This window comes from Nuphar pumila, chromosome 4 (genome assembly GCF_984573655.1).
Source record: "Nuphar pumila chromosome 4, dmNupPumi1.hap1.1, whole genome shotgun sequence".
In the NCBI taxonomy this organism is placed as follows: Eukaryota; Viridiplantae; Streptophyta; class Magnoliopsida; order Nymphaeales; family Nymphaeaceae; genus Nuphar; species Nuphar pumila.
Genome location: NC_143252.1, coordinates 52771736 through 52915914, shown reverse-complemented (window position 1 = coordinate 52915914; position 144179 = coordinate 52771736). Strand labels below are relative to the sequence as shown.

General features: G+C 38.8%; 1 protein-coding gene and 1 pseudogene across 1 annotated transcript; both read left to right on the top strand.

Annotated features, from left to right (window-relative positions):
• Nucleotides 1-58161: 58161 nt before the first annotated feature.
• Nucleotides 58162-123649, top strand: LOC149840220 (brefeldin A-inhibited guanine nucleotide-exchange protein 2-like). The gene is made up of 11 exons (XM_090003076.1): nt 58162-59614; nt 60232-60549; nt 66103-66445; nt 66563-66985; nt 67069-67361; nt 67630-67903; nt 69252-69745; nt 69894-70215; nt 70375-70756; nt 70923-71611; nt 122844-123649. The coding sequence occupies exons 1-11, from the start codon at nt 58452-58454 to the stop codon at nt 123456-123458; spliced, it is 5316 nt and encodes a 1771-aa protein (XP_089859202.1). The 5' UTR covers nt 58162-58451; the 3' UTR covers nt 123459-123649.
• A 355-nt stretch (nt 123650-124004) lies between these two features.
• Nucleotides 124005-126219, top strand: LOC149840219 (protein DETOXIFICATION 56 pseudogene; annotated as a pseudogene).
• The last annotated feature ends 17960 nt before the right edge of the window (nt 126220-144179 follow it).

Here is a 144179-nt window from a genome sequence, read left to right as displayed (position 1 = left end):
ATAAAGAATTTTGGATGTTAGACCCCGATTGGCAGTTGTACCAGTTTAAAAAGCATTAAAACTGATAAAATTTGCAAAATGGGTGAAGAAATGGTTTTTGGACTCTACTAGGTTAGAGTGACACTGAAAATCAGGGTTTGAGTTGAATTAAACTGAAATGAGCTCGCTTGAGCTGGGTTTTAGAGTTTCAGAACTCAAATGAACTGATCAGACACTGACTCAACTGACCTTTCCGACTAAATTTTCAAGAAAAGCTGTCATTTTTAGAGAAATGGTACGGAATGGTCACTGGAGTGAAGTGAATTACGAATCTGAGCTAGGTTTGAGCTAGAACAAAGATCAGTAATACTGACATGAATTAAAATCAAAGCTCGAACACTAGCTCAATTGACTGAACTCAACTAAATTTCAGCTGAAAGAGCTGAAACGGGCTAAAATGGGCTCCTAGACACTTGGAAATGGTTTTGAACTGAAACTGGAGCACTCGAACTCCTGGTGAGCTCAAGTTAGACTCTGGAATTATGACTAACTGCGAATGACTGACTCAGAGACAATTGGCTTAGATTTGATTAAGAAATGAGCTCATTTCTGAAGAAATGATCTCATTTTGGCTGGAATTGTCAGAAATGAAAATGGTTTGTTCATTGTGAGCTCAGATGAGCTTGAAATGACTGATATTTTAACAGTTCTCAACTGGCCAATGAGCTTGATTGACTCCGACTGACTATGGTCTGGGTTGTCCAGGGGTAAATGGGTAATTTTCCTAATGAAAATGGGTAAAGTGGTGATTTTCTGAAACTGACTTAGGGTTTGACTCCTACACTGACCTAACAGGGTTGGCATTGCACGAGAAGGGTTGTCCATAAATGAATAAAGAAAATTTGGGGTGTTTACAGATGCCCCTCTTTGCTACTAAGCCGGCTTGAAGACGAGCTTGGTGGCAAAGAAAAACACACCAAATTTGGGCTATAAAAATGCTCCAGTTAGAAGGATCTAACGGGATATGAAGAAATTTAACCCTGATGAGAATGGTAGATATGAGATGTAGAATAAAGGAAAAAAAATCGCTTTGAAGAAGTGAGATTTAGGTTTTGCCCTTAACCTGGATGGGACAAGAAAATACCTTGTGTAGAAACAAGGCTCAGGTTTGACCCTTAACCTGACCGGGAAATGAAATACCTCATCAAAATGAGGCTCAGGTTTAACCCTTAACCTGACCGAGAATGAAATACCTCAACAAAATGAGGCTCAGGTTTAACCCTTAACCTGACTGGGAATGAAATGCCTCATCAAAATGAGGCTCAGGTTTAACCCTTAACCTGACTGGGAATGAAATACCTCATCAAAATGAGGCTCAGGTTTAACCCTTAACCTGACCGGAAAATGAAAATAGTAAGTTGGATGGTGAATAAGACAATTTTCTTGAAGAGGAATAAGGTGACTCTTTCGACAACGCGAAAGATGAATTCTCTCGACAACGCGAAAGATAACAAAGGTGATCCAAAGGAACAATGTGATTCTTTCAACAATGCGAAAGATGACGAGGCGATCCAAAGGAGCAAGGCGATTCTTTTGACAACGCAAAAGATGAATTCTTTCGACAATGCGAAAGATGACAAGGCGATCCAAAGGAACAAGGTGATTCTTTCAACAACGCGAAAGATGACAAGGCGATCCAAAGGAGCAAGGTGATTCTTTTGACAACGCAAAAGATGAATTCTTTCAACAACGCGAAAGATAACAAAGACGATCCAAATGAACAAGGTGATTCTTTCAACAACGCGAAATATGACAAGGCGATCCAAAGGAGCAAGGCGATTCTTTTGACAACGCAAAAGATGAATTCTTTCGATAACGCAAAAGATGACAAGGCAATCTAAAGGAACAAGGCGATTCTTTCAACAACGCGAAAGATGACAAGGCGATCCAAAGGAGCAAGACGATTCTTTTGACAACGCAAAAGATGAATTCTTTTGACAACGCAAAAGATGACAAGGCGATCCAAAGGAACAAGGCGATTCTTTCAACAACGCGGAAGATGACAAGGCGATCCAAAGGAGCAAGGCGATTCTTTTGACAATGCAAAAGATGAATTCTTTCGACAACGCAAAAGATGACAAAGGCTATCCTTTCAGAGAAAAGGTTAATCTTTCAACAACGCGAAAGACGATAAAGGTTACTCTCAGAAGGAGGTAAAAGGTGATACCAGAATGTGTCAAGATGGACATTGAGCTCTTCACTTCATGTCAAGATAGTAAGAAAATATTGCCAAAATGTTAAAAATTGTTTGTTGATTCAAAATGCTTGAAACTGATGTATATTGGTATGAAAATCTTTCATGTTTTCTACCCAAAGTATTACCTCCAATTGGGCTAACTTCATAGAATCAAGATTCAAATTCAAATTGCTTTCGATTGACTTTCTTTCAAGGAAGCTATCAATTTCCTTGATATGAATAGAAAAGAAAGTATTCTTGATATTGTGAAAGCAATTAGTGAAAAGATATTGATAATAGAATTTCATAAATTTTAAAGAGGGTTCTTGGCATATTTGGCAGTCTGATATCCTGGGATTCTTTTCTCATGATCTTTCTGCACTCTTTCTTTTTTTTCTTTTTTTCTTTTTGCAGAATTGGAGCTCTCTTGGGTTTTTGAGGATTACATCATCCTTCATTTTGGAGATGTCCTGACTTTTCTCTCTTTTTTTTAGAAGGGTACATCACAAATTCCTTCATCTCAAAGATGTTTTGATCCTTCTTTGCCTCAGAGATTATCTTGACGGTATTGGCTCATTGGTTGGAAATATCTTGATGATAGCAGAAATTAAATACCTTTAGAGTTTGTCAGGAGGCTCATCGCAGTCGCCTTAATCTTGACGGTGGTCTAAACTTTTTTTGGAAGGATTCGTCACAAACTCCTTCATCTTGGAGATGATCCAAATCTTCTTTGGCCCCTAGGGTCTAACTCGCATAATTCGTCTTCATCTTGACGATAATTGAGAGATCCCTTTTGCAGATATTTAATTACAGCTTAGGTGATGAAGGAGATATGAAAATTGAGTGGATTTTTCTGTATCACCCAAGATATTTCGACTGCTTTATTTCCCAAGAATGATCTTTAAAAATGTGCCATTGATTGCGATCAATATCGATCACTTATGGCTTTGCAACAACATTAAATTTTCTTTGTTGGCCATATCGAGGATTTATTCTTCATCCTTTTGCTTGGCCAATAGAAAGATTTTGAATTTTGAATCCTTCTTCGTGAAAGCTTTGTCCTTTCGAAAATAATATTGAAGGTATTCTGAGGTAAAGTTTTTGTGCTATAAAGATTTTGAAATCAACAAATAATTAATGACAAATTGGCAAAATACTCTTGGGATCTTTGGTGAAAGAAATTGCTTGATAACCGAGTTGATACATCAATGACCAAATTGAGTCCTGAAAAAACTCAATAAAAGATCAACTCGAAAGTTGGGTTTTGTTTTGACTTACCAGCTCGAAAGCAGGATTTGTTGACCGACCAGCTTGAAAGCAGGATTTTGATTGAAAGATCGAATTTGATGATTTGAAATTGATTGACATTGATGAAGTTGTAACCCGAAGGCTTAGAAAGTGATAGATATTGATAAAGTTGTAACCCGAAGGCAGGAAAATGACCGAGGTTGGTAAGATTGTAACCCAAAGGCTTGAATTTGGAAATTGATTGACCCGAAGGTTGAAATTAGAAATTAGTTTACTGGGAACGACATGGGTTCAATTGAGAACGGCATTGGTTCTCTGGGAATAACATGGATTCATTAGGGATTCATCCTAAGAATGACATTGGTTCAATTAAAAAAGACATGGGTTCAATTGAGAACGACATTGGTTCTCTGGGAACAACATGGATTCAATATGGATTCATCCTAAGAATGACATTGGTTCAATTAAGAATGACATGGGTTCAATAGGGATTCAGCCTAAGAACTATCAATTCCATAGGGATTTAACCTAAGGATCACAGTTTAAGAAGGAAGGATTCAACTTGTGAGCTTTGAATGGACCAGGTGCTAAATTGGGTTTTGAGGGAAGATTCGAATCAGAATTCAAATCTTCAAGGAAAAACTAAATGAATTGGGTTTTGAAAGAAAAATTGAGTAGAAACTTGGATCTTCTAGACCAATTACTAAATTGCAGAAAAGTTTGAGTAGGAGTTCAAACCTTCAAAGGAAAGCTAAACAAATCGGCTTTGGGAGAAAATTTAAGTCAAAACTCAAATTTTCTAGACCGATTCTAGACATTTGAATTGGATTTGGAAGAAAATTCAAGTCGGAACTCTAATTTTCTAGACCAATTCAGAAGGAAAAGAAAACTTGGGTCGGAACTTGAATCTTTGAAGGAAAACTAAATCCATTGTGGAAGGAAAAGAAATTTGAGTCGAAACTCGAATCCTGAAAGAAAAGTAGATCAATTTAGAAGAAAAAAAAATTTGAGTCGGAACTCGAATCCTGAAGGAAAAATAGATCAATTTGGAAGGAGAAGAAATTCGAGTCGGAACTCGAATCCTGAACGAAAAATAGATCAATTAGAAGAAAAGGAAATTCGAGTCGGAACTCGAATCATGAAGGAAAACTAGACCAATGTGGACACTGAATTTTAAAGTGTACTAGTGTGAACACTGGATTTTGAAAATGTACTCGTGCAAGCATTATGTTTCAAAAAATTACCAATACGAATACTGGGTTTTGGAAAATTACCAGCACGAACACTGGTTTTTTGAAAAATTACCAACATGAACACTGAATTTTTTTTTTTTTAAATTTTACCAGCACGAACACTGGATTTTTGAAATTTTACCAGCACGAACACTGAATTTTTGAAATTTTACGAGCACAAACACTGGATTTTTGAAATTTTACCAGCACGAACACTAGGTTTTGAAATTTTACCAGCACGAACACTGGATTTTTGAAATTTTACCAATTGATTATGATAGAAGATTTTCGGTCTTCACCCTCACGATGACTTGGACAACTGTCGGGGTCTCAGGCTTTATCCCTTATCCTGAATGGGCAACTCAGGTTTATCCCTTAACTTGAAGGGGAAATAAATTTGATGCAAATGAATGTAAATGAATGCATGTAAATGCAAATGAATGCAAATGTATGCAAAATGATGTAAATGAATGCACATGCATGCAAAATGAGAGATTTGTTTGATCCTGCCTGCATACAGGATGTTTTGAAGACAAATTTTTTTAAAGTAATTCCCCAGTGTAATAGGGGAAAGAAATTTTGGATAAAAGGAAGATAATTGATGTTCGAAGAATGCTCTCTGAAGGTAACAAAGCAATTGAATTTTGATTGATTCAGGAGAGACTCTGAAGAATATCACTCCTCGCGGAAGAACATGGTGCAGAGAAGGAGAACAAGCTTACGAGAAAAATTGATAATTTTATTGATGCATTGAAGGAAAATGACAAATCAAGAAAAGATAGACAGGATTACATCCTCCTTTGAAGGCAAAATAAGAAATGGGAAAACGGTAGCATTGTTGACTTTTTGAGTAATCGAAGAAAAATGGCTAGTCCTTCTTTTCATCTTCAACGAGAATATTCTTATCAATGCAATCTTAAACAATGTTCTTGAAGACAAAACAGTGGTCAGTATCGTGTCCTACTGCCTGGTGGAATTTGCAGAACTGGTCCATGACCCTTCCCATGATCGTGGGAGGATCTATGGCTCTTGGGAGCTTTACCATTTCTTTGGTCAACATATATTCGAGAATTTCATCGAGAGGTTGCTCAAGAAGAGTAAACTGACGATCGTCACCCCAACCATCCCGCTTTATCTTTTCTTTCTGCTGACTCAATTTTTCATTATTCTTTGAAGATTTTTCTTTCTGACCTGCATGATTGCTCTTGTTATTTTTGTAGTCGCTGCGGCTGACATTGGCAGAGAAGGTGAAATTTTCTTTCTTCTTGAATCTTGATTATTCTTAGACCCCATTCTCTATTCCCATCTCGAGCCACTTGGCCCGTTCAGTAAGCTCAATGAAAGATTTAGAAGGTGAGGTGGAGATAAGACCTCTCAAAGGTTGAGAGAAATTGTTCAAATTAATCTGGAGTGTGTGCTCCTCTGAGATGGGATTTCTCATTTTATTGCAAGTGCCCCTCCATCTGCGGATGAAGTTTCTGGCTTTCTCATTATTTCTTTGCTTTGTATTATAGAGATGGTTTAGCATCGGCAGTGCTTCAGTGTTGAAAAGGAATCGTTCAATGAACAGATTGACTACTTTATCGAATTCCTTCAACTCGATGGGGTTGATATGTTATGAGTACCACTTGGCGGCGGTGCCCTCCAAACTGTAAGGAAAACATCTGAACAAAGCACGATTGTCTCTCTTGAATTGATTGCACTTTGCAAAGAACATAGCCAGGTGAGCCTTGGGATCGCCAGTCCCATCAAATTTGACAAATTTATGGGGGAGATCTTCTAAGCTATCGTCCCCATCTAAACCATCATAGAAATCTTTGCTTGTGAAAATCATTTTGCCCTTGTCACGGACTTGCAGATCCTTAACCATTTTGACCACATCTCTGAGTCGTGACATGTCAGAGTTGTTAGCAGACTGATCTTTTAGCTTATTGGTTGACCCCCGCCCCTGAGTCCTCTTCTGAAAAGCTTGCTGAGCCTCACACTTTTCATCGGTGCCACCTCCGGATTCTGCTTCATCAGATGTATCCTCATGTTGGATACGCTTCTTGGATATCTTCAGTTGTTTCTTTAATGTTCGGTCCTTGATCTTTTTCTTGGTAGGAATTTTGTCAGAACTGGCCCCTGTTTGCTCTGCCATCATCTTATTCATCATCTTTTGAAACATGTCATACATCTGGGGATCGACATCATCATTGGCTTGTTGACTTTGGTTCCTAGCATATCGCGAAGAATCCATCTCTTGCTCGTTGCTACTGTTAGGGTGCTGAAGTGACACTGTTTTCTTCTTGGATTTGGTCTGAACCATTCCACGATGCCGAAACTCTCTGTAAGACAAATGGGATGATTAGAATGAGGGAAAATTCTTGAAGGCAATGACTTGGAGAATATAATGAAAATAATGAATGAAGATCTGAAATTGGGTTGACAGTTTAAAGGATAAACCTTTACCAGGGATGGGTTTATTGCTGGGATTACGACAATTGCATTGTTATTCCATGAGAGAAAATAAACAATCGAGATATGCCTTGTTACCTAGGCGAGGTCGTCAACCATGAAGAAAAAGATATTTTTGAAGAAATATAACAAAGTAATGCATAATTCGTAATGAGCTTCCCTGTGAACTCAGTAGATTATCTGAGAAGGAAGGCAGAAGGAAATTTTTTTTTTCAGGAAAAAACATTCATCACAAAGGGCATATTGCATGAGAGTTTAAAAAATAATATTACGAAGAAAATGACCTCCAAATATAAGGAAAACTGATGATTTTATTGATGTCTTGGATGAAGGATGACAAATTTAAAGAATGCAACTGGAGACTACATTTATTCAGAGAAGCAAAAAGCAGAAATGATGAAAATGAGAAAGCTTGGGCATTTGTCATCTTTATGAATGATCAGGGAAAGGCTCGGTCAGAACGATCGACTGGCCTTCCTCTTTAACATGGAGATTCTTGTCGACACAGTCTTGAACAATATTTTTGAAGATGAAGCATCACTCAATATCATGCCCTGTAGCTCGGTGAAATTTGCAGAAGCGATCTTTCCATTTCTCTAGGGCGATCGGAGGATTAACAATTCTTGGAAGTTTAACCATTTCTTTGCTCAGCATGTATTCAAGGACCTCTTCGAGGGGCTGATCTAGAGGAGTGAGCTTGCGGTCATAACCCCAACCTTCATGCTTTGGCTTATTTTGACTGATTGCTTTCTGCTAGGAGCGGGATTGAAGGGGTTTGGCTAGGACGGTCGGCTGGTCCGCCATTTTGGTTTCCCTCAGAATATTCTTATCAACATGATCATGAACGATATTCTTGAGGACAAAACAATTTTCTGTATCGTGTCCTATTGCACGGTGAAACTTGCAAAATTGTTCTTTGAATCTGCTCATGATTGATGGGGGATTGGCGACCTTTGGTATATGAACCATGCCTTTTGCAAGCAAATTTTCTAAAATAGTCTTGAGCTTCTGATCCAGAGGGGTGAACTTTCAATCAGTGCTCCAGTCTTTGTGTTTTGGTTTTTTTTGCTCTTTCCCTTTATGCTGGGGATTGGACTGGAGAGGTTGGGCATTCTGCTTGTCCATTTTATCTTTTTGACCTGTGTGGTCCTCTCTGCCTGGATTCGGGTTTCTTGATCCTCTAGTATGATTTTTTCTGCCACCCTTTTTGCTTTTGCCATTGTTGTTGCCCTCGATGTTCACAGAGAATGTGACTGGTGTCATCTCCTCAACTGGCTCCTTTCTGATGCTTGACTCGGGTAGCTCCAATAGCATCTTTGTCATCATTTTTTGAAACATTTTGTACATGACTGAATCAATCTCATCTTCACCTGTCTGGTTTTGCTTCTTGACTGGCCTTAGAGAACTCATCTCTTTGACACTGCTTGGCACTGTTCTCTTTCCCAACCTTGTTTGAACCACGATGAAAAATGAAAATGCTTTCTGTAGAGTAAAGGAATGGTTTAAACTAAAGAATTTTTTGAGAGAAATAGAGATGATGTAGGAGATGTCTAAGGACTCGAAAAGAGACAAAAATTTGGCAGACATGGAGAAAAGAAGTTTGACAAGATTTCAGCATTTGAAAAAATTGCAGGCAAGATCAAAATAAGGTTAGAAATTCGAGGTCCAGAGGAAAGGTAGGAAAAGAAAAATCGCCTGGACTTTTGAGGAAAAATATGAGGTTTTGAAAATCGTTTAGGGTTTTGATAAAATTGTTGAAAAAAATTGATGAAATTTGGAAAATGATGTAAAAGGAAAATAAAAGAGAATTGAGAAAAAAAAGAATGCATTCAATCACACCCTGCACAAACAATTATGCACATACAGCATTCCCTAAGAAGTTGACTCTAAATGCATTGATTTTGAAAGAACTTTAGGATCTTAATCCTGACTCTAGGCTCAGATCAGTTGTGTCCAATCCAGTTATGCCGATATACTTGAGCCGAGGCTCGATGTACGTGGCACAAAAATTCATCTCCGGTTCTAGGCTTGTGTTTTCCCAACATCCTTGAGCGTCTGCCGATATACGTTGGACTATGGCCCTTGGTACATGGTAGGGGGGAGTTAGCCCAAATAAGTGACCCAGTTGTGAGGCTTTGTCCCGAACTATGGTTCTGGAAGAGAGCCCAGCAACGTGAAGACTGGGTAGACATAGGTGGGGTGGTTTTTGAAAACATGAGCACATGCAGGCAAACAGAGGGCTCTAAAACCTAAAGAGATAGAGTTTTTGAAATTTTTTGAAGAAGCAAACATTGTTTTCATACAAATCCTAGATTGAGTGTTGTATTTTAGACCTAAGTCTATGTGAGCATGCATAATTCTCCTCAATATGGTCCTACCAAACCATGCCTAGTCTACATGCAATCCATGTCAGCTAGGTTCAATCCTAGGCTCCTAGGTCCACATGATATCAGAAAATAAAATCGACAATTCACAGAACATGATTCAGAAAATTGAACTAAGTCAAGCACATAATTGATCAGACGAAGACAGGTCCCATAACGGTCGCCAAACTTGTTATCATCGCAAAAATTTTCCCCTCTCTTGCGAGAGAGAAACGAATTTGCAAGTCAAACTCGACCAAAGTTTTGAAAATTACTCACCTCCGTTTTGAAAATTTGCAGGAAAATTCCGTGGAATGGGATCCACCTGTCGGTACGCGGTTCAACCGTTTCTGGCACCTTTACCAGGGGTAATTGAACCAGGGATCAATTATGCGCTTTAACCTGACTCAAATATCTAAATTCTGATCTATTTTCCTAGAATGCACAAAGAATCAGGCTTGTGCTATGAAATTTTAAAAATAATGCAAGTTTTGAAAGAATGGTGTTTACTTGGAAATTTTGAAATGTACTTGGAAAATGATTCGAAAAGTGCTTGAAATTGGAATTCCTGGGAAATTATTGAATTTTATTGGAAATCAAAAATTGAATTGGGAAAATGAATTCTTAAGAAAGCTTGAATCTTGGAAAAATCGATTTTTTTGAGATTTGGAATTGCTTTTCTGAGAAAATGGATTTGAGAATCTTGAGAAAATCAAGAAAGTTCATTGGAAAATGATTTTTGGAATGAAAAATGGATTCTCAAGAAAATCAGATCTTTGAGAAAATTGATTTCTGAAAACTTGGGACTTTTAAAATTTGAGAACTTTAAAACATTGGAAAATCTTGATTTGAACTTGAGAAATGTCTTGAAATGTCATTTGAAAACTCAGAATTCTGAGAAAATCAAATTCTGAGAAAGACTTAAGAAATCCTTGAGAAAATTGATTTTTCTGAAATTGAAATTGGAAAATAAGTTTGAAAATAATGCAATTTGAATGATGTGAATGAATGAATGAATGTGAATTTAAAAATAAAATTTCAATGAGAAATTGGGAAATTCTTTTAAAACTTTGAGAAATGCAGTGCATTTTTGAAGTTAGCCTAAGAGTGTAGGCTGAATGTGGCTAATACGAAGATCATAAATCTTGATTTTCTTCGTATTCTGACTATGGCCATAAATAGGAATCCCACCAAGTTTATAAACTCCATAAGAGCTTGTGCACGTGCCATTCGTGTTAACTATAGTGATTTTGAAATAAATGCACATGAATCATACATCGAATATTGGAATTTGCAGAAATTAAACTATATGCAATGCAGTCCCATTCTAAGCAGAAAAGTAACTCTTATTCCAAATGTTACATTGCTTTTTACATTGAATTTAATAAATAAAAGAAATAAAATAACTAAGTCTTCTTCTTGAATGTTCCTGCAAAACTAGAAAACAATGTTAGCACAAAAATGTAGGTTTTTCTGAAATTATCCAAGAATATGGGAAATTATCGGATATTATTCAGATATAAACCCAAATTCATACCCCCCTTGATATAAACATGAGAAATAATGAATAAAATTCGAAAATAAACTTGGAAATTTGAAATTGAGGTTCAAATGACCAAAATGCCCCTTATGACCTTGAAATCAGGGTTTTCTGAAAGAATTTTTGTAAATTTTGGAATTTTGAAAATCAAATAAAATAAATCAAACCTAATATAATAAAATATGATGATATGCATGAAAATTTATGGAATTAGAAATTGAAATTTCGAAATTATGGTCAAAATTACCAAAGTACCCCTGATAACAAGACTATGGCCTTGAAACCAAGGTTTTTCTGAAATAAATTTTATAAAAATAGAAAATATGAAATGAAAATGATATTAAAATTAACCCTCATATGATTCTACATGCTTATGTACATGAAAAAAATGCTAAAATGGCGAAGATATCATAAAATATTAAATTTAACTTGATTTTCGCTTCTAAATTTAAAGATAAACTAACATATAAAGCAAATAAACTTGGATTTGAGCCAAATTTGACATGGACACCTAGGCTAACCCTAGAAACAGAATGGAGCTCGAAAATATAATTTTTTGTATTTTCTTAATATGGAAAATAGCTAAAACCCTAAGAAAATCAAAATTTTGCCTAAAATGCTGATTCTAAAGGGGATTTCGGATATCAAACTTCCATAAAAATTTCCCAAATTTTATGGGGTAACAGAGAGCAGTTAGGCAAAGAATTTTGCTATTTACACTTTCTGGATTTGACCTATGGTCGGAGCTGTACAACTTTGGCAAGTCGGATCGGAATCTGGCGACTCTAGGATTTAGGGCAAACAGACAAGTTTCGGGCGAAAATGTGGGGAAAATACCAGACAGATGGGAAAAGGGCTGAAATTGTGGAAAAATGTCTCTGACAGGCAGAGGAAAATTTGATCTTTTTACATCATTGGGATTTGGATTACGGTTTGGAAAAGGGCACACTGTTATTAGAGACCCGAATCTCTGGAATTTCTGGATATTGGAATCTGTCAGACAAAAAAGAATATTTTGGGCAAAATACTGAGACAATTCCAAAAATTTCTTAATTTTGGGAAATGACAGTAAAATATGTCAGAAACAACTTTCATGTTGAAATTTTTTGCAGACGGGTGATGGGTTGAGCGAACACAGCGCATTAGGGTCTGTCTATACTCTAACAAGGAAAAATCGAGGTTTTCCCAAGGGTCTGAGAAAATCGATTTTTGACAGAAAACAAATCTACTTGTAAAGATCTCAAAATTTCCAGATAATTAGTACATTCTATCTTCAATCCACAACAATTTTTTAGGGAAAAATCCAGATCTCCCACAAGGGTGATTTAGGAGGTTCTTGTCTGCTAAAAGAGGATCTGGAATTTCCAGAGGGTTTAAAACCCAGTTCAATCTTGGATTTGTTTAATGGAGTCACCGAACCTGAATTAACTCAAATTTTTGGCAAAAGATTATAGACAAATAATAACATCTATCATAAAATTTCAAGATTTTTGAATGAAAATCTTTACATGAAATCATAACTGGACTACATGCACAAATCCAAGTCTGTAAATCTTAAATCAAATGTTAATGAAAGCTATACTACATGAATAAAAAAATGATTATCTAAATAGTGAAATGAACCTAAATATGTTAGTAATCTACATGGAAAATGATAAAAAATAAAACCAACAAGGAAGCATGATTCATCTTGATATTGGCCCCCATGATGAGAGATTTAATCCATCAAATGGATGGATCTCCTCATTTCCATAGCCCACGCATATGGGTGTAGGTTTTCTTACTTCCTACCATTCAAAACCATAAAAGAAATCCCTGCGTTACCATGGTTCCATTTTTTTGAAATGGCTGCCCAACATTATTCTCACAAACATAGCATTTGAGTGCCCCCCTTTTAATCACATGACATTAGTGAAATCGAATGAAGCACTTAATAAGATAAAAATTGATCTTACCTTGGAAATGGAGGTTGGAACAACGGCTAGAGGGGTATCTCTTTGAAGTTTTGCTGGGATTTGTTTGAAGGAAGGCTGTTGTGCTCAGACCTTAGTTGAAGGGGGGGGGCTACTTAGTAGAGGTGGTTGTAGCAAAGGGAGGATCAGCTGGAGCTGAAGCAAAGGGAAGAAGCAAATGATTGGATCAAGGTTGTTGCAGTTGGGCGATGATGGAGATGTGGCTGGTGTTGTGGCTTGCGGTGGTGCTGCCGGTTGCTGTCGTGGCTGAAGAAGGTAGGTCGGCTGCTGAAGTTTGTTGAAGGTGGAGCAATGGAGATTCACTGTTGGAGGTGGCTGTGTTGCTGCAATGAGAGGTGAGTTGTTGTGTAATGAGAGAAAGAGAGAGAGAGAGAGACGTGAATGAATAGGGGCCAGCCGTTCTTCTTCTTTTGTATTGAACTCAGGGAAAAAATGAGATTTTTCCTAAGTTTCTAGGTTTAATCATAGTAGAATGAGAGGCTGGAAGTATTAGGCGTGAGGTGGTTCACGTGAATAGTTGCAGACATATGGCTTTTAGGGGAAATAGAAAGGGAGTAAGGAAGAAAGGGGAAAGAAGGAAGGGGAGGAAAAGGAAAGAAGAGGGGAAGAAAGAAAAGGAAAGAAAGAAGAAAGACAGGGGTGGAAAGGTTGTACGTGAGTGGAGGGAGAAGAAAGAAAGAAGGAGGAAAAGGGAAGGAGAGGAGGAAAGAAAGGAAATGGAGAGAAAAGAAAGGCTAGGGTGGTCGACCTCTTGTGGGTCCCACCTTAGGAAAAATAAATAAAATAATAAAAAAATAAAGAAAATAAAGAAAAAGGTAAAAAAAATCTTTTTTTATATATAAATTAAAACGAAAAATGCAAATGGATGGGCCATCTCAGAGCGGGTCCAAATTCCACTTTTGAAATTCATTTTGACGATTCGAGGGGTAAAATAGTCTTTTCAGAAAATTTCCAGACGAAACGAGCTATTTTTGGCAGTTTTTAAAATGAGCTCAGATTTTATAGTTCAATACCTCGTTGCGAAGCAAATCCAGTGTAGAATTTGAAAATTTGAGTTTGAAATAAATCCAGATTGTTTTTCTTGAGAAAATATTTCCAAATTTAGAATGTCGGGGGTAAAAATGTCAATTTTGTAAACCCGGGGTTTGAAATTGATTTCTGAAAGCTTTTAAAACTCGATGTGGATTGAAATTTATAAAACTGGAGTTCTGGACTTCAAAAATGGAATGAAATGTGATGAAATGTTATGAAATGCTGAGAAATGATATGAAATGATGAGAAATGACATGCGAAATGCAGACTCTAAATGAAGAATTTTGGATGTTAGACCCCGATTTGCAGCTGTACCAGTTTAAAAAGCATTAAAACTGATAAAATTTGCAAAATGGGTGAAGAAATGGTTTTTGGACTCTATTAGGTTAAAGTGACACTGAAAATCAGGGTTTGAGTTGAATTGAACTGAAATGAGCTTGCTTGAGCTGGGTTTTAAAGTTTCAGAACTCAAATGAACTGATCAGACACTGACTCAACTGACCTTTCGACTAAATTTTCAAGAAAAGCTGTCATTTTTAGAGAAATAGTACGAAATGGTCAGTGGAGTGAAGTGAATTATGAATTTGAGCTAGATTTGAGCTAGAACAAAGATCAGTAATACTGACATGAATTAAAATCAAAGCTCGAACACTAGCTCAATTGACTGAACTCAGCTAAATTTCAGCTGAAAGAGCTGAAACGGGCTAAAATGGGCTCCTAGACACTTGGAAATGGTTTTGAACTGAAACTGGAACACTCGAACTCCTGGTGAGCTCAAGTTAGACTCTGGGGAATATGACTAACTGTGAATGACTGATTCGGAGACAATTGACTTAGATTTGAGTAAGAAATGAGCTCACTTCTGAAGAAATGATCCCATTTTTGTAGGAATTGTTAGAAATGAAAATGGTTTGTTCATTATGAGCTCAGATGAGCTTGAAATGACTGATATTTTAATAGTTCTGAACTAGCCAATGAGCTTGATTGACTCCAATTGCCTGGGGTCCGGGATGTCCTAGGGGTAAAAGGGTAATTTTCTTAATAAAATTGGGTAAAGTGGTGATTTTCAAAAACTGACTCGGGGTTTGACTCCTACACTGACCTAACAGGGTTGACACTGCACGAGGAGGGTTGTCCAGAAATGAATGAGGAAAATTTGGGGTGTTTACAGGACCTTGCCATTCTTTTTGGGAACTACTACGATGTTCGCCAACCAGTCTGGATAATCGATAGTACAGATGAATCATGCTTTTAACAACTCCTCAAGTCCTCCTTTAACTTGCGGTGCTACTCGGGGATCCATTTTCTTTAATTTCTGCTTTATTGGCTTGCAGTCTATCTTCAGCACAAGACGATGCTCGACCAATTTAGGGTCTAAGCCTGGCATATCCTCATAACTCCAAATGAAGACTTCTTGATGTTGTTTGAGAAAATAGATGAGTCTTTTCTTCTCATCTGAACCTAAGCTGGAGCCAATCTTGAGGATCTTTGGATCATCTTCTGAACCAATGTTGACATCCTCTATCGGATCTTGAACCAAAGGCGATGGCTCGTCTTGCTTCTGAATTCTGGCAACTCTTGAATCGCTGAGTCAAACTCTGCTCGCTCTTCAATCTGCTTTGCCATCTTGCAGACCCCTGCCACTGCCTTTGCCTTGCAGATTCTGGCCGGTTTGGAGTTATTTTAAGAAACATTAGGATTGATAATGAGCCTTTTGAGAAATTTAGGAGCCATGATTTGGCAATCCTGTAAAATGCAAAGAAGGTTTTTAAGAAAAGGTAAGAGATTCAAAATGGCCTTTTGTATAGAAATAAAGAATGATGATATAGATAAAAATATAAAGAGAGAACTATATACACCAAGATGTGAAGAGAAAAGATCAAAATTTTATTGATATAATAAAAGTTGAGAACATTAGCTCAATATTTACATAAGACTTTGACAGAGACAAAAGAACTAGGACTAAGTTGTCCCTACAAGATGACGAGAAAAGAAAGCGGAAAATAAAGGCATTATCTTCATTCTGCTTCTTTGATGAAGGTAGTTCTTCTGTCGGATGACTGACCAATAAAACTCAAACCTGCACCAGTGATATGTCGAGCGGGGATGATTGGCTCTAGGATGTCATCCTCATTCTTACCAAGGCCTCTGAAGGGCTGGTAGCCATGCTTCATCAGAAGATCGGACCCTTTCTTGGTCTTAGAAAACTGAGGGAAAAGAGGGTGATCTTTGAAAGAGGCATAATTGAGACATCCTTCGAGCTTATAGAAGTGAGGTCTCTGCCACTGAACCACTGCTGCGATGTTTTCTGATGGTTGGACTTCTTTCAGCTTGAGCATGTATAGACTTTCACTAAAATTGATTTTATCAACTTCCCGGATGCTTGGGATGTCGGTAGTGAAAGTAGGGCGATGAATCATGGGTTGTGGGAGTCTCTCTTATGGATCTTCCCCCAAGACTGTGGTAATCATGCCCCCTTTTGACCACTTGATGCGCTGGTGAAGGGTAGATGGAACAGCATTGGCATTATGAATTCAAGTGCGCCCCAAAAGAAGATTGTATGTGGGTGGCACGTTTACCACATGGAACAGCATGGTATGCACTGAATAATTGATGCAGATTTCAAGGAAGACCTTTCCCTTGGCGGTCTGCCCGTGGTTGTCGAAGTCGTAGATCATTATGGGATCTGGAACATACTCCTCTTCTTTCAGGCCCAAGGCCTTGGCCGTCATTTCTGGACAGATGTTGAGGTTGCCGCCCCCATCTACTAGCATATGTGGGACTGTCATGCCCCTGGTTCGCATCACTATATAAAGAGTATTGTTATGGAATGTATGAGGCTTTGGCAAATCCTCATCTGAAAAGGTTATTGGTGCATTCATCATGACTTGGTTGACAATCTGAGCCATGTCCTGCAGAGTTGTGCTCGGTTTGACCTTGATTTTTCTTAACAAATCATCTAACACTTGTTGGTGTTCAGGAGAAGCATGGGTCAAATCCAGAATGAAGATGTTCGATAGAGCTATGATCGGTTTCTGAACTGATTCTGATGTTTCTCCCTTCTTTGAAGCTGACTTGATGAAGCGCTTCGAAATCCTGGGAATCTGCTTGGTGGCTTTTGTTGTCACCTTTGCTGACTCATCGACTGGTTTTCTGTTGCTAAGAATTGAAGTGATATCCACCCTCTTGGTGGAAGACTGTGCTTGACGTAGAACTAGGACCTGATGCTGATCTTGAATGTCCTGGCTGGAACACTGCTGAATACTGTCCTGAAGAAAAACTGTTTGCTCTGAAATAACTGAAGCTAAATGTTTAGGGAAAGGTTTGGACAAGATCTCAGGCTGCTCCTCATCCTCATCCTTGTCCTTGATCAATAGATTTTTGTCGATACAGTCTTGGATGATATTTTTTAGGACAAAATAGTGCTTTGTGTCATGCCCTACAGTTTGATGGAATTTGCAGAATTTTTCTGTCCATTTGCCCATAACAACTAGAGGATCTGCCACCTTAGGGAGTTTGACCATCCCCTTCGACAACATATATTCCAGGACATCTTCCGGGGACTGCTCTAGAGTTGTGAACTTTCTGTCATAACTCCAGCCATCGTGCTTTGGTTTTATTTGATGTTTTTCTTCAGGTTGTGGTACTGGATGAACAGGTTGCGGCTTGACAAACTTCCCCTTCTGAGTTGCAGAGTTCGTTCTTTCAGTCTTAGAGCTTTCTGAGCTCTTGTTGTAGTTTTTCTTGCCGCTAGTACCACTGCTACTGCCTGAAATATCTATGGAATACGCAAAATGTGCCTTTTTTTCTGCTCGGGGTTACCTCGAATGAACGGGTAACCTTCATAGAGGCCATTGTTCAATCCTGTTTCGAGCCATTCGGCCCTCTTAATCAACTTGATGAATGATTTGGCAGGAGATGTGGAGATGAGATTCTTCTGTGGTTGGGAAAAGTTATTAAGGATGATTTGTAAGGCATGCTCCTCTAGGATAGGAACCTTCATTTTATTACAGGTGCTTCTCCACTTGTGGATGAACTTTCCTGCTCTTTCATTCTCATTATGTTTCAGATTATACAAATGGTTGAGAGTCGGCAAGGCCTCAACATTGAACATGAAGCGCTCGATGAACAAGTTCACAACTTTATCGAACTCTCGTAGTTCGATAGGATTGATGTGGTCTGCATACCACCTGGCTGCTACTTCTTCCAGACTGTGGGGGAAGCAAATAAACAAAGCCATGTTATCTTTTCTAAAACGGCCGCATTCCGCATAGAAGGTGGTCAAGTGAGCTTTTGGGTTGCCCGTTTCATCAAATTTGAGGAACTTGCGAGGAAGATTCTCCAGATCATCATCCCCGTCAAGGCCATCGTAGAAATCTTTACTAGTATAGGTTTGCTTGCCTTTGCTCTTTGCCTGAATATCCTTGATTGCTCGAGTCATTTCCTTCAATTGCTCAAGCATCGGATCCTCAGTTGGAGTCCCAAACTTAGGCTTGTTTATAAATTCTAGCTCTTCAGTGATCTTCATAAACTGCCGTGGAGGATTCTGACTGAAGACAAACTGCTCTTCTTCTTCTGACTCTTCTTCTGTTGATTCAGTGCTTTCAGAAGTACTGCCTGGTTGGACCTTCTTTCTGACGATCCAGACCTGCTTTTTCACGGCCTTCTTCTTCAGTTTGCTTTTAGAAATAGCCTTTTTCAGACTAGCCTCAGCTTGTTCGGACATCATCTTAGCCATCATCTTTTGGAATAGACTATACATAGTGGGATCAATATCATCTCTCTTGTACTGACTCTGTCCTCTGACTAATTTAGGAGAGTCCATTCCTTCGATCTCACTGTCACTGTGTTGAGGAATTGTTTCTTTCCCAGACCTTGTCTGAACCATTCTGATAATGCCAATGCTTTCCTGTAGAATAAGGAAATGGTTAGAGCAAAGAAGAAACTTTTTCAAAACAAAATTTCAAGGAAAGAATGGAGGATATGGTAGACAATTAAAAGGATTATCCCATTACCAAGGATTTGGTCATCACAGGATTTGTGACAATTGCGTCATCATTTTCATGACAATTGAAAGATGTGTCTTGTTACCTAGGTGAGGTCATCAACCATGATAAAAGATATTGAAGATAAATGAGGAAAAAGAATGTCCCCATTGTCGGAGATAAGGTCGCCACAAGCACCACGGCTATTTATGCTTAAAAATAATATTTGGCCAAAAAATGTTTTTTAGTAGAACAAAGAGTAACTTTTATTGATAATAGATTTAGAGACAAAGAGAGGGTGGACAGACAGTTTGTCACCACTCTTGATATTCAGTAGATACATTGGGTCCAGAAAATACATAAAGAGAAATGAAGGAATCTTAAGTGTATTTGGTCACATGGTATGCCCTAGACCACTGATCCGACTGCAGATCGAATTCTGGCATGTTGCCTGCCGAGAAACAAGTGTTGATGTGAACCTGCCGCTGCGAGAACTGTCTGAGACACCTCTTTGGCTGATAGTCGACACAGAAGAAAGGTCCCAACAACCTATAATGTTTGTCATGGGCATAAGTGTAGCAAGGAACTGATTCTCACCTGTCAAAGTAATCCCAAACGATCTCCTCCTTATGCAGACTCTCGATCAAAGCTCAACACTGAGTGGCTGACTTTGGCTTCTTGCTGTTGAACCTGAAAGAACTGGTTTTTGATGGCACATGTCGCAGGAACCACAATTGCAAGGCATAGGAACATCCTTCCACCAGAATGGTCACTCCAAGGGCGAAACGAGCTAAGCCTTGGTAGAGGAAGGCTAGAGCTACCATGAAAACTGAAAGTTGACGGGTCTGCTTGTTTTCTCATCTTCGAAAGAGTTGAACAGTTCTGATATCGACCAAGTTTTGTCCGTCTTGAAAGAATGTTATGAAATTCCACTAAAGGGGGGGTGAATAGTGAAATATGATAAAGATCGATAAAATAAAATAATCAGGCAATAAAGCACAACACATAAAACACAGAATTTATACTGGTTCGGTCAATACCCAGACCTACATCCTGTCCCCAAGAAAATCAATTGAGCTTTCCACTATAACATCCGAGTCACCGGATAAATAGTACAACACCCTCTTCCTCAGAGGTCTTCTTCTCTCAACAGAGAAGGGGCACACCCTCTTCCACAGAGGTCTTCTTCTCTCAACAGAGAAGGACAATACCCTCTTTCTCAGAGGTCTACTTCTTTCAACAAAGAAGGAATACAATGAATAACAGAGTTACAATACTTCCTATAGAACCTTCAGAATGATATGAATGCACGAATGAAGGATTCTCAGAATGTTCTGTTTGTCACTCAGAAGATACTCTTTGTCAAAGAGCTGGACTTGACTTTTTCTCTTTTCTTTCTTTTCTTTTTCTCTTTCTTTTTTAAGGCTCTCTTTTCAAATAATGAATAGAATTTTTCTCGTTGTAAGCTCACACACCTATTCCATTTCTCTTGTTTGAATAGTTTATTTGAGTGTGTTTATATAGCTTTAAAAAAAATAGTCGTTACATTTTGAAATCGTAGCCTTTTTGAAATGTGAAATGTTATGTCATTTCAAAAACATCTTTTAGAGAAATTCGAGAATGCCTTTTTCCATAAAAGTAAAATATAGGGTACACTTAGTCGTTGTAATATTTTAGGTAATACATATTTTATGTAAAAAGTCTATTTCTTACAATAGTACATTGAACATTGGATTTGTAGTTTTGTCTTTATTCTCATTAATGATTTGAGGTACATAAGTACTTCTTTACCTTAAATGAGTGTAAGTACAATGAGTGCTTTGAGATATTTATTTGTACATAGTTATGTCAAGTGTTTTCTTTATGTTGTGTTTTTCAAAGTCTTCAGAGAGAATGAGAACTACAAGAAAGTCGACATTCTTGAGAAGGATATTAACAAGGATTTCTTACAGGAGGTATTTAATGCTTGTACAAAGAGAATGATGACTTCAAGTAAGTCGACATTCTATGGGTTTGTAAAAAGGTAACTAGAGTCTTTATCAAAATAATTTATATTTGTTTTCTTTGTGTAGCTGATTTTCTTGTTTTGTCTTTTATCCATATTTTAAAATTATTTCTTTAAAGAAGGTAACTAGAGTCTTTTCAAAACATATTATATTTGTTTTCTTTATGTAGCCGATTTCATGTTTTTGTCTTTTTCCCATATTTAAAAACATTTCTTTAAAGAAGGTAACTAGAGTCTTTTCAAAACATATTATATTTGTTTTCTTTATGTAGCCGATTTTATGTTTTGTCTTTTTCCTACATTTCTTTTCATGTTGTTTTGTATATGATGTAAGGTACAATTATTACATTTTGAAATCATGTCAAAAATACCTTTTTCATAAATGGTTGTAAGGAGGTACAATTATTAGTTTTCAAAAAGGATCTTTTTGAAACTATCGTATACTTTTATGATATAGTTTTTATGAATGAGTATGTAATATGCAATATGCAAGTTCCTGAAGGTTCTGTTACATATGACTCTAAAGAAGAAAAAAATCTTCATCTTGAGGTAGCCGATCTCTTCAGTTGAACTTTAGGAATGCATGGCTCATCAAGTTTTTTCTTCAAGGAGTATGATTGCACTAGTTGTACTTGAACAGGAAGTCTCCATCCTTTTTGGGTGAGATATCCTTGCATCAAATACTCGTTAGATTTATGGCAAAACATATTCAGTCATAATATAACATTTTTCAAGAGGACATATTATCATATCATATAAAATCAAATACGACAGTGTATCATATTATGTGACATCAAAACAGAGTTTCTCAACATTCTCCCCCTTTTTTATGATGACAAAATATGCTCCCTCTGTCAAAAAGACATTATGCATAGAAATAATAATATGATAAAATATTGAAAAATGTTTAAAGAGAGTATTTCTCCAATAATGGAGACAGGTTTTCTCCCCCTTTGTCATAGACAAAAAGGAAGGGATCAAAGTAAGAGAGTTATTACAGACCAAAAGTAATTAAAAGTTATTACAGACCAAAAAAAATAAGTTTATCCCGAAGGTGGAGGATGTTGATGTGTTTGGTTGACTTGATCCGACTGGAGGGTTCGTAGAGTTTGCTGCAACGAGGCTTGACGGCGAAGAATACGATCCTGAGAGCGTTGGACATCCATCAGAGCAAAGAAGTAATTGAAGGTGGATGTTGGATCTTCTTCATCAGAGCCGGGCATGTGCAAGAACCTTAGATTGAAGGTGGTAGCATCGAGGACCTGAGAGGGATGGAGGATAACTTCGTTGTGAAGGGGTACTTTGAAGTATTTGAGAATGGGAGTTATGAAACATCCGAAAAGAAGAGGCTTGAATTTTTGATAACGAATAAAAAGGTCGAAAAAAATGGAGGACCAGTTTATTGGAGTAGAAGAAAAAATTGCGTAGATAAGAAGAGAGATTTTTCGTGGAACTAATTCCTTGCGGGGAAGCTTGGGATAGATGTTGTAGAGAAGAATCTGGGCAAGTAATTGAGCATGAGGTTGGAGATTCCTCATGTGCCAGGGAAGTTGGTAGCAGTTGGTGTAGAGAAGTATTTTTCAAAGAACCGATCTTTCGATTGGTACTATGTTGTTGAGGTCGGTGGCGGTGGAAGGTAGGTTTAGAATTCTACCTAGGTCGGAAGCATCGAAAAACATCAGCTTTCCTCGAACTTTACTGGTGATTGTAGTTTGTTCATGATCAGTAGAAAAGTTTGTATAGAATAGTCGAACTAGTTCAGGATAATAGGCAGCGTGGGATGAAGATCCTAATAGATGTTTGAGTTCGGGGAGATAGTTGTCTAAGTCAAATAGCATGAAGTCTTCATAGTGAACTAATTTTCCTTCATGAATGGGTCGAGATCAAAGTAGGTTGTAGTCATGAAAAAAGATCGGGATACCTTAGATCTGCGGCAGTGATTGCAGAGTTTGAAGAGGAAGCCATTGCAAAAGGGAGTTGAGAGCGGAGGAACGAGTTGAAAGTATGTATGCTATGAGTGGTAGTGGTGAGGAATGAACCAAACGTTTAAATAGAAGAGAGAAATAATTGTGACAATAATTGAATGGCAATGAAAGTGAATGATTTTTGGATTGTAGTTTGAATAAGGAAATTCGTGAGTTGTAAGTTAAGAGGCTTGTGAATGATAAATCAAATCAATGGTGGAAGATAGTGTATTATATTGGTGTGTATTTTAAGAAGGACATAGATTTGAACAAATTTGTATATATATATATATGAATTTTACTATGGGTGAGTTTATCGACTAGTGAGACAAGTCATTAATAGAGTATGGGGTGTCATGTTTTGAACTTGAGAGAGTGAATAATTCAAAAAGTTTAAAAGAATAGTTATACAGTGAAGAAAATAATGGCCTAATAAAACAAGCAACTTTTTCTACATGATTTTACTTTATGTGGAAGTATTCCTAATTCGTGAAAGGAGAGTTTGGAATAGGACAACCCATGGGGTAAAAGTGAGAAGCAATAATAATTTATATTTAAGAAGTATATATATTGATAAGCGTGAAAGGAGAGTGAATAGACATAAAAAGATGATACGGATATGTAGAAAAATGAGAAAGGTTATAAAGGACAACAATCACTTGATTTAGATATGACATAAAGTAGAGTTAGATTAGCCAATAGATAAAGTTTTGCTTGAAGACAAGACTTTTATGAATCTCGATTTAAGAGAGATATAAAATATATGAGAGAGTCATGGTCACGGATGGAAAGTCACTTCATATGAGATAAAGAGAGAAAGAGGAAATAAAAGGGTGGTACTAGTAGTACTAAAAAACACTAGAGGACAAGTTGTCGAAAAAGGAGAGTTTAAAATTTCATAAAGGATGTGTCAGGATGATAATAGATTATACTTAAGCTATGAAATAACCGATGATATAGTAAAAGTTTACGTGAAATATAACCACTTAAAAGGTGATACAAAAATAATAATCACTTTGAATTTTTATAAGAGGTTTTAAGATTTTAGAGAAGTATATTGATACAAGGTCATGATAGCTTTTTACTTAATATAAATGGTTCATAATTAAGAATAATAATCACATGAATATAATTAATTAAGAATAATAATCAAAATTATGAGGAATCATGTTTGGAGGTCGGCTAGCTTATCGTATGAGAGGTTGTCACAAAAAGACAAAAGATATAAAAGGTGTAATGAAATGAGTGATGTGATCCAAGTCATGATAGCTTCTTACTTAAAGTAAATGGTTCTTATGGATATACGTAAAAGGAGATAGGACAAGAAGTCATTATGAGAGTGTACTTGAAAGATGACAAGTTGAAAGACATAAAGAATGTGTCATGATGAATGTGTTTCTATGAGTATTGAGAGTATACGAAAATATGAAAACATAGTTTGACTTTGAATAGTAAAACAAACACAAAAAAAATTGATAAGAAAAAGCCTTTTAAAATAAGATTTTATCAAAAGCAATAATCTTAATAAGTGTGATTAATTTATAAGTCACTTAGTTTGCATATTCCTAGTTCTCTTCTAATACGTGTGAAGTCTTCATGTTTTAATGGTTTAGTGAATATGTCTGCTAACTGTTGATTAGTGGGTATAAATTCGAGTTTAATAATGTTGTTTAAGACTTGTTCTCTTAAGAAGTGATGTCTTATTTGAATGTGCTTAGTTCGTGAGTGTAAAATAGGATTCTTAGATAAGTTTATAGCACTAGTATTGTCACAGAAAATAGTTGTATTTTCAAAATTTAAACCAAAATCTTTTAAGGTTTGTTTCATCCAGATAACTTGTGTACAGGCTAGGCTAGCAGCAATATATTCGGCTTCAGTAGTTGATAAGGATACACAGTTTTGTTTCTTACTGAACCATGATACAAGTGAGTGCCCTAGCATATTACATGTTCCACTTGTGCTTTTTCTATCAGATTTACTTCCAGCAAAGTCAGCATCGCTGTATGAGATTAGATCAAATGTAGAGGATTTTGAATAGAATAATCCAAAATCAACTGTGTCTTTTAAATATCTCATTATTCTTTTTACAGCTTTAAGATGTGATTCTTTTGGATTTGACTGAAATCTAGCACATAAGCAAACACTGAACATAATATCTGGACGGCTAGCAGTTAAATATAGAAGTGATCCTATCATACCTCGGTATACCTTTGTATCAACAGACTTACCATCTTCATCTTTGTCCAAAACAGTAGTAGTGCTCATAGGAGTAGATTTTGAAGCAGTTGAGTTCATGTTGAACCTCTTCAGAAGTTCACGAGCATACTTAGATTGATTGATGAAAACTCCATCCTTGGTTTGCTTAATATGCAGTCCAAGAAAGTAGGTGCGTTCTTCCATCATACTCATTTCAAATTCTTTCTGCATGGACTTAGAAAATTCTTCACAAAGAGTGTTGTTAGAAGATCCAAAGATGATATCGTCTACATATATTTGAACAATTAGGGTATAATTATTCACTATTTTAACAAATAATGTAGAGTCTGCTTTGCCTACAGAAAAACCAGTTTTTAACAGAAAGGTTTTAAGTCTATCATACCAAGCACGAGGTGCTTGTTTTAAACCATACAAAGCACGTTTGAGTTTGAAAACATGATCTGGATATTGTTCATTTTCAAATCCTGGAGGTTGTTTTACATAAACTTCTTCATTTATAAATCCATTTAGAAAAGCACTTTTAACATCCATTTGATATAATTTGAAATCCATATAGCTTGCATATGCTAAAAACATTCTAATAGATTCAAGTCTAGCAACAGGAGCAAATGTTTCATCAAAATCAATACCTTCCTTCTGGTTGTATCCTTGAGCTACTAGTCTAGCCTTGTTTCTTATAACATTACCTGTTTCATCTAGCTTGTTTCTGAAGATCCATCTTGTCCCAATGATCGGATGATTCTTTGGTCTAGGTACAAGATCCCAAACTTCATTCCTTTGGAATTGATTCAGTTCTTCAGTCATGGCTAGCATCCAGAACTCATCGATGATGGCTTCATCAATCTTCTTTGGTTCAAGTTGAGAAATGATTGCCATATTTGCAATTCGTTTTAGCTGAGCTCTAGTTTGAACCCCCTTTGTCAGGTCTCCCAAAATCTGCTTTTGAGGATAATCTTTGATATCGACATATGTTCTTTGATGATCATCTTCATTAGACTTAGCTGTGTTATCTAACAATAAATTTGTACTTTCAACATCATCATCGTTAGTTTGCTTATGAACAGATTGATCTATAGATTCACAAAAGCTAACATGCAAAGATTCTTCAATAGTATTAGAACTCTTATTGAAAACCCTGTATGCTTTACTATGACTTGAATATCTTAAAAATATGCCTTCAATAGATTTAGCATCAAATTTATCTAGGCTATCTTTTGTGTTTAGGATAAAGCATTTACAACCAAAGACTTTGAAATAGTCTATTCTTGGAGTTCTGTCATAGAATAGTTCATAAAGAGTTTTATTTAATAAGGGTCTAATGAGAACTCTATTTGTTATGTAGCATGCAGTATTAACAGCTTCTGCCCAAAAAGATTTAGCAAGATTATTGTGTTGGAGCATAGTTCTAGCAGATTCCTGAAGGGTTCTATTCTTTCTTTCTACTACACTATTTTGAGGTGCAGCTCTAGGAAAGGCAAAGTTATGAGAAATACCATGCAAGTTACAAAAAATTTCAAAAAGTTCATTTTCAAATTCTCCTCCATGGTCACTACGGATTTTAACAATAGAACAAGATTTTTCATTTTGTAATTTTTTACATAAGATTTCAAATTGACAAAACGTGTCACTTTTGTTTTTCAAAAATATTACCCAAGTAAATCTTGAGTAGTCATCTACAATAACAAAAACGTATTTATTGTGATTATGACTAGCTACCCTAGAAGGACCAAAAAGATCCAGGTGGAGAAGCTCTAGAGGTCTTTTGCTAGAAATGATATTTTTTTATTTAAAAGATGATTTGGACAGTTTTCCTAATTGACATGCATCACAAAAATAATCCTTTTTAAAAGATATTTTGGGTAACCCACGTACTAGCTTATTTTTAGCTAATTTAGACATGTACTTAGAATTTACATGACCCATTCTCATATGCCATAAATGTTGAGAGTCATTATTAGCTATAAGGCAATGTTCTGTGATGTTTTCTCTGTATAGTTCATATATATTATTCTTTCTTATACTTTTTAAGATGATGTTTTCGTTGGTGTCTGCTATGAGGCATGCATCATGATTAAAGCTAACATTATAACCTGTGTCACACATTTGACTGATACTTAGTAGGTTATGTTTTAAGCCTTTAACAAGGAGAACGTCTTTGATAAGAGGTCTATCTATGTTACCAATATTACCAATGCCAATTATCAAACCTTTGTTGTTATCTCCAAAGGTGACGATTCCTCCTTCTTTATGATGAAGAACAGCAAAAAGGTCTGGATGTCCTGTCATGTGTTTTGAACATCCACTGTCTAGAATCCATCTGTTCTTCTTATTTGGGGCCTGCAAATCATCAAGTAAAATTTCTTTTTGGTACCCAATTGGGTCCCTTTTTGTTAGACTTTGGAACCCATATCCATTTGGATTTGGGTTTGTCTACATCTTTAGAGGAGTTAAAAAAATTAACATTATAATACTCCTTATTTGGTTCAGACGAACCTTTCACAAACGTGGTCTTTTGATTCATACAAGAAGGCTTGTTGAAATGAGAGTAGCCAATGCCATTCTTGTAGAAAGAGACTTTTTGAGAAGATAGGAGTTTATCCAAGTTCTCTTTTCCTTTAGTAAACTTGAAAATCGTTTTCATGAGGTTCTCAGTTTTACTTTTTAGTTCTGAAATTTCTACTTGCAGATATTTAGTTTTGGAGCTAGTAGAAGAGATTTCAGACATAAGCATTAAGTTTTTCTTTTTCAACTCAGAATTTTCACTGTTGAGTTTTTCATTTTTCTGGGAAAGCTCTAGATTTTCAGATTTTAAAGCTTTATTTTTGAAACTCAATTTTCTAGATTCTTCAAATAGTTCTTGAAAAGCATCTAGAAGTTCTTCAAAGGAAAAATCAGAAATTTCACTTACAGAGCTTTCGTTTGCCATGAAGCACATGTTTGCAGTTTTGGCTTCATCATCACTTGACTCTTCACTGGTGGATGGTTCTGAGTCATCCCATTGAGCATGCAGAGCCTTTTTCTTGAAGAACCTCTTCTTTGGTTTCTCAGTCTTGGATTTTCTTTTGAGAAGGGGACAGTCACACCTTAAGTGACCTGGTTTATTACACTGATAGCACATGGGATCTTCCTTGAGATCTTTTCTTTCCTTGTGCCTGTTTGGAAGCCGGTTCCTTCTCATGAAGCGCTGGAATTTTCTGGTAAGTAGCGCAATTTCGGATTCTTTATCTGAGTCTTCATTCTCAGATAGAGCTGGGAAAGCTAGAGTTTTCTTTATTGGTTGCTCTTCTTCCCTTCTTTCTTTCATGTGGACTTCATAGGCCATAAGATTGCCTATTAAGTCGTCCAAAGTAAGCTTAGATAAATCTTGAGCTTCTTCAATAGTTGTAGTCTTCTTCTCCCAATCAATTATGAGAGATCTCAAGATTTTCTTCACCTTTTCTGTCTGGGAATATGTTACACCCAGAGATTTCAGATCGTTGGTGATGTTGGTGAATATGGTAAACATCTCTGTGATGGGTTCATCTTTGTTCATTTTGAACAACTCATATTTTCTAACAAGAGATGAGATTTTGGCTTCTTTTACTTTGTTGGTTCCTTCATGAATAACCTCCAAAGAATGCCAAATGTCATATGCAGATTAACATATAGATATTCTATTGAATTCGTTCTGATCAATGGCACAATATAAGGCATTCATAGCCTTTGCATTTAGATTTGCCATTTTCTTTTCTTCATCAGACCATAAGTTATAGTCTGCGGATGGAGATGTGTATGGATGCTCAACAATTTTCCATACAGCAAAATCTATGGATTTGAGAAATATAGTCATTCTGCACTTCCAGTATCCATAGTTGGAGCCATTGAAGAAAGGAGGACGAGATGCATGTTGACCTTCAATATCACGGGCATAAGAGGTAGATGCCATTTGTGCTGGAAGACTTGTTATGTCGAAACCAGCAAACCTGCTCTGATACCAAATGAAATTCCACTAGAGGGGGGTGAATAGTGAAATATGATAAAGATCGATAAAATAAAATAATCAGGCAATAAAGCACAACACATAAAACACAGGATTTATACTGGTTCGGTCAATACCCAGACCTACATCTCGTCCCCAAGCAAACCACTTGAGCTTTCCACTATAACATCCGAGTCACCGGATAAATAGTACAACACCCTCTTCCTCAGAGGCTTTCTTCTCTCAACAGAGAAGGGGCACACCCTCTTCCACAGAGGTCTTCTTCTCTCAACAGAGAAGGACAACACCCTCTTTCTCAGAGGTCTACTTCTTTCAACAAAGAAGGAATACAGTGAATAACAGAGTTACAATACTTCCTATAGAACCTTCAGAATGATATGAATGCACGAATGAAGGATTCTCAGAATGTTTTTTTTGTCACTCAGAAGATACTCTTTGTCAAAGAGCTGGACTTGACTTTTTCTCTTTTCTTTCTTTTTTTTTTCTCTTTCTTTTTCAAGGCTCTCTTTTCAAATAATGAATAGAATTTTTCTCGTTGTAAGCTCACACACCTATTCCATTTCTCTTGTTTGAATAGTTTATTTGAGTGTGTTTATATAGCTTTAAAAAAAATAGTCGTTACATTTTGAAATCGTAGCCTTTTTGAAATGTGAAATGTTATGTCATTTCAAAAACATCTTTTAGAGAAATTCGAGAATCCCTTTTTCCATAAAAGTAAAATATAGGGTACACTTAGTCATTGTAATATTTTAGGTAATACATATTTTATGTAAAAAGTCTATTTCTTACAATAGTACATTGAACGTTGGATTTGTAGTTTTGTCTTTATTCTAATTAATGATTTGAGGTACATAAGTACTTCTTTACCTTAAATGAGTGTAAGTACAATGAGTGCTTTGAGATATTTATTTGTACATAGTCATGTCAAGTGTTTTCTTTATGTTGTGTTTTTCAAAGTCTTCAGAGAGAATGAGGACTACAAGAAAGTCGACATTCTTGAGAAGGATATTAACAAGGATTTCTTACAGGAGGTATTTAATGCTTGTACAAAGAGAATGATGACTTCAAGTAAGTCGACATTCTATGGGTTTGTAAAAAGGTAACTAGAGTCTTTATCAAAATAATTTATATTTGTTTTCTTTGGGTAGCCGATTTTCTTGTTTTGTCTTTTACCCATATTTTAAAATTATTTCTTTAAAGAAGGTAACTAGAGTCTTTTCAAAACATATTATATTTGTTTTCTTTATGTAGCCGATTTCATGTTTTTGTCTTTTTCCCATATTTAAAAACATTTCTTTAAAGAAGGTAACTAGAGTCTTTTCAAAACATATTATATTTGTTTTCTTTATGTAGCCGATTTTATGTTTTGTCTTTTTCCTACATTTCTTTTCATGTTGTCTTGTATATGATGTAAGGTACAATTATTACATTTTGAAATCATGTCAAAAATACATTTTTCATAAATGGTTGTAAGGAGGTACAATTATTAGTTTTCAAAAAGGAGCTTTTTGAAACTATCGTATACTTTTATGATATAGTTTTTATGAATGAGTATGTAATATGCAATATGCAAGTTCCTGAAGGTTTTGTTACATATGACTCTAAAGAAGAAAAAAATCTTCATCTTGAGGTAGCCGATCTCTTCAGTTGTACTTTAGGAATGCATGGCTCATCAAGCTTTTTCTTCAAGGAGTATGATTGCACTAGTTGTACTTGAACAGGAAGTCTCCATCCTTTTTGGGTGAGATATCCTTGCATCAAATACTCGTTAGATTTATGGCAAAACATATTCAGTCATAATATAACATTTTTCAAGAGGACATATTATCATATCATATAAAATCAAATACGACAGTGTATCATATTATGTGACATCAAAACAGAGTTTCTCAACATGTTAATCCCACTGTGCATAGGATCATGGCATGCTGAATTCTTTTTTTCGCTGCTCGAGACAAGGCGTCGACTTCCTCGTAAGCTCCGTACTTACAATAGAGTCCAAACAGGTCAATGAACTGACTTCCATTGATCTTGGTGAGAGGCCAAGATCTGCTCCCTATTGCTCTGGCTAAAGTTTCTCGAACATCTACCCCCTTGATGTTGATCAAGAACTGTTGCTCGACAGGATCATCTGGCTGACCAGCTGGCTCTGACAATCCCATGATGTCATTGAATTCGTCTATTAGTAGAGTCATCTCTCCCCATGAAAACCAAAATATGCAGGTATGTGGATTCCACCGCTCTGCCATAGCCTGAATCAGACTTTTGTTGATGGTTTGCTTGCCTACTGCTGATACCATCTCCAATCAACAATCATCCAAGTGGTCTGGGAACATACGCGAGAAGGTATCGAACCAAGAATAATACCACCAAGGGAAGAAGGAATGAGTCTGGATAAACCGATGATCTGGGGATCCATCCCTTATCTGATAGAAGACATGATCTCTGGGAAAGACAGCATCGAGGGAATTGGATGCCATCAGAATAATACTGGGGCAAAGAAAATGAAGAGAATCAGATAGAATGCAAGACTTAGAGATAGACCTTTTCGAAGAAAATGAAAATTGATACAAGTCCTGAAAATTTCAAAAGATCGAGGAAATTTTTAAAGAATTTTCCAGGGTTTTAAAAAAAAATGATATAAAAGAAAAAAACAATGTAGATAGCAAAAAAATATACACCTGGGTTTCTGAAAATAAGAAGTTTTGAATAATATACCTAGGGTTTGGAAAAGGTTTGATATATATAGAAGAATACAAGAAAACATCGCATAACCACAGCTGCACAAACAAGGATGCGCACACAACACTCCCTAAAGGCTGACTCTAAATGCAATATTTAAAATGGCTTGTAGGACCCTAATCCTAACTCTATGTTTCAGATCATCTGATTTCAATCAAGGTATGCCGATACACTCAAGTTGAAGCTCGAAGTACGTGGCATATAAATATTTCTCTGGTTCTAAGGTAATGGCTTCCCAACATCCTTGAGCACCTACCGATATACCTCGAACTATGGCCCTTAGGTACGTGGTAAGGGGCGCTAACCCAAATAAGTGGTCCAGTTATGAGGCTCTCTCCCAAATTATGGTTCAGTGAGATAGCCCAGCAACGTGAAGACCGGGACAATATAGGTAGGGATGTTTTCGAAAACATGTTCAACATGCAACAAAACCAAATGTTTCTAATGCAAGTCCTAAAGAGATAGAATTTAAATGAAGAGAAGCATACACTTGCATACATTGTTTGCATTCAATCCCTAGAATTTGAGGAGAGTTGTATTTCAGACCTAAGTCTAAGTGAACATGAATAATCTCCTCAATATGGTCCTACCAAACCATACTTAGATCCTATAGGCATTATGTCAGCCAGGACAGAGTCTAGGCTCCTAAGGTTTGCATGAAAATGAAGCTGACATTTGTGGAATAAAGACTTAGATAATATCAAAGCAAAGCAAAAGGCAAAATAATTCGACCGGACGGAGACGTGTCCCATCACAGTCGCCAACTTCTGTGATCATCGCAAAATTTTTCCTCTTGTATCCTTCTCTTTTCCTTTCTAACCTCTATTTCCCTTTTGAAGGGAAAATATAAAAAGAAAAGAAGAGAGAAGGGAAAAGAAAGAAGAGAAGAGGAACTCTTTTGCAAAGGTCTCACTTGACCTTAATTTTGAAGAGATTTTAAAAATTACTCACCTCCATTTTGAAAATTTGCAGGAAAAATAGAGAGACGGGATTTGCTCATTGGTACGAGGTTCGACCGTTCCTGACGCCTTTACTAGGGGTAATCGAATCAAGGATCGAATTTATGCCTTTTGCTTTGCTTAAATATCATATAAGAATTTATTCTAAGTCTAAGTATGCACAAAGAATCATGCTTGTAAAATGCAAATGCAGATATGTATGCTTTTGAGAAAATAATTTAGAAATTTTGGGATTTAACTAGTGTTTCTGAAATAAACTTAAGAATATGGTGAAGAAATGATTTTTGAAGGCTTTGAATACTTGGAATCTAACTTAGAACTTTAAAATAGATATGAAAGAAACTTGAAGTTCTAAGTCTTGGAAATAATCAGAACTTGGAAAATGGACTTTGATTTAAGGAAATAAAAAGAAAGGAGATTTTGAAACTGAGATAGACCTTTTGAAGTGAAAATGAAATTTCAAAGTTTAAAATGGACTTTGAATTTGGATCGTTTTTCAAGAATCATTTTTGAAAAGGGATCTTTGGTTTTTAGTTTAAATTCAGAACCTGAAGCGGGAACTGAATTTGGAAGTTTAATCTAGACTTGGAGAAAAGATGGTTTTGAAAGATATAAGTTGAAATTGGAATTTTAGAACCCAAATTTGAAAATGGAATTGAGTTTGGAATTGGAAATCAGATTGGAAAATGGAACTGGATTTGAAAATGTGGAATCCTAGATGAAATTGGATTCGAAGTCTGGAATCCAAAATGGAGTTGGATCCGAAGTCTGGAATCATAAATGGAATTGGATCTAAAGTCTGGAATCCAAAATGGAGTTGGATCCGAAGTCTGGAACCCTAAATAAAATTGGATCCGAAGTCTGGAATCCAAAATGGAGTTGGATCCGAAGTCTGGAATCCTAAATGGAATTGGATCCGAAGTCTGGAATCCAAAATGGAGTTGGATCTGAAGTCTGGAATCCTAAATGAAATTGGATCCGAAGTCTGGAATCCAAAATGGAGTTGGATTCGAAGTCTGGAATCTAAGGTGGAACTGGATTCTAAATCTAGAATCCAAGATGGAATTGAATTTTGAAAATCCAAATGGGACTTTTGAGGATGATTATAGATTTTGGAAATCCAGATTTTGAATTCGAAAGTGGGTTTTAAACTTAGAGAAAATCGAATTTTGAGATTCAGAATCAATCTCAAAACTTTGATTTTAAATTGAGAATCAAGACTCAATCTTTAGATAGAACTTTTGAAAAATAAACTTGATTTAAAGATTGAGATTTGAAATCAGAAGATGAATCAGGAATTTCAAAGTCAAATTGAACTTTGAAATTTGATCTGAAATGCTAAATTGAATTTGAAATTGAATCCTGGAAATGAATTTGAAATTTTAAAGTTGAATTGAACTTTTGAATTGGAAATTGAATTTTGAATATGGAAATGAATTTAAAATTTCAAAGTCAAATTGGACTTTGAAATTGAAGTTTGAATTCTTGAAATAAGATAGAATTTGAGAATAGGAAGAAGAATTTGGATTTATAAATAAGAATTGATTTGAGAAAGGAAGAAAATATTTGAAGAATTATCTCAAAATCACTTGGATTTTGAAATGATATGAAAAGAATATGATGTAATCCTATCCTAAATGATGAATGAATTAAAAAAAGGATTTTTTTGAAAATTAGATATTGAAAATCATATTTCATTCTTTAAATGAATTGAAATAAGATTGAAGATATAATACATTCCTGACTATGGTCATTGAGTGTATTATATAATAATTTGTATTTAAATTCACATGAAGAATAAAATACATTTTTGGTGCCTTTATAGAGTTTAAAATGAAATTAACTCTCAATATACCCTGACTATGGCCATTGATATATATTTTGAGTTAATTTTAAGTTAAACTCTGATAAAAGAAGAAAATGTTCAAGAATATGATGGTTTTTGAAAGGTGATTCAGTGCGGATCTAGTGTTATTCTATAAAAGATGAAAACCATAAGTTTTGTTCACACCTTGACTATGGCCTTTGGTGCAAATCATCAACTTGGGATTTAATCACCTTTTATTAAAATGGTGCAAGTGTCATTAGTGTTCTCATTCGTGAATTTTTGAAATAAAGAAAAAAATAATATGAAACAAGCAATTTCTAAGATATATGCATGCTCATACATTCTAATCTGGTACGGGAAATGTAAATATTCTCATTAATATCTAACTATTACATCCTTGAAGTTGCATTGAAATTCAAATTCCTAAAAAAATCCAACAATTTACATTTTCCTGCAAAACAAAGTTAACTCCAAACAAGATGGCAGAAAAGAAAAAATGTTAAGCAAAGTTTAGATATCATGTTTATGGAAGATGCATATGCGAATGTGCTTATTTAAATGGAGAGGCATGGTACTTAAATGGAAATGAGGATGAAATCATAATGCATATGAACCAGCTATTTATGAAGTTTAGAAAAGAATACATGGTTACATTGCAAGCCAAGACCCAAACATGTGATTATGATGTCCATGAATGTGTTATGACATGTCAAAACTTGGAAAAATGCGACAACAGGGAATGGGCTATAGTGGAAGCTAGTATAAATGGGACTGCATAAGCTGGAAGCATAGAAGCCGTGAGGTATTGCAGGGGATAATGGTGGAGTTGCGTTAGCAACACTGTGAGGTGAAGGAATATAGTGAAGTGGGTTAGTGAACAAATGATGGGAGGTCTGGGCAATGATGTTTTGAAGCAGAGAGAATAAGAAGGGTGTAAGTGCACAGCAGTAGCAATGGGCAATGAGTAGCATGCTAAGGAATAGTGTTGTGGAGAAGTGTTGTAATATACAGCAGGTAAAGATAATTACAAGGTATAAATCAAGTGATATGCAATGGGATGGCTACAGCATGTGCAAGAAACAGAAATGATGACATGAGCTGAGAAGAAAGTTACTAACAGAAGATTTTTGTGAAGATAAGGTGGGTGTCAAGTGCAGTGTAAAGACAATGGGTAATGTGTTGAAATGTGAAGTGTATTATAGGTAACATATATGTAGTTGTGATGAATGCTACAATAAAGTAGGAAGATGCAAATGGTAAAAAGGGTAATGGTGAATGAAGTGAATGCATAGGGGAAGATGAGAGTGCAGGGGTGCTGGAGATGGGTGTAGGGAATTGTTGCTGCTAGACCCTTTTAAAGTGATTGAGGCTGGAATGAGGGGCTCAACGAGATGCATGTTGTAGGTAGTGCAGGTGGTGAAGTGGTGTGTGTGTTGTAGGAGATGTTGCGAAAATTTACAGTCCAGTTTTGTGTAAACAGGTGAAGAGTTCAGAGTAAAATGATGAGTGGTAATACTACAACAAGGAAATCTGCCTCTGTAGGCAATCGGCCCACTTGAGGATTGACAGCTTTAAAATGAGGAGTTCCAAAGAATAAAACAAGTATGACTGCAAAAATGTCAATACAGATTGTTGATGAAAGCAAAAACCTATAGGTTATAAACCGAGAAACTATGGGCAAGATACCTGTGATCAACAAGGCTAAGGTTGAAGACATTGCCCACCCAAGATAAAAGGATGACATAGTGGGTAGTTGTAGCATACACACATTAGTGTCTTCTCAGCAAAACTATCAATACTGGACTTCACAACAACTGAAATACATATGATCTTAAAGGCCAAGACCCCTTTATGAAAATCATGATCTCCATAGACAGGATATCAGAATCCCTGTGCATAAGAATTGTGATTCCTCCTTGATTCCAGGTCTCACCCTATAGAAGACACCATAGCTATTTTTTCTGGACAAACCACACAAGTGGTTTGCAATTGTTGGGCTTTGGGCAGTATGAAAATCGATGTCATCAAATGAAGCTCCAGCAGGTTTAGCAGTTGCAAATTAAGTTGTCACTGTACAACAATTTGATGAGACACCTCCAGCATTAACTACTTGATTTTGCAGCACTAATAGATTGATGAGGATGGAACCAGGTTTGAACTGGTGGCATGTTGCGGCAAATGCTATGCACGGTGAGTGTTTAAGAGGATCAGACGACCCATGGGAATGTGAAATAGCCAATGGGACTCGGTTCTTGTAACTCAAGCAATCCCCAAATTGTTTATGGCAGCGATAAAATTATTCTTGTGCATTAGTTCCTGCAAGTGCAAACTGATCTCTGCAGAAAGTGATATTATTAACAACAAACAACCAATGACAGGGCCTGAATTGACCTCTATTCCATGATTCACTGTACAATTCATTAGTAATATGTTTTCACCATACAGGGAGACCATTTAAACAATGAAAATGTGATGTTGAATCAATCCAGTGTCTCTGAATCAAATCAACACCGCTGAGTTATGATATGAAGCAGATAAAAAATGTATGAGTGCTATGAAAAGGGGATGATAAAGAATACAAAAGTGCAGGGAGCGTCTGTAAAACAATTGGAAACAAAAATAGTACGCCCCTATCCTCCATCTGCAAAAGCATTGTAGATTGCACAGCTGAATCTGTATCCAGAATAAACTTTGTAATTAGCACTTTAAGTGGTGAAAACATATGAGAATAGGAGGAAAAATACAACATATTAATCTAAGTAGCTTCAATTTGGACACATCTCCAATTTAAGAGATAGAGCCCAACTTCTTATCTCTTAGGAAACATCGTATTTCCATCTTTTACAAAGATACTATGGACTCAGGGGAATTCCTCAAAACTGATTTCAGTTATGGAATTCGATAAGATTCTATACATTGCCAGTAAATTTAGCTGATGCTCTTGCAAATAAATAACACGAGATTAATTTTTCAAGGAGGGTCATTCTATCTAATGAATCTGGTAATTTCATCGACATTCTTGAGTCTAGGCAACAATGGTTGTGTCAACTTCTCAAGATATGATATGGGTTCAGGGAGTGCTTCAGTTTCTGCTGGTGGGTCGATAACCTCATAATCACTTGAGGGAATTATGCTTAGTGGGGCAAACAGAATACCTTCATTCAGATCCGATGGAATGGCTATTGTGGGTTTTTTTACATATGTGAATGCTACTAAATGTATAATGAGGGAATGCAACAGATGATGGTGAATCAAAATCTGATCAAGGGACCGACACATATTGCTTGATGTAAACCCAGATCGTGATGAGGACAGTACAGGAAATATGTGCTGATGATGGTGAACAAAAGATAATAAAACCAAAATAAACAGTAAAATAAAGGAAACAATAAAAAATAAAATGCAATGGACAGAATGAAGTATACGTAGAGTGTTATCATATGAGGGTTAAATTCACCTTAACGAAGACACCCCTTTACACTTGAAAAGGGGTATGCCATTCCCTGGTGAATACCTTAAAGGAAAATGGTGAAAATGAATCATGATGCAGAAAACACAGGAATGCGATGCCTAAAATACTGGAATATGAAGTAAGGCATAAAACAAGAAAATATGGATCTAAATTGCATTGAAATAGACATTATAAATGAACCCAAAAGGAAATACAGAAGCGAAAGATGATCTGTGAGCTTAAAAAAAAAAAGAAACTGGGAATTAGGTGTCGGAATCAATGGATTTTGTTAATGTTGCACAGGGATGTATTGGGATTGTTATAGACAATCCAATGCTATCCAAGGTGCGTTAATGGGGATCGAAAACAGGAAATTAGACGAAAATTTCAAAAAACTAGGAAGAAAAAAAGAAAAAAAAGGGATACTCGTCTGGTTTTCGTAGAGGATTATATTCCTTTCAAGCAACTGCAGGGGAGGTCTTGCGGAGGGATCGTTCTTCAGTTCCTTGCTGAGGAAACCCAGAGGAAGAAGGGAGCGAGAGTGGATGATGGATGCGAGAAAGGAATTTTCGAATGGAAGCCGAAGATGGATGCATTTCGGGGACCCCTGCGCCTCCTGTTATATAACAGAAGACTATTAAGCCTTTTACAAGTGAAGTACATTATTTTTAAGAAAATTCGGGGATGAGGTTTTCTGAAAAATAGTCTTTTTCAAAACAGTGGTTTTCTTTACAAAGTTTTTCAAAAAAAAGGGGCTAAGCTTTATATTTTCCTTTTCTCTTTTTGTTATTTTTTATTTGTAATTTCTATTTTTTTAATGTTTTTGAAATAAAAACTCTGAAAACTAAATGATGTTAAACTAATTTTGCGAAATTCAGAAATATTTACAAAAGAAAGGTTTCCTAAGAATTCAGGTTTAAATTTTGAATTTTTTTTCAGAAAACGGGTTTTGGATCCAGGATTTGAGAAAATATTCGAGTTTTGACATCGAATCGAGAAACATAAGACAATGGATCCAAACGGATACCGGATGAGCTGTATGAGCCATTCAGAAAATATTTTTTATATGTTTATAATTTCAATTTGAAAATTGAATAACAAGGCTCAGATTTGGATTTGGATTTTGATATTGGATTCAGATTCGTAATCGAGTCAGATATAGAAAATGGATCTGATTCCAGTAAAATTTGAGAAATAACTGGAATTTTGAGTGAAAATGACTCAATTTACTTAGGAAAATGGGGGGGCAAGGGTAAAAAGGGAATATTTATAAAATTTTGAAAAATTTGGGGTGTTCACACTTACCTATCCGGATCAGTCAGCCGCTTGAGAGCTTAGCAGACTTGTACATCTGAGAGATCGTACGGTTACCTGGTGTACCTACATCTATCATTTCGGATCGTGATCTCAGATTCACGTCGCGACTGTGGGAACAGTTGCAGTCAGCTTTCGGAACAAAGTTGAAGTTCAATACCGCTTTTCACCCTCAGACTGATGGTCAGTCAGAAAGAATGATTCAAACGTTAGAAGATATATTGTGAGCTTATATGCTCGACTGGAAGGGTTATTGGGATTCAGACTTGTGTTTAGTCAAGTTTTCCTACAACAACAGTTATCACGCTAGTATCGGGATGGCTCCGTATGAGGCTTTGTACAGGAGACCTTGTTGATCACCATCATATTGGGACGATATCAGTGATCAATCCAGTGAATCATCGATTCTTCTTCAGCACTATACTCAGCAGGTGTAGAAGATTCGAGAATGTCTGAAGGCAGCTCAGGACAGACAGAAGAGTTATGCCGACAAGAGGCGGTGAGAGCTTCATTTTGATATAAACAACATGGTTTTCGTGAAAGTATCACCGACGAAGAGCGTCTTTCATTTCGGAAAGAAAGGAAAGTTGAGTTCTAGATACATTGGGCCATTCAAGATTCTTGAGAGAATCGATGGAGCAGCCTATCGAATTGAGCTACCGCAGCAGTATGCTCAAATTCATAATGTTTTTCACGTGTCGATGTTAAGAAAGTACATTCCTGACCCATCACACGTCATCTGATACGAGGATGTAGAAGTGCAAGTGGACTTAACTGTAGCCGAGAGACCTGTCGAGATCGATGATCGTTGTGATCAAGTTTTGCATACCAAGACCATTCCATTGGTTAAAGTACGGTGACAACACCATGGCATCGAGGAATGCACATGGGAGCCAGAGGCCAGCATGAGAGAGAAATACCATGATCTTTTTGTGGCCTAGCGTTCATGATTTCACGGACGAAATTTCTTTTTAGGAGGGAAGGATGTAAGACCCACTATATTTCTGAGGAAATTTTATGTGTAATATATTTCAGTGTTGGAAATATCTTGTTTAATCACGAGTATAGCTCGTAAAATTGGTGTATATTGCTTTCTGAGGTTCTAAATTATGTAAATTGCTTTACGAGACGATTCAGGGCAAACCGTGATGAATTGAACCTCAATATTTTTAGATTTGATTTTTATTAAACCTAATTAGATTCACTCTGAATTGGGAGCTTAAACGAGAAAAATATCTCGTTATTTCATGTATTTTGACAAAAAAAGGTATATCAGTAAATACAAATCATAGCGAGGTCCGAATTCATTGGAATTGAAAATTCAAATATATATTATTAAAATTTAGGTCTTAATGCATGAAAAATAAATTAGAAACAAAACCTTTGAGCTACTTAAAACATATCCATTTAAATGACAAGTAATTAAGGTTTTTTATAAAGTAAATAGTAATTTTCATAAAACCTAAAAGAGGTTTTTCAAAAAGATTTTAAAAGGAGGTTGGTTTTGGAATTAAGGAAGGTGGTTGGCATGGGCTCCACTTCAGCCCATGCCATTTTAAGGAATGGTGAAAAAGAATTTGCAAAAAAATCCATTTTTGAATGGCATTTTGAAAAGCAAGCAAAATGCAAAGTTTTGAGTCTTAAAAAGGAATTTCAAAAAGTGGGTGGGCACAGCCCACGTTTTTGAGGAGGGGCTGGGTGCCTCTTAGGGGGGTATCCCCTACCTATTTAATGCATTTTAAAAAAAAAGAGTCAAATTTCAAAAAAAATGGATTTGAGAGTGTTGACTTTGGCTTTGAAAAGTCAAAGCCAACCACTCCCCTTGAATTAAGGGGAGTGGTTGGGAGTCAGCCCCTTGACCCCCTTGACCTATCCCTTGGAATAAGGAGGGGATTAGGGAGGGCCCTTCATCCCCCTCCTTTCTCTCCCTACCCTACATCTCCCCTTCCTCTTTTTAAGTGGAAAAAGAGAGGAGAGAGAGGGTCAACGCCCTCTCTCCTTCTCCTCTCTTCCCCTCCGCTGGTTCCCCTCTCTTCTCCTCCTTCCCCCTTGGTGTGTGAGAGGTCTTGGTGCAGCAGCTCCCTCCCTTCAGCTGAGAGGTCACAGCCCCACTCAAGGTGAGCTCCCTTCTCATACTCCTTTCATTTTTATAGAAATGTTTTCGGTTTGGGCATGAGCACCCAAACCGAATTTCGCACACACTTGTGCTACGGATTATGGGCTATAAGGAACCACCTTGGTTCCTTTCTTTTTTTTTCCTTCCAAGTATGCTTCTTACACTTGCACGAACCTCTCGTTTTCTTTATTCTTTAGCAAAAAAAATAAAAATGTTCATTTACTTTTTTGTTTTGTTAGTAACGCCCCTTGAGGGTGTTGGATTTTGTGGGTTGGGCTTTTCCACCATCCAGCCCAAGCCCTTGTGGGACCCCAGTGGGACCGTGGTCTTTTTGGTCTACTGCAACCTTCGCAGCAAAGGCCCCAATCTGACCAAGGGATGGTCAGTTCAGGCCAGCCTCTTGAGTGCCCCTCTCTTTTCTTTTTCTTTTTTTTTCTATGTGGTTTTGGGGCCTTGGCTACAACAGCCAACTGGCTGCTGCGGCAGCCCTGGTGGTCTGGGCCACGGATGGACCCAAACCCACCTAGGGAGGCCACCATTGGGGACCAACCCCCACTCGTTGCCCCGTGGCAATGAACCGGGTGCCCTTGGCACCCGTGTGCCCTCTTTTTTCTTTGGCACACCCATTCTGTGGGTTGTGTGGACTGGGGCTGCAGCCCTGGTCCGAGCCCCCACTAGGCTTGAACCAGGGGGCTGCATAGCCCCCTTTCTTCCCCCGTGGTCTGCCTAGGACCAGTTGGGATCCGGGTGCCCTTAGTACCCGGGTCTCCCCCCCCCCCCTCCCCCCCCCCCCCCCTTTCTCGGTGCACCCACCTAGTGGGGCACGGGTTGTGGGCTAGACCTGGTTTGAGCCCTTCTTGGGTCAGACCAGGGGTGTAGGCCCTCCAGTAGGTCCTCCACCCCCATTTGATCCAGCAGGGTTTGGACCCATGGGGTCCAGACCTTGCCTCTTAATGATGCCACCAAAATCGGGTGTGGGGCACCCCAATTCCTTGGGTGCCCCCTTGGAGCTGGTGCGAGCCCAGCTGGTGCCCTGGTCTGGGTCAGACCAGGGGCACTTATGGGGCACACCCTTGTGTGCCCCTGCCCCCTTTGGCCCAGCCCTCTTGGGCATCTAGCCCAATCGAGCCATTTCGGCGCTCTAGACCTAGCCGGGTGCTAGTGCACCAGGAGGAAACTAGGTGCTTGCCCTTGGGCCAGTGCTGCAACCTGCAGCACTCAATCTGCACGTGAGGTGCAGACCAATGATGACATAGGCCAGGTGGCTCAGTCAACAGCAGGCCCCACATAGGCCTTGCCTCTTTTCCTTTGGCGCCATGATCGGCACCGGGTGCTAAGGCACCCGGCAACCCTGCTGCCACTTGAGCTATCTTGAGTAGGACCCTGGCTCCTAGACCGAGCCAGTAGCGGGTTCCGAGAGGGTTGCCACAACCCCGTTAAGCTTCCTGTGGAAGCCCACCAGTGGCGGCAATCGCCTCTTCATGACCGCCAAACTACAAATGGGGAAATTAGTTTAAGCAAGGATTTTTGCTTGCAAGCAATGAGGTTGTTGCAGTCTCGGGCTTCTGTTGCTCGTACCCCATTGCCCCATTGAGGCAGCGAGGTGGTTGAGCACATGACATGAGTCACGCTACACGCTTGCATGTATTTCTTCGGTTTTCATTGGACCCTCCCGGCACTCAGTCTTGTTCGTGCCCCATTTGCGCGGGCAAAGTATGGCCACGTATTTGGAAATGCTAACATAATCCCCATACGAATGGGATTAACTTGGGTCTCTTTAACGACATTCGTGAGTGTTGATTTCACGAAAGTCCTCTGCAGAAGGCTTCACTACGTGAGATTTTTTGCAATGCGAGGGTTGGAATACGCGTATTTAGAAAAATACGTATTCATGGCTCTGAACACCCCTTGCATGCATAATAGCTATTGTATATGCATTTTGAGCCTCGTGTCGCTCAAAATTAGTGATTGTGTCACTTTACACACTAGTTGAAGTATCGTCGCTCACAGCACGATACTTGTGCAAAATTATAACTTTGTGGTTTTTCCTGTTATCGCACATGCACGTTGGCACATCCTGACACATATGTCACTGGGTTTGATTTGTCGAGTATTACTTGTTTGGCTCATATTCGTATATCGATGGATATACGATGCACCAGAGGCATACTTTACACTCGATGTGACATACACTCGAAAAGAACTGAAAACACCATAGGGTAATGACATTGTTGACCTATTGAGGTTTTGGGACTCGGTTGGAGTCTTCGGGCAATGGCCCGGGTTTGGGAGAGTGTGCTCACGTATTGTGTCACCCTAGGCATAAAATGAAAATGGTATGATATCGTCTTCACAGGCGATGTGCTCGTGGTGGCCGTGTGAGGCTGAGCACGTGGATGGGCAGGCCAAGTCCTCGTTTGCGTACCCCGCGGAGACCATCGAGAGGAGGTATGACTTGAAGTATGAGCCTAAATAAAATAAACTTGTCGCGCCCCATTCACAATTTGGTCACCCAGTAAGAGGGTGAATGGTATAGCTCCGAGTGACATGTCGTTACTACGACCCGTTCTTTTGAGGAGCCGATGCGCTCTCTGACCTCCAGTCACTCAGAGTTAGGGAGGTCGAGGATACCCTCTTCAGGGACCTCTCCTACTGCAGTAGTACGGATTGCAATCATTTGCCCCTGCGAAAGGTTTCTCCTAGTCGTGTGTTGCCTGCAGGTGGTTTTGACTCGGTCTGTAGCATCCCCGGTTATCACACTAGAAATTGAATAACAGATGCCGAGTGCATGTCTCACAGAATGCAAGGTTTCCTTCGCGTACCCGAAGGAGTAATCAAAAGAACATAAGTATTAACCAAACAGACTGACATGTTGTAGTTGTTGTTACCTTAGCACTGCTCGTACTTCTGTTTAGTTGTTATATTTTGTTGTTCAGTTCCTGTTTTGTTACCGTAGTTGTTGCACTTGTTACTTACTTTGTTGTTTACAGTCTTGTAGCACGTGCACCTATCTAACACACACTTGTACTTTTATTTAAATGTTTCTAACTGTTCCATCATGTTAGTTGTAGCTTGTTACTTAGCATGTTATTTACCTTATGCTTTCCATAAAAATGATAATGTATGGATGTTTTGTCGCACCAACTCGCAAGAGTACTAACCCCGTTTTATAGGGATACAGGTGACAAGTAGACGCAGTGTGATGCGATGGCGCATAGCAGGAGGCTTGAGACCCATACTTAGCAGCAGATCCTGGCTTCTTCTGGTTTTGGAGTTTGAGAGGTTTTTTCTCTCTTTTTGAGAGGTTGTTCCTTTTTGTACTGAATCTCATTCTGTAGTATTGTAAATATTATGGTAATGAAACATATCTTGTTTTGACTCGTGGTTTGTTTTACTTATTGTGGCTCGCTCAGACTTGCAGCCTTTGCTTTACCTCTGTTTTCCTTTTGTACTTCCAATAGTTGTTTTCAGACTATATATCTTTCAAAAAAATTTTTTGCTCAAAAACCAAAGGTTTTCACAAGGTCAGGGTTTGGGGCGTCACACCAGGTATGGGCAACGGCATAGGCACTGCCGAAGGACCCACTTGTAGTGTTCGATGCAACATAGAGTGTGCTGCCAAAGAGCGCACTGTTGCATAATTTAGCTACGGCTAGGAGGCTGCTATGAATCCCAATGTTGTGGGAGTTCTGCCGCAAGAGGGACGCCACACAGAGCTCACAAAGGTGGACAGAGGGCAACAGAGAAATGCTACTAAAACACAGTGAGCTATGAGATTTTTGCAGCAAGGGAATGCACTGCCTGAAAGCACGTGGTTCTGCAGACTAATGCAACAAACCTGGAACTATAGCAGGGCCCGAACTTGCCAAAATTCCTAGCAGTATACTGCTGCTAAGGAAGCCACAAAACAAAGCCTGTAGGACGCTAAAGCTGCAAGAATGCAGCAAGGGGAAAAGGACTATCACAACATATGTTTCGCAACCCGTGGTTGCAGAGTGACGCCTGCCATAATGAGGCAATAAAGGAGAAAGTGTGGCCAGCAACGCATTCTGGGAAACCAACGCAGGACCGTGCACAGGTCTGCCCCAAAAACTGTCCCAAATAGCAGACCAACAAAGGTGTTGGCTGAAACATACACATAAGAAGGAACATGGGGCAAGCGCGTTGCCGACATGCCACAAGGCATGCAGCTCGTCAACTCGTTCGGACATGGACGACCTGCTGCCAATGACTACACTCGGACCGAGTGCTATGGTCTAGCTGACTCAGATATGTTCATGGGGTGACAACGAGTCTGGTCTGAACTAAATGGTTCAAACCTCGGCTAAACATAAAACGCACAAGGAGGTCGAGAATGGGCTCGATCTAGGCATCACTAGGCTGGTGCACTTGGGGATTGCATGGCACCCGAACGTCGCAAGGAGGAAATTGTCCGGCTATTGGTGCCAATGCCGCATAGTGGAAGGGAAAGGCTGACGTGAGGTCTAGGGGTGACCGGTCTGGACATTGCTCAAGTCCAGACCTGTCACTCACATAGCCACTCACATGCGCACACACCCAACGCAAGCCTGCGACAGGGAACCAGCTAGGTCTGGCCTGGGGTTTGGACTGCAGCCTTTTGGGCAGTGCCTACACCCAAGGAGTTGGGTATGCATGCTGCAGCCAACCCGTTGTAGGGCTAGCTGAAAAATGAGCCTAATAGGGTAAAAGGAAAAGATGGAAAAGGTGGGGTGTGAATGTTCTGCCCGAGCTCAGCCTGGACTGGGTTATTCTGGCAGCAGGCTGGTCTAAACCAACTCTGAAGAGTGGCCCAAGCTGCTAGTTAGGACCCAGGTTGCGGCGTCATAGCCGCCAAGGGTCTACTGCTTCCTATGGCCTGGGTTGTTGCCATACTTGGGCAGAACCCAAACTTGGTATGCAACAAAGACCAGGTGCTTCTGAAGCACCCGAGCCACCATAATAAGGGTTCCCAAAAAGCGAAGCAAAAAAGGTAAAGATGGCGGCGAGAGAGGTCACCCTACTACAGACCGACCATTTTAGGCAGTTTCCTTGCAACTTGGACAGACCTATGGCCGACTAAAGAGGGGTGTGTCTGAACCTTGTAGGTTTAGTCCACCACCACCACACGGTTCCCGCGTGGATACAAAGAAGAAAAAAACATGAAAACCCACTGGATTTCACAAAAATGAAACAAGAGATACATGGTGCACAATGCGTGAACATGGGAGATGCACCACAAGAGAAAAACATGGTTCACATTACCATTAAACAACTCGAATCCGTCCCCTTTCACATGTGACATATAACACCATGAAAAAATTGGGACTTCATGCTAACCAAACTAATTTTCATATAATGGAAGACATGAAAGACATTGTTTTTCTCACCTTCTTGTTGGAAGACGCCGAAGGGAGCTCTTCCTAAGCTCACGGTGTAGAGGATAGTCCCACAAAATCTTGGTACCCTCCACTACACCACAGCCCACAGAAGAGAGAGGAACTCAGTTTCTAATGGAGGCCACCGGTCAGTTGAGAGAGAGAGGGAATGAGGGAGAGAGAGAGAGAGAGGGAGAGAGAGACTCCTCCAAAAATGTCTAATCCTCCTCTCTCTCTTCTTCTTAAGAAAGTTTATAAAGGGTTAGGGTTTTAAGATCAATAGCTAGGACTTAGTCAAAGAAAATGAAGGGCTAGGGTTATTTCACTTAAGTGTCACGCCCTTCTAGGCAGTGGCACTTTTGTAAATAACCCTCCATCCCAAAAATGCCCCAATAGGCTTCTTTCATTTGAATTCTTTTTAAAACTTTTTTCAAAAATGCCCCTCTACTACCCCACATTCCCTTTAAGGTTTGAAAACCTTTCAAAAATACCCTCACATGCCCCCATTGAGTGGAATTATTGTTTTTAATTCATTTTATTCAAAAATATTACTTAGATTTTTTAGATGATCTATCTAAATTTTGGTAAAACCTAAAATTTTCTTAAACCACAATTCTTGTCCGAATTTCTTAAAATATATTGGGTTTAGGCATTTAAAATTTTTGATGGTTCAATTCAAATGATTATACATATATATTTTAAATAAAACTTAGGGATTTGATATAATATCGTTATGATAGGTATTCGTTCTAGGGTTTCCTATATATATACATGAATATGCACACATGAATATACATAGATCCACATAAGTATGTATATATATATATATATATATATATATATATATATATATATATATATATATATATGTCATGTATTGAATTTTCTCAGAAAATTCGCGGGCCTTACACTGCGTGCGTTGGCTTTGCTTTGTGTATGTGTGTACAAGCTTTTATATTGTGTCTGTGTGCGCTAGTCTGAATGCTCCTGCATGCACTGTGACTAAAATTTGATAACACCATGTAAGCAAGGCATAAGCGAAGTCGGTGGTATCGATCCTTAGCTAGGGCCCTATCAATAGTGCATTACGTTGACTTCAGAAAGGGATAAGGTTCCTCTATTCTGGGTTCTAGAGAGAGGGATGCCTTGATGAAGGGTCCTAAACTCTTAAGCAAGTGTCTTAGTATTTTTCAAGGGTTAAAAGACATAAAAAAATAGTTGAATGAACACTTTGGGATACACCGAAAATGCCCACTGGTGGCCAATTAGATATAAAGCAGAATCGTAACAAAAAGTGTATGTTAAGCATCTCTTATAAAAGCAACAAAAATTAAATCAAAGAATTAATAAAATATTCATGCATGTAGGTCGAGATGGCATGAGTTTGTGAGCTTGGTGCATGAGGCATCGGAGGGTTGACCGCTATGACTCCGTTTTAATATAGTTATGATTTTTCTATTTTAAGCAGTGTTATTGAAAGCGCACCTCACCTTGAGGCGATGCCCTCTGCCCCTCAAGGCACTAGCCTGAGGCATGAACAAAGTATCATATTTTTTAGAAGAATTTTTTCAGTTATATAATTAGTTTTTAGATATTTTTTTAGTTATATAATTAGTTTAAGAAGAAGAAGTTATATTATATTTTTCAGAAGAAGTTTTTTAGTTATATAATTAGTTTTGAGATATTTTTCAGTTATATAATTAGTTTTCAGATATTTTTCAAATATTTTTTTGTTATATAATCAGTTTTTTAGTTACTTTTATATGTTAATCTCATAGTTTTTAGTATTTATTTTAGAATTTTGAAGTTATATTTTTCAGTTATATAATTAGTTTATATAATTATTTTTAGATATTTTTTATTATATATAAAGTTTGTTAGTTACTTTTATATGTTAATCTCATATTTTTTAGTATTTATTTGAGATTTTTGAAGAAGTCATATTTTCAGTTATATAATTAGTTTTTAGATATTTTTCAGTTATATAATTAATTTTCAGATATTTTTCAATTATATAATTAGTTTTTAGATATTTTTTGTTATATAATCAGTTTCTTAGTTACTTTTATATGTTAATCTCATGTTTTTTAGTATTTATTTGAGAATTTCTATTTCTTATTGATTGTTGCTTCATCAATAAAGTATTTATTAATTTTTTTGTATTTTTAAATATTTTTTGTATTATTTTTAAGTTTTTAAAGAACAAAATTTGAGTCGTACGCTTTACGCCTCACCTCAGTTTTTCGTGGAGCGCCTCACTATGCCTCAATATTTTTCACAACACTGGTTTTGAGAGTTGACCTCTGTGTTGGGAAGGTCGACCCCTCTTGTATAATTAATGTTTTGTATTTCCAAGGGTCGACCCCTATGTGTGAATGGTCGACTCCTTTTTGGTCTATTGATGTTAGGCTTGTTTCTGAGGGTTGACTCTTGGGGTTGCAGGGTCAACTCCTCTTGAGTTCCTTATACATATGTGTGTGCTCTTTGGTATGTGAATTGACTCTAGTTTAGAGCGAGTTGATCCCTTTGAATTCTTTGTTGAGTGTGACTCATACTCATCAAAGATCGTGTGAGTGGAGTATTATACGGAGATAAAGTTTTATCTCACACACATTTTTACTAAAATGTTTTCAGGGGTGAAACTGAAGGCATAATAGGGCATGACGGACACCGAAGGCTCATGGATCTTGGCGATGGACTTTTGAACTTTCTTTTGGGGAAAACTTTTGGGGTTTTGTTTATGTTGAAAATATGTATATATATATATATGATGTAAAAAAGACTCCTATTTTGTGAATGAATTATATGAGAAGACTTTTGTCAAATTGTTAAAACCCATCCCCAATTGTGATCTTGACATTCCTAAGTAAATGATATTTCATAAAGGTTTTTAAATAAAAAAATGCTTGATAAATACTCTCGTGGTTCGCGGGTCACAAAACCGACCAGTATGGCAATTTTAATGTCTCAAGTGGTGACTTAGATGCCAATCACCTTCTTAGAAGATAATGTTGTTAAGCTAGTGTTTCTATGCAAGAAAGCTCTTTTTATCAATGTCCAAATTGGTTTTTTCATACCAAATTGCGTCGTAGAAGGCAAATGTTGCCTTAACATTTGTCCTTATGTTGTCACAAAAAAGTTTAACATCACCAAGCTAGAGTTTTATGACCATCAAATCCATATCAGTGGGTACGATGGGCATGTTGCCATGACCCTAGGTATTGTCATCCTTGAAGTAGAAGTTGGGCAAGTCTCTCACCAAACTTTGTTCCATGTGGTGGACATTCCAGTGCCATACAATCTACTCTTGAGCAAACCCTAGATTCATAACTTGAAAGCAATGTCATCTACATATCACCAGTGCATAAAAATACCCTAGAAGGATCAGTTAATGGTTGTTTTACTGAAGACCCTACCATCGGGATAACCCAACCGATGATCCTAAGGATAAATGATAGAACAAGCATGCCCACTGTCTGGAAAAAGGGAGAACTCTTACCCTTCGTCTCGATGTCAACAAAAGGTAGTTCTTCAAAAGTGGCAGTCATGAATTGTTCTAAGAGGCCACACTTTCAAGTTCTCTAGTCAAATTGATTAATCATCCCTAAAGAACTCGGTTGGAGAAGGACTATACTATAAAGGCAAAGGCAAAGCACAGATCAAAGATAATGTCATCCCCAGACCATCTTCCCACTTCATTGAAAGGGAGACCATCAGAAGTTTTGAGTCAGAAAGCGAAGAGCTCTAGAATTTGCCAAGTTTACCAAACAACTGAGTTAGAAGGCCTAAACTTTCTGCTCCATGTAATCCATCTTGGACACAACACTATCATAGTTGTGCTAGATGAAGAAGGTTTCTATGATAGTGGAGGATTCTATAACCTTGGGTCAGATCTTGATTCCATAGGGTCCTATGATGACCCTAATCCTTTGCCACCACCTCCCTCAAAAGTGGTAACTTTTGAGAACATTGTTGGATATCAGGATTGGATCATAGACTCGAGTTGTGAAGTGAAGGTGAAAATCATATTTGATGACTAGTTAAAGCACATGTCTAAAACATTCCAAGTTAATCCTACCCAACAACATTGAGAACATTACTACCAAAGAAGGCTCCAACTGTTGACCCTAGAAGAGTTGAAAACATTAGTCGTTTCAAAAGTAATAGGGAACCCAAGAGTGGCAAATAGAATATACGTTGAATAGAGAGGGTACACTAAGTGGATTGATGATTTGGACAAAGGATGCTTAGTGACAGGAGGTATCATATATGAGAGGCAAGCCTCCGAAAGCAGTATACCCAAAATTTCATGATGCCAAATTGGGAGTACTATCTCTAAAATACTCTTGCCAATTTAAAAAGGTAAGAAGCAAGAGAAGCACTGAAAGAAAATTTTGGTCTAAAGAGGCACTTTCATAAAGATCCCATGTTCATAAGGATATTTGTAAGAATCTCTTTCCAGTAGGAATTGAAAATTGAAGTGTTAGATAATGATTTTGGTGGGCTCTATACTTATCATGGCTCTTTTGATAATATCTACCCGAATGATGAACTCATGGACATAGTACATCCTTTTCCTTGGGATTCAAACGATGACACTCTAGGCTAGACTTGCTATTCTCTAGTATGCCATTTGATACAGAAAATTCTTATGAAAAATCATCAATCATTGAAGGAGTCAACTATGAATCCAACCACATATAGTAATGATACCCAAACCTAGGTATATAAATCTAACATGGACTTTGTATATTATCATTTAAAAACCAAAATAAAAAATAAAAAAACTGAAAACCCCAAAAAAAATTATTTTTGCTTTTCTTAGGGATGACACATCTTCTCTCTCGTTCAAGAACTTTCATGTCTCTGCAAATGAGAAATAAGAAGTCTTGTGTCAATCTTCTACTTTTCATCAATGTCGCTCATATTGTGAAAAATTCTAAAAAATAGAAGTTTCAAAATCATAAAAAATAAAAATAAATAAATAAACCTGATACTTCCAATATTCAAAAGTCTTCAAAGAACAAGCTAGAAGGTGTCAATGATGATATCGAGGGTCAAGGGGAGGACATCATTGAACTTCTTGAGTTGTATTGAAAAGGGTTCTTAGCGGCTGAATGCACTGAGAGATATAGAAGAAGATTTGAGTGATATTATACCAATCGTGTGATTGAAAAAACTTTTGAGTCGACAAATTGGTTCTCTCGTTCATTCACCACATAGACCCACATCCTCTTTGGAAGTGGAATCCCAATTGGAAAGACCATACATTATCAAACAAGTCTTACATGAATTTTATCAACTAATCAATTCTGATGGAGTTGAATTGTCGGATCCAATCAATGCCATGTACTCAAAAAAGTTTTATTATTAGATTGAATCCCTTTAAAGATTTTGTAAAAAAAAGTCTTGTCCTATGAAAATGAGTCTTTCAATAAAATAGATTAAAAAATAGAGTTTAAAAAATCCAAATCCTAGTGAAAAGGTTATCTCAAAGAAGAAAGAATGATGATAAAGGGGAGTTACCCAAATTATTGTATCCTGATTAAGGATTTTTAGAAGCAAATCATGGAGATTCATAGCTAAATATCCTGAGTCATTGACATATGATCATACTAGACTTGCTTAGCTAACTAATTCCATGAGCTTGAAATCATGTCAAAGTCATCTTCTACTTGACCTTGCTTCTTAAATTTCTTTGGTCGGTTTCAAGGAATCCTTACTCACTATCCTCATGTAGACTCTATCAATAGCCAAACCTATCGAGAGGTGAAAAGAGCCAAAAGAGCTAAGTGTGTGAAAAAGTATGTTTAAAGTGAACAAAAACCTTATCATACCTCTTGGCTTGGTAGTTTCTATGGAAAATATAGTTTGTTCATAGGTACAGTGGCAATGGTTCAATAGGTGAAAAGAGCCAAAGTGATCATGCGTGCTAAAACGTCAGAAAGAGCCAAAAGGACCATGCGTGAGAAGAGAGAAAAAAGTGTGTTAACGTAAGGAAATTGGAAAGTTATCAGTTGAGAAAATCCATAACAAGGTGAACTTGGACTTATCTTCGATATTCTCTTTTTCTAGGGGCAAGAAAATACCCCAAAGTGATTTATCTGTTTAATGGCCTATAGAGTTTAGCCTATGAAAGACCTATTGTGGCAATCAAGCACTACAGACATTTAACTTTGGGTCCCTGTGAATAGTTGTCGTTTTGTCCCTATTAGAATTCAATAGGGGTGATGGCCAATGCCAAGTCAGTTTTTTCCAACTAAAGATAATTCTGAAAGGAGAAAGATTAAATGACCAAAAATCAAAGTCAATTTGAATGAAAACACATTAAAGCAAGATAGTTGGGGGCATACTTATGCACACAAACTGAAAATTTTCATACAAAGTTTTCAAAATCTTGAGGCATGACAAGTTTTTTGGTGAAAAATTACTCATGCACGTTCACACGTCACTTTCTTATGTTAGAAGTCACAAGCATTCATACTTTTTTTTTAGACTTCTTTCATGGCTTGTGAGTTTTCAAATAATTTGTCTTGTATTCTATATAGAAAAAGGAATTTTCAAAGAAAAGGATATGTCAGTTCAAAAAAAATATCACAATTTTCTCAAAATTTTCAAAAAATAAAATAGAAAGAAAAATGTCAATGTCTAAATGGATAGACTTTCATGTGTCTTATTCTAAAATGACATCTTATCGTCATTTCAAAATTGGAAAGAATTTTTACCACGATGTCCCGATCACTTTAAACCAACACCAATCTTGTCGTTACGACTCATTCTACCTCAACAAGGTCAACAAGACCCTCAAAAAGCTGACATCATGAGGGTGAAGGCTAAAGAAGGCATATCCATAGAAATATTACCAAGAATGTCAAAACTAGCCCCCAAACTCATATGCTTGATAGTTGATAGTAGAAGGATGAATGGGAGTTGTAGATGGGTCCAAGTCTAAAAAAACAAGAGAAAGCCATGAACATGAATTGGATCAACTGTAGTATCTAAAGCAATAATTCATTAGAAAAGAGATTTTATTTATATTGTGCGATACCACTCATTCTCATCCAAGTCGAACCCAAACAAGAATGACATTAGAGTATTCATGGGTTCTTTGATCTAACATGGATCCAAGCAAGTCATTGTATGTTGAGATCCAAACAAAACATTGTTTTTTGTGTTTTGAGTCTAAATGTAGATCCAAATATATTGCTGATATGGATCCTTTGAGTTCAGAGTCTTGCATTACATGCATTTAATGTCTATATCTTAGAAATTCTTTCATAAGAGTCGCCATAGTCTCATGTGTACACATGTGGACACATAAAGTAAGTCATGCATATCTGTCTAACATACATGAGTGCATATCCCATGCACTCATTCATTCATGATACACATGCAATCACATTGCATACATCTTGGCATTTTTACATGCATCTTCATGAAATTTTGAATTATTTTGCTAACCATTGTGTTTTTACAGTAAACGTAACTATCTCATTAGACAAAACCTATCCAATCCTATCTTAGAACTTTCCTAACTTAGATAGTCAGACATTAGCTCCATAGGTCATCCTAGGGATTGATGGAGCAGTCCAATACCCAATCAATGAGCATGTACATATCACCATTTTCCAAGTAAGTATGTGATCATGGTTATTTTGGTTAAAAACTTAAGCTCTTTTAAAGATTTGTTTCTTGTGTCATCTTTTTCCAAAAAAGGAGTTTTATTTATCATTGTCAATTGTCTCTCTTATACAATCTTACATTTTCAAGGCACTTATTTCGTCTTCTGCCTGACCTTGCTCAACAAAGACCTATCTCTCGCCTAATAGAGTTCAAGGAAAAGTCATGTAAAACAAGGTTCCAGCTTTGACTTCGGTCTGGTGTCGTTAGGTCAAGACATCTTTGTTCATATAAAGGAGCATCATAGGGACATCTTCGTGTAAAGTTATGTATATGCCTTAAGAATGCACCTTCTGAGTTAATTGTCTTCTTGAAAGACCTCCTTTCAAAAAAAAGTTTGATATCGGTGTTAAACTTATCTTTCCAAAATCAGTGTACCTACTTCTTTGTTATTGGCTGAGCTTCACACCTTTGATATCAAAGAGAGATATCTGTAGACGCCTCAATTTTGACCTAGTTGTCTTTTACCAAATGTTTTATTGTATAAACTAGTCGCCCCAAACCTTTTGTAAATCACTCAAAACTTCCACTACATTTTTTGCCTTCAAATTTGTATTATCAAAATTTTCATCAAAAACAAAGTTGAAACTAGGCAGTTCATGACAAAAATCATGCCATTTGATACTAGAGCACAAAGTTATAGCCAAAACAAGTTGACTTGTTTAGTAAAAATCTATTTTCAAGTAAGGTTCGCTTTGAATACAATTTTGACCATGAAAACTATCACAATTTATTTTTTTTAGTTAAAATACAAATTAAAGTAAAAGATGTCAGCTTTCCAACACACCAAACTTCACCTCAAAATAATATATTATTAGGGAAATATGACCAAAACAAGTTAATCTATTAGTGCATTTGAGACTTGTTTGTTTGACAACAAGTCAGAAAGTTGAAAAGTTGTTAGACCAAATTGTTGTCATATCCCACCTAAGTTGTCATTAGATCTGACCCAAAATTGACCTCTTGTCATCATAAACTATGTCTTGTCGTCAGACATGGAAGAATTGTAGTTAGAACTTTCCAAGATGAATTAAAATATCTTTTTAGGTAGGTCCTACTTTCAGTTTGATTTGACTACCAAAACGATCAAATTTGGTATGTTAGCTTTTTAATGCATCAAAATTTACCTCAATACAACATTTGGTTAGAGAGAGAGGCAAAAATCCTCACTTGTCATTGGACCAATTGTTATAAGACAAAGTTTCATACTTTGGCCCAAACATGTGTGGGAATGAGAATAAGCCCTACCTAAACCTTCCCCAAACCTTGAATTTCATAGTTAGACTTTCCATGAGCCAAACTATCCTTTTAGTTTGCCAAAGACTTCATTTCTTATCCCTTAAGAAATCAAGCATCCAACCAGAGTTTGCCACCTCAAATCATCAAGCAATCAGGATTAGGCTACTACACAACAACTAAAACTAGATACCTGAATCCAAAATCCACTAAATAGGGTCCAAGATTCATTAGAAAACTATAAATAGGGGCCCTTTCTAGAGTCTAGAGCCTATCTGTGAGAGATCATCCTAGCCTTGCACCCTCACCCTGCTGAGCTCTTTTATTGCCCCCGAGGTCTAGATCCACTGCCCCACTAGGTCCACTTTGCTGAACATGAACTTTTAAAAACTTAATCATGCAAAATCTTTGTTGGATTTGTCACACTCGTCGAAGTCAAGAAGGGCTACCTAAGCTCATGGTAAGTTGTTTTTTTATTTATTCCTATTTATTTATTTTATTTTTATTTATTAAAGCAAGTTTATCTCTAATTTTTATATTTTCTTGTTTTTTGTGTTTTTTGAGTGTTGATTGTGTCTTGCATCATCAACCTCATATGTTTTAGGACAACATATCGAGGTTCATCAGATTGCATGCCAAGAACCGTAAGATGAAAAGTTGCACAGATGAATCAGTTGATCTCTACTCACTGAAGGAGATAAAACCCATATTTTGAAAGAACAATACCCTTGTTTCTCAAAGTCAAAACCTAGATTCATTTTCAAATCCATTTTCAAATATGTGTTTTAAAATCTTTTCAAAAATAGAGATCCACACCTGACTCAATATCAGTTGGATCAAGTAGATCATCATAAATGAGATCATATAGATCATGATCATCACCTTCAAGAGCTTCAATGCCGATATTTTGTCATTCTAAAAATTCAACATCCATACTTTAATCATGCCCTTATTAGGAATATAACATCTATACTGGATCCTTTTGGATATCTAATGAAAGTGCATCTAATTGATATGCTATCCAATTTAACTCTTGATGGATCCAAAATATTTACATAAGTTATAGATCCCCATATTTGAATATGACCCAAATGTGGTTTTATACCAGTCTATAACCCATAAGGGTAGAAATGATTGTCTTGCAAGGAACTCGATTTAGGATATACATAGTTATGCAAACAACTTATCTCCACAACACCTTGAGTAAAATGAATGTAATAACACTAAACAAATCATATTTAAAAGAGTTTTATTATATATCTTTGATACACCATTTTGTTATGGTGTTACAAGCATTAATGTTTGTGGATTAATTTTATGCTCTCCACAATACTTAGAAAATTCATTTGAAGTATATTCAATTATTTTAACACTTTGATTTTGCATCTGAGTTAATTTTTAACTGTTCGATGATATTTCTTGAATTTTTTCAAATGCCTCATACTTATGTGATATGATGTATATGTATCTATATCTAGAAAAATCTTCAAGCCTCTATGAGTCTAACCCTAAAAGGTCCACATACGTTTATATGAATTATCTTCAATAATTCAGAAGCTTTAATTACTTTTTTTAGAAAAGATTTTCTAGTCATTTTCTATAAATACAGATTTTGCATTTATTAAAATTTGTTTCATCAAAATTTGGCAATAATCCTAATTTTTCATCAAAATGATAGTGTAAACCATCCAGGTATCTCATTCAATTGGTAAAACCTTTGAGGTTCACTTACCCACCAGAAAGTACATCCGGCAGCTTCGACCATGTGGCAAGGGTAGCCTCTCCCCTTCATGGCTTTCGTAGCTTTGCAAGAAACATGGTGATATTAACAAGTGCCTGTGTTCATGTGCCACTTTCACAGACATCGTTTGAACTTAACTCAAACAGTGGAGGAAGAGATTAAATATTTACATGTTGTCATGCGCATGAGAGAACTGAGAAGGTACCGGAGGCTTATTTTTCGGAGACACTCACATGTCAAGAAATGATTTTCATAATCTACGGTAAGCCGTAAGCCTCCAATGGAAAGGTAATAAAAAATAAAAATATATAACGCGCCCTGAGATCTTAACCACTTATTAGGGCGGCTTTTTTGAGCGTATTTCAGATATATATATAGATTTAATTCATTTAATTTCAAATTTCGCCCACCTTTCTCCGTTTTCCCCACCATCGAATAAAGTGATCGCCGGTCTACTGAAGGCCGACGGCCTCTCTCTCTCTCTCTCTCTCTCTCTCTTTAAGGCAAGAAGAAGAAGAAACAAAGAGGGTCAACGAAGCCACACAAAAGAGTCTCTCTGCTGGACGCATTGAGGAGGAGGAGGAGGAGGAGAAGGAGGAGGAGGTTTCCCAGTCACTCAATTTCGCAATTTCGATCTCAAAAAATCGGGAAATTAAAAAGTTAGGAACGGACAACAGATCTCCGAAAGGAGAAAAGGGGGAAGATGAAACAGTAGAGGAAATGCTTCGACTTGGTGCCCATCCTCATCGCTTCTTCCTGTGAGAGAGCGATCTGAGCGTCGGACGGCTAAGTGGCGGGAATGGCTTCCGCGGAAGCTGATTCCCGTTTGGCTCTGCTCATAAACCCCGCTCTCGACAAGATCATCAAGAACGCTTCCTGGCGGAAGCACTCCAAGCTCGTCCACGAGTGCAAATCCGTGATCGAGAAGTTGGGCGCCTCCGGAAACCCCCGGGATTCCGACTCCGACAACTCGCCTCCGGGACCCTTGCACGACGGCGCCCTGATTTTCAGCATTGCCGACTCCGAGACGATCCTCAGCCCCCTGATCGGAGCCTGCTCCTCGGGCTTCCTCAAGATCTCGGATCCGGCGCTCGATTGCATCCAGAAATTGATCGTACACAGCCACATTCACGGCGAGGCCGACACCGATGGGAATCCGGAGGCGAAGCTCCTTTTCCAGATGATCGAATCCGTCTGCAAATGCCACGATTTGGGTGATGAAGGCATCGAATTGGTGGTGCTGAAGACGCTGCTCTCCGCTGTTACGTCGACCTCCTTGCGGATCCACGGGGATTGCCTGTTGCAGCTCGTTCGGACGTGCTACGACATCTATTTGGGGAGCAAGAATGTCGTGAATCAGACGACTGCCAAGGCATCTCTGATCCAGATGCTCGTCATTGTCTTTAGGAGGATGGAGGCCGATTCTTCGACGGTGCCTGTCCAACCAATCGTGGTCGCCGAGCTCATGGAGCCCACAGATAAATCCGGACAAGGGGATGCCAACATGACCCAGTTTGTTCAGGGGTTCATCACCAAGATAATTCAGGACATTGATGTTGTTCTGAATCCAGCGCCTTCCCTGAAATCCATGGGCGGGCATGATGGTGCATTTGAAACGGCTGTTGAAACCACTAACCCGACGGATTTGCTGGACTCGACTGACAAGGATATGCTTGACGCCAAATACTGGGAGATTAGCATGTATAAGACTGCTCTGGAAGGAAGGAAAGGGGAGTTGGCCGATGGAGAGGGTGAACGCGATGATGATGCGGAGGTCCAGATCGGTAATAAGCTTCGGAGGGACGCATTCTTGGTCTTCAGGGCGCTTTGCAAGCTCTCCATGAAGACCCCACCAAAAGATGCATCGGCAGATCCGTTGCTGATGCGCGGTAAGATTGTTGCTTTAGAGCTGCTCAAGATACTGCTGGAGAATGCAGGAGCCATCTTCCGAACCAGTGAGAGGTGTTTCTTTATCGTTGGCATTTGAATGCTGAGTTGCTTCTGTTACATTCCTCGTTCTTCTTTCACTTAGATAATGTTTTGTTTGCACCGAAAACAGATGAACATTTGATAGTTGTATGCACCTTAAGTTTAGTTAGACAATCTTCTACACGCACCAAAACAGATAAACAGTCAGTTGTATGGACCTCGACCTCAGTTGGATAATATTTTACATGCACCAAAACAGATAACAGTCGATAGTTGTGTTTTGATTGCAATCTATGAAATCATTTCATTGTCTCAATTTGCCTTTTTTTGCCAGATTTTGCCATCACTTTAGTCCAACTGCATCTCATTGTGATCCAAATGGAATCTTTGTCTCCCCAGAAGTTTTACTGCTGTCCTTTTTTTCCCTTGATCAATTTTCCTACCTATTGTTTCCTGTATTTTGAACCCCACTATTTTTCATGTTTCTGTAAACCTTTTCTATATTAACTTCCTTTTTTTGTTAATTTATAAACCGTTAATATTTCCTTGTTTTTTCCAATAGGAGAGATGCTAAAAATCTCCCTATGTTAAGTGAACTTTAAATTAACTCTAAGTATGCTTCTTGTTAATGAACACTTGAAATGGAACAGGTTTCTTGGGGCTATCAAGCAGTACTTGTGCTTATCTCTGCTAAAGAACAGTGCGTCTACACTTATGATAGTTTTCCAACTCTCCTGCTCTATTTTCATTAGTTTGGTATCAAGATTTAGAGCAGGTTTGAAGGCTGAGATTGGGGTCTTCTTCCCTATGATTGTACTCAGAGTATTGGAAAATGTGGCTCAACCAAATTTTCAGCAAAAGATGATAGTGCTCCGGTTCATGGAAAAACTTTGTGTAGATTCACATATCCTGGTTGACATATTCATCAACTATGATTGTGATGTTCACTCGTCCAACATATTTGAGAGGTATGGTTTATCTGCCCATCATAGTTGGTGAAATCCATGTTACTTAGCTCTGTTTAACTAACAGCAATGTTTCATTTTCATAAACCTTAATCAATAGTCATGACTTGTGGGTATCATCATCATTATCAACGGGAAAGTATCAGCAAACTGATTTCTGATGCTAAAGTATCATGGTTTCTCTGGGGATAATATTGGGAAAATGCTCAAGAAACAAAACTGAAAGAAATCACTAAAAAAAATTCTTAAGAAAATAGTGGGATAAGGGAATTGTTTTTCTATTTGAGACAAAGGAAAAATGTGCAAGAAATTTGGTCCTCTACTGATAAATGGTGACTATGATCTCAAACTCTGGTGCATCTCTGTGCATTTATTTGCACGCATGCATGAGTGTGTGTGTGCGTTTGTGTGCTGACATATGCGTGCATGTATGTGTAGATTGTGGGAGAATAGCCTCTTTCCTTATGCGCAGGAGTGAGAGAAAACATCCTTCATACATAAAAGATACACACTGAGCAACTCCTGGACATGAAGGACCAGAAACATGTATATAACAAAAATGATGTGTCACAGTTAATAAGTGTAGCTAGTTTCGGTCTCCCCTTTAAGATTGTCAAAGTTTAATAAGATGAAAAAAAGTTTTTGGTAGAGACTCTCAGATGCAAGTTGCTCAATGAGGCTTTATGAAGAAGACTATGTTTGTGACATCAATGAAATATGAGGAAGAGAGACTTTCTACAAGATGCTTTTGATGATAACAATGCCAATTCATCTCAAATTACTTGGTCCTTTCATGAAATTTGGATCTCTAAAATGCAGATAACATCTCTTACAAGTTAGAAAATTGAGCCATAAATACTAATACTATTATATTTGCTATCATTTTAACCAAAACCTTTTGTTCCACTATAGATTTACTATGTCATATTGATTTGTCCTCTCCAAGAGTAAGAAATCCCCAAGATGTGGAAGCCCTTTGTCAGTTTTTGTTGGGACCAACATAGTTATTTTATAACAGTGAACTGATTTTGAAACTTTGTTTTAAATCCAAGTGCAGTAGATGGCAAGAGTATTGTCCATAGTTACCGGAAGCTTCTTAGGTAGGTGGGAAGCTCGCTTCCCAGAAACTCGCTTCGGAAGCGCGATACTCCTCGCTTCCGAAACTTCATGGGAAGCTCGATTCCCCCCACGCTTCTTCTATGCTTCTCATACACATGGTCTATGCATACTATATACTTTTCTCATGTTTCTTTTCATCTTGTTCATGTATTTTCTCTCACGCTTTCACTCACTTTCCATGTACTTTCTTTAAATTGGTAACCATCATTGTTAGATTTTAACAAAAATTTAACTCTTTTACAGAAAAATCATGAAATATAAGAATTATCAATTTTATTTTAGTTTTTATTTGTTTCTTGTTTGATTCCATATTGCTTCATTTTTTATTCATATTTCGCTTTTAAATTGAAACTTCGCTTCCCGCTTTGTATAAATTTTAAAATGCCTCGCTTCCGCTTCTCGTATCGTTTCCCGCTTCCTAGTTTGGCAACCTTGGTATTGTCATATTGGGCTAGTCATTTGTCTCAAGAATTGATCCCATATTGTTGGTTGCCAAAACAATCAAAGCTAGGGGCTGATGAAAACTGGGGCGGTACTAAATTGTGTAGTTAAAAATGCTATTGCTAGGTGATACCTAGACACTTGAGCATCAGTTATAAGCTATGTCACATAGGTGCGGGTGCGGGTACAAGTGTAGATGTGGCGATGCGGTACTTTAAAAAAACTTGGGTGCGGGGGTGTGGGGGTGCGGGGAGGGTATATATATATATAATTTTTAACAGTTTTAAGTTAACACTACGTGTATGTGTGTGCATTTATGTATTTATATATATAATATAGATAAAAATGGACTTGATTAGGGTTAAATGAATCTATTTTTGGATAGAAATAGACCTCAGTGTGGTTGACTTCATCTAAAACAAAGGAAGTTGCGTCCAAGTGTTGCACCCGCCTGGGTGCGGGTGCGACGCAGTTGTGGTGCCCTGTTACATAGGTTATAAGCCTAAATTAAGACATTCTTTTTTAATAAAATGTAAATTGAAAACATGGTAAGAAGAAGAAAAGAAGAAAAGAAGAAAAGAAGAAAAGAAGAAAAGAAGAAAAAGAAGAACACTTGAAATGATGGCATTTACCGATGCTGAAAATGGTACACTGTAGCCATTTTCCACTACCCTTGTCAATAATTAGGGTAAAGTTGCCAGAGAAGGAAGCTGAATCAAGATGTGATGTATGAAGTGGAGACAGGAAGCAAGGGGTTCTTAGGTTCACATGAAGTGGAAAGTGAGGAGTAGAAAACAGTTAATAGTGAATACAGAAATAAACGAGAGTCAGCATTCTCATATTATATGGTACTGCTACTACTATTACGTCCAAGTTTGATTAATCAAGTTGTAGTCTTTAAAGACAGATTATTTGTTAATATAAGGCTGAAATCTAAAATAACTTTCTTACTTTGCAGTCTATATTTATTAAAATTGGTCTATTGTACATGTGTCAGTTCTAAAGATGAAAGCTGGTATGGACATCTCTGACCTAGGCAAAAGTCATTGTTCATTAATGCCATAACAGCTAATAAGTTGCAAATGATGAATGAACTTTAACATAAGAGTACTATGAATTATACACAATAAGTACTTAATAGTGTAGAAGAAAATTTAAACAATTTTACATTGATTTGCTTTCTTACATGGATTACCTACCAAACCTTTGAGTCAAATATAAAGGTATACAACTTTTTAAATGACATTTATTCATAATCTGTTTTTAATCCAATAAAAATGGGATGACAATTATTCCCTTCTTAGAAGAACTAAAATTCTTTAATTGTGTAAATGTAGAAGCTAAGTCCTATATATGGAAACTTGATGTCTTGATGCATGCTTCCTTTGACATGGGAAGCTTTGGGAAGTACCTAGCTTTCAGAATCTCCTGTATATTTTCAAAAGCCCCTTAAACTGGAAGCTAGGTACTTCCCAAAGCTTTCCATGTCAAGGGAAGCATGCATCAAGGACATCAAGTTTCCATATATAGGAATTAGCTTCTACATTTATGCAGTTAAAGAATTTTAGTTCTTCTAAGAAGGGAATAATTGTCGCCCCATTATATAAAGAAATATGTTTTAAATGATAATTTTTCAAACACATGTTTTTCAAAACATTAAAAATCAATGGCTCACAATGCATCTAAAATTTTACAAAGTATTGTGGATCACATCTAAATATCGAAAAAACATAATATAAAACATGTTCCTTAATAAATGATAAAAATCCAATATGTAGAGTCCGATCGATGAAACTCTATCGTTGGAGGAATGCCATCCTATCATTACTTGTTTTAGATTTTGGACCTTCCTTTGCTTGGACGGTTGAATCTAGGCAAATATATAATTCTATTTGTTATTTTGGCCAAAATACTTTGATTCACTTTTTATAGGCTTGCAAAGATGAGAGATAGGAAATCGAGGGATTTGGGTATGGTTAGATGTATCAAAGATGAAACGCAAAGGTTTTAGTCAAAGATGAGGAGATTAATGAGAGATGAAAAGATTATTTTGATAAGCTATTTAATGAAAGTCATGCTCAGGATCTTGGAGACTTCTCCATTCCTTTTCATGAGATGAATCGTGACTTCATGCGCAAGATTCAAAAGAAAGAAATTGCAGAGGCTTTGAAGAAAATGAAATCAAGAAGGGCAGTTGGCCCAGATGGTATACCTATCGAGGCTTGGAAGTACTTGGGAGAGAAAAGTTTAGAATGGTTGACAAATCTTTTTAACAAGATTTGGCGGACAAATAAGATGCCTAATGAGTGGAGGAAGAGTACTTTGGTGCCTCTATATAAGAATAAGGGTGATATACAAGATTGCACAAACTATCGTGGTATAAAACTCATGAGTCATACTATGAAACTTTGGGAGAGGGTGATTGAGTCTAGGTTGATGAAGGTTGTCATGATATCGGAGAATCAATTTGGTTTTATGCCTGGAAGATCAACTATGAAAGCTATACATCTTCTTAGACAACTTATTGAGAGAAATAGAGAGAGGAACAAAGATTTGCATATGGTTTTTATTGATTTGGAGAAGGCATACGGTAGAGTACCTAGGGACGTTTTCTGGTGGACAATGATGAAGAAAGGTGTTTCTCTCAAGTACATTAGTATAATTAAAGATATGTATGAAGGAGTAGTAACCAATGTCCGCACTTGTGGAGGGGTGACAACCAATTTTCCTATAACGGTTGGGTTACATCAAGGATTTGCTTTAAACCCTTTCCTATTTGCTATAGTGATGGATGAGCTTACGAGATCAATTCAAGAAAATGTGCCACGGTGTATGTTGTTTGCTGATGATATTGTTTTGATTGATGAGTCTAGAGTTGGGGTTAATGCTAAGTTAGAATTATGGAGACAGACATTGGAACCAAGAGGTTTTAAGTTGAGTAAGAGTAAGACAAAATACATGGAATGTCGGTTTAGTAAGCAACAAAGTAGTGATGAGAGTGTAGTGAAGCTTGGTGAGCAAGAAATACCGGTGGATGATTGTTTCAAATATTTGGGATCTATCATTCAAAAGTATGGAGAAATTGATGGAGATGTAAATCATAGGATAAAGGTTGGGTGGATGAAATGAAAAAGTGCAACTAGAGTGTTGTGCGATCGTAGAATGCCATTACGGTTGAAGGGAAAGTTTTATAGGATGACTATTAGACCCACTTTACTATATGGTACAGAATGTTGGGCTGCCAAGAGACATCATATTCAAAAAATGAGTGTAGCTGAGATGCGTATGCTGAGATGGATGTGTGGAAATACAATAAAATATAAGATTCGGAACAAGGAGATACGTAAGAAGGTAGGCGTTGCACCCATTGAAAATAAGATGAGAGAGAATCGTTTACGGTGGTTTGGACATATTCGGCGAAGGCCTAATGATGCTCCAGTTAGAAGGATGGAGAAATGAGAAAATATATTAGTTAAAAGAGGTCGGGGTAGGCCTAGGAAGACATGGATGGAGGTGATAGGAAAGGATATGAATGCTTTGAACCTCACCGAGGACATGGCATTGGATAGAAATGATTGGAGGAGAAGGATTCATGTGGAAGACCCAGAATGATTTTCTTTTTTTGGTTCATATCGCCGACCCCAATTGTTTTGGGATGAAGGCGTAGTTGTTGTTGTTGTACTTTGATTCACTATGGAATAATTTAGGATCCTTTACTTACCTAGAAACGAAAGTTCAGCATATGGTGTTACTTGTGGCAGCCTATGGTTGTTGGTTATATAGTCATCTGGATGCTAAGTTATAGTCAAATGAAACAAAACAATATGTTTCTGAACTTATTGTCATTTTTGAAAGCATATGGTGTTACTTTTGACAACCTATGGATGTTGGTTATATAGTCTTCTGGATGCCAAGTTATGGTCAAATGAAAGAAAAAAATATGTTTATGAAGTTATGAACTCATTGTCATTTTTGAAAGCTTTGAAATACATACAGAATGGTCAATGGCCTGCTCAAGACTGCCCAAGGGGTCCCTCCAGGTGTAGCCACTACTTTGCTTCCACCACAGGAATCCACCCTGAAACTTGAAGCTATGAAGTGCTTAGTGGCAATTTTGAGATCCATGGGAGATTGGATGAACAAACAGTTGCACATTCCAGATCTTAATTCTGTTAAGAGATCTGAAGCAGATGAACACAATGCAGAAAGTGCTTTCAATTTGGCTAATGGGGATGCTGAGGAACCTGCTGATGGAGTGGATTCTCATCCTGAACCAGCAAATGAAGTCTCAGAAGCTGCAGCTTTTGAACAGCGCCGTGCTTACAAGCTTGAACTTCAAGTAGATACACTTCTTTTTCATGGCAATTTGTTGCTGTTAGCAACTTCATGTTTGATTTTTTTCTTTCTTCCATTTCTGTTAAGATTGTAGGTGTAATGTATGTAAAATTTTTGGCAGGAAGGTATATTGCTTTTCAATCAAAAACCTAAGAAAGGGATTGAGTTTCTCATCAAAGCAAACAAAGTAGGGGATTCACCTGAGGAAATTGCTTCTTTTCTGAAGAATGCGTCTAGTTTGAACAAGACCTTGGTTGGTGATTATCTAGGAGAAAGGGAAGAGTTGTCGTTGAAGGTCATGCATGCGTATGTTGATTCTTTTGACTTTCAAGGAATGGATTTTGATGAAGCAATCAGATGCTTCCTTCAAGGTTTTAGGTTGCCTGGAGAGGCACAAAAGATTGATCGTATTATGGAGAAATTTGCTGAACGCTATTGCAAATGTAACCCAAAGGCATTTGCTAGTGCAGATACTGCATATGTTCTTGCATACTCTGTGATAATGCTTAATACAGATGCTCATAATCCAATGGTTAAAAATAAGGTATTGATTGTCTCTTGTTTTACATTTACTTCTTTATCCAACTGGTTCTTGAATAAGCTTATCATGCAAATTTCCTAATGCAGATGTCACAAGATGATTTTATAAGGAACAATCGTGGTATAGATGATGGTAAAGATCTTCCTGAAGAATACCTGAGGTCCTTGTATGAACGTATATACCGGAATGAGATCAAAATGAAAGAAGATGAATTAACTCCCCAACAACGGCAGTCTACAAATTCCAATAGAATCTTGGGCCTTGACAATATTCTGAATATTGTGATCCGCAAGAGAGGGGAAGAGAAAACCATGGAGACAAGTGATGATCTCATTAGGCATATGCAGGAGCAATTCAAAGAAAAAGCACGCAAGACTGAGTAAGCTACAATTCCCTTTTTCTTGTTTTAGTGAAACTTTCAGTTTTGAAAGTGGCTGTGATATTGCTTAGAAATTTGTAGCATGTTTCTCTAGAAGCTGTAAATTGTGCCATGCATGTACATGCAGATTTTGTAACTTTTTGCTTATGTATAACTGCCAACCTCTTCAATAAATTCCCAGTTTTTCGAAAAATATTAGTGGTATATAAAGCAAACTATCTGCATTTCTTGTTATAATTGAAGAAGCAAACATCTTCTTTAATTGCAGATCAGTTTATTATGCTGCTACTGATGTGGTTATATTAAGATTCATGGTTGAAGTCTGCTGGGCTCCAATGTTAGCTGCTTTCAGTGTTCCACTTGATCAAAGTGAAGATGAAGTCATTCTCTCTCAGTGTCTTGAAGGTTTCCATCATGCCATTCATGTTACTGCAGTAATGAGAATGCAGACCCACAGGGATGCTTTTGTCACTTCACTTGCAAAATTCACTTCACTTCACTCTGCCGCAGACATAAAACAGAAAAATATCGATGCCATCAAGGTCAGTGGTGCACTCTGCTTTTTATTCTTGATTGACCAGTTTGTCTAATTCTATTGTTCTTTTGCCACCAATAACTGCATTTTGTGTAAAACTTGTTTGAGTTTACTGTAATTGCCCAAAATTTATGGAGTTTAGCATGCTGCTAGTTTATGGTGTATGTGGTGTTAACCAGTAGCAGTTTGGGGAAAACTTTCTCTCATTTCGATGCCCTGTGCTATATATATATATATATATACTGCATCCAACTTTTCACGAAACGGACATAGTACTTATTTGAATCCTTGTGGCATCTTCATCTTCTGCCCATGCTTGACAGACGTGAATATTAGTCTATTTAGTGTTCCAAGCTATAAAATACTGATGCAAGTACCATTTATCCTAAGCTTAAGAGGACTAGCTATTTCCCAAAATAAGTTGTTTTCCACTTATGTCAACATATTCCAAATACTAAGAACAATGGTAAACTGCGTACTAAAGACTCACAATCGGTAAGAAACATTAATATGTGCTAGCGAAAATTTATGAAGGGAAAGAAGGTTACTAGTAACAAGGTGACGACTCGAGATCTAAACTAAATATTAATAAAGTCATGTGGCCCTTTCAACTGTCTGTTATGTGTTTTATTGTGTTCATCATGCATATCTCTGTTGGTATAGTCTGTTCTCTGTATATTATGAAGTCTAAGTGGTGTATTCTGATGGCATATCTCATGAATAAATCATATATGCTAATGCACATGAAAAATGTAGAGTAGTACCCATTTCCTTCCCATGTAAACTTTTTTTAGATAAAGTGTGTCTAACACGATCACAATTGTTTTGATGTCTATAACACAGTCTTTTCTAAACATGCAGCAGCTAAAAAAGGCAGAGTGAGCAGCAGTAGTATCATTCATAAAGAATTGGTGTTGGAATAAAGTCAATAAACCTAGTTAACAGTTACAAAAATTCAAGGGAGAGATAAAACAATGTGATTACTTTGTTTCTTGCATGTGAAATGACATTCTGCATCAATGTTTCCACTTTTGAAACATGGTTTAAATATGATGAGTAGCAATGGCACTACAAAAACTTTAAATGGAACATTTAATTTGTTACAAAGCATACATATTGTCTTTCTACACCTACGCAATGCACACATAATCATGATGGTCATGTTAAGCTAAAGTCATTGTTGATTGTTGACTATTATTTGTCAATAAGCATTTTAGCTTTTTTCTTTTTATTGGTAACCAAATCTGGTGGGGCACGTTTCTTCTAATTTTTCTTGGGAAAGTAGTCATGTCAAAGGTAAAGTTGAATGATATAACATTAAAATAGATCTAGAGGCTCATGTTTGAATTCAACAGGCCATTGTGACCATTGCTGATGAAGATGGTAATTATTTACAAGAAGCATGGGAACATATTCTGACATGTGTTTCACGATTCGAACATTTACACCTCTTAGGAGAAGGTGCTCCACCTGATGCTACATTCTTTGCAGTACCTCAGAATGATCTTGACAAATCTAAGCAGTCCAAGTCAGCCATCCTTCCTGTCTTGAAGAAGAAGGGACCTGGACGGCTGCAATATGCAGCTGTCAGAAGAGGTTCATATGATAGTGCTGGTGTTGGTGGAGATGCTTTTGGTGTGGTTACTAATGAACAGATGAACAATTTAGTGTCAAATTTGAACTTGCTGGAACAAGTAGGAGAAATGAATCGGATTTTCATACGAAGCCAAAGATTGAACAGTGAAGCAATAGTTGATTTTGTAAAGGCACTCTGTAAGGTATCCATGGAAGAGCTTCGATCTGCATCCAATCCACGGGTTTTCAGCCTTACAAAGATTGTTGAGATTGCGTAAGGATCATCCTGCAGTCTTCTTCTATTTTCCGTATCTTCTGGTTAATCAACTTTTATATTTGTTTTAGCCTGTGCATCTCCTTGCTTACTGTATTAGCTAATTCTTTTTCTCCCTTTAATTTGAATATTGTTTTCTATTGCCCAGGCATTACAATATGAATCGTATTAGGCTTGTTTGGTCAAGCATTTGGCATGTGCTTGGTGATTTCTTTGTGAATATTGGTTGTTCCGAAAATCTCTCTATTGCAATTTTTGCTATGGATTCCTTGCGGCAGCTGGCAATGAAGTTTCTGGAGAGGGAAGAACTGGCAAATTACAATTTTCAGAATGAGTTCATGAAGCCTTTTGTCATTGTTATGCGAAAAAGCAATGCAGTTGAGATCAGAGAATTGATAATCAGATGTGTCTCACAAATGGTACTGGCCCGTGTCAACAATGTTAAGTCAGGCTGGAAAAGCATGTTCATGGTATGTAGATCTTTTAAGGTGTTTATTACTTTCGAGTAAAAAAATTTAGATGTTTGACTCATTTATGCAAATGGTGCTTTGGACTTTCTCTTATATTTTTGTTTTCTTTTTCTCTTTTTATCCCAGATCCTTGACAGTTTTCTGATCACATTTTTACAGGTTTTCACAACGGCAGCCTATGATGACCACAAAAACATAGTGCTGTTGGCTTTTGAAATCATTGAAAAGATTGTGAGAGACTACTTTCCATATATAACTGAAACTGAGACGACAACTTTTACTGATTGTGTTAACTGCTTGATCGCATTCACCAATAGCAGATTCAACAAAGATATTAGCCTCAATGCAATTGCTTTTCTGCGATTTTGTGCTGTCAAGCTTGCAGAAGGAGATCTTGGCTCCTCTTTAAGGAACAAAGACAAGGAGGCTCTTGGAAAACCTGCTCCTTCATCACCTCATGCAGGAAAAGATGGAAAAACTGATAGTCTGCAATTTACTGACAAAGATGATCATTTATATTTTTGGTTTCCTTTGTTGGCTGGTAAGTGGATAGTCCTTTTAAAACTGGTGTTTCCCGGTCGATGCAGTTGACCATTTCCCATGACGTTATCCTTTTGGAATTTGAAATTCTTTTAATATATAATTCTATATATTGAAATGACTAAATTAAATATTATAACTAAACATAATTCTGGATTTATTTGCAGGACTGTCAGAGCTTAGCTTTGATCCCAGACCTGAGATTAGGAAAAGTGCCTTACAAGTGCTTTTTGATACACTAAGGAACCATGGCCATTTATTCTCTCTACCTCTGTGGGAGCGGGTCTTTGATTCTGTTCTTTTTCCCATTTTTGACTATGTTCGGCATGCTATTGATCCATCAGGTGATAGCTTGCAAGGGCAAGGATTAGATGCTGATGGAAGTGAGCTAGATCAAGATGCTTGGCTTTATGAGACATGCACATTGGCTTTACAACTTGTTGTAGATCTCTTTGTTAAGTTTTACAACTCTGTTAACCCTTTGCTCAAAAAAGTGCTAATGCTGCTGATAAGTTTCATAAAACGACCTCATCAAAGCCTTGCTGGCATTGGTATTGCAGCTTTTGTTCGTCTTATGAGCCATGCAGGTGGTTTATTTTCCGAGGATAAGTGGCTAGAAGTGGTTTTATCACTGAAAGAAGTAACTACTGCCACTCTTCCTGATTTCTCAAGGGTTCTAAATAAAATGAACAGTGTGCATGTGATTAGTAGCTCTGAAGTCTCTTCCAGCAAACAAGGTGAGTTTTCTGGATCAGCCATGCCTGATGATGAAATGGAGAAATCAAGCGAACAGAGCCTGTATCTTGCCATTAACGATGTCAAGTGTCGGACAGCTGTTCAACTTCTACTTATTCAGGTATGCTCCTCCCACCCCCGCAATGTTTCACTTGTTATTTCTATTTGGATATTTGAGCATCATATTCATCAGGTTTATATTGGTATTAATTCGATGTCTGTGTTACCTGTCTTGTAGAGAGGTTTTGTTTCTATCTCTCTTCTTTCATTGTTGATTTTTCAAGTGTTATGAAAGATCTCATTTGCCAGGCTCTTAACAAATATATTGTATACAATGACGAACCATCTTTACTGATTTTGATATATGTGAACCTTGTCTACATTTGATTACCCCAAGAAAACACTACGAGAAAAGAATCATTAAGAAAATAAAAGAAAAAAAGCGACAAAAATCTTTTCAGTATGCATTTTCTCTTTTAATGCTGTAGCTTGGATCTCTTCTCAGATTTGAGACAAATAGAGGTCTCATACTTGTTGCAACTTAGGATCCGAGCCGAGCTGGAATCCCTCATGAGGACTTCTACAAAATAATCAATTGACCCCTGTAAAATTCCTCAAAATCATTAAGAAGACCCTGCATTTCTTAATATAACCTATAAGATGTTAATGATCATTAATCTTTTGCAAGAAATCATTACTGGAAGGGACAAATTAGGTAACTTGTGTGAGGTCTTATAATTTACTGATCCCTACATTCATTCACTCTATTATCATGATTGCCGAGTTGTCTATTTTGGTTCATGAACCAGCATGGGTGACCTGTGATGCATCATCCTGGATCATGGTTTCTAGCAATCTAGTTCTCCCAACATGGAAGCCATGCATATGCACAAAGGCACGTATAATTGTTTTTTTTTTTTAAGGTTAAAGTTCAATAGTAACAGTGGTGCATGGCATTTTATTATGGAACAGATCAGCACAAAGGCTCATAAATAACAGCCTGTAAATTCATTAATGATCATATTTCAGCATAACAGATTTTTATTAGCAACATATGACTTACAATAGGAACCAATTATTTGTTATCATGGCCATCGTGATCTATGTAAAATGGGTGTTCCAGCCTCATGTTGTACTATGTCAACATTGTTACTGGCACTAGGTACTCCTGGATACAGGTCATTTGGGTTTCTGATCCAACCTCACCCATTTTCTCATTTTATGATCCAATCAACTTGTGGTCAAATTCTGTTGTTAACCATATATTCATTAATTACTAATTGCTTGTTAAATATATATCTTTGACAGGTTTTAAACTGTTGATTCATGATTGATAGTCTATCATTTCACTTTTACTGGAATTTTTAAAATGTAGCATAATTATATTTATGCATGTATCTATGTGCTTATATATATAGATATGGGTTAATATTTGGTGTTATAGAAGGCACAAAACTACTAGAAATCATAGGTTTAAGCTTTACAACCTCAATCTGGCCACATAGATGTTAAAATATATTATATATATTTGTAAACCAAAATACCCATCAAGGGTATTTTGGTCATTTCATATCATTGTATTAGATCATGCTCATTAGGAACATATCTTTCTGCTAGTTTTATTTTTCTCTTTCATTTATTGTAATATAATTATGTAAAAGGTAGAGGTCACTTTAGTAAAAAGACCTTAGAGCTGTTGGGACCTCCCTCCCCAACGACTCTATTTCTAGCCGTTGGGAGGCCCAACACCAACAGCCATATGGGCCTCCCCACTTCTCTATAAAAGGGGCCTTGAGCCCATCTTGTATTTCATCCTTGTAAGGAATTAAGGATTCTTCTTAATAAAAAGCCTATATTTTTTGTGTTGTTTCCCTTAGTGGCTCTTGCATTGGTACTTCAAGGGCATTTGGTGTATTGTTTCTTTGTCCCTTCATGGACTTAAAGTTTGTATTTAACTTATTGCACTTGTAACACATTATTTGTACTATCTACCACCTTCTCCATCGGTTTGTGACATGGTATCAAAGCTTGGTGAGATTGGAGGCTTACGGTGAATCGTGAGAGCTTCGGTTTGTGCATTGGGAAGTGTGCCATCATTATGTATTTTCAAAGTCTTCCTCTTGTCTTATTGACAACTTGGTCACACATTTGGATTCGTTGGAAGGGATTTGGAGGACTTGTGGGATTGTGTTCTCTCTTAAGGTTGGTGGTTCCTCTTTTATTAATCTCTTTTCTCAATATGGGTGAAAAAGAGTCCATGACGGTTACTGCATTCAAATTAAATGATTCAAACTATCTTACGTGGGCGGCCTCTATGGAAAACCATCTAAAAGGAAAGAAATTATGAGGTTATGTGAGCAGTACGCTTGGTGAACCCCAACTTATACTCACCAAAAGAGCTGGGGATCAAATAAAAGCGTCAAGTGTTGACGAAAAAGCGAAGGCCTTAATTGAATATCAATAAAAAGTTGAGGATTGGGTGGCCGAAAATGCCTAAATTTTATCTTGGTTCCTTAATAGTATGTAACTCAAGATTGCGGCTAACATTGTAAAGCTCAAAAAGGCTTGTGAGTTGAATTTTCTTGAAAATATGTTTGTGCAAAAAGACTTGGCATGCCAATATTTTCTTCAAGAAAAGGTCCGGATCACCAAACAAGGAGACAAGAATGTGAGAGACTTCTATGACACACTCTCACCCTTATGGATGAACTTGAACTCTTAGAACCAGAGTGGGAAGGTGCAGCTATAGAGTTGATAATATTTCCTTCAAGAAAAGATCCGGATCACCAAACAAGGAGACAAGAGTGTGAGAGACTTCTATGGCACACTCTCACCCTTATGGATGAACTTGAACTCTTAGAACTAAAGTGAGAAGTTATGACTATAGAGTTAAGAAGAAAACAATTGCATAAAGAACATTAATTTACTTTTTTGTACGGGCTAAGGCCTAAGTTTGAACAAGGTCCAACATACTTCATAAAACTACTGCTACTTCACTTGATGATGCCCTTGGAGAAGTCTGTCAAGCTGAAACTAGGCTCAACACGACTAAGGGAAGTGAAGAGGTTCTTGCTGTGTCGAGACCATAAAACAATATACGACCATACAAACCTCCTCAATTATGGAAAAACAATGGAGAAAAAAGAAGAGTTATGTATTACTTTTGTCAAGAACCAGGACATATTAAGCCCGAATATCCCAAACTTAGAAGAAAAGCCGTCACAGTGGAAGAAGCCTCTAAAAAGAGCAATGAAAGCATCAACAATGGAGGAGATCTAAAGAATTCAATTCATCATCTTACAGAAGCTCTGCAACAATTTCTCAATAATCCCTCCTCATCCACATCTGGTGCTGCAATTTCTATTTTCACTCCAAGTACGATTTCTTTGATTCTTGACTCTGGAGCTTCATTTCGTATGACACCTTTTGAGTCCCTATTATCATAATGCACCAAAACTCATACAACAATTGTGTTTCTACTACTGATGGAAAAAACTTGAAATTAAAAGTTCAGGAACTCTTTCAAACTTACAAAACAATTTTCAAGTACCCAATGTTAGTGTTATACCTAAACTTAATTTAAACTTGTCAGTATCTCAAATATTTGATTATGGGTATGGGATTTTCTTCTCATCTAAAAAATGTTGGGTGCAAGATCGCTAGTCTGGGAAGCTGATTGGGGAAGGCCATAAGAGAGAAGATCTCTACTATATGGATTTTTTTTCAAATCCCAAAGGACTCTTTTTATAATTTTGCTAAGGAAAAAGATGTTTTGTGGCATGAAAGATTAGGCTATCCAACTGTATCAAAAATGTCTCTTTTTCCTATTTTGAAAAATTCTTGTATTCAAGAGTTTACTTGTAATGAATGTATTATGAAAAAAATAAAGAAAATTCCTTTTGGATCTAAAACTTTTATCTCTTCTAAACCTTTTGAATTGGTGCATTCAGATGTATGAGGATCAACCCCTGTTTTGTTCAAAGGAGGATTTTTTTACTATGTCATATTCACTGATGATTACATTAGATACACTTGGATATAATTTTTTAGATAAAAATATGATGTTTTTTCTCACTTCAAGGAATTTCATAAAATTGTACAAAACCAATTTTCAATAAACATTGTTATTTTTCGATCTTACTCAGGAGGGAAGTTCTTATCCAATGATTTCAAAAATTATTTTAAAGAAAATGGAATCACTCATCAAAGATCTTGCCCAAATACTCCACAACAAAATAGGTTGGATTTAAGAAAACACTGACACATAATTGAAACAACACAAACACTTCTTATTTAAAAAAATGTTCTTAAATTTTTTTTGGGCTGAATGTGCTTTCTTTGGATATGCTAATAATCAGTTAGGATATAGATGTTACGATATAAAGAATGATAAATTATATATTTCAAGAAATGTAAACTTTGTTGAAAATGAAAATGGATTTGAATTGAAAAGTCTAAGAATGAATTTGAGTATTCTTTCTTCTTTCTTATTTGATTTATTGCCCAAGAGGGCTATTGATGATAATATTCATTGTAATAATTTTGATTGTATGTGTATTGATGATTCAAGTAGTTTTTGTGATTATGTTCAAAACAGTCATGTTCAAACTTATACTCAAGAATTGTTGAGAGTCCTCCATATGCACTTGACAAATTTTCACAAAACCAAAACTCAGAAGATAGTAGTGTTAGGAGGTCGAGTAGAGCTCCAAAATATCCTCAGAGATTTGTATCCTATGAAACCTTTTCTCCTAGATATAGGACATGTTTTATGTTGATACATTCCTACTATGAACCCATAAAATATTATGAAGCCATAAGAATACTCGAGTGGATTGAGGCTATGAAAGTAAAATTAGGAGCACTTGAAAAGGCTAAAACCTGGGAAATAATATATTTACTCATAGAAAAAAGACTCTAAGGTGTAGGCGAGTTTATAAAGTTAAGACAAAAGATAATGGGTCCCTCGAAAGGTATAAGGCTAGATTAGTTGCTAAGGGTCACTCTCAGGAATGTAGAATAGATTATAAAGAAACCTTTGCTCCAGTAACTCGCATGACAATCGTTAGAACCCTTATTGCCCTAGCATCAATTAGAAAATTGCCTATATACCAGCTTGATGTAAAAAATGCTTTACTAAATGGAGATTTAAATGAAGAAGTGTATATAGACCTCCTATTGGTTTTGATATTGAACAAGAAAAAGTTTGTCGATTAAAGAAAGTTTTGTATGAGCTTAAACAAGCTCCAAAAGCATGGTATGACCGAGTTAGTGATGTTTTGATAAAAGACCATTTTGATATGTTTGACCTTGGTTTCTTAAACTATTTTTTAGGTATTGAAGTTGCTTTTTCTCCGAGGGGGTATGTATTATCTCAAATGAAATTGGCTGCAGAATTCATAGCAAGGTCTGAAATATAAGATGAAAAGAAAGTCGACACACTGAAAGTCATCAATGCCAAACTAAGACTAGAAGATGGTGTTCCTTTTGATGATCCTACTTCGTATCACCAACTAATTGGATCCTTGACCTACTTATCAATTACCAGACAAGATATTCCTCATGCAATTCATTTAACAAGCCAATTTCAACATGCTCCTCCAACATGACATATGAGTGTTGTCCTGTGTATTGTCAGATATATAAAGAACTCAATCTCTAAAGGGCTATTTCTATCTTCTTCATCTTTTTTAAATTTAATTGCATACCCTGATGCTGATTGATGAGGTAATCCCAATGATAGAGTCTCAACTACGGGGTTTTGTGTATTTTTAGGCGATTCACTCATATAATGGAGGTGCAAAAAGCAGTAGACGATCTCCATGTCATCTACTGAAGTTGAATATAGAGATATGACCACCACTACTATGAAAATCATCTAGTTACAAAGTCTCCTCAAAGACATGAGACTTATCATCTCTGGTCCTACGAAGATGTGTTGTGACAATAAGAGTTTTTATTTACATTGCAAGCAATCACACCTTCTATGAGCGAGCCAAATATATCGAGATTGATTGCCACTATGTTAGAGAAGAATATCTTTGAGGAGTTATTGAGTTGTCATATGTGACCTCAGAATGTCAGCTAGTTGATTTTTCACAAAAGCTCTCATTGCACCACAATTTCTATCACTTCTTGGCAAACTTTCGGTGATCTCATCGTAAGCTTGAGGGGGGGTGTTAAAATATATTATATATATTTCTATTAAGGGTATTTTGGTTATTTCACATCATTATATAGATCATGCTCATTAGGAGCGTATCTTTCTATTAGTTTTATTTTTATCTTTTATTTATTATAATATAATTATGTAAAAGGTAGAGGGCACTTTATCTAAAAGGCCTTAGAGCCATTGGGACCTCCCCAACTGCTCTATTTGTAGCCGTTGGGGAGGTCCAACAGCCATATGGGCCTCCCCACTTCTTTATAAAAGGGCCTTGATCGCATCTTGTATTTTATCCTTCTTGTAAGGATTCTTCTTAATAAAAAGCCTATATTTTTTATGTTGTTGCCCTTGGTGGCTCTTGCATTGGCAGTTCAAGTGCATTTGGTGTATTGTTTCTTTGTCTTTTTGTGGACTTAAAATTTGTATTTAACTTATTGCACTTGTAACACATTGTTTGCACTATCTACCACCTCCATCGGTTAGTGACAGTAGATGTGTTCATGGTTTATGTGCTAACAGTCAAACCTTGGATTGTGTTTGAAATTGTTGTGCATTGTGTGTAATGAAGTAGAGAGAGAGTACACACAACCCACTAAGGGCACAGGCACAAGAGCCAATAAGGGCCAAAGAGAGCACACAAACACTTTAAAAAATAACTATTTTTATTAAAGCTAAAATGCACAAAGAATGGATACTTTACAAGAGGGGGAGATCCCCTATATATACACAAGAGGGGCACCAACTAGCCGTTAGACTAGTCCTAATGGCTAGCCAAGGCTTGGTCAGATCATCTAAAAAATACAAAAATAAAAATAAAAGTAAAAATACAGAAAAAATATTTACACAATAATTACAAAAATATTATATATAATATACATATAGTATATGTAATATATACATACTTATACAACTAAAGTGTATTTATATAATATTTAACAGCCCCTCAAACTTATGGTGATATCATTGAAAATTTGCCCAAAAGAAACTAAAACCGTTGTGATGGTAGAGCTTTGGTGAAAAAAAAATCAGCCAACTGATACTTCGAAGGCATATATGGACATATGATGATTCTTCTTAAGTACTCACATAGTGGCAGTCCATCTCGTGAAAAGTATTATTGGTGGTGATGTAAACAGCACTCTTGTTGTTACAACACAACTTGGAAGATTGAGCCATGTGCTGGGGAATGTTGAAATTGACTAATAGAATGAACAACATGAAAACCATCAAGTCTCGCAATATAGAGATAAGTTAAAACTCCAATTATTTGTCTGTAGGGAGTTGGATGATCTAGAGGTTCACCATCTTTCTTCATCTTAGCACTTATAACCTCGGAGGTATCCACTCTTTTATCATTAGTAACTCCAAATCAAGCCACAATTTCAGTTGCATACTTGGTCTATAACGAGAGATAACTACTAGGTGAATATGCAACTTCTATACCAAAAAAATAACGAAGAAAACTAAAATATGTAATTTCAAAGTTATCTTTAGGGATAACTTTGATATGACTAACTCCTTGCCTGTTGCTTCTCGTGATGATTATATCATTAACATAAATTAGTAAAATCACTATATGTGCGTCAAAAAACATAACAAATAACACAGTGTCAGTATAACATGATTTAAATCACTTCAATCATCACACTGTTGAATTGATCTTACCATACCTTGGGAGCTTGTTTCAAGCAATACAAGACTTTACGCAAGTGAAAGACATTTTTATCTGCCAAATCGAATACTGAAGGAGGTTTCATATAAACTTCTTTATTAAGGTTCCCATTAGGAAAAATGTTTTTACGTTCATTTGGTAAATAGGCCATTTCCCAATAGATGCAACTACTATAAGAGTCCTCACAGTGGTTATTCTAGCATTAGGAAAAAAACTTTGCTTGTAATATATCCCATAATATCCTTTAGCAACTAATTTAGCCTTATATCTTCCTAGTGACCCGCCAGACTTACTTTTGACCTTGTAGATCCATCTACATCCTATAGATTTATTTCCTAGGGCCAAGGATTGGACTTCCCAACTTTTAGCTTTCTCGTCCAGTTCATTCTTCATTGCTTATATCCATGTAGGTTTCTTTCTTAGGGACAAGGTAGAGAGTTCAAAGTAAGAATGAATGGCCTTGAGACAAGATCTATAGTTTGGACTAAAGGATTCATAGGATACAAATCTACTAGGTGTTTTAGATGCCCTAGAGGATCTTCTAATTTTAGGCTCTCCTAAGTTTTGATTTTGAGAATACTTTCTAGGGCACATCGAGGATGATCAATAGTTCGACATGTATAAACTTGAGTTCCTTGATGGGATTCACCAACATTTTCATTAATAGATGGAGGATCACTGTCACGGGCCTATTTCCTTCAATGGGCCAGCGCAGCGCGACGGTCCTTCCTTACCGCCGCAAGCCTACTCGTCAGCTCGCTTGCCGGTCGCGGAAGCTTGTAATCAGAGTGCAAGAGAGCAAGAGAGAATAGAGGGAGAGAAATTGCAATCACAAGAAGCAATCACAACGAGGGTGAACAAAAGAAAGCTCAACGCATTTACTTCATTCACAATTTTGCCCGCAGGCTATTACAGTTCAAGTATACGGGCTGCCCCTTCGGGGTATTGATTCACCTGAACCAGGCAGCTTACATCAGACTCAACAAAAGCAAAACAGACTCTAAGCGCAACTGTACACTGTAAGTCGCAAGGGAACATGCTCCCCCCTTCAAATCATGCACCGTCCTCGGCGCCATCTGTTTCGTGGTAAGCCCTGACTTCAGCCGGGTAGCGGCTGTTCATTCGAAATGCAGGCTCCCACGTTGGTTCCGTTGTTTCCTCCCACTGCACCAAGTATTTCTTCGCTTGCCCCAAGTAGTTGACCTTGTGGCGAAGGATCTGACTGAGGTGCTTCTCGGCCCGTTGTGCTGCTGGGGCCCTCTGCATGATGGGAGCGCGTTGCGGCACATTGCGTTTCGGGTCTCCATCATCTGGATGGAACTGCTTGAGGTTGCACACGTGGAACACCGGGTGCACCTTGAAGTCTGGGGGCAACTCCAGCTTGTATGCCAACTTGCCCACCTTCTTTGTGATGGTGAAGGTTCCCTCATACTTTCGGAGTAGTCCGCGGTGCCGCCCGCGGAAGATGCCTGTGCGACCAGGATATAACTTCACCAACACTTGGTCCCCAACTTGGAACCCTGCGGGCCGACGGTGTTTGTCTGCCCACTTATTCATTCTCTTTGCCGCTTTGTGTAAGAATGCCTTCGCTAACTCATTTTTCTCGTGCCAGTCGCGAACAAACTGATAGGCGAATGATGGCCTTCCCTTTTCCTGTGTGGCAAGAGTGTGCGGGGTCAGTGACTGCTGCCCCGTGGCTATCTCGAACGGACTGTGGCCTGAAGACTCGCTCTTCTGCAGATTATAACAAAACTGTGCCACATCAAGGAGCTTCACCCAATTTTTCTGATTGACACTAACAAAGTGCCTAAGGTACTGCTCCAGGATCTCGTTGATACGCTCTGTCTGCCCATCTGTCTGCGGATGAAAGCTAGTTGAAAACAACAACTCAGAGCCAAGTAGCCGAAATACTTCACGCCAGAACTTGCCCGTGAAGCGAGCATCACGATCACTCACAATGCTCTTTGGTATGCCCCAGTGCTTCACCACATGCTTTACGAACAACTCTGCAGTCTTCTCTGCAGGGCACTCCTTAGAAGCTGGGATGAAGGTGACATACTTTGAGAAACGATCCACCACAACCAAAATAGAACTGAGGCCCTCTACCTTTGGAAGACTAACAATAAAGTCCATGGAGATGCTATCCCAAGGACGTTCTGGAATTGGTAGAGGCTCAAGGAGACCGGCAGTCTTCTGGTTTGTCCCCTTATCCTGCTGGCAGATGAGGCATGTTCGCACATATCCCTCAACGTCGTCTCTCATCTGCGGCCAATAGTAGCCGCGCTCAAGGAGTGCTAAGGTCCGCTCCTGACCAGGATGGCCGGCCCATAGTGTATCATGGCACTCCTTGAGTAGCTCTCGGCGAAGGCTTCCCCACCGTGGTACAAAGATGCGTCCCCTTTTGTTACGAGGAGGCCATCTTGTAGCCAAAATCGCCGAGTCTTCCCTGCCTGCGCCAGAGAAACAAGGTGTTGTGCGGTCGGATCCTGCTGCGTACCCTCACGGATGCGGCTCAACAATGCACCCTCCAAATGCACTTCAGAAGACTCCGCACGCGCAGCTGCCAGTTCAGCCCTACGGCTCAGGGCATCCGCCACAACATTGGTCTTTCCAACATTGTACTCCAAGGCAAAGTCGAACTCAGCCAAAAACATCTGCCATCGAGCTTGTTTAGGCGTCAACTTCTTTTGTGTCTGAAAATAGCTCGTGGCCACATTGTCCGTCTTGACGACGAACTCGGCACCCAAAAGGTAGTGCTGCCAGGTCCTGAGGCAATACACAATGGCGGTCATCTCACGTTCGTGCACTATGTAACGTCTCTCTGCATCCTTCAGCTTGCGACTCTCATATGCGATCAGATGACCATCTTGCATAATAACTCCGCCAATGGCAAAGTCTGAGGCATCAGTGTGGACTTCAAAGGGTCTCGAATGATCAGGCAGTCGCAGCACTGACTTTCTTCAAGCCATCAAAGACATCTTGGTACGCTCCTGTCCAGAGCCATACCCGATTCTTCTTTAACAAATCCGTGAGGGGCGCAGCAATGATGGAGTAACCTTCGATGAAATGCCGATAATAGTTTGCCAAACCAAGGAATGACCACAATTCTGGCACTTTGCTTGGCGGAACCCATTCCTGGATGGCCCTTATCTTCTGCCCATCCATACGCAGCACACCACGCCCCACAACGTGGCCAAGGAAGCTGATCTCCTCCTGCCCAAAGAGACACTTCTCTCGTTTGACACAGAGGTCATTATCCTTCAGCACCTGAAACACTGTTCGCAAGTGCCCGACATGTTCCTCCATGTTGCTGTTGTAGATCACGATATCATCTAGGTAGACTACCACAAACTTGTCTAAGTAAGGGTAGAAGATCTGGTTCATTAAAGTCGTGAAAGTGGCTGGAGCATTTGTCAACCCGAATGGCATTACTAGAAATTCGTAAGCACCATAGCGAGTGACGCAAGTTGTTTTCGGCTCATCACCTTCGGCAATCCTCACCTGCCAGTAACCCGATCACAGATCTAGTTTGGAAAAGATACGGGCACTGCCTAGCTGATCGAACAAGTCTGCTATCAATGGCAATGGGTACTTGTTCTTCACCGTGACCTTGTTCAAGGCACGGTAATCCACACATAACCGTTTAGAGCCATCATGTTTCATCTGAAAAAGGACCGGGGCACCAAATGGGGCTTTTGATGGACGAATAATGCCTGCGTCCAATATCTCATCTAACTGCCTGCGCAGTTCCTTCAGCTCAGCTGGCCCCATACGGTATGGAACCATAGCAGGAGGCTTCGCTCCCGGGGTCAACTCAATCTTGTGGTCGACCTCGCGTCTTGGCGGAAGACGCTTTGGCAATTCTGGGGGCATCACCCCCCGAAACTCCTCCAACAGTGGGGCTAGGGTCGGTGGCACTGCTGCTTCCAACTTCCCTTTCTCTGCGCGCACTGCCACTAAGAATGTCCGCTCCCCATGCTTGACACCCTTCTTTAGTTGCATTGCCGACAACACTGAAGACTTGCCTTTCTGCATAAGGCACTGCACTGTGTGGGACAGATCTGACTCCATGATCGTCAGCGTGTTGAATTTTGGCAACATCATAACATTCTGGCTTCGCAGAAACTCCATACCCAAAATCATCTTGAAATCGTCTAGGGGCACCACAGAGAAGTTGGCTTTACCGACCCAACTTCCTACTTGAATAGCCACATCCCTTGCTTCACCAAGGATGGGCTTGGCCTCAAAGTTTGCCGTTTTAATGGTCCTCTGCTTTGGCCCATGCTTCAAGCACAACCGCTCTGCCTCTTCCCGCGAGACAAAGTTGTGTGTGGCCCCGGAGTCTATCATTGCTGAAGTAGACTTTCCATTCATAATAACTTCAGCGTACATGAGTTCCTTACTGACCTGCATGTTTTTAGCTGCACAACTTTTGGCTGCATTAATCGATCGCATGACGCCCATCCTTGGTTGCATGGTCTCAGTGTCGCTGCATTCAGTATCGCTGCATTCTTCCTGTGCAGCATTGGCTTGCCCGTCGTCCTTTACAAGGCGCTTTGGGCATTGGCGGGCGATATGTCTATCACCACAGAACCAACATGTCACAACCGCACCCTTGTTGCTGTTGTTATGCTTTGTGTAGTTCTGTTTCTTTTCGGATTGATGGCGTGTCGACGCCTCACCTTTATCGCTGCGCTGCTCATCCTTCTTGCCTCCGTGGTCAGGCTTCTTCCCAACTTTGGTTGATGGGGTGAAAGGCTTGCGCTGAGTGTCAACTAAGCGCTCAGCCGCCACATATGCATCTTCCAAGATACAGGGGTTGCTCCTTTCCACTTCAGACTGTGCCCATGGTTGAAGTCCCACAATGAACCAGTTGAACATGTCATCTACTGGCATGTTAGGTATCTCCAGCATAAGCTTCTGGAACGTTCTGACATAGTCTTGCAACGAACCAGTATGTTTGAGCTCACGAACCATCCGGTAAGCCTGTCTCTGCGCATTTCTTGGCATGAAGTAGTTGTGCAACTCTACTTTGAAGTCGTCAAAGGTGTCTATCACACATTGACCCCTCTCCATGTCATTGCGCTTCCGCCTCCACCAAGCGATAGCATCACCATCAAGTAAGGCCGCTGCAGCCTTGATCCTCAGATCTTCGAGGGTCACATTCTGGATATCCAAGTAGTCTTCTACTTGGAACAAGAAGTTCTCAATGGCTTTGCTGTCGCGAGAACCATTGAATTTTGCGGGTCTAGGTACATCAATCCTTGATGGTCTCTCACCATTTCCGCCATTTAGGGTCACCGTCCGCTGCAACGTACGGTTCCTCAACTTAAGATCGGTCACTGTAGTCGTCAACGAAGTGACCTGCCCCATTAGTAAGTTCACCTGCTCTTGCAGGCTCGCCACCACATCATTCAATCCATTGAATGATTTACATGCGCGTGAAATCGCTTCATCATGCGAAGTCACATCTTCCACTAGCTTGTTAACAGTTGCAACCAACTCTTCTTGGCACCGAGGTGAACCCATCTCCTCAGCTTCGGCAACTGCCTTGCCTTTGGTGTTGCGCAAGTGTTGATAAGGCGCCACGATGTCTTGCTCACAAATCGCAGCCTGTCGTCGTGTCTGTCGACATCGACTCCGGATTCCCTTCCCCAGCACGAGAACGGGCTCTGGTACCACTTGTCACGGGCCTATTTCCTTCAATGGGCCAGCGCGGCGCGACGGTCAGGGTGAACAAAAGAAAGCTCAACGCATTTACTTTATTCACAATTTTGCCCACAGGCTATTACAGTTCAAGTATACGGGCTGCCCCTTCGGGGTATTGATTCACCTTAACCGGGCAGCTTACATCAGACTCAACAAAAGCAAAACAGACTCTAAGCGCAACTGTACACTGTAAGTCGCAAGGGAACAATCACTATCATGTGTTAAATTGTAATTCATAAATGTATTTTTTATATATATTTTCTATATATAAAAGAAGATACATATACATATACTTATATATATAAAAATATATTTCTTTCTTGTATTAGTTGTAGGGGTAGTTTAGTCATTTTACACATATTCATGTTTTTGAATATGATTGTAATTCTTCATTTTTTTAATTTTTTTAATTTTTTGTGATTTTTCATTTATTTTTCTTTACTATTTTTGCTGATTGTGTACAATGTACAACAGTCATTAGTATGAAATAAAGAGTCGTTGGGTTGACTCCCAACGACTCTAATTAGAGTCGTTGGGAATAGCCTCCAACGACTCTTTTAGAGTTAATGAGCCTTATAAATAAGGGTTGTGTGAGCCAATTGAATGTAGTGTAACACAGAGAGGAGTTTTGTCTCCTTACATTTATAAAAACTGCACTTCTTTTCTTTTGTGGTGTAAAACATTTGAATGCTATTTTATGCTATCATTTGAAGTATCAAGTTATTTGAAAACTTGATTGTTTGCAAGGACTTTTTACATGGTACCAGAGTTGTTGGGAATTATTGAAGAAGAAAGGTTATTGTTGAAGAAGATCATGTTCTTCGAAAGGCATGCACCTACCTTTCTCTTGATCCTCGACTAGGAGACTCCTTGCAATATATATTGAAAGAATTATACCATATCAAGTAAGCTCTAAAGACTCGCTTGTGGTAAGATCCTCTTCACTTTATATTTCTTTTTTCTCAAAATTGTGGAAAAAGACTCTCACTTGTCTCTTGGGTTCAAACTCAATGGCTCAAATTATCATGTTTGGGTCGGTAATATGGAAGCCCATATCAAGGGTAAAGGGCTTTGGAGATATGTCCAAGGCTCAATACCGGAACCGGAATCCATGATTACCTTGGTAGAAAGAGGAGAAATAAAGATTATTGAAGGTGAAGAGAGAATCAAAGCGCTTGAAGACTATCGTAAGAAACATGAGGAATGAAAGATGAGAAATTCTAAAATCCTATCATGGATCTTCTCATCCGTTGAAACACGAATCAATGCCAACATTATCAAATTCAAAAAGGCCTCTTAAGCATGACAATATCTTGAAAAAATGTACATTCCAAGAGACTTGTCCCACAAGTACTATCTTCAAAAAAGGACCTTGACCCTCCAACAAGGCGAAATAACTATTAAAGAGTATTTCGCGGAGTTGTCTTCTATTTGGGATGAGCTTTGCCATGCTTGAGCCCAAATGGAGTGGTGAAGCCGTTGAGCTTAGGCATAAACAATTAGAAGATGCTCGTTTTTTCAACTTTTTAAATGGGCTTAGATCCGAATTTGAACAAATACGATCCTCTCTTCTATTCGCCTTTACTTTCCCTTCTCTTGAGGATGTAATTACTAAATTAAGTGGGGAAGAGACTCGTATGGGTATAAGCAAAAATAACCCAAGTGTTTCTGCCACACCTTCCAACCAAGAAGAAGGTGATGGTGTTAATGCCGTTTCAAGATCGAGAAACAATTTGAGAACCTACAAACCTCTCCTTTTCAAAAATCAAAATCAAGGAGCAAGGAAAAATAGTGGGCAAGGCGAAAAAAGAGATTATAGCAAAGTTGTGTACCACTTTTGTAAGAAACCGGGGTACATCAAACCGGTTTGTCCAAAATGAAAGAAGTTACTAGTCATGACTACCACATCCCAACCTCAAAAGGAAGAAAGTTCATCTTCTTCTAATGAAGCTCTTTCTTTGCATCAAATTGTGAAAGCACTTCAACTGCTTCTTAAGGGAGCAATTTTCGAAGCCGCCATGTTAACTTTCTCTCCTCCCGGTAAAACTTTTTGGCTTTTAGATTCAGGTGCCTCCTTTCATATGTCTCTAAGTATTTGTTCATTTTTCAAATTTTCAATTTTTTTTTCTCCATCCATTGTTTCAACCGCGGATGAAACTTTTCTTAAAATCAAAGGAATTGAAAATTTTGAAAAACAGGGTTTTTTATCTCAAAAATTAGATTTATACCAAAATTAAACTTAAATTTGCTTTCGGTCTCTCAACTCTCTGACCATGAATGCGATATAAAATTTTCATCTGATAAATGTTGGATACAGGATCGCCAGTTCGGGAGGTTGATTGGGGAAGGCTCTAGGAAGGGATATCTATACTATATCGACTTCCTTCAAATTCCAAAAAACCCTTTTTGTAATGTTGTCCAACATAAAAATATTAATGTAGGGCATAAAAGGCTTGGACATCCCAATATTGTTAAAATTTCTTATTTACTTTTTGTTAAACATTTTTGTAAAAGTGATTTCACTTGTAATGATTGTACTCTTGGAAAGATGAGAAGTTTATCTTTTAATCAAAGATCTATGTTTACAACAGGACCATTTGAAATTGTCCATTCAGAGGTACGGGGACCAACACCTGTTTTTATCAAAAGGTTTTTTTTCGTATTATGTGATTTTGTTGGATATTGTTGGATATTTTTTCTTAAGTACAAACATGAGGTTTTTACAACATTCAAAAGATATCATATGATGATAAAAAACCAATTTAATGGTGACTTGAAAATTCTTAGAACTGACTCTAGATGAGAATGCCTGTCAAATGAATTCAAAAGATATTTTGAGAGTTATGGTATTTTCCATAAAAAATCTTGTTCGAAAAGCCTCAACAAAATGGATTAGCCGAAAGAAAATATAGACATATCATTGAAACTACTCGAACCCTTCTCATTTGACATAATATACCAAAAAAGTTATGGGCCGAGGCAACTCTCACATCTGTCTATTTCATAAATCGGCTTTCATCAAAAAATTTAAACAAAATTTCGCCTTTTGAAGTGTTGTACACAAAAGAACTTGATTATAATAGGTTAAGAATTTTTGGATGCAATTGTTTTGTTCTTACGGACAAGAATGACAAGTTTTCCCCAAAAGTTATCACCTGTGCTTTTCTTGGTTACTTCGAAACTCAAAAGGGGTTTCGATGTTATGATATTAAAAACAATAAATTATGTGTCTAGAAATGTGAGTTTTCTGGAAAATGTTAGTGGTTTTGAAAAATGTGAACCTCACGAAGAAAATATGGAATATTCTTTTTTATTTGAGTTATTATCTATAAATGATGATGAGTTCCCACGTAATGACTCTAGTGATAATGAGGTTGAGGAAAATAACTCTTTACTACACCCATCTACCTATCAACATACTGATGAAGAAACATCTAGAGATCCTATCACAGATTCTCATAGAGATAAAAATAATTTTAGAAGTGCAATAGAAAAATATAACAAATCTAGTGGAACTACCTTTTCAAATGAGAAAAATCCACGAAGAACTGAGGGAAATAGAAAAGTCCCTTCTAGGTTCATTTCTTATGATTCATTCACACCTAAACATAGAGCTTGCCTTAGTGCCATTCACTCATATGTAGAACCCAAAAACTTTGAAGAAGCCAAAAAAAATATTGAATGGATAGAAGCTAAAAGGAATGGACTTAGAGCTCTCAGAAAAGCGAAGTCCTGGGAATTTTAAGATCTTTCTAAGGGTAAGAAAATCATAGGGTGTAGATGGGTGTTTAAGGTCAAAACCAAGAGCAATGGATCTCTAGAAAGATATAAAACTTGTCTAGTAGCCAAATGATATAGTCAAGAATACGAGATTTACTATGAATAATATTTGCCCCTGTTGCACGAATAGTTACTGTCAGATGCCTTATTACCATCACTTTTATTAAAAAATGAAACATTTACCAAATGGATGTTAAAAACACCTTTTTAAATGACGATCTTAATGGAGAAGTGTATATGGATGCTCTTCAAGGAATGAAGACTCCTAAAGAAAAAATACTTCATCTCTAGAAAGTACTTTATGGACTAAAACAAGCCCCCAAGGCTTGGTATGAAAAATTTAACTCTGTAATGTTGAAAAATGGTTTCTCCTCCTGTTTTACTGACACCGCTTTATTTGTCAGAAAATCCAACACAGGAATAGTAATATTGCTTTTATATGTCGATGATATGCTAATAACTGGAAGCGATTCTAAAGGAATTAAGAGCATAAACTCTATTTTAAAAGATAATTTTGAAATGTCTGACTTAGGATTTCTGACCTACGTTCTAGGAATTAAAGTTGCATATTCATATAGAGGTTATTTTCTATCTCAAACTAAACTTGCTTCTGAGATTCTTGACTGGTCAGGTATTACAGATGATAAAATTTGTGAAACTCCTGTTATAGTAGGAACCAAAATGAAAATTGATGATGAAATTCTTCTCAAAGACCCACTTCCTACAGACAACTTGTAGGCTCCTTGATGTATCTAAGTATTACTAGACCAGATATTTCATATGCAGTTCATACTGCCAGTCAATTTCAACATGCACCAACATCCGTTCATATGAGTGCAATTCTGTGGATTATCAGATACATAAAAGGATCGTTGAATAACAGAGTATTTTTATCCTCTTCTTCTGAATTAAATTTAATAGCTTATACCGAATCTGATTGGAGAGGTGATCCAAATAACTGTCACTCCACCACTGACTTTTGTGTGTTTTTAAGAGACTCACTAATCTCATAGAGATGTAAGAAACAACAAAATGTATTGTTATCTTTTACCGAAGCTGAATACGGAGCCATGATAACTGTAATGAGATATTGCGGAAATATAAAAGGTGCTTATAAGCACTTACAACAATGAATAAAAGAGACAATATCACAAGTCCACTGAGGGGCAATACAAGCACAAGCCTTTAAGAAGGCAACAATATAAAAAGCTTCTTATTGAAAAGAGAGAGAGAGCTCTCAAGAATGAAAAATGTACAAGGGGTTCACCCCTATTTATACAAGAGGGAGAGGAGAGAAAGGAAGGCCAAAGGCCTCAAAAGGAGAGCCCAAAAGGGGGCTCCTATAGAGTCGTTGGGAGCCCCCAACGGTCACATTTGTGACCGTTGGGGGCTCCAACGACTCTATGGTTGGAGCCCCTTTTGGTCCTCAAAAAATACAAAAAAGAAATATAAAAAAGAAAAAAGAAAATTATATTTTATCAAAACTCAAAAATAGTTGTTTTCTAAAACAACTATGTGAAATTATAAAAATACCCCTATCGGGTATTGATGTAATATATATAAGAGGTACATTTTAACACCCTCCCTCAAACTTTACTGGGAAATGACGAAAAGTTTGCCAAGAAGAAACATGAAGCGAAGAGCCGGAAGAGCTTTAGTGAAGAAGTCCGCCAACTGATATTCTGAAGTGACATACGGTAGAGCAATGGTTCCTCGTAAGAATTCGTCACGAACATAGTGGCAATCCATTGCGATATGTTTTGTACGCTCATGGAAGGTATGATTGCTCGCAATATAGATAGCACTCTTGTTGTCGCAACATAATTTTGAGGCTTCAGTAATATCAACCACCATGTCTTTAAGCAGACTGCGAAGCATACAAGTTCCATTATCGTGGTTGCCATAGCCCGATACTCAGCTTCAGTGGATGATAGTGAAACTTTCTGCTGCTTCTTGCATCGCCAGACAATCAAAGAGTCCCCTAAAAAGACACAAAAACCAGTAGTTGAGACTCGATCATTGGGATTACCTCTCCAATCTGCATCAGTATAAGCAAGAAGATTCAAGGAAGAAGAGGAGGATATAAATAGCCCTTTATTGATGGTATTCCGAATGTAGCGGATGATTCGGAGAACAACACTCATATGCACAGTTGTAGGAGCATGCTGAAATTGGCTAACTAAATGAACCACATGGTCTATATCTGGTCTGGTGATGGTTAAATAGGTAAGAGACCCAATGAGTTGTCTGTAGGGTGTGGGGTCTTCTAGAAGAACCCCATCCTCCAACCATAATTTGGTATTAATAACCTCGGGAGTCTCTACTTTCTTGTCATCAGAAATCCCAGACTTAGAACAGATATCTGCAACAAGCTTCATCTGTGACAAAATATATCTTCGCGAAGAATATGCAACTTCAATTCCAAAAAAATATCTAAGAAAACCTAAATCATGTTAAAATGTAAAACTGTACATATATGTATATATAATAATATTATATTATTATATATATAAATACATTTTTAATTTCTTTCTTTTCTGTATTTTTTTTCCTTTATTTTTATTTTTTGTCTTTATGTCATCTAGTTCAGTTTGAACTAGAATGACTGTTGCTAGTCAAGTCCTGTCCAGACTTGACTAGCAATAGAGCTGTTGGACTGACACAGTCCAACAGCTCTTAATAGAGCTGTTGGACTGTGCCCAACAGCTCTATTGAGTCCTCTTTCAGCTGTGTATATAAAGGGGTGCAGCCCCTCTTGTATTTCACTCCAATGCTTCTTAAGCAATTGGTTTTTCATATCAATAAAGAATACATTTTTATTTTTATTTTGTTTCCAGTTATACCCTTTTTAAGGGTTATGCTTTAGTGTCATTCTTGACACTTGCTCTTGTTAATCAAAGCTCGTGTTTCGAAGATCCCCATTTCATTTCATGGTATCAGAGCCGCGGAAGTACTAAATCTTGAGGAAAAGCTGCCTCGGTTTCCGTGCCCGTTTGCAAAAGTGTTCGCCACTTGAAGAGAAGTGTTTTATCACTTCATTGGAGAAGATTTCACATCTTGTTGTATTGTTTTTTTTTTTCTTTCTTTCTCATTTTCCTTCTTGTTTCTCTTCTATCCCTATTCTTTCTCTCCTTGTAATCGATGGATGACAATGATAAAGTCACCATCATGCCTATGAAACTAAGCGATACGAACTATGTAACATGGGCTTCAATCATGAATCACCATATATGGGGAAAAGGCTTATGGGGGATTGTGGATGGTTCCGATTCGGAACCTAAGCCATCTCTTACTAAAAAGGAGGGAGATAAAGACGTCCCTCTATCGGAAGAAGAGAAAATCAAGGCTATTGCCTCATACGAGAAGAAATGGAAAGAATGGAGAATATCTCATGCGAAGATAATGTCATGGCTTATCAATAGCGTTGACATTAAAAAATGCTCAAGTCTTGCCAAATTTGATCATGCCGATAAGGCATGGGAATACCTTAAGAATATGTATTCCCTTAAAGATATTGCACACGTGTGCAACCTCCAAGAAAAAGTTCGAATGATGACACAAGGAGACAAAACTATTCGTGAATATTACAATGGGTTGTCCGAACTTTGGGAAGAACTTTCCCTTTTAGAACCAAAGTGGCATTGTGCCGAAGACATCGAGCTTCGTCAGAAACAACTCGATGTTGAACATTTTTACCAGTTTATCACTGGATTAAGGCCGGAATTTGAAACCATTAAATCGGCCCTACTTCACCGGGGAAAAATTCCTTCTATTGTGGAAACTATTGAAGAGCTATGTCACATGGGTGCGGGTGCGGGTGCGGGTGCGGGTGCGACACGGGTGCGGCACAATTTTAAAATTTTTGGACACGGGGACTCGGCAAAAAAAAAAAAAAAAAAATATATATATATATATAATTTTATTTTATTTTTAAAATGCCACAGCTGACAGCATAGTCTGTGTGTCTGTGCACAGGCATAGCACTGTGCACAGGCACAGGCACAGCACTGTGCACAGGCTGTGACTGTGCACACTGCACAGCACTGTGCACAGGCACAGGCATAGACTGTGCACTGTGCACAGGCACAGACTTTTCACAGGCTGTGACTGTGCACACTGCACAGACTGTGCACAGTCACAGTCAGGCAGCACAGTCACAGTCTGCACTGTGCCTTTTTTTATATATATTTTTAAGCAAAAAAAAATAAAAAAATGGTTTTTTAGGGACATTTTTGGACTCGGTCAAAGTTGACCGAGTCCAAAATGTGGACGGACTCGGCCTGGACTCGTTGACCGAGTCCGACTCGGCGTTGACCGAGTCCGGGCCGAGTCCGAAGCCGCACCCGAGTCCGCACCCGTGTCGGGGCGTGTCGACTCGGGTGCGGCACCTCCTTAGCTGAGTCCGTGTGACATAGTTGAAGAGTTAACAATGGAAGAAAATCGTCTCCGGAAAGGTTCTTTAAAAATTGAAGATGATTCCGTTTTAGCCGTGTCTAGACCAGGGAATCATGTTCGATCATATAGGCCTCCTCACTTTAACCGACAAAATGGTGACTATGATAAGAAGAAAGTTATTTGTCATCACTGTCATGAACCGGGACACTACAGGCCACAATGTCCCAAACTTAAGGAGCTGAGAGAAAAAAGAGCTGCAATTGCTGGATCTGAGCCTAAAGATCAGGATGCACCAGTTTCCCTGGCCCAACTAATGGAGATCCTTCAGCCTCTCATCAAAGGTGCCGCTTCCTCATCTGAAGCTTCAACCGGCGCAGCAGCCTCATCTTTTTCTGATTTATGTAAAATTTCTTGGCTTCTTGACTCTGGTGCATCTTTTCATATGACCCCAAATAATCAAAGTCTATCCAAATGTGTTAAAAATAAAACAAGTGTGTCAAAGGTCTTTACTGCTGATGGGACTTCTCTTGAAATAGAAGGAATAGGAGATTTTGAAAAAATTTATAAAACAAAAAATTTTTTTATTCCAGAAATTAGACATGTTCCCAAATTAAATTTAAATCTTTTATCTGTATCTCAAATTTCTGATTATGGGTGTAATATTTCTTTTTCTTCTCATGGTTGTTGGGTACAGGATCGCCAGTCAGGCAAGCTGATTGGGGAAGGCCATAGAGAAGGAGGACTCTATTACATGGATTTTTTGGAAATGCCGAAGAAAGCTTTTTGTTATAATATTCAAAAAATAGAGTTGGAACTGTGGCATAAGAGACTTGGTCACCCACATATAGCCAAAATCCAACATTTTCCAAATCTAGGGAAATTTTGTAACTCTGAATCATTTGATTGTAAAGATTGTATTCTCGGCAAAATGAAAAGATTACCATTTCAGAACAGAACCTTTTTCTCTTCAAGACCACTTGAATTAATACACTCGGATGTTTGGGGTCCTGCACCAGTAATTTCTAAAGGAGGATTTGTTTACTATGTTATTTTTGTCGATGATTTCTCCCGACATACGTGGATGTACTTTCTCAAACATAAGTCTGAAGTATTTTCATACTTTCAAACTTTTCATAATATGGTTAAAAACAAATTTCAAAATGATATTACTATTTTTCGCACAGATTCAGGGGGAGAGTTTTTATCCACAGATTTTCAAAATTATCTTAAATTGCATGGCATCACACATCAAAGATCTTGTCATTATACACCTCAACAAAATGGACTGGCAGAACAAAAACATCGTCATATTATAGAAACCACTAGAACTTTATTAATAGCAAATCAAGTCCCTAAAGACTTTTGGGCAGAAGCTGCCTTAACTGCCACCTATCTCATTAATAGGATGCCATCTTCTTCGTTACAAAATATCACTCCCATTGAAAAACTTATGAACATTTCTCCAGACTACTCTAGATTAAGAATATTTGGGTGCAAATGTTTCATATTTACTGACAAAAATGATAAACTTTCCCCTCGTGCGATTCCCTGTGCCTTTTTAGGATATGCTGAAAACCAGAAAGGTTATAGATGTTTTGACTTCAAAAATAATAAACTATATGTGTCTAGAAATGTTTCCTTTCTTGAAAAGGAGAGCTTCTTTGATTTTAGAAAATTAAAAGACGTCACTGAGTACTCCTTTTTGCTAGATCTAACATCAACATCTGATGAATATGACCTTGATTGTAACTTTGATGATGATCCAAGAATTATTGATCTTAATGTTGAAAATGAAGAAGTTCATAGAGATATTAGTATTCAATATTCCAGGCGACAAGAGTCTAATACTCCATGTGCACTTGAGAAATATTCTAACATTCCAACTAGACAATCATCCCGAATCTCGAGGCCTCCAGAAAAGTTTGTATCATACGAGTCTTTCTCACCCACATATAGGGCAGTTATTGCATTAATTCACTCATATGAAGAACCATCCACATATTTTCAAGCAAAAAATGATATCAAATGGATAGAAGCCATGAAAGTTGAATTAGATGCACTTGAAAAGGCTTCTACATGGAATATTCAAGATCTTCCTCCAGGGAAGAAAACTATAGGATGTCGATGGGTTTATAAAATTAAAACCAAGAGTGATGGTACTCTTGAAAGATATAAAGCCCGTTTAGTAGCCAAAGGTTATGCCCAAGAATATGGGATTGATTATGAAGAAACCTTTGCTCCGGTGGCTCGTATGACTACTGTCCGAACCTTAATTGCCTTAGCTTCTATCAAAAAATGGTCTATTTTTCAAATGGATGTCAAAAATGCTTTTTTAAATGGAAAGCTAGTTGAAGAAGTATATATGGAACCCCCTCCTGGTCTAAGTATTCCTAAGGGTAAAGTCCTTCGCTTAGAAAAAGCTCTTTATGGACTTAAACAAGCACCAAAAGCTTGGTATGATAGGTTTAGTCGTGTTATGATTGATATTGGTTTTCAATTCTGTTTAACTGACACTGCTTTGTTTATTAAGAATTCTGATGCAGGAATCATTGTGCTTCTTCTTTATGTGGATGATATGATCATCACCGGAAGCGATAAACAGGGAGTTGAAACAATCAAAACACTTCTTAAATCTCATTTTGAAATGACTGATTTGGGCTTGTTGAGATATTTTTTAGGCATTGAAGTTGCTTATTCTCCTAGAGGATATTTATTATCTCAGACTAAATTTGCTTTTGATATTGTTTTCAGGTCTGATATTACTGATGATAAGAAAGTTGACACTCCAGAAGTTGTTAATGTTAAAATGAAGATTGATGATGGAGAACTTCTTGCAGACCCTACTCCTTACAGACAGCTTGTCGGGGCACTTTCCTATCTATCCATTACCAGACCAGATATAGCACATGCTGTTCATACAACAAGTCAATTTCAACATGCTCCTTCTGTTCATATGGGAGCAGTCATGCGTATTATCAGATACATCAAGTCCTCTCTTTCACGAGGACTTTTCTTATCTTCCTCCTCTTCTCTTGATTTAATTGCATATACTGATGCTGATTGGGGAGGTGACCCCAATAACAGACACTCAACCACTGACTTTTGTGTCTTTTTAGGAGAATCATTAATCTCGTGGAGGTGTAAAAAGCAGCAGAAGGTATCTCTCTCATCCACCGAAGCTGAATACAGAGCCATGGCAACCACGACCATGGAAGTAGTTTGGCTCCGACGACTGCTTGCTGACATGGGAGTTGAAGCAACAAAGGCTTCACAAATGTGTTGTGACAACAAAAGTGCGATCTACATTGCCAGTAACAGAACATTCCACGAACGCACCAAACACATCGAAATGGATTGTCACTACGTCAGAGAGGAATATCTACACGGGATAATTGATCTGCCATATGTCACTTCAGAATATCAGTTAGCAGACCTCTTTACAAAGCCTCTCGCTGCTCCCCGATTTCACTTTCTCTTAGACAAACTTTCGCTCATTGTACCGTAAGTTTGAGGGGGAGTGTTAAAATGTAAAACTGTACATATATGTATATATAATAATATTATATTATTATATATATAAATACATTTTTAATTTCTTTCTTTTCTGTATTTTTTTTCCTTTATTTTTATTTTTTGTCTTTATGTCATCTAGTTCAGTTTGAACTAGAATGACTGTTGCTAGTCAAGTCCTGTCCAGACTTGACTAGCAATAGAGTTGTTGGACTGCAACAGCTCTTAATAGAGCTGTTGGACTGACACATTCCAACAGCTCTAAATAGAGCTGTTGGACTGTGCCCAACAGCTCTATTGAGTCCTCTTTCAGCTGTGTATATAAAGGGGTGCAGCCCCTCTTGTATTTCACTCCAATGCTTCTTAAGCAATTGGTTTTTCATATCAATAAAGAATACATTTTTATTTTTATTTTGTTTTCAGTTATACCCTTTTTAAGGGTTATGCTTTAGTGTCATTCTTGACACTTGCTCTTGTTAATCAAAGCTCGTGTTTCGAAGATCCCCATTTCATTTCATGGTATCAGAGCCGCGGAAGTACTAAATCTTGAGGAAAAGCTGCCTCGGTTTCCGTACCCGTTTGCAAAAGTGTTCGCCACTTGAAGAGAAGTGTTTTATCACTTCATTGGAGAAGATTTCACATCTTGTTGTATTGTTTTTTTTTTCTTTCTTTCTCATTTTCCTTCTTGTTTCTCTTCTATCCCTATTCTTTCTCTCCTTGTAATCGATGGATGACAATGATAAAGTCACCATCATGCCTATGAAACTAAGCGATACAAACTATGTAACATGGGCTTCAATCATGAAGCACCATATATGGGGAAAAGGCTTATGGGGGATTGTGGATGGTTCCGATTCGGAACCTAAGCTATCTCTTACTAAAAAGGAGGGAGATAAAGACGTCCCTCTATCGGAAGAAGAGAAAATCAAGGCTATTGCCTCATACGAGAAGAAATGGAAAGAATGGAGAATATCTCATGCGAAGATAATGTCATGGCTTATCAATAGCGTTGACATTAAAAAATGCTCAAGTCTTGCCAAATTTGATCATGCCGATAAGGCATGGGAATACCTTAAGAATATGTATTCCCTTAAAGATATTGCACACGTGTGCAACCTCCAAGAAAAAGTTCGAATGATGACACAAGGAGACAAAACTATTCGTGAATATTACAATGGGTTGTCCGAACTTTGGGAAGAACTTTCCCTTTTAGAACAAAAGTGACATTGTGCCGAAGACATCGAGCTTCGTCAGAAACAACTCGATGTTGAACATTTTTACCGGTTTATCACTGGATTAAGGCCGGAATTTGAAACCACTAAATCGGCCCTACTTCACCGGGGAAAAATTCCTTCTATTGTGGAAACTATTGAAGAGTTAACAATGGAAGAAAATCATCTCCGGAAAGGTTCTTTAAAAATTGAAGATGATTCCGTTTTAGCCGTGTCTAGACCAGGGAATCATGTTCGATCATATAGGCCTCCTCACTTTAACCGACAAAATGGTGACTATGATAAGAAGAAAGTTATTTGTCATCACTGTCATGAACCGGGACACTACAGGCCACAATGTCCCAAACTTAAGGAGCTGAGAGAAAAAAGAGCTGCAATTGCTGGATCGGAGCCTAAAGATCAGGATGCACCAGTTTCCCTGGCCCAACTAATGGAGATCCTTCAGCCTCTCATCAAAGGTGCCTCTTCCTCATCTGAAGCTTCAACCGGCGCAGCAGCCTCATCTTTTTCTGATTTAGGTAAAATTTCTTGGCTTCTTGACTCTGGTGCATCTTTTCATATGACCCCAAATAATCAAAGTCTATCCAAATGTGTTAAAAATAAAACAAGTGTGTCAAAGGTCTTTACTGCTGATGGGACTTCTCTTGAAATAGAAGGAATAGGAGATTTTGAAAAAATTTATAAAACAAAAAATTTTTTTATTCCAGAAATTAGACATGTTCCCAAATTAAATTTAAATCTTTTATCTGTATCTCAAATTTCTGATTATGGGTGTAATATTTCTTTTTCTTCTCATGGTTGTTGGGTACAGGATCGCCAGTCAGGCAAGCTGATTGGGGAAGGCCATAGAGAAGGAGGACTCTATTACATGGATTTTTTGGAAATGCCGAAGAAAGCTTTTTGTTATAATATTCAAAAAATAGAGTTGGAACTGTGGCATAAGAGACTTGGTCACCCACATATAGCCAAAATACATATATGTATATATAATAATATTATATTATTATATATATAAATACATTTTTAATTTCTTTCTTTTATGTATTTTTTTTCCTTTATTTTTATTTTTTGTCTTTATGTCATCTAGTTCAGTTTGAACTAGAATGACTGTTGCTAGTCAAGTCCTGTCCAGACTTGACTAGCAATAGAGCTGTTGGACTGACACAGTCCAACAGCTCTTAATAGAGCTGTTGGACTGACACATTCCAACAGCTCTAAATAGAGCTGTTGGACTGTGCCCAACAGCTCTATTGAGTCCTCTTTCAGCTGTGTATATAAAGGGGTGCAGCCCCTCTTGTATTTCACTCCAATGCTTCTTAAGCAATTGGTTTTTCATATCAATAAAGAATACATTTTTATTTTTATTTTGTTTTCAGTTATACCCTTTTTAAGGGTTATGCTTTAGTGTCATTCTTGACACTTGCTCTTGTTAATCAAAGCTCGTGTTTCGAAGATCCCCATTTCATTTCAAATCAGACATATCAAAATTATTTTTTAACATATTTTTAACATCAATAATACTATTTTGATAATTCTCAGTGATAATCATATCATCAACATAAAGCAACAATATTACGATACTAGTACCTGCATTTTTAACAAAAAGAGCAGTGTTAGTATAACAAGAGTGAAATCCTAACTTTATCATGATATCACTGAAACGATCATACCAAGCCTTAGGAGCTTGTTTAAGGCCATACAATGCCTTCAAAATCCGAAGTGTTTGACCTTGTTTAATATTAATTCCGGGTAGCGGATCCATGTAAACTTCTTCACTTAAACTTCCATTTAAAAAAGCATTTTTTTATGTCAAGTTGATAAATAGGCCATTTTTTGGTTGATGCAACAACTATTAAGGTCTTAACACTGGTCATTTGAGCTACGTGAGTGAATGTTTCTTTATAATCAATGCCATATTCTTGGAAGTATCCCTTAGCGACTAATCTAGCTTTATATCGTTCCAAAGAACCATCACTTTTAGTTTTAACTTTGAAGACCCAGCGACACCCAATAGGTTTTTTGTGTGAGGGTAGATTAACTATTTTCCAAGTATTAGCCTTTTTTAATGCATTTAGTTCAACTTGTATTACTTCAACCCAATGTGGTATAGATTTAGCTTGATTATAGTGAGCGGGTTCAAAATAAGAATGTAGGGTTATTAAACACGCCCAATAGTTGGGGGTTAAGGAATCATAGGATACAAACCTATTTGGGGGTATTGATATTCTAGAAGAATGTCTAACTTGTGGTTCCTCAGTAGATTCAGAAATTTGAGAGTATTTTTCAAGGGCACTAATAGGATTTTCTTGATTTCTTCTTGAGTAAACATTTATATTTGTATCACTATCATTTGAGGGTGTTATATCAAGATGGGACACCTCACATGTATCTTCTATGTTTTCAAGAAAATCTTTTTGTATGTCATCAATAAGATCATATAAAAATATGTAATCAATTTCATTTGTTTCTTCTATTTTATCAAAACCGTTTTCTTCTTCTAGAAATGTTACATCTTTTGAAACATATAGTTTATCATTCTTAAAATCATAACATCTATACCCTTTTTGATTTTCACCATATCCTAGAAAAACACATTCAATTGCTTTTGGAGACAACTTATCCCTTTTATGTAATAGGACAAAACATTTGCAACCAAAAATACGAAGACGATTGAAATCAGGTGAAAGTTTAAAGAGCTTTTCATAGGGAGAAACATTTTTTAATTTAGAAGAAGGCATTCTATTGATTAGATAAGTTGAGGTTAGAACGACTTCAGCCCAAAACTTCTTTGGAATATTCCTAGAAACAAGTAATGTTCTAGCAGTTTCTATAATGTGCCTATGTTTCCTTTCCGCTAGGCCATTTTGTTGAGGAGTCCTAGGACATGACTTTTGATGGCAAATTCCATTTTGGGTTAAATAGTTTTGAAATTCGTGAGATAAGTATTCGCCACCGGAATCAGATCTTAAAATAGATATGTTATTTTGGAATTGATTTTGAATCTTTTTATGAAAATATTTAAAGAAAGTAAATACTTCCGATTTATGACTAAGAAAATAAATCCAAACATACCGAGTAAAGTCATCAATAAAAGTAACATAATACGAATAACCCCCTTTAGACATAACCGGAGAAGGCCCCTAAACATCCGAATGCGCCAATTCAAAAGGTCTTGATGAAAGAAAAGTTCTAGTTGGAAATGGAATAGACTTCATTTTTCCAAAAATGCAATCTTTGCAATTAATTTCTTTTTCCTTACAAAATTTGTTTCCAAAAGGAAAGAGATACATTTTGGAATAACTTGGATATGCCAAGTTTCCATGTTTTTTTCTTGGACATAAGAACAAAAATAATTTGTAGGGTCTCCCTTTCTATGGCCTTGCCCAGTCCGCTTCCCGGACCAGAGATCCTGCACAAAGCAACCATTAGATGAGAAAGATATTTCACATCCATGGTCGGCAATTTGAGAGACCGAAAAAAGGTTTAAATTTAGTTTGAGAACAACTCTTACTTTTGGAACACAAAAATTTTGAGAATCTTTAAAAGAGCCAATACTTGAAATTTTTAAAAAGGTTCCATCGGCCGTAGAGACACAAGAGTCCTTTGAATTGGTGCAAACATCAATAAGTGCATTTTCATGGGGGGTCATATGAAAAGAGGCTCCGGAGTCAAGGATCCAAGAATACGTACCAGGTGATGATGTCGAAGCAATAGCCGCACCCGATGTGGAGGAAGAAACTTTTAGAATTTGTTGGAGAGCCATAGATATTTGTCCAAGAGTTTCTTTAAGGTCATTGTTCTTGCCTTCATCTTCTTTGGTGGTAGTTTTTTCAAGAGAGGCTACCTTAGGCTTGAAAGTTCCATTAAGCTTTGGGCAAGCGGGTTTAATGTGACTCGACTCATAGCAATGATGACAAACAATCATTTTTCTTCCTCCATTGTAGTTTCTTTGTTTCCCAAAATGAGGAGGTTTATAGATTCTAACATTGTTACCCGGGCAAGTACTTCATCAACATGTTTACTCATGCCAAGCCTTGTCTCCTCTTGAGTGATTTCGGCAATAGCATCCTCAATAGGAGAAAAAATAGATTTATGGAGAAGTGAGGATCTCACTTGCTCAAATTCGGGACGTAGCCCAAAAAGGAATTGAAACAATCGTTCTTGTTCCATTTGTTTTTGTCTTAAATCAATATCTTCCATAGAAACCCATTTTTGCTCCAAAAGAGCCAATTCATCCCATAGTGGGTTTAGGGCACTATAATAGTCTTGAATGCTAGAATCACCTTGTTTGGTGGTTCTAATCTTTTCTTGCAAGAAATATGCTCTTGCAAGATCCTTTTGGGTATACATACCCTTCATAAAGGACCAAGCCTCATTGGCTCTACGAAATTTAGCTATATTAGCACATACCTTAAGCTCAACATTGTTCATAAACCACGCAAGGATTTTTGCGTGATTGCTTTCCCAATCTTCCACTTCTTTTTGATGATTTTCAATGGCCTTGAGGCGAGCATTTCCTTCAAGAGCCTTTTCTTGACCTTCTTCGTCCTTTGTGAGCATAAACTTAGGTTTCGGAACGGTACTCATGACAAAACCCCAAAGTTTCTTTCCTTTGAGATTATTTTCCATTGCCGATGCCCACATCATATAATTCTTTCCATTGAGCTTGAAGGATAGGTCAATCTTTGCCTCCATGATGTTGCCAAGAAGTGAGAAGAGATTCACCAAATATGAAATACACGAACCACACCTTTCCTTCAAAAATCGAGTGGCTCTGATACCATGTAATGAGATATTGCGAAAATATAAAAAGTGCTTATAAGCACTTACAACAATGAATAAAAGAGACAATATCATAAGTCTACTAAGGGATAATACAAGCACAAGCCTTTAAGAAGGCAACAATATAAAAAGCCTCTTATTGAAAAGAGAGAGAGCTCTCAAGAATGAAAAATGTACAAGGGGTTCACCCCTATTTATACAAGAGGGAGAGGAGAGAAAGGAAGGCCAAAGGTCTCAAAAGGAGAGCCCAAAAGGAGGCTCCCATAGAGTCGTTGGGAGCCCCCAACGGTCACGGGCTCCAACGACTCTATGGTTGGAGCCCCTTTTGGTCCTCAAAAAATACAAAAAAGAAATATAAAAAAGAAAAAAGAAAATTACATTTTATCAAAACTCAAAAATAGTTGTTTTCTAAAACAACTATGTGAAATTACAAAAATACCCCTATCGGGTATTGATGTAATATATATATATATATATATATATATATATATATATATATATATATATATATATAAGAGGTACATTTTAACAGAAAACTACTACTGTATAGATTGTATGGATTCATCAGCTACTAGAAGATATGAGGATTAATGTAGAAGGGCCCACCAAGCTATGCTGTGATAACAAGAATGCAATTTATATTGCCAAAAACTACACATTTCATGAGCGGACCAAACACATCGAGATGAATTGTCACTATGTCCGAGAAGCATATCTGAAAGGAGTTATAGATCTTCCATATGTAACTTCAGAATATCAGCTGACAAATTTCTTTACCAAATCGTTCTCTCCACGATTTAACTTCCTTCTTGACAAACTTTCAGTCATTATGCCCTAAGTTTGAGGGAGGGTGTTAAATTGTAATTCATAAATGTATTTTCTATATATATATTTTATATATATAAAAGAAGATATATATATATATATATATATATACATATATATTTCATATATATGTACATGTATCCATCTACATATATATATATATATAAAATATATATTTCTTTCTTGTATTAGCTATAGGGGTAATTTAGTCATTTTACACATATTCATGTTTTTGAACATGATTGTAATTCTTTCTTTTTTAATTTTTCTTATTTTTTGCAAATTTTCATTTTTTTGTACTATTTCTGTATACTGTCGGTAGCTGACTGTGTACGGTGACTGTTGTACACAGTTTCAAATAAAGAGCCATTGGGCTGACTCCCAACGGCTCTAATTAGAGCCGTTGGGAATAGCCCAATGACTCTTTTAGAGTTAATGAGCCTTATAAATAAGGGTTGTGTGAGCCCATTGAACGTAGTGTAATACAGCTAAGAGTTTTGTCTCTTTACATTTATAAAAACAGTGCATTTACTGCACTTCTTTTCTTTTGTGGTGTAAAGCATTTGAATGCTATTTTATGTTATCATTTGAAGTATCAAGTTTGCAAGGACTTTTTACATCATGCACTTTACATATATCAATATCATCAACAATAACATCATCACATTCATTTTTATCATAATAATTATGTTAATTGACCAAGTCAAATAAAAAAAATACTAATATTCTTCCTTAGACACAATCCTATCAAATCCATTTTCATTTTCAAGAAAAGTAACGTTTCTTGAAACATATAACTTATCATTTTTGGGATCATAACATTTTTATCCTTTTTGGTTTTCGGCATATCCTAAGTGTTGAGAATAGGTGGTTCTTTGTTTAAGTTCTTTTATATTAGAGGTTTTCTGAAATTTTGTCCTCATAAGGACTTAGATGTAATTTCTCTTTTTGCCTCTCTCTATTTAATATAGAGAGAAGCCCTAATCACTTGAGTTAACGAGTTCTATTCTTGCAGCTGTCTCTCTCTCTCTCTTTTCTCTCTCTCTCTTCCTCTCTCTCTCTCTCTACCTAGGGTTCGGGGCATCTCTTCTCTTCTTGAACATGGTATCAAAGCCAGCGATCTCAGGAGCGTGATCGATCTGCATCGATCTCAGGAGCGTGATCGATCTGCATCGATCGCAGGAGCGTGATCTACACCAAACATCAAGTACTCGAACCAGGTGTGGATTAAATTATTTTTGAGATCTGATGACAGATCTGGCCTAGATCTGTTATCAGACCTAAAGAGCATCGTGGGAGTGAGCCCTCAGGTCTGGCAGTCGTAACCCTTTTCTCTTGAGTTTCACATGCCGTGACTTCTAGGTGTGGCAGCTGATAACAGATCCTAACTTCGTATGGCTATGTGTGATCGAGATATGCTGCCATGATGTGTTTATCGTGTCCCTGTCGTGATTGCTTTTGTACTTTGAAGAAATGAACTTCCTGTTTGTGGCTGTCGTGATTTACAACATTTGTCAATATGATTTCAGCCTCTGTCGTGATTTCAGCATCTGCCGTGATTCTTCATGCTATCGTTATTTTTTTCTGTCGTGATTGCAACTGTGGTCGTGACTTCAACATCTGTCTTGATTTCAGTATCTGCCGTGATTCTTCATGCTGTCGTGATTAGTTTCAGCATCAGAAGTTCTGTAGTGGAAACAACAAGCTTGTTTTCTCTGCTGTGTTGAAAATTATCATGTTTATGTGAAAGTTTTTTTGTTGTCGAGGGAGTCTGTGTTGAGTATAGATGTTGGTCATTGGTTCTGGCTGATGCGTGATTGTCATGTATATGGGCCGCTGTTCAAGATTCATGTGTGTGGGCTGCTGTCCACTACTATCGTGAAAATTGCAGGATTGATTCCTGCGGTGCTGAGAAAATATTTTATTTGTAGCCTACTGTTCCTTACTGTCGTGGTTTCTTTTTGTGAACAGCTGCTGGGTTGCTTGAAATTTGTCTAGATTTTTTATCTCTGCTGAAACAAAAATATATTTTTTAGTATGGCTGAAACTTCAAAATGTGATTCCAAATTGGAACATATTGGGGAGTATAAGGCTTTTGCCAACCCCTTCTCGTATGGCTCTTTCGTAAGGTTGAATGAAACCAACTATGCCAGGTGGTCCAGAACTTTTATGATGTCGGTATCTGGACATCGTCGCAAACATATTCTGTTGGAAGGCGAACCCACTGAGAAATTGGAAAATATGTTACTTGGGATGAAGATAATGAGATAGTTATGTCATGGATCATGAATAGTATCGAACCCCATATTGCAGATGGATTGATCTACTATAATACAACCAAACTGATGTGGGACAATCTTCGTGATACATACTCACAAGAAACGAATGTGAGTCGTATCCTGCAAGTTGAACATGAAATATATAACTTGCAACAGGGAGATCAGACCTTGGCCCAGTACTATGCCTCTGTAAAAGCTGCGTTTGAAAGACTTAATGCTCACAGGCCTCTTTGTTGCTCAAAGCAAAAGGATCATCAAGAACAAACCATGGTTGCTCGTTTTCTTACAGGTCTTTCTTCAGATTTTTCTGTTGCAAAAGTTCAAATGTTGACTGGATCAGATGTTCCCACTCTTGCTGATGCTTACAATCGTCTGAGTAGACTTGCGATTTCTCTACCACAATCTCAGCCTGTGACTCAATCATCTGCTCTTGTTGTCCCATCTAGTTATGGGCGTGGAAATATTCAGAATATCAGAGGACGAGGACGTGGACGTGGTATGGGAGGCAGAGGAAAGCTTCAATGTACATTCTGTGGAAAATCTGGACATTTAGAAGATCGTTGCTGGGATAAGCATGGCCGGCCAACCTCTTCTTCATCAAAGTCATATACTCCTAAAGCAAATGTTACTACTATCGATGCAACAAATGTACAAGAGAATATCACTGCAAATGAAAGTAGTATCACCCTTAGTCGTGCGGAATATGATGAGTTGATCGCTCTTCGACCTTTGAGTTCCACCCCTCCTGTCGCTGGTGTTGCCTATTCAGCCAGAAATCATCTTCATCCGACTGATAGTAAGTGAGTTATTGACTCTGGTGCATCCAGACATTTGTGTGGAAATTCACGTGTTTTTTCAGATCTAAAGGATATTAAGGCTCAACTTGGAGTCTCATTAGCCGATGGGAGCTCCTCTCCGGTTGTTGGTCAGGGAAATATTTCTATATCCTCCTCATTACAGTTGAAAAATGCTCTTCATGCTTCAAATTTTCCTCAAAGTTTACTTTCTGTTAGTTGCCTTATAAAAGAACAAAACTGTAGAGTAATATTTGATCCAATGGGTTGTCATTTTCAGGATTTGCTGACGGGGAAGAAGATTGGTAGAGGCTATGAAGAAAATGGAATTTACTACCTACATCATCCAATGGGTTATGTTCATGCTGCAGTGGAACATTCATTCAGTCCTGTTCAGTGGCATCGTCGTCTTGGTCATCCTTCATTGTCAAAGCTTCGGTCGGTCTTTCCTCAGATTCCTTCCACCACATCATTTCAGTGTGAAGCATGTCAGTTGGGCAAGCATCATCGAAGTTCGTTCCCTTCGAGTCAGAGTCAGTCTAGTAATAAAGTTTTTGAACTTCTTCATGCAGATGTATGGGGTCCTAGTAAGATTCCTACTAGGATTCAGTGTCGTTATTATCTTGTTATTGTTGATGATTTCTCTAAGTTATCATGGGTATTTTTAATAAAAGAACAATCTGAAGTTCCTAGTCTTATCAAATCCTTAATTCTTGAAATAAAAACTCTGTTTGAATCTATTGTCAAGATTGTTCGCACTGATAATGCTCTCGAGTTTAAATCAAAAAGTTTGTTACAATTTTACCAAGATCATGGCATCCAACCCCAAACTTCCTGTGCCTATTCATCTCAACAAAATGGGGTGGCTGAGCGAAAACATCGGCACCTCCTTGATGTTGCTAGGACCATTATGATTCAATCCAATGTTCCTGCGTTATACTTGTCAGAAATATCCTGCAGATGTTAGAGATATCAGCCTGCAGATGTTAGAGAAATATCAGAAATAAAGAACGAGAAGAGAGAGAGAGGAATAGTCGGCGCAATAGGGTTTTCCCTTTTTACTTGATATTTATAAGTGGTACAATACACTTTACACAGGTAATAAGATCTAATTACAAACATGCCACCGCTGGATCTCGAGGTGGATCGTGGGTCGGGTCGGATCCACGATCCAAACTAACAGCCTCCCTCAAGTTGAGTATGGTCTTTGATCATGTTCAACTTGTCTTTGAGTGCCCAAAACTGATGAGTGGATAATCCTTTGGTAAAAATGTCAGCAACTTGCATATCTGACCTAACATATGCGGGTTCAATTTCTTTTTCTTCCACCTTTTGTCTAACAAAGTGTTGATCGATTTCGATATGCTTCGTGCGACAATGAAGAATGGGATTGAAGGCAATATTAATAGCACTCTGATTATCACAAAGAAGCATAGAGGACGAGATTGGTTCTTGTAATTCTTGCAGTAGGTGTCTCACCCACGTAACATCAGCTGTTCCTGCTGCCATTGCACGATACTCGGCTTCAGTACTAGATCGCGCCACTGCCTTTTGCTTCTTGCTACTCCATGTTACAACATTATTGCCGATAAGGATGCAATACCCTGAAACTGATCTGCGCTCATCAGGATCACCAGCCCAATCCACATCTGTGTAGGTGAATAGTCGATGTCCTGACGTATAATCTGTGTCTTTGTTATACATCAAACCATCTCCAATCGTACCCTTTAAATACCGAAGGATTCTTTTTACCGCTTCCATATGTGCATCTATAGGAGCATGCATAAACTGAGAAGCCTGATTGACAGAGTATGCTATGTCAGGCCTAGTGAATGTTAAGTATTGTAACATCCCTACAACTCGACGATACAAAGTAGGATCATGATAAGTGGTGCCTTCTTTAGCACTTAACTTATGATTTAGAAGACAAGGTGTGCTAATTGGTTTACAATTCTCCATCCCCGTAGCGAGGAGAATATCAATAGTGTACTTATGTTGGCTCAATGTAATAGTCTCATGTCGACTATCAACTTCCACACCCAAAAAATATCGCAAGGAACCCAAGTCTTTCATCTTGAATTTAGCCATCAGCATAGACTTAACCCAAGATATGTGATCCTCATCACTCCCGGTAATAATGATATCATCAACATATATAAGCACCCAAACAATAGCTGAACCACTTTTGAAGATGAACAATGAATGGTCTAGAACACTTATTAAAACCATGACGCTGGATCTCTGTGGAAAAACTTTCAAACCAAGATCGAGAAGCTTGTTTTAATCCGTAAAGAAAGCGTCGAAGTTTACATACCCAATTTGATGAATCATGCATGCTATATCCAGGTGGCTGCTCCATGTAAACTTCTTCCTTTAGTTCACCATGCAGAAAAGCATTTTTAACATCAAGTTGACTGAGTGACCATCCATGTTGTAATGCCAACGCAATGACAATCCTGACTGTGCCCAGTTTTACTACTGGGCTGAATGTTTCATCGTAATCCTGCCCATATTGCTGTGTGAAGCCTCGTGCAACCAGGCGAGCCTTATAGCGCTCAACACTGCCATCCGGTTTGTGCTTGATCTTGTACACCCATTTGGATCCTACAACATTCTTGTTATATGGCCTTGGCACAATTTCCCATGCGTTGCATTCATGCAATGCCTCCATTTCCTCATTCATCGCCTCTACCCAGGCACGAGAATTTACAGCATCATGAAAGGAGGAAGGTTCTGTTTCTTTGGACACTCTGGTTAGAAATGTTTGAAAATCCAAAGAGAAATTGTTATAACTTACCCAACGATCTATAGGATGTCTAACCCGAGTGGAATGTCGTAGGGGAGTCTCAGCATTGACTGGGTGAGTTCTACGAGAATAAACAAGACCAGAAAAACGTGAGGATGTTGTTGTAGGAGAAATGTCTTCCATATGTGGTTCCACATCAAAAGTATAGGGTTCATTGTCTGTCAATAAAGATGAATCCTCATGAGGCAACAAGTCATATAAAAGTGAGTCACTGAGCCAAGGATCATAACTGTCCTGTGTATCTGTAGAAGATGAACCCAGAGTGTCAAAATTTTCATCATCAAAAACAACATTTCTGGATATCCGAATTTTGCCTGTATGAGGATCATAACACCTGTATCCCTTATAGTCATCTGCATACCCAAGGAACTTGCACTGTATAGCTTTGTCTTGAAACTTATTTCTTAATGAATGATCAATATGAACATAACATACGCAACCAAAAGGATGTAGTTCTTCATATGATGGATGACAATTATAAAGAACAAAATACGGAGAATTATCTTCAAGGATGGTCATGGGCAACCTGTTGATAACGTAAACAGCTGTGTGGAAAGCCTCGGTCCAAAGGGAAAAAGGGATGCCCACAGTATGCATCATGCTCAAGGCTGTTTCAACAATATGCCTGTGCTTTCTCTCAGCAACTCCATTTTGTTGAGGGGTATGAGGGCAAGAAATGTTACGTGTAATGCCATGCTCCTTCAAATATTCACTAAAATCATGGGATATGTATTCTCCCCCCATCACACTGGAAATATACAACATTGGTATTGAATTGGTTTTGGACTAGTGCATGAAACTGTTTGAACAACTTGAAAACTTCATGTTTGTTTTTCATGAAGTAAATCCAACTAAAACGAGTGTAAGAATCAAGAAAGAGTACATAGTATCGAGATCCAGAAAGAGAAGTAGTGGGTGCAGGACCCCAAACATCTGAGCATATAATTTCAAAAGGCTTTGATGCTCTTTTATTGATACTATGAAAAGGAAGTACATGACTTTTGCATGAATGGCAACTTGGACATTTTGACTCTAAACTGATCTGCGCTCATCAGGATCACCAGCCTCGAGGTGGATCGTGGGTCGGGTCGGATCCACGATCCAAACTAACAATACTGGGTGATGCGATTACCACTACTTGCTATCTGATCAACCGCATGCTTTCGTCTTCTGTGGGTGATCAAATTCCATTACATATCCTAAAACCTAATGCCCCCCTTTTTTCTTTCTTACCAAAAATATTTGGATGTATTTGTTTTGTACACAAATTTGGCCCTGATCGTGATAAATTAGCTGCTCAAGCTACAAAATGCATATTTATCGGTTATCCAAAAAATCAAAAAGGCTATCGATGTTATGATCCTATTTCTCGCCGAGAGTATGTCAGTGCGGATGTATCTTTCCTGGAATCCTCTCCATATTATTCTAGTTCTGGTTCCCCGCTGCAGGTTGATCCAGCTGAGTCTTTTCCATTACCTATACTTTCTTTTCCTTTGGAATCTGTGCCCTCATTACCGAATCAAACTTCATCCTCTTCCAGATTTAATAATCCTCCATTGGTATATGTGCGTAGAGCTCCACTTCCGCAAGAGCCTTCATCTTCTTCTTCTCCTGAGGTAAGTTCTACTGACAATAGTGATCTTCAGGATGATGATAACAGGCCTATTGCTCTATGAAAGGGGACAAGACAATGTACCTTATATCCCATATCTCATTTTGTCTCCCATGCCAGAATTGGACATCAGATGAAGTCTTTTAACAGACAACACTTGATAATCGCTGGAAGCTGGCTATGCAAGAAGAAATGACAACTTTAGTCTCGTGGGATCTAGTTGATTCCCCAGCAGATGCTGACATTGTTGGATGTAAATGGGTATATACAATAAAGTACAAATCTGATGGTTCTATTGAAAGGTACAAGGCCAGATTAGTCGCCAAAGGGTATACTCAGACATATGGAATTGACTTCTTTGAAACTTTTTCTCCTGTTGCACGGATGGGTACCATCCGTCTTGTTCTCTCAGTAGCTGTTCAACATGGTTGGAGCTTGTGCCAATTAGATGTGAAAAATACATTTATATATGGGGATCTATCTGAGACCGTTTACATGCAACAACCTTCAGGCTTCGAGGTTGAGGGGGAGTGTCAGAAGGTGTGTAGATTGAGAAAGGCGATTTATGGCTTGAAACAAAGTCCTCGTGCATGGTTTCAAAAGTTGTTTGAAGTAATGTCAAGCTTTGGCTTTAATAGATCAGCAACAGATCATACTCTTTTTATAAAGAAAACTAGCTCTGGCATAGTTGTTATGGTGGTATATGTGGATGACATCATTCTTACAGGAGATGATGTGAAAGCTATTAAAGCCACAAAGGCTCATCTTCAAAAACACTTTGTTACAAAAGACCTTGGTTCACTCAGGTATTTTCTGGGTATAGAAGTTGCTAGGAGTCGTGAAGGGATGGTTTTGTCTTAACGGAAGTATGTTCTTGACTTATTAAAGGAAACAGACATGTTGGGAGCTAAACCAACAAATATTCCCATGGACCATAAAGTTCAGTTGTTTGAAGAAGGGTCAAAACCAGTTGATAGCAAAAGCTATCGCTCCCTAGTAGGGAAGTTATTATATGTAACTGTGACCAGGCCGGATATTGCTTTAGCAGTAAGCAAAGTTAGCCAGTTTATGGACAAACCAACTAAGATACACTGGAATGCAGCCATAATGATTCTCAGATATCTAAAATCATCTCCTGGAAAAGGGTTATTGTTCAGGAAAGGTGGAACTCTGGAGATAGTAGCCTATTCTGATGCTGACTATGCTGGATCTGTAGTAGATAGAAAATCTACCACAGGATTCTGTGTGTTTTTGGGAGACAACTTGATTTCATGGAGAAGTAAGAAACAAAATGTGGTTTCCAGGTCGAGTGCAGAATCAGAATATCGGGCTATGGCCCAAACAACTGCTGAATTGATGTGGGTTTGCATTGTTCTTCATGATCTCCAGGTGAAGGTTCCCTCTCCAATGACCATGATGTGCGATAACAAAGTGGCAACATATATAACAAACAATCTTGTCTTTCATGAGAGAACAAAGCACATTGAGGTTGATTGCCACTATGTAAGAGATATGATTGAAGCTGGTCATATCACTACCAAATATCTAAAGTCGGAAGACCAAGTTGCAGATATGTTTAGAAAGCCTCTTGCTAGGCCAAATTTTTCAAAATGTTGTGACAAGCTGAGCATGATTGATATCTATGCTCCAGCTTGAGGGGGAGTGTTGAGAATAGGTGGTTCTTTGTTTAAGTTCTTTTATATTAGAGGTTTTCTGAAAGTTTTCTGAAATTTTGTCCTCATAAGGACTTAGATGTAATTTCTCTTTTTGCCTCTCTCTATTTAATATAGAGAGAAGCCCTAATCACTTGAGTTAACGAGTTCTATTCTTGCAGCCGTCTCTCTCTCTCACTTTCTTTTCTCTCTCTCTCTCTCTACCTAGGGTTCGGGGCATCTCTTCTCTTCTTGAACACTAAGAAAGCACATGTGATTGCTTTTGGAGAAAGTTTATCATTTGTTTTAGTGAAGATAAAACATTTGCAAAAAAAACTCTTAATCTTTTGCAATAGGAAAAGATTTTAAATAAATTTTTAAAGTGGATAAAGGCATTCTATTAATTAAATAAACCGTTGTAAGTGCGGATTCGACCCAAAAATGTTTAAGGATATTTTTCGAAATAAGTAAGGTTCTTGTGGTTTCAATAATATGTCAATATTTTTTTTGGCTAATCCATTTTGTTGAGGAATATTAGGACAAGATCTTTGATGTACAATTTCATGATGGTCAAGATAGTTCTTAAAAGTCATTAGATAAATATTGTCCCTCAAAGTTGGATCGAAAAATTTGATGTTGGTTTTGAATTGATTTTTGACTAGGTTGTGAATTTTTTTAAAACAAGTAAATGTTTCGAATTTGATCTAAGAAAGTATATCTAAGTATGTCTACTATAATCATCTACAAATATAACATAATAAGAAACTTCTCTTTCATATATTACTAGCGCATGACCCCATGCATCTGAATGTACTAATTCAAATGGTTCTTTAAATACAAAATTATTGAATTTTAAAGGTAATAATTTTATTTTGCTGAGAATACAATATTTACAAAAGGTTCCATACATCCTGCACCAAGGAACAACTAGGTGAAAAGTGATCTTACATACATTGTCAGAGATTTGGGAAACCGAAAATAGGTCCAAATTCAATTTAGACACCACTATACCATTTGGTATATCAAAATTTTGGTTATTTTTAAATGTCATTCAAATTTCTCAATCTCTTGATTTTTTAGAGAAGTTACATAGGTGGTAGACACATAAGAATCACTTAGACTAAAGTGACATTCGGATAGAATGAGCTCATTAGGAGTCATAAGGAATGATACATCGGAATCAAGAATCCAAGAAGACTTACCAGGATCAATCATGTAGGCACCTCGACAACGAAGAGTGAAGATTATTGGCTCTTGAAAAGTGGTTGTAGAACCTCTATTAGGTAGGAGAGTGACATTGATCCAATGCTCTTGAAGTATTCATCAACACCACCTTTCTCTAGTGAACGTCCTACGGATGCCACTATCTTTTCATCTCTTCTTTTCTTTGGGCAAAAAGGTTTGATGTGACTCAGTTCGTTGCAAGTGTCCAATGATATTCTTCTTGTTCTCATGCTCATTGGAGGACTTTCCAAAATGAGGAGACTTGTAGGTACCTGTGTTGGATCCGGGCCTAGACATGACCAATATAGATTCTTCATCCTTCCTACCATGCTTCTTTAGTCTATTCTCCTCCATTGTTAGCTCCTCTAGTGTCTCTACAATAGAGGAAATACCTCCTCTATAGAGAAGAGCAAACTTTGTGCCTTCAAATTCAAGCCTAAGCCCATCGATAAATTAGTAGAAGTGCTTTGCCTTCACTTGCTTTTCACGGAGTTTAATGTCCATTGGACAATGCCACTTGGGCTCAATATTGAGATGTGAACATGGATTGGGTCTGGATTTTGATCAAGATCCGAGTTATATGTTATGTTTTATTTATTCTTTATTTGTTTGTCTCTTTTGCCCTTAATATTTTATTCTGTTGTATTATGCTCTTGATGGAAATTTTGTAATAGAAGAGCACACATTGCCCTATTGTTGGGACGTGTGGGATTGCAACTTCAATACTTGTTAACTCCTTTTCATTGCAGGAGTGCTTTGGCTAATTGTTGATGGTACCAAAAGTTAACACTCAAGTAGGGGCTAACTCATCTCAAAGGAGAAATAAAACATTATAGTATTTGCGCATGCTCATGTCTCCTTGGGTTATGGTCCTTACTTTGTTTTGAAGGTTGCACACGTGCAATATCCTTGAAGGAGTACATGTCTTGGAGATTGATATCCACACTATTTATGAGTTATGACATGAGTTTAGAGCTATGTCACAGGGATTCGGCCAGACAGGTGCCGCACCCGCGTCGACGCGACGCGATGAGGGTGCACGTGCGGTCAACCCGACCATGGGTGCGTTGACCGCACCCAGGGTCATTTTGGTCCAATTTTTTGATTTTTTTTTTTTAAAATTTGCTCTGTGAAATGGGCTGCGGAATTTAAAAAAAAAATCTGCTGACAGATGACCGCGCAGCGGGACCCGCCCCTTGCTGGATTTTGATTTTGATTTTGGCCTTGATAACTTCGGTCTCTTTAGAGTTGCCTATTCTTTGACGAGGACTTCCAGATTCTTCACCTCTCCCCACCCCTTGCTGGATCCCTGCAGGTAGTGATGAGAGAATGAAAGGACAAAACAACCGATGCCTGCTTGCTCCTGCTGCTCTTGTTTTATAAAGGGGGCACTTGTGTCCACAACATCTGACGAGCTTTGTTGGCATCCCATGGTATTCCTGCCTCCAAACAATGAATTCGCAGCGTTGGAAAACATACTGTTAACTTGGAAATGATGATCCATCTTCCTCAAAAATTCAAACCAAAATTCAAGAGCCTTTTGAAGTCTTTATCCTTCAACCATCCAGATCTTTCTTCGTCAAGGATTTTCTCTCTCCATAATAAATGATAATGGTGGTGGTAGCCTTGGTGGCTATTAGTATTCACTTTTCTCCTGACGAGATGGGTGCTCTAGCCGTAGCCTGGTGTAGACCTCTCTTTTCCACATGTTAAATCCAATAAATTTCTTTTAGCTGTCATCTAGAGTCCAGACTGGAGAGCTGTGTGCAACTGTATATAAAATGAAATTTGAAGAACCCTAGGCGGTGTCGTGGCAATGGCGGTGCAGCCGTAGGCCTCGTGAAGACTCTCTGTCCAACAAACCACATCAAACCTTTCGCTTATATTTTTTTTTTCGTGAAGACCAGGGAGTTTCAGACATGATTGAATCATGTCAGTCAGCAGAACGCAACGTCGATCAGATTGCCAATCCTTTCGGTTCATCAATTTTGTCCCGTTGCGCCAAAGTACACAACAAGCAGAACGTGGTTAACAAGTCTTCAAACAAACACACCAGCAAAAAAAACTGGTTATAAGTCCTATATATATATATATATTGCCGCACCCCCGCACCTGCACCCGCACCCATGTGACATAGGTTTAGAGCGACCCATCTTCCATTCCTTCCACTTCTTTTCATTGTTGACAACAACCTTGTTTATGTCATCTCCTTGAAGTGCGACCTCCTTTTCATTGTCATTCTTGGTGAGAACTAGCTGTGGTTCTTTCTCGGTGCGATCGACTAATCCCCATAGTTCTTAGCCTCAAATATGGTGCTTTATAATGGAAACTTGTAGTTGGAGTCATTGAGCTTCATAAGAATAACGGTGATAGGCTTTCTGTCCTTCGTAATGATGGCAAAGAAATGAGAATGAAGATAGAGAAGGCAAGGAGAATATGGATGATGGATAACAATGCTTCACGTACACTATGAGCTTATGATCCACAAACATGCGATTTACGAGCTCACGTCCACATGAACAACTCGATCACTAGTAAGTAGTAACCCAAGAATCAAGAGCTCAAGGCTCTGATACCCTGTAATGAAGTAGAGAGAGAGAGTGAGAGTCCACACAACCCACAGAGAGCACAATCACAAACCACTAAGGCCCAAGCACAAGAGCCACTAAGAACCAAAGAATTCACTAGAACACTTTAAAAAATAAATATTTTTATTAGGGCTGAAATGCACAAAGAATGCATACTTTACAAGAGGGGGAGATCCCCTATACATACCAGTGTTGTGAGAGGCGTACGCCTCAATACCTGAAGTGTACGCCTCATAGGTGAAGCGCACGCTCAAGGTATTGAGGCGTTGCATTGAGGCGTTTCAGGCTTGAAACGCACGCTTCACTCATGTGAAGCTCACGCCTCAAGTCGAAACGCGCTTCGCTTCTAAAGCGTACGCATCTGCGTAGTCCCTACAAACCGCCCCTTTCCTGCCAAAATCCGCCGCCGGGGACAGTGACGAGCAGGTTGGCGCCATTGTCAATGGGCTCAGACCACTTGCAGGAGAGTCGAGGTCAAGTTCGTAGAAGGTGAGATGCTTCTGAGCGTCGATGGCAGCATGGCCGGAGGGGTCCTGGTTGGCTTCGGAGTAGTCGAGCTTGATGGCGGCAAAGATGGAGTTGTTGCAGTCGACGACAACGATGGAGTAGAGGAGGGTGTGGGACTTGTGAGCCTCGAGAGGGGTGGAGATGGGGAGGCGGGCAGCAGTGTCACGGTTGAGGGCGTAGACGAGCTTCTGCTTCTCGCAGGCACCGATCATGACGGCGCGACCCTTGGGGTCGATGGCGAGGAACATACCCGGGACGATTCGGCGGCAACCGAACTTGCCGAAGGTCTCCTGGTGGACCTTGTCGAAGGCGTTGTGCTCCTTGTTGTACTCGAGGATGATGATGCTGCAGCCGGAGTCCTTCTGGGAGCCGGTGAGGCAGAACTGGGCGAGGGAGCGGACGGTGCCGAGGACCTCAAGAGAGAGAGAGAGAGAGAGAGAGAGAGAGAGAGAGAGAGAGAGAGAGAGAGAGAGAGAGAGGATGCCCTAGGGGTTCGGGACTCGGGGGGTGAAAATGGATTGGGTTCGATTGGACCCCCGATTGATCATGAAGCTTACGCTTCATAACATGCTCAACGCCTCGCTTCGCCTCAGCGCATTTGACAACCTTGATACATACACAAGAGGGGCACTAACTAGCCGTTAGACTAGTACAAGCCAAAAAATACAAAAATAAAAAAAGACCAAATGTTTACACAATAATTACAAAAATATTATATATAATATACATATAGTATATGTAAATATATACATACTTATACATATACATATACACTGTCACATGGGTGCGGGTGCGGGTGCGGGTGCGACACGAGTGCAACGCAATTCCAAAAAATTTGGACACGGGGACTCGACTATATATATATATATATTAAAAAATACATATTATAAATATATATATTTTAAATATATATAATTATATATATAACAATAAATTAACACATAAAGATTGTAAATTTTAAAGTAAAAATAAAAAAGCAATTCTTAACAACACAAACTTACCAAAATATAACACATAAAAAAGCTTGTGAGTGTGATAAACAACAAAACTTATCATAAATCTGCCTCATCGTCTGAATTAGAGGGAAGAACAGGATCAAGGTAGTCCATGTTGAGAGTATGCAAATTATGTTCTCCCTATAAGTCAAAATCTTCTGGATTTACATCCCAATTCTTGGATGGTCCACAACTGCATCAAAAGATGACTATATTAGTATCCAACTTAAAACTTTGAATACAAATATTTAAATACAAACTTTGAATACAAAGAAAAAAAATATACTCTTCTTTGGTGCGGTGAGAAATTAATCGTAGATTTGAGTGAACATAAACCAAATCCTCTGCTCTTTTACTAGTGAGTTTGTTTCTTTTAATGTTGTGAATTTGAGCATATTTACTCCAATTTCTTTCACGACAAGATGATGTAGCAGGTTGGGATACCAACTTCATTGCAAGACGTTTAAGGGGATCTTCCTCGCCCCTTGCCACAAGTGCTGCTAAAGAATCAAATCTCCCAGTAGAAAACTTGCCAAACTCACTATTTACAACCTTAAACATATGAGGATCATTAAAAAGTCTTCCCAAATATATCATTCTATTTCTTGATATCTCAGGATCTTCATTTGGAGAAACACGACCAACACCTGCTGTCAACCATTTTTTTGCATAGTATTTTGGATTGAGAGAGTGTGCCATGCAATGCAAAGGTGTATTGCTTTTATCCCATCTTCTCACTAAAACTGAATGTACATGATTGTAAAATTCTGAATCATCAAGTGCAATATCTTTCTTTTTATGTTTAAAAATGATACTTTGAACTTTTTCAATCATATTGTCCCACATTTCATAAATTCTATGAAGCATGAATACATCTCTGTCAACTTCTCTCAACATTTCCCAAATAGGCTCTGTAAATTCAACAAAATATGTAATTTTATCCCACCAAAAATCATCACAGATGCATTTTTTGATAGCTTGAGCCTTGACATCATCTTCAGTACGATAAAAATCTCAATCTTGATCAACCACCATCATCATCAATGCATTCTTGAGTTGCTTAATTCTTTTTATCATAACAATGAGAGAAGTAAAACGAGTTTCAACAACTTTCAGTAACTTGAGATCAGAATGCCTATTAAATATAAAAAGGGCATGATGATGGTTTATAACAAAATTTCTAATATTTCGAACATCATGCTCTATTTCTTCAATCAATAAGCACATTTCATGTGCATGTGCATCATCTTTTGATGGATTGCATGTACTCTTAAGTGCCAAATTTAAACAGTGTGCTGCACAAGGAATCCAAAAAATATGTGAATATGTATCTTCACTTGCCAAATTCATTCCTGCACGACTGCAAACTGGAGCATTGTCAGTAATGATTTGCACCACACTTTCTTCACCCACTTCTTTTATCACTTCGACAAATAATCTCTTTAAATATTCAACATCTTTATACTCTCCAGATGCATCAACAGTCTTTAAAAAAATTGGCCTATTAAGTAAGCAATGAAGTTTATCAGTGGTCGCCTTTGTATATCAGTCCATCCATCAGAAACAATCGACACTCCATGTCGTTTTCATGCAAATTTTTGGGTCTCTAACAAGTCTTCAATTCTATTTTTTTCCTCTGCAAGAATGACTGTTCTTAGTTTTTCTGAACTAGGAGGCACATAACCACTCAAATTACAATTAGCCAAAGATGTAATCATATCTTTCCAGTATGGACTTCTAGCTACATTAAAAGGAATTGAGTTTGAGTAAAAGAATCGATCAATCTTTTTATCAATTTTTGCTCTTGCCATGTTTTTGAATGATGCTTGTATTGTTTTATTGCTTTTCATCTTTATTTTCTTTAAAAGCTCTTCTTGTATATCACTAGCAGTATTAAAAGACAAATTAATCGAATCACTTCTCATCTCTGTAATTTTCTTCTTTTCAGCTTCCTCTTATTCTTTTTTTAATTGCTTTAACATGTCTTTGTCAACCCCAGAACATGCCCTAATTCCTTGACCATGAATATGCAAAAGATGTGCTTTCACACATGCATAAGAACCTGTGAAAACAGTCTTACAATGAAACTGCATATTCCCACCACTACTAGCTTTTACCCCTTTTGTTACAAGCCTCCAAAGTGGTTGAAAAACTTCTAATTCAGGGTTAGAACTTGAACCAAATGTATTGACACTACCGCTAGAACTCGCCATTATATATAAAAAGTGAAAACTGAAAAGAAAATAAGTAAATAAAATAAAGTTAATAAACACTTCAAAATAATAGTAATAGGAGCTTCAAGTTTGTTCCCCCTGTTCAAACCAGGCCCTCCTCTGCAAACCAGGTTCGAGATAGGGGGCTTACCCCCTAAGGAGGGGCAGGGCAAGCCCCTGCTGAACCTTATCAGTGGCAGGGGCTTTGCCCTTGCCAAAAAGCCAAAGGCAGCAGGGGAAACGAGGAGGGGCCGAGCCCCTCCTCGTTTCCCTTCTGTCCGGCAGGGCAAGGCTCGGCCTGTCAGCCGAGCCCCCTCCTTCCCCCACTCCTACTTCTTACCCCTGCGATAAAAGGGAAACGAGGAGGGACTGAGCCCCTCCTCTGTGAATCAGAGGCATAGGGAGGGACCGAGCCCCTCTTCTGCGAGCAGAGGGTGCAGGGGGGGGGGGGGAGGGGCCTGCCTGACATAAGCGAAATGAAGGAGGGGCCAAGCCCCTCCTTTGTGAATAGGAGGCACAAAGAGGGGCCAAGCCCCTCTTCTGCGAGCAGAGGGTGCAAGGGGGGAGGCTGCGAGCAGAGGGCAGGAGGGTCGACATACCTGTTGAGTGTTGACGGAGGGGGAGACGGTGGCTGGCACCTGTGCGTACCATCGCCAGAGTCTGGATCGCCGACGTGGGTGTAGGAGAAAGCTGCAGAGGCTGAGGGGGAGAGGCAAAATCGAGAGGGTAAGCACCTCCCCCTGTCAATAAACCCCTTTTAGGGTTCAGCTGCAAATGAATTTTGGATCTGGGTCGGGTCTTGATCTGACCCGGATCCAAAACGTATTTTAAAACAGACATTTTTGGACTCGATCAAAGTTGACCGAGTCCAAAATGTGGACGGAATCGGCCTCGACTCGTTGACCGAGTCCGAAGCCGCACCCGTGTTCGCACCCGTGTCGGGGCGTGTCGACTCGGGTGCGGCGCCTCCTTAGCCGAGTCTGTGTGACAACATATACATATAGTATACATATAATATTTAACATTGTGGATTGTTGATTTTTGAAGCCTTTAAAAACCTGCTTACGTTGTTTTGGGATGAAGGCGTAGTTGTTGTTGTTGTTTGTTGTAAAAACCTGCTTACGTGTCATAGTCAACAACAACAACTACGCCTTCATCCCAAAACAATTGGGGTCGGCGATATGAACCAAAAAAGAAAATCATTCTGGGTCTTCCACATGAATCCTTCTCCTCCAATCATTTCTATTCAATGCCATGTCCTCGGTGAGGTTCAAAGCATTCATATCCTTTCCTATCACCTCCATCCATGTCTTCCTAGGCCTACCCCGACCTCTTTTAACTAATATATTTTCCCATTTCTCCATCTTTCTAACTGGAGCATCATTAGGCCTTCGCCGAATATGTCCAAACCATCGTAAACGATTCTCTCTCATCTTATTTTCAATGGGTGCAACGCCTACCTTCTCACGTATCTCCTCGTTCCGAATCTTATCTTTTATTGTATTTCCACACATCCATCTCAACATACGCATCTCTGCTACACTCATTTTTTGAATATGATGTCTCTTGGCAGCCCAACATTCCGTACCATATAGTAAAGCGGGTCTAATAGTCGTCCTATAAAACTTTCCCTTCAACCGCAATGGCATTCTACGATCGCACAACACTCCAGTTGCACTTTTTCATTTCATCCACCCAACCTTTATCCTATGATCTAGTCACATAATTCAAAAATCATCTTTTACTAAACAAACCTTGTAGCTCACATCCATAAGGTCTGATCTACAAAAGGATCTAAAACATATGAAAAGAATGTGATTTATACTGAATAGTTCCTTGATTTCAATATTAATCCTATATATATAAACCCTATATATGAGTCATAAGTCATAAGGTAGGATGATATTTGAAGTCGTCTAGTCTAAGTGCAAAGTGATCATTACTATGGGGATTTGGAATTATTGGCAAAAACAAACTTTCCTACTTCATATTGGAATAGGTGCTTTATTGGCATTGATGACTTAGAGTACATCCCTGTATATTTTTGCAATATTCCTAATTGAATCTCTGCAGCAGGAAAAGAACTATGGCAAACTCCAGTACGAATGTTGGAGCTTTGCAGGTTGACTTTTATTTTTCCTCATTTGTTCTTGTTCTTTCATTTTTGCCTGGGGAGCATGTGGGAGATTCTTTCATTTTCTTATTTACTCTTTAAACTTTTCTTTTACGTTTTATTGTCTCTTGAAGTGCTCAGGCCATTGTACTTGGGATAATGCAGTAGGATAATGCAGTGAAGAATCAAAGGGAGGATAAATTAGTTCTAGTTGTTAGTGAAAGGATAAGGCTTGTTGGGTACTTGTACCCTATTTATGTTTTTTCATGACTTTTTCTTGTAGTTCTTTGTGGCTGTCCATTCGTTTGTCTGCCCAGAACTGATTCTTCTTAGGAAAAAACATGCTTATATGCAGAAATGCTTGATGTGTGCATCTCACCTTTTTTTCCTGTTTTTTTCCATGATGCTCACACAATGTCCAACATACTGAGACCAACCAAGCCTCTATTAAACTTTAGCAGGAGAAAATTTCTTATGTCTCTTCTGCATTAATTTGCAGGCTATTATGGAGATCTATAACATGTACCGGACCCATCTGTCTGCCAAGAACACTGTGGTACTCTTTGATGCTTTGCATACTGTTGCATCCCATGCACATAAGATTAATAGTGATGGTACACTACGGTCTAAGTTGCAAGATCTGGGCTCGGTGACGCAGATGCAGGACCCTCCCTTGCTGCGCCTTGAGAATGAGTCCTACCAAATATGCTTAACATTATTGCAGAATCTAATACTTGACAAACCCATCAATTATGGAGAAGTTGAAGCAGAAGTTTTCCTTATCGGCCTGTGCAAAGAAGTGCTGCAGGTTTACCTTAACACAGCACAGTATTTTCCACAGGCTGATGCTTCTAATATTCGCTCTCATCCTCACTGGTTGATTCCACTGGGCTCAGCAAAACGAAGAGAATTGGCAGCACGTGCACCACTTGTTGTTGCAACACTTCAGGCTATCACTGGATTGGAAGAATATTCATTTGAGAAGAACCTGGCCCAATTCTTTCCATTACTCTGTGGCTTGATAAGCTGTGAGCATGGTTCAGGTGAAGTTCAGGTGGCACTCAGTGACATGTTGAACACCTGGGTGGGTCCAATTTTGCTTAAATCATGTTGATTTAGCTTCTTCAGTGTACGATATTTCACCTTTCTAGCCTTCGCTTTTGTTTTTACATGATTGTTTGAGATCTGTAGATTGATAGCATATGTATGGAGAGAGAGAGAGAGAGAGAGAGAGAGAGAGAGAGAGAGAGAGAGTATTGAAATACTTGTCATTTTCAAAGTAATAGCAGAAGCATAGTTTATTTGGCAGAGTAGAAATTGTTTTGTTTATTACAAATTTCTTCCATTCTTTGGTGTTTATTCCTATGTTTCTTTGTTAGTTTCTCGGAGGTTTTGCTTATAAGCAGGTAATACTCCATTATGCTTGTATGTTCTTTGTTGATTAAGCATTTGGGAGCTTTCCACCAATAAAAAAGTTTACAGCCATTCCTGTTATGAGTTGAACTTAATAAAGCATTTGCTATGCGGCATGAATTGATGTTTTCTTTGGAAACGTTAAGAATCATCCATGTTTGGAATGGATCCAAACTGTGACTCGGTAGATTATCTAAGCCAACTCCGAGGTTGACTATGCACTGAGACTGTTTCAGAACCATTTGATATGGCTGTTGTGGCAATCATGGGTGTCTGCAATCAGATGGCTGACAGTGCAGCTGTCACATCAGATGCTTCATTTCCAGGTCGCTTGCTGGTAAATGTCCCGATCAATAGTTAAGGCAAGATTAAAGGTCTCTCTCTCTCTCTCAAAATAATGGAAGCTAAAAGGGAGAGGGATCACTAAGAATACTCCCTCTCTAACCAAAAAAAGATAGGGGGCCGCTGAGGCAAGAAAAGATATCCCTGCTTTATTATAATTATTTTTGACAGAATATCCCTGCTTTATTATAATTATTTTTGACAGAATATCCCTGCTTTATTTAAAAAGGGGATGTCGAAGCGAGAATTGTTTACATAAAAGGATGGGTGGTGGAAGCAAAAAGAGTTTGATTTGTCATTTTATCTTCTTTCCAATAGTTGATTATGTGCGTCTTATTGATTTGAGCGTGCTTATCTCCTTTTATGCTCTATTGCCTTCTTTCTCATATTCCATATCACGTCCTTGATCTACTGAAAAAAAGTATTCAGTCAGTGGCCACTGCCAAAATAAGTGTACCGTCACCACCACCATCATCATCATCCATACACGCTACCTCTTTCATGAAAACCATGCACACACCCTAACGAAACCTCATCTCTGCCCCCCACTCAACCTCGAAAGCAGCCAAGTGTTTGTACGGCAGCATTGCCTTCTTCACGCAAAATCAAAACCCACAACCTTCTTCTTCATCCAGGGCACCATCTTCTCTTTTCCAAAAGTTAAAAAAGGAAGACACAGAAACAGAAAGAAAGAAAGGAAAGATGTCTACACCATCAAGATCCAGTTGCAGAGAAATAGAAATCAACCATCAAAACCCTCTTCCTGCTCATGCATCACTGCTGCTGGCATCTCAAAATGGCCGGAAGACTTGAAGAAGACGCTTGCTGCAGAGCAAAGCAAATTGCTTCGGCTCACGCTGCCCATGTCTGCCATGAACCTTGCCTGTCTAGCAAAGTTAACCATATCGACAGCATTCCTCTGCTGGCTCAGCAAGCTTCAGTTAGCAGGAGGATCTATTGCTCTAACCTTTGCCAATGTCACTGGGTTCTCGGTGCTCACCGGCCTGTCTAGCGCAATGGAACCCGTCTGCGGTCAGGCTTTTGGTGCTAAGAACTTCAGACTGCTCCACAAAACACTCTTTATGGCCTTCCTTCTCCTACTCGCAAGCATACCGATCGCTGTCCTCTGGCTCAACTTTGAAAAGTTCCTCCTTTGTTTTGGCCAGAACAAAGAGATCTCAAAGATAGCCCAGACTTATCTTCATTATCTATTGCCAGACCTAGTGACCACTTCATTTTTCTGTCATCTCAAGGCTTACTTGAGCGCTCAGTGCATCACTGTGCCCGTGTTGCTGTGCTCTGTAGCCTCTGTTGCTCTTCATATACCCGTCAACATCTTACTCTCACACTACCAAGGTGGAATTGCTGCCATTGGGCTCTCCATCTGCTGGACAGACTTTAACATGGTCTTCCTCTTATTACTATACATCTTCACAAATTCCGACAGACAACCTGACGACGAGGACAGCGAGCCATGGTGGTGGTGGAGGTGCTTGCGGGTGCAGTCGATTCACGTCTGGGTTCAATTGTTGCGCCTCTGCGGCCCTTGTTGCTTGATGACATGCCTGGAGTGGTGGTGCTATGAGATGTTGGTGTTGCTAAGAGGGAGGCTTCCCGATGCCCCGTGGGCAGTCTCTGTGCTGGCCATCGTGCTAAACGCAGACAATTTAGTGTACTCAGTGATGTTATCAATGGCGACATCGACATCTACAAGGGTGGCGAACGAGCTCGGCGCCAACCGGCCTCAGGCAGCATATGAGGCAGCTGCTGTTGCCCTGGCGTCCAATGTTTATGGGTCGTATTTGGTGTGCATCAGGCCGGTGTGGGGCAGGGTCTTCAGCAGGGACCATGGTGTGGTGGAGGGAGTGAAGAGGATGATGGTTTTCATGGGGGCTCTTGAGCTTTTGAATTTTCCAATGGCAGTCCCTGGAGGGATTTTGAGAGGGACGGCCAAGCCCACCCGGGCTGTGTATGCCAATATTGGTGGGTTCTACTTCTTGGCCTTGCCGGTGGGTGTGGTGCTGGCTTTCAAGGTTGCACTTGGGCTGAATGGCTTGTTTTTGGGGTTCTTGGTTGGAGTTTTGCCACTTGTACCCTCCTTCTTGTGGTGTTGGTGCTAAGGATAGACTGGGCCACTCAGGCTGGTAGGGCACAGGAGCTTGCTTGTGTGAGAAAAAAGAACGGAAATGGCGGTGCACCTTAAGTCTTGATTCTTCCATCTCCTATTGCATGGGTTGGGACTGAGCCCATGTTCTTAATTATGCAGCAGGTCTGATGGGTTCTAAGAGCAAGAGAATGAAGTGTTCCCTTGCGACTTACAGTGTACAGTTGCGCTTTGAGTCTGTTTTGCTTTTGTTGAGTCTGATGTAAGCTGCCCGGTTCAGGTGAATCAATACCCCGAAGGGGCAGCCCGTATACTTGAACTGCAATAGCCTGCAGGCAAAATTGTGAATGAAGTAAATGCGTTGAGCTTTCTTTTGTTCACCCTCGTTGTGATTGCTTCTTGTGATTGCAATTTCTCTCCCTCTATTCTCTCTTGCTCTCTTGCACTCTGATTACAAGCTTCCGCGACTGGCAAGCGAGCTGACGAGTAGGCTTGCGGCGGTGAGGAAGGACCGTCGTGCCGCGCTGGCCCATTGAAGGAAATAGGCCCGTGACAAGTGGTACCAGAGCCCGTTCTCGTGCTGGGGAAGGGAATCCGGAGTCGGTGTCGACAGACACGCCGACAGGCTGCGATTTGTGAGCAAGACATCGTGATGCCTTATCAACACTTGCGCAACACCAAAGGCAAGGCAGTTGTCGAAGCTGAGGAGATGGGTTCACCTCGGGGCCAAGAAGAGTTGGCTGTAACTGTTAACAAGCTGATGGAAGATGTGACTTCGCATGATGAAGCGATTTCATGCGCATGTGAATCATTCAATGGATTGAATGATGTGCTGGCGAGCCTGCAAGAGCAGGTGAACTTACTAATGGAGCATGTTACTTCATTGGCGACTACAGTGACCGGTCTTGAGTTGATGAACCGTACGTTGCAGCGGACGATGACCCTAAATGGCAGAAATGGTGAGAGACCATCAAAGATTGATGTACCTAGACCGGCAAAATTCAATGGTTCTCGCGACAACAAGGCCATTGAGAACTTCTTGTTCCAAGTAGAAGACTACTTGGATATCCAGAATGTGACCCTCGAAGATATGAGAATCAAGGCTGCAGCCGCCTTGCTTGATGAGGATGCTATTGCTTGGTGGAGGCGGAAGCGCAATGACATGGAGAGGGGTCAATGTGTGATAGACACCTTTGATGACTTCAAAGTAGAGTTGCGCAACTACTTCATGCCAATAAATGCGCAGAGACAGACTTACCGGATGGTTCATGAGCTCAAACACACTGGTTCATTGCAAGACTATGTCAGAACATTGCAGAAATTTATGCTGGAGATACCTAACATGCCAGAAGACAACATGCTCAACTGGTTCATTGTGGGACTTCAACCATGGGCATAGTCTAAAGTGGAAAGGAGCAACCCCCGTATTTTGGAAGATGCATATGTGGCGGCAGAGCGCTTAGTTGACACTCAGCGCAAGCCTTTCACCCCATCAACCAAAGTTGGGAAGAAGCCTGACCACGGAGGCAAGAAGGATGAGCAACGCAATGATAAAGGTGAGGCATCGACACGCCATTAATCCGAAAAGAAACAGAACTTCACAAAGCATAACACCAGCAACAAGGGTGCAGTTGTGACATGTTGGTTCTGCGGCGATAGACATATCACCAGGTAGTGCCCAAAGCGCCTTGTAAAGGACAACGGATAAGCCAATGATGCACGATAAGAATGCAGCGATACTGAATGCAGTGACACTGAGATCATGCAACCAAGGATGGGGGCCATGCGATCGATTAACGCAGCTAGAAGTTGCGCAGTTAAGAACATGCAGGTCAGTAAGGAACTTATGTACGTAGAAATCATTATGAATGAAAAGTCTACTTCAGCAATGGTAGACTCGAAGGCCACACACAACTTTGTCTTGCGGGAAGAGGCAGAACGGTTGGGTTTGAAAACTAGGCCAAAGCAAAGGACTATCAAAACAGTAAACTCTGAGGCCAAGCCCATCCTTTGTGAAGCAAGAGATGTGGCTACTCAAGTGGGGAGTTGGGTCGGCAAAGCCAACTTCTCTGTGGTGCCCCTGGACGATTTCAAGGTGATTCTGGGTATGAAGTTTATGCGAAGCCAGAATGTTATGATGCTGCCAAAGTTTAACACGTTGACGATCATGGGGTCAGACCTGTCACACACACTGCAGTGCCTTACACAGAAAGGCAAGTCTTCCGCATTATCGGCAATGCAACTGAAGAAGGGTGTCAAGCACGGAGAGCAGACATTCTTAGTTGCAGTGCATGCAGATGAAGGGAAGGTAGAAGCAGCAGTGCCGCCGACCCTAGCCCCACTATTGGAGGAGTTTCGGGGGGTGATGCCCCCGGAATTGCCGAAACGTCTTCCGCCAAGACGTGAGGTCGACCACAAGATTGAGTTGACCCCGGGAGCGAAACCTCCTACAATGGTTTCATACCGTATGGGGCCAGCTGAGCTAAAAGAGCTGCGAGGCAGCTAGACGAGATGTTGGACGGAGGCATTGTTCATCCATCAAAAGCCCCATTTGGTGCCCCGATCCTTTTCCAGATGAAACATGATGGCTCTAAACAGTTATGTATGGATTACCGTGCCTTGAACAAGGTCACAGTGAAGAACAACTATCCATTGCCATTGATAGCAGACTTGTTCGATCAGCTAGGCAGTGCCCGTATCTTTTCCAAGCTAGATCTGCGATCGGGTTACTGGCAGGTGAGGATTGCCGAAGGTGATGAGCCGAAAACAACTTGCATCACCCGCTATGGTGCTTACGAATTTCTAGTAATGTCATTCGGGTTGACAAATGCTCCACCCACGTTCATGACTTTAATAAACCAGATCTTTTACCCTTACTTAGACAAGTTTGTGGTAGTCTACCTAGATGATATCGTGATCTACAACAGCAACATGGAGGAACATGTCGAGCACTTGCGAACAGTGTTTCAGGTGCTGAAGGAGAATGACCTCTATGTCAAACGAGAGAAGTGTCTCTTCGGGCAGGAGAAGATCAGCTTCTTTGGCCACGTTGTGGGGCGTGGTGTGCTGCGTATAGATGGGTAGAAGATAAGGGCCATCCAGGAATGGGTTCCGCCAAGCAAAGTGCCAGAATTGCGGTCATTCCTCGGTTTGGCAAACTATTATCGATGTTTCATCAAAGGTTATTCCCTCATTGTTGCGCCTCTCACAGATTTGTTAAAGAAGAATCGGGTATGGCTCTGGACATGAGCGTGCCAAGATGCCTTCGATGGCTTGAAAAAAGCCTTAGTGAGGGAGCCAGTGCTGCGACTGTCTGATCATTCGAGACCCTTTGAAGTCCATACTGATGCCTCAGACTTTGCCATTGGCGGAGTTATTATGCAAGATGGTCATCCGATTGCATATGAGATTCACAAGCTTAAGGATGCAGAGAGGCGTTACATAGTGCACGAACGTGAGATGACCGCCATTGTGTATTGCCTCAGGACCTGGCGGCACTACCTTTTGGGTGCCGAGTTCATCGTCAAGACGGACAATGTGGCCACGAGCTATTTTCAGACACAAAAGAAGTTGACGCCTAAACAAGCTCGATGGCAGATGTTTTTGGCTGAGTTCGACTTTGCCTTGAAGTACAAGGTTGGAAAGACCAATGTTGTGGCGGATGCCCTGAGCCGTAGGGCTGAACTGGCAGCTGCAGGCGCGAAGTCTTCTGAAGTGCATTTGGAGGGTGCATTGCTGAGCCGCATCCGCGAGGGTACGCAGCAGGATCCGATCGCACAACACCTTGTTTCTCTGGCGCAGGCAGGGAAGACTCAGCGATTTTGGCTACAGAAGGCCTCCTCGTAACAAAAGAGAGACACATCTTTGTACCACGGTGGGGAAGCCTTCGCCGAGAGCTACTCAAGGAGTGCCATGATACACTATGGGCCGACCATCCTGGTCAGGAGCGGACCTTAGCACTCCTTGAACACGGCTACTATTGGCCGCAGATGAGAGACGATATTGAGGAGTATGTGCGGACATGCCTCATCTGCCAGCAAGATAAGGGGAGAAACCATAAGTCTGCCGGTCTCCTTGAGCCTCTACCAATTCCAAAACGTCCTTGGGATAGCATCTCCATGGACTTTATTGTTAGTCTGCCGAAGGTAGAGGGCCTCAATTCTATTTTGGTTGTAGTGGATCGTTTCTCAAAGTATGCCACCTTCATCCCAGCTTCCAAGGAGTGCCCTGCAGAGTTGTCCGTAAAGCATGTGGTGAAGCACTGGGGCATACCAAAGAGCATTGTGAGTGATCGCGATGCTCGCTTCACGGGCAAGTTCTGGCGTGAAGTATTTCGGCTACTTGACTCTGAATTGCTGTTTTCAACTAGCTTCCATCCGCAGACAGATGGGCAGACATAGCGTATCAACGGGATACTGGAGTAGTACCTTAGGCACTTTGTTAGTGCCAATCAAAAAAATTGGGTGAAGCTCCTTGATGTGGAACAATTTTGTTATAATCTGCAGAAGAGCGAGTCTTCAAGCCACAGTCCGTTCGAGATAGCCACGGGCCAACAACCAATGACCCCGCACACTCTTGCCACACAAGAAAAGGGAAGGCCATCATTCGCCTATCAGTTTGTTCACGACTGTCACGAGCAAAATGAGTTGGCGAAGGCATTCTTACACAAAGCGACAAAAAGAATGAAGAAGTGGGCGGACAAACACCGTCGGCCCGCAGGGTTCCAAGTTGGGGACCAAGTGTTGGTGAAGTTATATCTTGGTCGCACAGGCATCTTCCGCGGGCGACACCGTGGACTACTCAGAAAGTATGAGGGACCCTTCACCATCACGAAGAAGGTGGGCAAGCTGGAGTTGCCCCCAGACTTCAAGGTGCACCCAGTGTTCCACGTGTGCAACCTCAAGTAGTTCCATCCAAATGATGGAGACCCGGAACGCAGTGTGCCACAACGCGCTCCCATCTTGCAGAGGACCCCGACAGCACAACGGGCCGAGAAGCACCTCAGTCAGATCCTTCGCCACAAGGTCAACTACTTGGGACAAACGAAGAAATACTTGGTGCAGTGGGAGGAACCAACGGAACCAACGTGGGAGCCTGCATTTCGAATGAACAGCCGCTACCCGGCTGAAGTCAGGGCTTACCACGAAACAGATGGCGCCGAGGACGACACATGATTTGAAGGGGGGAGCATGTTCCCTTGCGACTTACAGTGTACAGTTGCGCTTTGAGTCTGTTTTGCTTTTGTTGAGTCTGATGTGAGCTGCTCGGTTCAGGTGAATCAATACCCCAAAGGGGCAGCCCGTATACTTGAACTGTAATAGCCTGCGGGCAAAATTGTGAATGAAGTAAATGCGTTGAGCTTTCTTTTGTTCACCCTCATTGTGATTGCTTCTTGTGATTGCAATTTCTCTCCCTCTATTCTCTCTTGCTCTCTTGCACTCTGATTACAAGCTTCCGCGACCGGCAAGCGAGCTGACGAGTAGGCTTGCGGCGGTGAGGAAGGACCGTCGCGCCGCGCTGGCCCATTGAAGGAAATAGGCCCGTGACATGAAGTATGTAGGGTATATATCCTTTTAACCTTGTCCTATTATTATGAAAGAGCTTGGAAGCATACAAGGCACATCCATGGTTTTTGTTTGCTGGCAGCTGAGTGTCCCTTCAGCTTGGCAACACTCCTAAACCAAACTCTTGTGCACTCGTCCGACCTGAATGGAAGAGAAAGCCTTTCATAGGAAAAACTAAAAAAAATTATGGGACCAAAATTTCATTAAGAAAAACCTGAGAACAACTAGAAAATTCGCATGGATGTGAAAATTCCTTTAGAGAAAAATTTTCCATCAGGAAATTTACAAATGTGAGGCCATTCATGGAATTAGGAGCAAAAGATTGGCCCTTAAATGAAATTTTTTCTTTTATTTTTGAATGATTCTACGTGTCCACCATTAATTTGGGTTTCTTTTGTTTTTAAAACTGACAAAAACGTAGACGACACTCACTTTTGGCACCATTTCGTGTTTTGACCAAGACAAAATATATAACAAACATGGTTACTTCATGACTCAAAATTCAACAAATATGGCTAATTGAATTTTTCTTGATGGTTTTACCTTTTTGTCGCCCGAAAACATAGGTATCTCGGTCAAACAACTTGTCTAAGTTGTCGCCTACCAACAGGAGCTCTCCTTGTCCGGCAGGAGCAGTTAGTGCACGTCACCTTGTGTTGAGATGTTGCAAGTTCAAATCCCAATGGTATATGGTTGTGTAACTCCTGGTAGCCTAACCCGAACTTTCTCTGTTGGAAAAAAAAAAAGTTGCCTGAAAAAATCAAACGTCATTTAAGTTGTCGTTGGAAAAATCAGGATCCATGTAAGTTGCCACTAGTGATAGTGGCCTCATTACAAGTGCCCAGCACTTAAGCAAGCAGCTCTCCAATACTGTGTATACATTCAGTCGAGGCTAACTCAGGCGCATGACGTGTAGCTAGGTGACGGCTACACGTCTAGCTACACGTAATAGGAAGTGGCGCACAACACGCTTAGTGCGGCAGAAGTGGTACGGTCTTACTAGAACCGTGCCCAAGATCTATGCCTTTTCAAATGTCTCTTAAGCATTTGCCCAAACAGGTAGCGTGTAGCTAGGTGACGGCTAGCAAGTGTATTTTAAAGTCTTGCAGCTGGAAGCACTAGTAATAGGACTTGCACTAATCCAGAAGTTATAGATCTGAGTTCGGAAAGAAGAGGAGAAGAATTCAATTTAGCTTATTAGCTGTACGCGTACATTTCTTCCCCAGATTCATCACTTCAAACTGGATCGCCTTATTCGTTCTGTAATTTGCCTTTGCTGGTTCATTAATCCCTGAATCAGGAAAGGAATCACAATACAGTATGAATTATTGATCAGTTCGATGCCTTTAGAACATGGCTTCAATTTGCTTCCAGGAAAATGCTGATTAATGGAGGGACAACCCAATGATCGTCATGTCGAAGCTTGCTGAGTTACTTCATTGCAGAATAGAACAGCGAATCAGAAATCCTAGCTTTTACGGACCTCAATCTTTTCTGAATATAGATCACCGGTCTGATATGAAATCGAGATGTAGCCTCTCTATTCTTCAACAATAACTCTGCTGGATTGCATCTCCTTTTATGATTCTCTCTGTGAACAAGAAAATAGAAAAAGAGGTGGAGAAGAAGGAGATGACGTGAGCTCCTTAAGAGATGAGCTAACTCATCTCCAAGGCCAATCCTGACTCAATGAGGCCTGTTCTCAAGAAGAGAGACGGTAAACTGCTGACATGAATGGTCAACCATGGCTGCTGGTGGCTTCCAATCAGAACGTGCCCCTCCGCCTAGTCAGTCCATCCTGATGACTCACCCTCCCCACGTACGTGCTTCCAGCTGTCGCGCAACGCCCATCAACGCATCACCCGCCATGCGCACTGCATCGCTGCAGCATGTCTTGCGTGTTCTCGCTCACGTTGCGTGCCCATGGTAATGCGCTCCTGCATGTGCACCGCACGACCGCACGCCATGCGCGTCGTGCATAGCGCTTCTGCCCGTGCCCTGTGTGACCGCGTGCCATACGCGTCTATGCGCCATGCGTGTCCGCACGTCATGCACGTCTACTCACACGTCCTGCACCATGAATACCCACACATATCCCCAGCACCGACATCTCCTTGCTTGCACATTAAGGCCTCAGTTCGCCTTGGTTGTGCGCCACACACTCGAGCTTACCTGGTTGGTGCTCCGCATGCGTAAATGCTAGGCACTTGTAGGAGGGTTCGTATCAGAAGTGTGATGATGCATGAAATGCACATCATGTAAACAAGTTTTTCATGCATTTTGTATCAAGTTTAAGGTTTTAAACCCATGTTTAGATGTGTTTTGATAGTAAGGGGCTATGGTTCGAATTTCAGAAAAATCGGAGTTAAAATGAGAGAGTTATGGCTATTTCAGTGTTTGGGCACGGATTTCGAGATGGATCGGATCGATATCCGACCCATTTAGGTTAAGTGGACCTTGGATCAACTCTTAGAAAGCCCAAAACCCAACCCACACGCCTATCCATATCCATTTCAAAAAGCTTTTCTGAAACCCCCCCAGAAAGAGGCGCCTAAAAAATATATTTTTTATAACAGTGTTTTTGCAAATTCCAAAAAGTATAAATATACTTTTTAGAGAAGCCCTAGGCGTCTTTGGCTGTGTTTGGACGCCCCTTGCAGTGAATCTACTCCAGCAACTCCTTCCTCTCCATCTTCCCCAACGTTTTGGCCATTGAAGACCGACCTATGCTTGATTTTCATGCATATCTTTGATTTCTCTTTGCTCCTTTCCATTTCTTTCTTTCTCCTTGCTGTAGTTTCACCATTTTTCTGTATTTTTGCAGGTGTAGCAGAGGTGGAGACCATTAACCTTGGGCGGGAGTGCGCAACACACCACCAAGGTGAGCCGGCCCTACCTCCATCAGACTTTCTACACCCTCCGATCGAGAATCGGCTCACATTCCATCGTCGGTGGATCTCCAACGTGTAGCAGCTGCAAAGGTATCGTTTTTTGGTGAAGTACAACATTCTCGAACTACGTAGGACGTCCATCTCCAGCCACGGTCCGCTCTTCTTCATCCCCCCGGTCGTCGGATCTTCCAAAAGGTAGGTCTTCTTCTTCCTTCTCTTCTAGCTAAAACCGAAAGTGAGTGTTGCTTTTCTTTTATTATTTTCGGTGTGTTTTGTGTTTTTATTTTTGGTTCAACCTTAGAGTAGCATTCGTGCATAGACCAGCACGTTAGATATAAGTTATGTTTTATTGGTTGCATGTTTGGTTAGCTATTCTCATTGTTTTTCAAGAAAAACGTGTAAATCGGCTAGAGTTTTTCTAGCCGATTTGAGCTTTTGTTTCCAACGTGTCTCATTGTGGAATTTTTACAGAAAATCCAATAAAAATATTTCAATTTGATTCATTTTAATTGTTTGGTTATGTGTTATGATTTTGTGTTCAATTAAAAACACAAAATCCAAAAATCGGCTAGACTTATTCTAGCCGATTCTTGATTTTCATAAAAATAAATTTTTGTGTTATGATATTTTTGTTTCGTCCAGCATGTGTATCGTGTTGTTTTGCTGAAAATCTCATTAGAAAATTTCATTTTAGTTCATTTTATTCGTGGGTCGTGCTTGTGTCTTGTTTTGATTTTATTTTTGAAAAAGAAAAAAAAATCGGCTAGGATTATTCTAGCCGATCTTAGTATTTTTGTTAAATGTATGCGTTGATGTTGGTAAACTGTGTAGTTGCTGTGTGTTTTAGGTGTTAACAGCAGTATATAGTCGTGTTAGTTCATTTCATTCGTTTAGGATAGTTCTAAATAATCGTTTTTAGCATTTTGCGTTTTGGGTGTTTTGGATCTATTGAAAAACAAAAAAAATTACAAAAGTCGATTTTTCAATTCTTTATGTTCTTAATAAATTCCAGCATAGGGCTGTTCATGTTTGCATTTGTGGAGTTAGGAGTTCTTTTCATTATATTTTAATTTAGTTTTATCAAAATATTGGTTCCTTAGTAAGTCATTTTTTTTTAGTTTAAGTTTTTATTCTTTTTATTTTTTTTTAGTCTTCTTCTTCCCCAAGGATGGGAGGCAGCCATTAGAGCTCCCCTTGAGCTCTTGGTCGATTTTTTTTAGCAAGTCTTAATTGTCATTAATTGAGTTAGGAAGGTGTCTAGGTTCAATGTATTAGGGTTTTCTTTCCTAGCCGTTTTTAGGGGTTAATTAAGTAGGTTTTGGGAATTAGGTTAGCATTAACTCCTAGGAAATCGTTTTTTCATTTAATTCCTTTTATTCCCTTGGTAGATTTAATTCTTTTAGTTAGAAAGTAGAGCCAATTTAGAGTTGGCAATTTTTGAGAAGAGAGGCAATTAATGCATTGAAATGTGGAAAGTTTTTGGAAAACGTTAAGCTTCAAAAATCGTGTGGGGTATTTAAAGAAGGATTTAATTCTTGATTGCCTATTAATAGGGAGTTACAAATTGAGATTTGAAAAGCCAATTTGAAAATCAATTAAATTTCCAAAGTAGGCATTTATGAGTTCAAGAAAGAAATAATTGCACTTAAATTCTTGGTTGGAAAGCCAAAAACGTGTGACTATCTAGGTTGGACGGTTTGGCTTCTCGAAAAGGAATTAATTGCAATTAAAGGCTTTCCCTCACCTTGGTTTTGGAAATTGCATTGATCCATGTTTCCCAATTGGATTTAAAAGCTCATTAAGATTGTAACTCCCCATTAGAAGGACGATTTTTGGGACTTCTCCATTTCCAAAATTATCTCTGAATTTTTATTGGGTGCCTATCCTTCTAACCGACCTCAGTTGACTAAGTTAACCCTAGTCAAGCTTTAGTCCAACACTTGAGTCTAGTCAAGACCACACCTAGGTCGAGTCAACCTTAGTCCACCTATTGAAACCTACCCTAACCGAGTTAACCTAGTTGACTTAGTTAAGTGTGCCTAGTGTCCAAGTCAACTTGAACCCTAGCCCAAGTCAAACACAACTCGAGTCTAGTCAAAGACCTAGATCTAACTCAAGTCGAACCTTAGTCTAAACCTAGTGAGTCAACCAAGATTACCTTATCCCATTCGAGCCTAGTCAAACCTAAGTTAGGTCAAACTTAGTTGAGTCTAAGTCAACCCGAACCTAGTTGACTAAGTCCACCCTATGTCTAATCCAAGACCAAGATCTAACTCGAGTCAAGCTTGATTCGAGCCTATCCCACCTTACCTAACTCAAACCGAGCTTAGTTGATGAAGTCAACCCTAAACCGAGTTCAACCTAGTCTTAATAAGCCCAAGTCCTAACCCGAGTCACGTTTTAGTCTAACCCAGGGTGAGTCCAAATCGAGCCTAGGTCGAGTCAACTCTAGTCTAAATCAAACCTAACCTAGGTTAAACCAAGTTGAGTCAATCTAAACCAAGTTAACCCAACCCTATCCAAATCAAACCGAGTCCACCTAAGTCAACCGAACCTAGTTGACTAAGTCAACTCAAAACCGAACCCAATTAGTTAGGCCAAACCTAATCCAAGTCCATACTTGTCCAAGTCGAGTCAAACATAGCTCGAACCTATCCAAGTCAAACCGATTCTAGTCGAGTCAATTGAGTGAACCCTAACCCTAGTCTTTGTTCTTTAGTGAATTAAGTTCATTTAGTATTATTTATTTTGATTTTTATACTAATTAGTTTATTTATCTAATTTAGTTTTAGTGTAGAAGTGTGTGTACGTATATCGTATTTGCTTCGTATGTGTGAAATGTGTTTTGTGATTGTTTGATTGGTAGTTAGATACTACTTAACTTAGTAGTTGGATTGCATTTTATTTCATAACATAGTTGCATTTGCATTGTTAGTTAAAGTAGTTTTAGTCATAATTTGCTTATCGTGTTTTGTTCGTCGTGCATTTAGCGCATTCGTAATAGTCATCTGCATATACACTGTTATTCAGTGTCATTTAGATTGCATTAGGTTTGATTTGTCTTTTAGAGTGTTAAAATAGATTCATAAAGTGAATAGTACACTCAAATAAAAACCAGATTTTTGCCCTGTCGCACCAGCAGTATTTTCTGTGCAAAAATTCTGTGTTTTCCAAATAATTTTCTTCTATTCACTTTATTGACGTGTTATTTGACTGCAGACCAAATTTCAGCTCATTCGGAGTTGATTTGGTCTGATTTTGAAGCGTTTTGTGAAAACCGCTTTTTCTGGATTTCAAATTACAGGACTGTCGATATCCTGATTTTTCCCAGATTTGAAACGCTTATATCTGGAGTTCCAGATACTGTTTTTCAATTCTGTAAAAACTGTCAGTTTTTTTAATCTGTCAGTTACAGAACAAAACAAATTTTGGGAAAATTGGACCTTGTTTGCTCTGTCAAACAGTGGTTTTCCGATAACCTGTCAGAATGCTATTTTACACTAGTTAGGGGCAGTTTCGTAATTTTCTTAGTTTCGGCAATTTAGACTTGTTTTCAGTAGTTTCTGCATTTTAGGAGTTGCATAATCATCATACAGCATTAGTAAAATTAATTTGGTCAATTTTAGAATTAATTTAGTATTTTATTTAATTTTTGTTTGATAAATAGCATTTGTTTTATTATTTTCGTAAAAGTAGAATTAGTTTTAGTTATTGTTTGCATTATTAGAATAGAATACTAACTTTGTATTTTTCTGTATTTTTAGGTTGTAAAGCATATTTAGTTTCCAGGGTTATTTTCCAAGTGTGAGGAGCGAATAATTGGCGAAAAGACGGAAATACCCCTAGTGTGGAGCAGAAGACTGAGTGCTTGTTTATTTTCATTTTAGTGATTAATTGTAGTTGTATTAACTTTATAATTGTAGATTGGCATTTGACATTAATAAATTAAATTTTCTAGAATTTTAGTGATTAATTCCTGTTCCCTGAGGATTCGACCCGTACTTACCACTTTGTGGAAAGTCGGTTTTTATATTTTTGGTTGACGATTTTCCAAAGTTTTATTGAACATAATTGTTTTAAAAAGATCATTTCAAAATATCAACCAAATTTTGGCGCCGTTGCCGGGGAACGGCGAATTAATTACTATATTTCTTAGAGTTTGATTTATTAATTTGTTTTAGTTAGTTAATTAGTTGTTTTCTTTTTAGTTAGTAGGATTAGTAAGTGAATATAGGATTAACATAATTAGTAAATATAGGATTCACGTACTGTTCTTTTTAGGATTCACTTAATTATCATTCTGCAGGGAGCGATTAGACAGGTGGGTTTTAGAAAAACTTAGTTTGTGATTTCCTGTATTTATCTTTTCAGTACTTTAGAGTAGTTTAATTTGTTATTTCATTTACTTAGTTAGATCATTCTGACATAATTAGTTTAGCATATTTGTTTAGTAGTTGTCTATTCTGTGTTATTTACATTTTAGTACCTGTGTTAGTTTATTTTTATTTTTAGATTTAGGTCGTTTGCTTACATCTGGTCTTAGTACCAGTGTATGCAGGGTCGACGAGGTCTAGGAACCCCATTACACCCATTTGTTGACAACCCAGAGAGAATTTTACATTCTCATCGAAGTTCGGCAACAATGGCTGACATGGATCCTCCACCTCCACCCCCAGTTCTTTCACGCCCTCTGCGAGAATACTTCATTCCCACAGACTATGTTCAGGCATCCTGCATTCGGAGACCCGATGTAGGAGCGCCGCATTATGAGATTAAGGCCAACATTATTCAGATGCTTCCATCCTTTTATGGCCTTAGTCATGAGGATCCCTACCGACATTTAGATGAATTCCTCGAAATCTGTTCTACTGTTAAGATACAGAATTTCGATGATGATGCGTTGAGGTTGACTCTATTCCCCTTTTCATTGAAGGACAAAGCCAAGTATTGGCTAAAGTCCTTAGATTCTGTAGAAATAGAGTCCTGGGATCAGTTGCAACAGGAGTTTCTTCGGAAATACTTTCCCATTGGTCGCACGAACCAATATCGTAGAGCCATCACTTGCTTTTCAGAGCTAGATGGTGAGCGTTTTCATGAGACCTGGGAGAGAATGAAGGATCTCCTCAGGAAATGTCCCCATTATCAGGTGCCGAAATGGCAACTGGTGTAGAGCTTCTATGATGGATTGTCTGACAAGAATCGTCAGATGATCGACTCTTCATGTGGAGGGACATTCATGCTGAAGAGCGAGGATGAAGCGTGGAGGCTATTTGATACATTGGCCGAGAATTCACTCCACCACGCTTCAAGCTCTTATTCTGATAGAGCCACACCCAGCATTCAGAAGAAAGCTGGTGTTCTTGAGATTGGTCCATCTACTGCATTACAGTGCAAGGTAGACATGATTGCTCAAAAGCTGGACCAACTTCTCTCAGGACCATCCACTACACAGCAGGTGTGTACTCTTTGTGCCAGTCTGGCACACGAGATCACTGAGTGCCCTTCGGCAGCTCAGTACCCTGAATTTGTTCAAGAACAAGTTCAGGTAGCTCAGGGTTACGTCAGACCGCCGAATAACCCATTTTCATCGACATATAATCCGGGTTGGCGTAACCATCCAAATTTTTCATGGAAGAATCCACAGTCTTCCATGCAGATGCCTACACCCTCTCAGCCAGTTTGGCAACCATCTTTTACTCAGTCATTTCAAAGACCGAACTATTCTCAGTCTTCTTCTTCTTCTGTCACTCCCCCGATTCCGCAGGAGTCTGCCCCGCAGACATCTTTTGAGGAGAGACTTTTCCAGGCATTCCAAGAGGTGAAAACCTCTAATCAGAACGCCTTCGAGAAGTGTAGCCAGATTTTGAGCTCGCATACGCAGTCCATTGCGAAGTTAGAATCGCAAATGGGACAGTTAGCTGAGGCTATTAGTAGGAGACCCGAGGGTACATTGCCGAGTCAGGCTGTCATGAACCCGAAGGGTAAGGACCAGATGACTGGAGGCCTATTTCATACCGAGACACAGCAGCAGGCTAAATAAGTTATGGCCTTGAGGAGTGGATGTGAGTATCACGTCGAGAGCAGAGAGCGAGAGAGTAGAGAGAGGATAGAGGAGCCAGAGACCATTGTTTCACCTATGTTGGCTCATCCATCATCCCCATCCCCATCATCATCTTCATCATCATCTTTATCTTCATCCTCAGAGAAGAAGAATGATAGGAGTGAGCCTTCTCGCAAAGAGGAGGAGCCAGCAGAGTATATTCCCCCACCACCCTATCCCAAAGCATTAGAGTCTCCTGGTTATAGAGGGAAGCAAGGTGCGAAGATCCAGGACATGCTTGACATCTTCAAGCATGTGCAGATCAACCTACCTTTGCTCGATGCGATTCAGCAGGTGCCGGCATATGCCAAATTCGTAAAGGAACTATGTACGCAGAAGCGTAAATCTAGAGAGAGAGTTCCTAACAGGGTCCATCTGACTGAGCAGGTGAGTTCAGTACTTCAGCATCAAACACCACCAAAGCTCAAGGACCCTGGAGCCCCTATCATTGCTTGTACTATAGGGAACATCCGGATAGAACGCGCATTGCTCGATCTTGGAGCAAGCGTGAACATTCTGCCCGGGTATTTCTTTGATTCTTTCGGGCTAGGAGAGATGAGATCGACTCCGATTACACTTCAACTGGCAGATCGTTCTGTCAAGGTACCGAGAGGTGTCTTGGAGGATGTGCTAGTTAAGGTGGATGATTTTTATTTTCCAGTCGATTTCATTATTCTTGATATGGAAGGAGTAGATAGCCAGCACCAGACTCTGATCATTTTAGGCAGACCATTCTTGGCGACTGCCAATGCGTGCATCAACTGTAGGACCGGAGCCATGGATCTCTCATTTGGCAATAGGAAGGTAAAGCTGAATATTTTCAATGCCGCGATGGGACCAGCAGGAGACATGGACTACTTTCATGTAGACATTGCACACGAGTTAGTGGAGGAGCAACCCGAGTTGTACATTACTGAAGATTCCTTAGATTTGTACCATATAGAGAAGAATAGCGGTGTAGATAGTGTAGATGTGTCTAGAGTGTCGTCAGAGAGACCACCCTGGGGAGCTGTCAGGGAGCCTCTTCCACCACTTGCGGAGACCCCCGCCAAGTCCTCGATCGAATCACCTCTGAAACTCGAGTTGAAACCTTTACCGGATTCACTCAAGTATGTATACCTCGGAGATGAGGAGACTCTGCCTGTGATCATCTCGTCCTTGCTCACTGAGGAGCAGGAACAGAGATTGCTGACTATTCTTCGAGAGCACAAGGCAGCGATTGGCTGGGGAGTTGCTGATCTGAAGGGGATTGATCCTTCATTCTGCATGCATCGAATCCATTGTGATGAGAAAGTCAAGCCATTTAGGGATATGCAGAGAAGGCTAAATCCCAACATGAAGGAAGTGGTAAAGAAAGAGGTAGTGAAGTGGTTGGATGCCGGAATCATTTGTGCCTAAGAAGTCAGGACTCACTGTGGTTGAGAACGAGAAGGGTTAGAGAATTCCGATGAGGACCACTACAGGATGGCGAGTCTGCATCGATTATAGGAAGCTGAATGTGGCAACTAGGAAAGATCATTTCCCATTGCCATTCATTGATCAGATCTTAGAGAGACTCGCAGGGCAGAGCTACTACTGCTTTCTAGATGGATATTCAGGATACAATCAGGTAGCTGTCCATCCTGACGACCAGGAGAAGACCACGTTTACATGTCCTTATGGCATCTTCGCGTTTAGACGTATGCCGTTTGGGCTCTGTAATGCCCCGACTACTTTTCAGAGGTGCATGCTTGCTATCTTCTCGGACATGATTGATGATGTGATGAAAGTTTTTATGGATGACTTTTCAGTGTATGGCTCTTCTTTTGAAGATTGCCTCCAAAAACTTGCTCGAGTACTGAGTAGGTGTGTGGAGACCAATCTCGTCCTGAGTTGGGAAAAGAGCCATTTTATGGTCCAGGAGGGGATTGTGCTAGGACACATTGTGTCCAAGCGTGGTATTGAGGTTGACAGAGCGAAGGTGGAATCCATTTCCCGTTTGACTCCACCCACCTCTGTGAGGCAGATTCGATCATTTTTAGGGCATGCAGGATTTTATAGGCGGTTCATAAAAGATTTTAGCAAAATCTCTCGACCGCTTTGCACTTTATTGGAGAAAGACCAGCCCTTTGATTTCGGTGAGGATTGTATGAAGGCCTTTGAGATTCTCAAAGAGGCCTTGATTACTGCACCTATTTTGAGACCTCCAGATTGGACTCTTCTATTTGAGATTATGTGCGATGCATCTGATTATGCTATGGGGGCTATTTTAGGACAACGCATTGATAGGAAGCCCTATGTGATCTACTATGCGAGTAGAACTCTGTCTGATGCCCAGATGAATTATACTACGACAGAGAAGGAACTACTTGCGGTAGTTTTCGCATTGGATAAATTTAGGTCCTATTTACTCGGTTCGAAGGTGGTTGTCTATTCTGACCATTCTGCATTGAAATATTTGTTGAACAAGAAAGACACCAAACTGAGATTGATTCGTTGGGTTCTTCTACTACAGGAGTTTGATCTCAAGATTCGAGATAAGAAGGGAAGCGAGAATGTAGTAGCAGACCATCTTTCCAGACTGATCATGGAGACCATGCAGGATCAGAGGCTGATCAGTGATTCTTTCCCCGACGAGCAGATCATGTCAGTCAGTACACCGCAGTTACCCTGGTTTGCGGATATTGTGAACTATCTGGTTTCGAGGCAGATACCTGAGCATTGGAACAAGAATGAGCGAGAGAGATTCCTATCCCAGGTGAGGCACTATTATTGGGATGAACCGGAGTTGTTCAAATACTGTGCAAACCAGATCATTAGGAGATGTGTTCCGGAGAAGGAGTACCAGTCCATTCTGAATTTTTCCCATTCATTAGCCTGTGGAGGGCATTTTAGTAGTAGGAAGACGGCTGCAAAGGTTTTGCAGTCAGGATTTTATTGGCCCACATTCCACAGGGATGCTCATGAGTTCTGTAGGCGATGCCTGCGATGCCAGCAGATTGGGAACATGTCCAAGAGGGACATGATGCCCTTGCTTCCGATTTTGATAGTCGAGATTTTTGATGTTTGGGGCATTGATTTTATGGGACCATTTCCGCCTTCCTTCGGAAATTTATACATTCTGGTGGCGGTTGATTATGTGTCCAAGTGGGTCGAGGCTGTGACAACCAAGACCAATGATCACAGAATAGTGCTTAAGTTCATTAAGCACAACATTTTCAGTCGTTTTGGGGTGCCACGTGCGATGATTAACGATGGTGGCAAACATTTTAGGAATGTACAGATAGCTTCTCTTCTGAGAAGATATTCTGTCAATCATAGATTCACCACTCCATATCATCCGCAGACTAGTGGACAGGTTGAAGTGTCCAATAGGGAGATTAAGCGAATTTTAGAAAAGACAGTTCGTCCGGACCGCAAGGATTGGTCCCAGCGCTTAGAT

Coding starts and splice junctions, on each gene's coding strand:
- LOC149840220 (XM_090003076.1), top strand. CDS start 58,452: ATGGCTTCCGCGGAAGCTGATTCCCGTTTGGCTCTGCTCATAAACCCC. Junction 60,550..66,102: donor TCGTCCAACATATTTGAGAG/GTATGGTTTATC, acceptor AAATACATACAG/AATGGTCAATGGCCTGCTCA. Junction 67,904..69,251: donor AAAATATCGATGCCATCAAG/GTCAGTGGTGCA, acceptor TGAATTCAACAG/GCCATTGTGACCATTGCTGA.